The 130,889-nt window shown below is 38.4% G+C and overlaps 4 protein-coding genes across 4 annotated transcripts; all 4 read left to right on the top strand.

The window, feature by feature from the left end:
- Positions 1–10,575: 10,575 nt before the first annotated feature.
- Positions 10,576–14,350, top strand: LOC135468429 (uncharacterized). Its single transcript, XM_064746686.1, has one exon. It carries the CDS (start codon positions 10,711–10,713, stop codon positions 13,312–13,314), a length of 2,604 nt encoding a protein of 867 aa, XP_064602756.1. The 5' UTR covers positions 10,576–10,710; the 3' UTR covers positions 13,315–14,350.
- An 8,781-nt stretch (positions 14,351–23,131) lies between these two features.
- On the top strand, positions 23,132–30,258 carry LOC135468742 (E3 ubiquitin-protein ligase TRIM9-like). The gene is made up of 6 exons (XM_064747147.1): positions 23,132–24,309; positions 24,912–25,007; positions 25,384–25,486; positions 26,812–26,955; positions 28,876–28,901; positions 29,512–30,258. Exons 1-4 carry the CDS (start codon positions 23,788–23,790, stop codon positions 26,847–26,849), a joined length of 759 nt encoding a protein of 252 aa, XP_064603217.1. The 5' UTR covers positions 23,132–23,787; the 3' UTR covers positions 26,850–26,955; positions 28,876–28,901; positions 29,512–30,258.
- Positions 30,259–32,350: 2,092 nt separating this feature from the next.
- Positions 32,351–76,271, top strand: LOC135469067 (cytoskeleton-associated protein 5-like). The gene is given in 49 exon segments (XM_064747592.1): positions 32,351–32,499; positions 33,591–33,664; positions 34,111–34,304; positions 35,199–35,325; positions 36,222–36,267; positions 36,270–36,300; positions 36,770–36,941; positions 37,882–38,023; positions 38,789–38,886; positions 39,081–39,194; positions 39,525–39,629; positions 39,872–39,961; positions 40,693–40,857; positions 42,817–42,945; positions 43,138–43,296; positions 43,764–43,802; positions 44,412–44,480; positions 45,014–45,124; positions 45,828–45,920; positions 46,439–46,624; positions 47,283–47,374; positions 48,159–48,216; positions 48,605–48,730; positions 48,857–48,996; positions 49,359–49,533; positions 50,490–50,603; positions 51,101–51,229; positions 51,638–51,832; positions 56,324–56,554; positions 56,814–56,921; positions 57,170–57,319; positions 57,996–58,199; positions 58,498–58,633; positions 59,083–59,276; positions 60,042–60,190; positions 60,684–60,857; positions 62,744–62,870; positions 64,087–64,266; positions 65,211–65,398; positions 65,920–65,995; positions 67,026–67,214; positions 67,555–67,710; positions 69,567–69,656; positions 70,523–70,670; positions 71,716–71,927; positions 72,616–72,763; positions 73,885–74,006; positions 74,350–74,421; positions 74,652–76,271. Coding segments are annotated over 48 exon segments (6,342 nt in total). The 5' UTR covers positions 32,351–32,499; positions 33,591–33,607; the 3' UTR covers positions 74,784–76,271.
- Positions 76,272–77,428: 1,157 nt separating this feature from the next.
- On the top strand, positions 77,429–118,583 carry LOC135467291 (cytoskeleton-associated protein 5-like). Its single transcript, XM_064745059.1, is given in 47 exon segments — positions 77,429–77,555; positions 80,903–80,990; positions 81,666–81,859; positions 84,987–85,113; positions 85,516–85,595; positions 85,883–86,054; positions 86,471–86,612; positions 86,965–87,062; positions 87,612–87,725; positions 88,314–88,418; positions 88,911–89,000; positions 89,496–89,660; positions 90,143–90,271; positions 90,503–90,661; positions 90,973–91,017; positions 91,405–91,473; positions 91,963–92,073; positions 92,508–92,616; positions 94,318–94,449; positions 94,452–94,501; positions 95,012–95,103; positions 95,357–95,414; positions 95,760–95,885; positions 96,418–96,557; positions 96,847–97,021; positions 97,474–97,587; positions 98,042–98,170; positions 99,475–99,669; positions 99,890–100,120; positions 101,009–101,116; positions 101,394–101,543; positions 102,283–102,486; positions 102,720–102,855; positions 103,864–104,057; positions 104,607–104,755; positions 105,334–105,501; positions 106,146–106,275; positions 106,630–106,809; positions 107,496–107,683; positions 109,412–109,487; positions 110,035–110,223; positions 110,888–111,043; positions 111,269–111,358; positions 111,873–112,020; positions 112,567–112,697; positions 115,957–116,028; positions 117,432–118,583. Coding segments are annotated over 46 exon segments (6,009 nt in total). The 5' UTR covers positions 77,429–77,555; positions 80,903–80,933; the 3' UTR covers positions 117,564–118,583.
- Positions 118,584–130,889: the final 12,306 nt, after the last annotated feature.

The following is a 130,889-nucleotide window of genomic DNA, read 5'->3' as shown; positions in this document are numbered from 1 at the left end:
CAGGGGAGTTTCGATTTCGAACTCTTTAATCGATGACAGTAGACAAAGTGAAAATGTATCACATGACCTGTCAAAAATGTTAGGCAACTATTTTTGATCACATTCACTATAACAAGAGCGTCTGAAAAAAGTGTTGGTATAAGTCATTTAGAATAGAGGAATGATGGAGAAAATTGAGAAGTTTCTAAAGGAAAGAAGTGTCATTTGTGCCTCTCGAAAAGGGTAACACTGGTGATCAGTAAATTAATGTCAACAAAGGTTGCCTCACATATTTCGCAAGTCACATGACACGGTAGGACTGTTTTCACCTTTGCCGACAATAGAGTTCCAACTCGAAACGTGGGAAGGTCTTCCTGCAACCTGCGAATGGTCGTGGGTTTCCCCCGGGCTCTGCCCTTGGTTTCCACCCACCATAATGCTGGCCGCCGTCGTATAAGTGAAATATTCTTGAGTACGGCGTAAAACACCAATCAAATAAATAAATAAAAAATACCAGCTCGAAACCCCTATTGGTCAACAAAACGCCTTTGACGAATATATTTACCGTACAATAGTGCAACCAACTGATCAGATGTGGAAGGACAAACCATCCTTGGAACAAATCAAACCAAAATGTCTTTGCAACCCACCAATCTACCAGCTAACCAACAAACAGCCAAAAAGGGTACAAAATCACAAAATGTCGCCACCAATCAAGAAAGACGAGCACAAATTAATCAAGAGAATAACCAAAGCGCTTGTATCACAGTTTAATCTGGTTACCTAACAATTGAGTAATGTGTAACGAACGTGTAAATAAACCGATTGACTGGTTAGCCATAAGATTAACTGTTCAGCTGACATAAAAAACTGAACCAACCAATTAAACCAGAAACCGGCATAAGCAAAGCCATTCAATATTTTCAAAAGGCTCCAATACAGTCATCTGAACAACTGGATTAAAAATATTTATTTATTTGTTTATTTGATAGGTGTTTTACGCCGTACTCAAGAATATTTCACTTATGCGACCGCGGTAAGCATTATGGTGGGAGGAAACCGGGCAGAGCCCGGGGGAAAGCCACGACCATCTGCAGGTTGCTGGAAAACCTTCCCATATACGACCGGAGTGGAAGCCAGCATGGATTTGAACTCAAAGCGACCGCATTGATGAGAGGCTCCTGGGTCATTACGCTGCGCTAGCGCGCTAACCACCTGAGTGGATTAAAAATAAGCAAATCATGCGAGTTGTATTTCTCTCCCTTAAATTTTGTAATAAACCGGTGTAAAGAGTTCGAAGGCTTCAACAGCGAACTCTTTACAGACATACAAACACTGTTGAGAGTTTAGGAAATAATGGCAAATGATAACCAGAGAAATAGAACCATATCTCAAAGCCTTTATCTTTGCTTCTGTGTATGGCATTTCCTTGTGAACCTGAAAGAAACGGATCTCCATCTCCCATTTCCGCAGAAGATACGAAAACAACAGACGTCTAGCTATATTGACTAAGCAGAAATCTTTTCTGATTGAGTGGAGTAATACTAAATCTTCCCATCCACTTACCTGTGAACTTTAAGCACGTTATCTTTCAGAAGCACCTGTCTCGCCTGAAGCTTCAAACTAACAGTGTGTCACAACTGCTGAACTATATATACATGTTCAGTTAGGTGCGGTCCCAAAGATACTTCTCTCCGTCTATATGTCAAAGAGCCGGCGTATTTCAGCCGTAAGCCACAACACAATTATATTTACACATTCTCTACATAAGATCTCCCGTGACACAACTATATTATCCTCAGCTTCGCGGCGGTTTTTTTTTTCCTTTTTTTCTACGCTTCTCTTTCCGAAGGCGCAACTCACATCCAGATTTTCGACTTGGAGAACCTGTTTGGTTTCCATATAAAACAAAAATTGTTTTTGCATAATGAAACCCCTGAAGCCGTTCCTTATAGATGATCAAATGTTATACAGTGTGAGGTATGTGGGCTCCTGGCTCACATTATGTAGCCATTTCTATATCAGTCTCTCATTATAATGACCTGAACCTGAATAAAAATGCTTGATTGAGCGAAATACATATGCGTGAGATCACTGCTGTTGATGGTGTGCAACACATTTGAGCATGACAGCCTACTGGAGCATGTCAGTCTATTTGAGCATGACAGTCTACTGGAGCATGTCAGTCTATTTGAGCATGTCAGTCTATTTGAGCATGTTAGTGTATTTGAGCATGCTAGTGTATTTGCGCACGCTAGTGTCTTTGAGCAGGCTAGTGTATTTGAGCATGCTAGTGTATTTTAGCATGCTAGTCAGTTCAAAGTCTAATGTTGTATGTACATGTATAAGAATCCAACATACCGTGTTAAGTTTGTATGTGTTGGGTTTTACGTCGTGCTTAACCATTTTTCGGTTATATATCGTCCAGGAGTCATTACATATGGATACATATAATGTATCTTCTTAATAGTAACAGGGCGAGTTAATGCCACTGGAGTATCATGCATGCCGAAGACACCACACATGAAACCCTACTCATTCAAATTATGATGACACCGTTCTAATCAGTCCTTGGTATGGCCCCACCCGGGTGTGATCCCAGGTCTCTCAACTTCGATGTGGACGCTGTAACCAAATAGATCACTGAAGCAGTCAACCGTGTGAAGCAGAGGCCATTTTTATTTCACAAAAGTTTATTTTTGCATTTGATTCGTCTTTTCCGTCGTTCATAAAAATATTTACCTTTTCAATACGGTACCACCAATCGCCACTTCCCAGACAAACGTTGTGGAGTTTGTGAAGCATACACAGACATCAAGACTATCAAAACGTTTAACGTTTGTAACTTTCAAAATCACAATTTATTACTGCAAAAACTAGCCTGTCAAGGTTATTCCATTAAACGCCTTCACTCTTAAGTTCGCACTTAGTTCTCTGGTGGTTTGTGTTAAACGCCATTTTGGGAATTGGTCTTGCGATTATTGACCAGGAATGTCCATAATGGTCGACGGCTGGAATACGAATGTCTGTTTCCACGCACAGATTTAACTCAAACTCACGATATTAGAGGATGAAGCAACATAATCCCTTGGAGTGTCAAATCGCTCTACCGCCCCCCTCAGTACAGACATAACAGCACAAAAAAGAGCTGATACATTATACATAAGGTTAAATTTTGTAACTGTGTTGTTTGTGTAATTACATGTACATGGTAGAAATAGAGGCTACGTAAGTATCAATCTCTACATAATCAATCAGATTATGACTGTTATGGTCGAATCCAGGTACCGCTCGTTCGGCTACAGGGGGAAGGGCTATGGTTTTCTCCCTATTCTATCCAGTATTTACTATATATTATATTTATTTATTTAATCAGTATTACAGCATTAGGCACACTCCCAACAGTTAATGCCACAGAGGTTTTATGCTCATAGGTCACAAGTTTAATGCTTAAGATTCTTTTACTACGTATATTGTTAGCCTTTCTTGTGGGATATTTGATTATCCAAATCCAAGGGCGAGTTTCAGTTTTTCCGGTGAGGTTAGCTAAGATAACTAAAATAAGCTGAATAAATCCTATGTTAACAACAATGTAGATGCTATAAGTACTCACAAGACAAATTACATGGATGTATTAAGAACACAAAGATGACAACATTTAACAGGGAAGCGGATTAAGCATGACACTACCGCCCAGCTTTTCGAATTCTAGACCTGTCACGTCTAATACATTGCAACTAACATCACGGCGATCTTTTTTTTTATTACCTAATTTTTGTTTAAGCCATGATGCTAGAGGGGTGCAAGTTGGTTTTCCTGTCGAACAGCTTCAAGATTTAACCCTTTGCTGACAACCAATGTCTTCTTAGGGACAAGACCGACAGACTGACAGAGCGAACTATAGGGCTGCTTGTCGCAGTTGGAAATGTACAGAACAGTTACATGTAACCAATAGCTCAGATATGCACTATGAACAAATGATAGTTAGCGTACATACAATCTTATAGTTCAGTGCTCTTTGCCAGTAGTACGTCAACAAACTACGAATCAAGGATGACCCACATAGGTTTGATTCTTTTGTTTATGTAATCTGCTTAATGTTTACCCAATGTCACCATGAAATAACTAAGAGTATGGTGGCGCCTATAGAGTTTTTCTCAAACATTGTATAGGCTTCTGTCTAAACAATGTAGATCCAATCCACCTGTATTTTGTTGTGTCTTTGACAGTTTAATGGCGGCATGACAGAAAATATATTTTTTAAATTATATGCACAATATTTCAGTCGTGGGATTCGATTAAACAAATGCCAGATCTTTAATTCTGTAATGTATTATAATCAACCATATTAACAACATATACTATGAAACACATTCACATACACACGCACACAATCATGTAGAAGAAGATATGAGCCATCTCGGCAGAATAAAGCTATTTCACCGAATAGTAAATTGATTTGAATTTATATCACATCGCTATAGTGCAGATTCAAAAACGTCTGACGTTACTTGCCCACTAATTTGTATAATTTCGGGAAATATTTCAAAAAGAATGTCAGATAATTTTGTCTGGCAAGCAAATAATTGTACACTGAGTTGATTCGTGATATGTTTAACAGTCTTCTTTAATATCGCTGAAGTGCTCCAATTTTGCAGATCACACAGCTTTCGTCGTTTTGGTTCTATTTACAGTTGTTTTTATATTAGCCAGGTTGATAAGGTCGTTGGAATTTAAGTCGTTCAGAGGAACTTTTCACTTAATATACTACAGCGGTAAATGTATGGGTTGATGAACCGGCTAAATTCCAAATAAAACAACCAAACCAATTCACATGTCAAAACACTTACAGACTATAAGCGGTCAGATCCAACATGGGCGACAGAATCATATATGATGAAATCACAACTATTGAGGGAATCTTGTATCAATATTTCTGCAATTAGGTCTGATTCAATTCCAAATATCGCCCTCTTACTGTTTCCGATTTCGAGCCACATATAGTTGAAGAAAGCCAATTTTGCACGTGTTTTCATACATATATATTATGTGTAAAATATCAGGACGATGTGTTTGTACCCTTCGTCTAGATGTGGGCCACCACCGATCCAGAAGGCTCTTCTACGTACCTACATTTGGATTATGATCTTGGAAGATTGTCGTTCGGACTCTTGCACTTCAACTGGTACTTGGCAAAAACTCTACAACCAACGCCATTGCGACTGCGCTTGGCGACATGGTTCTTACCTACATTCCTCCAAGCATAAAAAAAAATCTCAGTATTTTTTGTCACATCCTAAAACTGAATCCGCGGGAGGACAGTTTGCACCTTTTTCATTTGAAGACATATTTTGGATACTAGAGAGATCAGACAACGTGCTCGTGTTCTAACCTGTACCGTGATGACAAAATCGACAGGAAGGAGGTCAGGTGTTATGGAGAGCCGATCGGGCCAATAAGTTGTCCTGTTGGTCACTGTTTTTTTTTTTTTGTTTTTGTTTTTTTTTTTTTGTTACGGTACTAACCTTCATGTACATACGCTTGCCATTGGCGATGATACATGTTTATATTTCGGTTCCTCAGGCAAGCGTGATCTCCTCAGAGTATTCATCGCGAGACAGTTCTCTACATTTGGACGATTGTGGCTATGAAGAGATTCCTCTACTGCCACGAGAGGAAGGCTTTCTCGAGTAAACTGCGGTGAAGGTGAAGAAGGCTAGATCCTTCTCGGCTTACACAAGCCTGTGACTTGGATCTCTTTGATTTACAGACCTATTATATGTATTTGTCAAAGATATCCTTTCCTCACGTCAAGGTTGTATAGATCACTTATCTTTGCTATACTGATTCCTATGTCTTTGTATGCTAAGACTGCCGTCTGCTACAAACGGTCGCATTTGGTGTAAACCGTATTAAAGTTAGCATTCCAGTCGGTTTTCTGAGCATTTCATACAGACTTAACACTAGTGCTGGTAACTGGTTTGCCATATTTGGTGGCTATCGTTGTCTTAAGAATCTATCTCACCACTGAACAAATTTGTATATGTGCTCCCAAGAACATTTCAAACTTTGTATTGTCCATGTTCAAAAGATAATACGAGCGCCTTAAAACATATCTGTTCACTCTCCTGAGTCCTAAATTTGGGAAATCATTCCTGCAATTTTCAAGTGATCGCTTTAGCAGTTGGTTCAGCACAGAGGAACTCCCCTTTGTCGATAGGTATGTGTCTCAATGTTGTATTTTCTACTGTGTGTGGTTGAAGCATCACTATTTATTGTGTATTATGGATGCACCACCATGCCGGGGAGTGTTCGAGAGAAAGTGATACCAGTTACCTATCGACTTCATTGTACACCCTGTTTCTGACACTGCCATATTTGAAATTATTTGCAGTAATTTTGTAATAAAACACAATGTAGTGGAATCAATGAGACAGTAGTGAAGGCGGTGTTACCGGATACAGTTTGTCCTAACTGCATGTTGGAGCACCTGTGGTAAAACAAATTATTCTCCACGCCCATTGTCCAGCATGCCACTTGTTTCTGAATAATTATGACGTCGCCCGAGGCGTGTCGAAATAATGCTTACGGAGTGTAACATTATAGATTAGAAAAAGTGCTCAAACTTCATTCCTTAGCAAGAATATGAGCCTCCAACCTATGGGAGCGTAGAGCTTGAGTTGTTACGGGTAAATGAATAATGGCAAAAAGAAGAAAATAAAATATCGTTTACGTATATCGGACGTTTGGTTGGTTATCTGATCGTGTGAGTCTGAAGTACGTTGTGCGGTAGATGGATTCATTTAATTTAATTGGTTCCTAATCAGAATGTTTAACCTGTATGAACTTGTGGAAGAAATCTGCGATTGCACAGGGGAAACCACCTCGCCTCATCAAAAACCTGACAAACCACCTGGCTGAAAGCCGCAGCCGAACCATTGAAAGGTGTTTTCTGGCCTGCGATTTCATTGTTCAGTGGACAACCCAGCCTTCATTCAGCCTGGGGCGTATATGTAGATGGATTTTGATTGTTCTTAATTCACTGAACATTTCACAATATCTAATTCACTTGCCCTCTACCAAAACCGTGTGTTGCTATTATAATGAGCTATATTATTTCATGCAGGCACGTTTTCCTTTCGTTGTAGCCTTTGTTCTTTTCTCCCGCATGTGTCCTGTATCAAGTTATTATATATTATTTGCACGTTATAATAACCGAAATTATAGCCATCCGTCATGGAAATTCCTGAAATGTAACGATTACACTAACATCATTGTATGTTCCAATTTTCATGTGTTAGCCTACTTTATCTCTTCAGTCAGCAAGTTGTCAATCTGTTTAAACAGAGAATAGCTATATACAGTTTACATAATATCCTGTTGTTCTGTGTCACTGTCAGCAAAGGGGCACAATGTCAAACAGTCATCTCAATGTACGCTAGCTGCTCCATTTCCACGAACTACAGATGGACTACGGAAGAATCCGGCTAGATAATCACTCGCTCTGCTGCTTATGTCACGTGACGGAGTCACAGGAAAGGCAAGCTGCCCTATACATATTCCTCACAATGCATGTCTGTTTCCCTCCGCACGCTTTGCAAGATTGCCACCACTACAGAGCAGTCATACCTTGATTCGACTTCACTGGTATGAGTTAGTCTCTCTAAACCAGACCGTCCTAACCTACCGGTTTTCGGTCGGTCGGTCGAAATACCTATCACATTCGTAAACGAGAAAAAAGCCTTCGCGAAAGACTACAAATTTTCATTGGTTGATGTGGGGGTGTGTCTTCATTAATATTCATGGAAGTCACTTTCGTGTGGGTAAATCACTGACCACTGGCAAGTCACTGGGAACAAACTTTACTTGGATGACAATGCCTTAGATGTTTGTTTTCATAAACAGTTCCTACATTATAACTTTGTAACTTGAATCGATTGAACTGATTGGTTGATTACTTTTATCAATTTAAAAAGGATAAAATATATACACAGTGACATAATATATAAACAATTAGCTAGAATATAACAAAAACACTTCAGTAGATCTACAATTTCAATGGCAATACATGTCATCGACCTAGTATGACCTCCTAAAGCAGAGCTTAATGATCGTCTTGTAGAGTTTGGGAAGACTGATATCGAGAAAGGTTGAAATGTCACCTGAAACAACATAAAAAAATAATTAATTGAGATGTTTTCGCACTGGAAATATATGTATGGCAACTGTCTTATTCAAGTTCGTATATAGGCCTATATTGCACATGCAAGAATGGCCAAGTTTGATTTCTCCAACAAACTACCGGATTTTCTCCATGACTGATGTTATGTGCACGACTGCCGCCAGTTTCTAAATATAGCCACTGTTTACATATGCTAAGTTCAGGGAGTGCTGTCTGCCTCTACCTTAGAATGTTCCAGAATACGCTCAGTTCGGTGCCTGTTTGTTTACATCAAGTGTTCAGGAATTTTCTTATTCTAGACAATTCCACCAGGCTATATAAGACCTACGAAAGCAGGGAGAGAACGGAGAGACGAAGAGAACGGAGAATTATTGAGAGTTTTGGATGCTTTCGCTGTGTATTACTTTAGTAAGCCTTTTGTGCTGAATTTTGGTGTCTTTATAGCCTCTGGCTTTGTTATACCTCCACCGAGCACTTGTTCAGTCTGAACTTGTATGTTTAATTTGTGCTCTTGTATACACAGTGCCTATTAGCACACGGACCCTGTCTGTGGAATTTTGTGTATATTTCGTCATACACTCAGTTACACTGTGGATTTTCCCTCTTGTGAATTTGCCTCTGAGCATTTATGCCTGTGTGGTATATATTGTGGAATATATGCGTCTTGACACCGTAAGTACTTTAGTATTTGTATAGATACTGCTATCCTTTCTTGTTAAACTTAAGTACTTTAGTATTTGTATAAGTCTTATTATCTGTTCTTGTTAAGCTAATAAATTGTTGTAAAATAAAATCTGCTGGTTTTGGTTACTTTTTTGTGCGGCTAAACTGTCGTGTATTTCGAACAAGCCATCTCTTTATAATACAGACAGTTTGGGTCGTAACACTGAATATTAAAATATTACTATGTGCTTACCCTTGGCACAAATTCCACTGGCAATGATGATATGGGTACTGGGCCTACCTGAACTAGACCAGAAAGCTGAAGACATATGAAGAAATACATATAGCAAAACTAAAAAAAAAAAATAGCTGTGTCAGCGAACATATGCAAGGTTATACGTGTATAGTTACACGTCTTGATCCATCATGATACTTTATCTACTTACTCCAATGTTAAGGTATGTTTTGTAAGAATATTACTGCCCACGATGAGCAGTTACCAACACGTACTTAGTATTTGCTATGTAGATGTACAAAATGCCTATCTTAATTAATGGGTCTACATATTCATCTTTGCAGCCCCTGATTGTATAAGTTTTCTCTTGCCAAGTGCTCTTCAGATTGTACATACATGATTTTAACAGATCATGTATGCACTGTATCTATTTTATGTTGTGTACATTCCCTACTCCTCACGATTTCTCAGAGAAACTGAAACTGCAATTTACGTACCTAGCTGTCATAAACATTGTTCTTGGGGTTATGGAATTTCGCTTCATAAGGGTTGTAAGTAATTATAGTAATTTTAAGGAAATAAAACTTTCTCTAACTTACAATAACAGGTTGTAGTACTGGAGCAGAACTGGTTGAAATATTTTCCTTCTCCGCCGTGGGGGGCGATAGCTCTAAATCTCTTCTTTATGCGGGGAGATGGACTTCCGACGGCCATTCGAGCCACTCTCTGATTGTTCGTTTCCAATTGCTCTTTAAAATCCTTGCAAATATCCCCCCTCTCTCGTTTGCACGTTTCCTCTCTCCGTATAGCCTTTTCTAATTTATTTAATCTCACGGAACATAGCCTTCTCCTTTTACCACAACAACTTCAGGAAAGACGAAATCTGTTCTTACTTTCCGTCTTCAAATCACACCTTTGGGCTGTCACAACACGATTATTCACTGTGGATACTAGCTGTGCTTAACAAATTCTACAGTAAACCTTGAAATCCACATAATCTCTCCATTTCTTTGGCGTGGCCATCGAATTGCTTGATTTTGGTATATAGAGCTATAGGTGTCTGCTAATGTCAATTGTCATTGACTGTTTACGACTTCCCGCCAGGAGATAGTAGAGTCGTTCCATTGGAAGGCCAGGTATATGTTATAACTATGTTTACGTCACCGTATGCGAGATGTGCAGGCTTTTCAGCACAGGTTGAGTAGACTTATGGCTACGTCCTCTACATAAGGAGAGTAGGTATGAGTGGGCTTGTTTAAATTTTGCCTTAACACTTTTGCGCTCATGCAGATCCATCATTCATTATTACAAATGCTTTAGTTATCCACTGGAATCATGCTTAACATACTTTAGACAAAACAGATAGCATACGTATCCAGTATACACAGAAACAAAGGTTTAGAAAGAGTTTGCTATGTGCATGAGAACACTATTCTCTGTACAAAATTTGCTAATGGCGATAGTGATGTAAGCCGAGTGTAAAGAGCGGTACATGCGCTGTGAAGGATATTGGGCTTTTCCTAAACTACATAATGTGCCTCTCCGGTTACTTCCGCCTTTAGTTCAAAAATAGAGGCACATATACAATAGTCACTATGTTAAACTGGACTCACAATTCTTCTCAGAGTTATACCAGAGATAAGTTATCGTCATGGCTGGACTGAAGAGAATATTTACTTGGCCAGTGGGTATTTGGCAAGGACTTCCCCTAAGAAATCTCTTATTTATGTACATTGTCGGTGTAAGTGTTTGTTCAAGCGTAGAATCAATTCCTTTGCATAAAGCTCAGCAAAGAAACGATGCCGTTTTAACGGACAGAAATGACAGTATGCCTCTATACCTTGGAGATAACGGCATCTCACAGCCTGTGTGTAACTTGACGGCGAACCCTAGCGATGCGAAAGAATTTCTACGCAGACTTTTGTCTAAGCAAGCTAATTTCGCTTATTTTCGCCTTGCATTCCCACAGAATATCTCCTTGAAAGTTCGAGACGATGTTTTCCTTCCCTTTATATGGGTGTGGACAACAACAACAAGATATGGAGCCATGCCTTACCTACAGTTTGATTACGACGCAGGCAAACTCTCATTTGGCCTCTTGGACTTTTACACCCTGCGTGATGTTTACATCCGCTTTGACGCTGAACCCGAAAATTGCTCATTGGAGTTGGGTGGACGACACGCCACGTATGCAGTTGGTACAGCCTTAGGCAACATGACTTTAAAGTATCTTCATGGAATCCACGAAAAAAATTACAGCGTATTTTGTCAAATTGTGAAGTTGGACCCCAACGCAGATAACAAGTGGCTTTTTGATTTCAGTACATATTTTGGGTACTGGAAAGACCCCACAGGCTACTCCTGCTGCAGTTTTTACCGCGATAAAAAATTATCCCAGTTAAAACTCACGTGTGGACGACGCACAATAAAAGTTTCCGATTGGTCGTCATTTTTTTACTTCATAGCAGTGATTTGCTTCATGTATCTCTGTATACCGCTGTCATTGTTATTCGACTATGGCTTCGGAGGAACAATTGTCTCACTCGATAGTCCTGAAGTTCTGGCTTCCAGTGAAACAACTGCCACTGTTGATGATGAGACCCCGCTACTGAGGGGCACAAGAAGTGTCTGGGGTCACCTATCACAGACGGATCCCTCCGACGACGACTGGTTCTACCTTGGCCTGGATAAACCGATAACTTTAATATCCATGATTGGTACCCCATTCAAATGCATCGGTAAGAGATTTCCGCTTCTTATTTCGAGGATGGCTAGGTTCTTCCTCTTTGCAGTGATTATTCCTCTACCCGTCTATGTCAAAGTCATGTACTACAGACTGATATTTCGCTTTTCTATTACTGAAAGGATGAAAGTGGGAATACCTGTCGGTTTCCTGAGCATGCCTTACGGAATCTCCGGCAGTGCTGCAAACTGGCTTACCATATTTGGAGGCCCAATCGTTGTATTTGGAGTATACCTCACCATTGGACAGATTTGTATATGTGCGCCTAAAAATATCTCAACGTGTTTCATTTCCGTGTTTGAACGAGAAAATGGATGCAAGAATACACTGTTGTCAATGGATTTGTCGACAATAGAACTCTTTGGATCGGTTAAAATGGATAACAAGAGTGTTCACAGTACGCTTCGTCATCTTTTGCAAGGAAATGTGTTCACTTTGCTGAATCCGTCGTTTTGGAAATTTGCATTTCGATTCTGCAACGATCGATTTAGGAGATGGTTCTGTTCAGAAATTCACTTTTGCGCCGTCACATATATATCTGTGTTCTTTTATATTATGCTATGTATTGCTGAGATAACTCTGTGTATCGTCTACTACGGCTTTCCCACTGTATTCTGTTGTATCAACTTCACTAGAGCTTATTTAAAACACTTCGCTTCCAGAGGCAAGCGTAGAGTTTTAATGTATCCACTTATTATTTTCTCTTTGCTTTTCACATATTATTCCTTCTTCTTGATCTTTGTTAGGGGAATGCTCTTCATTTTGTTGGTCATTGACTACACATACATAGGCGTTATCATTTACCCAACTCTCGCCTTGGGATTCGTAATTGCGACCGGTACAATGCTTTTATATCTCGGAAGTAGCTCCCAAAAGTTCAGCGACTCATACTTAATAATACTTCACGAAATAGTCAAAATTAACTTGACCCTCAAGAACACATCTGAAGAAAGTGACGTCGCTAGCATTAGAGATGAGGTTTTGATTTTGAAACATTTAAATGCTAGAACAGTCAAAGAGCTCGAGATTGGTGGAATATCAATTCCTCTAACCCAGCAACAGCGTCAAATATTAAAACTGACCCAACCCGCCTACGGCTCTAAAGCGGCTTCCTCTGGAATAACTTCCAAATTAATTCGGTGGCGGGGCCCATACCCCGGAATCCCCAGAGAGCTGTTTTTCTACGTCGTGGAGAAACACCGACCTCTGCGCCGAGCCATCTTCGTCTTTCTAGTAGAGTTAACGGCCTTTACAGTGGTCGTGACGTCAATAGTGAAGTTGATTATCGCCTTCAACCGTTTGAGTAGTTTTACACTGCCGGCCCAGGTGGTCACGGCAATTGTTCTGACCATTTTACCAAAGCTGAATGCATTCTTCACCACACAAATGGAAAGAAACATAGAAAAAGAAATCACGATAAACAAAATCAAGATTACAGTGGACAACTTCTACTCACAAAGAGAGAATGCTTGGCAAGAACAAAGCAGAAGATATTTAATACCAGTTGTCTAAGTTTTAAGATAGACAATGGGGAAGCAAGATTACTTATTCGGCAGTTTTGTGACCCCCTCATTCTGACTAATGACCACTGCAACGCTCGTGTATATTATTGTCCTCCCAGGGCAAGCTAAGTCCTTGTCATGTTCGAATATCTTACCAGTGAGTGTCGTTTACTGTATTCTTGTAATGATAAGCATAGGTAATGTGCCATTTCAGTTATGATGTAACATCACTTATGTTGCTGTTACTCAGGTAATTGTCATAATCGATATAGTGTTGTATTAATGGTAGATTCAATTATCTAAATGATATGTGTAATGTACATAAAGTTGTTGTGTTTGATTCTTGTGTACATGTGAGCTGATCTATACTTTGCACATGACACCGTTAATGGTGAGTTAATTGTCCAGATGTATAGACGATGACATGTACCTCTACAATCCCATTCTGGGTTATTTGTTCATTTTTCAATATTCATTTCCTTGTTAGACACGTACGTATGCTATGCTCGCCATTAAGTATAATAAGTATGTAACACAATACCTTCTATACTTAAATCAGAGTTAATACGATACATACATTTTATTTGACTTCATTCCTGTTAACTGTTCATTTATGCATACGAGGAAATATGTTGGTCCACGCTGTATAATAGCTGTATTGTGCGAACTACTGTAATAGCTGTTCATTTAAAGGGAGATGACTCACATACCGTATAATCTTACAGTATAGAGCATTGCTTGCTGATATATTTTTTGTATGCTTTCCATTGTCAGGGTGTTAATCTGTACCATAGACTGTTACCTTAATAAATGGACTAAACCAACATCAACTGGACTCGTTCTTCTTCCTACAGTCTCATCCACAACATGACAAAGATTTTATATCTATGTACCACCCTCCTGACCCCCTTTTGTCATACTTTTTTTTTAATTTTCTTGCTCCACAGATGTCTCACTTGTACTTTATGTTCAGTCTGTCTTTTATAATGTTTCCTTCAGTGTAATATTGCTTGCATGTACTTGCATTCATTTATCCAGCGCTTATACGCCCCTCTCTGCACAACATATAGTAAGAAAATACACCCATCAACCAAATCATAGTAGCCTGATTTCATGTCTTAGTTTTTTTAGTTAAGTTATTCAGCCTAGCTGGTCTCTAGATTATGAGTGTTGAAAATAGCTACCAGTAGGGATGAAGTACTATGAAGCAGGACATTTCCATGTAAATGAGTAAATAACAATGCCTTAGGTATAAACACATGTATTGTTTTATTGATTTATTGATTGATTGATTGTTGCAGTTCAGACAGCATCGCTCTTCCTGTACATGCAAAAACGTGTAGGAAGCAGTCCCCTGTACACATGTATTGCAAAGTAAAAACGACATATTTAATATTTATTTATTTATTTATTTATTTATTTATTTATTTATTTATTTATTTATTTATTTATTTATTTATTTCATTGGTGTTTTAGCCGTACTCAAGAATATTTCACTTATAGGACGGCGGCTAGCAGTATGGTTGGTGGAAACCGGGCTCTGGAAACCATCGCATGTTGCTGAAAGACCTTACCACGTACGGCCGGTGAGGAAGCCTGGATATATTTAATACATAGATTTGTTACTTTGTAAATAAAAAAACACTGCCCCCTGTAGAGGCTGAACCGAGAAAATACTTTGGCGTTTATGTCAAGGCTAGGAAAATTCGGCCCACGGTGACTTCCGCATATAGCTAAAAATATATGATCATCTCATCGGTAGATGGAGTTACACTAGTTGTAAGACTTTACGTCGACCAAAGAGCGCGACATGAATGCCACAAGTAGCTTCGCCATCGTTCAAGACTTTGAGTTTTGAGTTTAAAACATGTGAACGCTGGAGCAGCATTGGTGGAATATCAAATCTAACTAAGCAACACCGCCGGAGGCTAAAACTGGCAAAATCTGTTCAAATATCTGAAGTACATTCCTCTAAAATAACTTCCAAATTCATTTAGTGGCACGGTCCATACCCAGGTATCCCCAGTGAGCTGTTTTTCTACGTTGTGGTGAAACATCGACCTCTGCGTCGCGCCGTCTTCATTTTTCTCAACAGAGCTATCGGCCTTTACAGTGGTCGTGACGTCAGTAGTGAAGTTGATCATAGGCTTCAACGGCTGGAGTAGCTTAACACTGCCGGTTCAGGTGGTCACTGCAATTGTTCTGACCATTTTACCAAAGCTGAGCGACTTCTTCGTCACACATACTGAAAGAAACGTTCAAAAAGAGATCATGACAAAGAAAATCAAGATTACAGTGGACAACTTCTACTCAGAAAAAGAGCACGCGTTCACAAAACAGACGACCAGTTGTCTAAGTTCTATAGAGAAAAGTGAGTTGATCCGAGTTGGCTTTAGTTACGTTACTGAGTTTCATTTGCCTTTGACGACCTAATTTAAACACATATGGCCACAGTTTATATTGTATCTCCACAACAGAGCCAGTCAATTAAACGTTGGTGTAACAAAGCCTGTGACCCCCAGCTTGAGGAATATATGATGCTTTATATACAGGCGGTTCTTTCCCACAAACTTCATGAATTAAAAAACAAGTGTGAGTTGGGGGTGGGTTGAATTCAATAAAATACTGTTTTAATTTCCAAGTGTATGTGCAAATGTGTACATTCTGTAGGTTTGGTTGAGATACCAGGACAAGATCTTCTCTTTGTTCACTGCTATTTATTTACAGTGTTCCCACCTCCTCGCGGGAAGAGTGTTGAGGGTGGGGCCATGATGGTTGGTGAAGCTATGCGGTTGACATGGATACAAGAGGGGTTGGTACAACAGAGCCTTCGTGCAGGAAATAATTGCGTACCCCCGCCTGGAACTTCCGCAGGGCCTTGGTACTATTTAACAGTTCACAGAGCCCTTAATTATGAGCCTTGTTACGAACCCCGTCGGCAAACATTGTATTATATTTTTTTAATATTATTATTTGTCAGTTTCTGACCTACATTTTTCTGTGTAAGTAATAGCCTGTGCTGTAATTCAGTCGAGCGTTCTCGAGGCTTCGGTGTTCACGAGTTTAGTGTCATTGTACATAGGGTATACATTCTGGAAATATGTATCGGTGTTGTAAACATCTTTACGATCAAACCATTCAGAATTTTCTGTTACGTTAGTCTATGAATATGAGCGCCGGAGTTATGAAGCTCGCAGCAGTCATTCATTCAAGTCCACTTGTGAGCAGTTATTTACTCAAGTCCATTTAAGAGCAGTCATTCTCTGTGAAGGATTTTGCTGGGTTTGGAGATATCGGCTTTCACGCCATTCGACGTTCGTCATTTGTACTCCATTTTCTGTACGCAGCACTTTGTAAGCTTGTGTTTCGCCACTTGCTACTTTTTGGAGACGTTATTTTGGAGCTTGTATCGCTCATTGTCTCTTTGTCCCATTAGGTACACTTCATTCCAGTTTACCCTGAAAGTGACTTTTTTGTGTATATTTCCGAGGAAACAAACATCGACAGCTCGGCATCAGGGACTCTACTGTCATTCCGTTCACCATGAGAAGTTACACATTCACAGGCAGTTGGAGAATAACCACATATCGGACTGTCATCCGTTGATTGAGGAACTCATCTTGAATGTGGAATTTTATTAAATTAAATTTAATGCTTTATTTATTTATAGAGGATTGCCCTCAGCCAGTGGCCACAAGGGGTTTGCTCAACAAAGATTACTTACATGTAATTACAACATTTGAAAAATGGTATTTTGAAAATATTGTCTGCTAACTTACAATGATATAGTAATTAAACAGAATACAGTAAAACAAGCACAAGAATTAAGCCTTACAGATATTCACAACAAAAAATTATGACCGTTTACAAATTAAATGGTTAAACCTTAGTTTGGAATAAATAAATAGTAGTGTCTTCATAAGTAAATGTACCTGTAAAAACAGGCATCCTAGCATATTAAGTAAAATATAATACCAGTTGCGAACATCATTTGTATTAATGGCTTAGTCTGTTGGTAACCAGGAGGTAATTGTGGATGGTTTGAAATAATTTAATGTTATCTAAGAGTACCAAATCTTTAGATCCGAAAAGTAACACTTTATATAGGTATTTGGAAATGAGTGAATCAGCCAAAAGTAAAGATTGGTGAACTCCTGGATACATTATTTTTGCTATGTCTACAAGCATATGCTTCCTAAGAGCGGCAGAGTGTGAGCACTCTATTAGGAAATGATACGCTGTTTCGTTAGGAGATGGACAATAGTTACAGGACCGATCTGGGATAACATAATACTTAAACAGGTCAGCGTGAAGAGCGCTCAGTCCCATCCTTATTCTACAATGCAAAATAGACATGTCGTTATTAACAAAATTGTAAAAAAATATTTAATTTTTCAGATTTGGGGCTTTAGGAAACGTTGTAGGCTGTAAACCGACCAATTTCTAAACTTAGAGGGTAAGTCGTTCCAGTCCTTTGTCGTTTGTGGAAAAATGAGGATGATATTTATCCTACATTTAAAGAGGCGACGGTCATTACGGTTTCTAAGCCTGTACGAATGGTCAGCATCATTATTTCTGACTGGACATAATTGTAGAAGATGTGGGGGACATAAGGGTTAACTATTTTACAAAATATAAGTAGCCTGTGCTTTCGTCGACGAACAGATAAGCAGATTAGCGCTGACCAACCTTGTACTTGTTCAATTTATACTACAGCTATCAAAAAAAAAAAACATCAGCATATTCCATAGTTGATGGGACAGTACTGAAGTATAAATTAATGAGGCATTTTCTACTAAGAGATGCTTTAGTCCTGGTCATTATGCTTAACTTTCTGTTACTTTTGCAGATGATATCTAAAACATGTTTGTCCCATTTTCCACTGGTTTGACCAGTCTGTCAGTCGTTGGAGATCTCTATTGATTTTACGTTCAGAAAGAGTAATACCATTTATAGGTTTAAAAAGAGAAGTATCGTCAGCAAAGACATTTATTTTACATTCTATATCATTGTTTATATCATTTACAAATATAAGAAATAATAGGTGGCCAAGGACAGAACCCTGTGGCACTCCAGAATAGATGTATTCAGGATGAGATTCAGCTCCATTTACACATACGTTAAATGATCTATTATTTAAATAGCTTTCTAGCCATTTTTGCAGGTCACCTTCGATTTCTATTGTCTAAGTATATACAGAAGTCAAGCGTGCCATACCTGACGTCTAAAAATATAAGGCACGCATCTTCACCTCTGTCCAACGCCTGATATATATTAGGGACAATCTGAGTGAGCTGGTAAACAGTAGAGTCGTTTTCTTGAAAACCAGAGTTTTCAGGAATAAGTAAGTTATTATCCTTGCAATATTGGTAGAATCTTTTTCTAACAATCTGGATACAGATGACAGTAAAGAAATAGGTCTATTAGTGACATCATTTCGCTCACCTTTTTTAAACACTGGACTAAGACGATATAATTTCCACGCAGACGGAAATGTTCCTGTTGACACTGAAAAGTTAAATAATTTTGCGAGCGAAAAAGCAATATTTACGGCAGAGTGTTTTAACATAAAATTAGATACCATATCAATACCACAGGCTTTTTTCACCTTTAGGCGTTTTAACAGCAATAAAATTTCAGATTCACCTGTTTGAACTAAACTTAGGCGAGAGTCAGTAACATATGAAAATTGTGGTAAATTAGGCGGGTTTTTAACCAGTGCAGATTTAGAGGCGAAAAATTTACAAAATTCATTTGCTTTGTCCCTGTCGTCAGATACAACTTTGTTGTAAATTCAGAGTGGAGGTATTTGGGGAACTGCTTTAGAGTCGAGGACAGATTTCATTATCTTCCAGTAAGTCTTCGTGTCAACATTGGGGTCAGACAATTTCAACTTTAAAGAGTCGGTGTATTTCCTATTCGCACTGCGTTTTGCTACATTGGCTACTCGTCTAGCCAAAAGGAAATAGAAGTTATCGTCATCCGACTTGGTGCGTTTAAACTTTTTGTACCATCTGTCCCTAATTCGAAATTTACGTCCGACGTCATTAGTCAACCAAGGCTTATCCCTTGGCCTCATTATAACTGTTTTGTTTGGGCACAACACGAAAGAAATAATTCGGTCCACGCATAGACTTTATCGTCGATGGAATCGAAAATGTCTATAATTAGGTCAAAAGGTGTTCGTTTTAGTACATTAATCAGTTCTTCTAGGTTAGCTGTTTTGTAGTCCTAGATATGTCTTTTGTATGCCTTAGGCTTGTTAGTTTTTGACATATTAAGAACACAATATATCGTGTATTGATCTAGATTCATTAAAGGACAGGCAACTCAAGACTCAAATCCAGGGCTATCCGTTATAATTAAATCCAGCAGATTTGCAGTTTTGTCAGAATATCTCGTAGGCTCGTCGATTACCTGGACAAATTTTTCCCCTTAATCATGTTATAAAGATCCATTTGAAGCTCACTACCATGATGAAATTCATTCAAATGTGTACACCTGTCATTAAAATCTCCCATTATGACTATTGCGTCTGAGTTTTCTGAAACAGCTACATCAAGCTAGAATTCAAAGCTTTACAAAAAATCTTTGCGTACATCTGTTCGTTGATGGGGGGGGGGGGGGGAGAAGGGGACGATAACACACAGCAAATAGAATTGCTTTGTTTTCATTACGTATTAAAATCCATAACATTTCATGTTCTGTTTCGAGGTCTTTACGACAAGTAGCAGCTATACCAGATTTGAAATAAATTGCTATGCCACCACCGTGAATGTTTCTATCTTTTCTTTCCACAAGATAACCGTCAATATTGATAAAATCATCTGATATATTAGGACCAAGCCAGTTTCGGTAACAGAAATCAATTCATATTCGAATTGTCTGGCCAAAATGGTCCTGAATTTCACCAGTTTACTATATGATTGTAAATGGTCGTCACATAGCATCCCCATGCGAGAATGCACAGTTGCATTTACAGAATGTATAACTATAATGTATATAACAATTGCAAGTATGCACAAGTATAGTTATTCCTTCGACCTGGGAGTAGGAGCGTACCTTCTCTTGCGCGGACGACTGGAGCCCAAGCTAAACTTGTCTTCTGATCCCAAGTGCATGAGTATTATATTATTATGAGTTGCTCACAATACAGAATCACTACATCATGGGTCATCAACAGACCACACATCCCAGGCCCATTTCTCTTAGGCACAAACTAAATTATATGTATATGCAATTATTTGTGTTGGTTGTATATTAGTGTCAGTTGTTAAAATATACGTATTGAACTTATTCGAGCGTCTTCGTATTCCTTTGTTTGATCTTGTGTAAGGCCTATCGCTGACCTGAGAGTTAAACAAGCCAGTTGTTTCTCATCTCTCTCTGAAAGTGGTACCCTTACAGACGTATATGTCGTTTTACATGAAATTTGTCGGACATATGTGTTTTGTCGCACATATTTGGGTTCGCCTTGGCAGTAAATATATAGATATATATGCCGACACGTGTGAGACATTCGAGGTTTCTTGCCAGAGGCAAGCAGTTTACTCCAGGACACTCTTGTTTCCTCACCCTTTAAATTGGCCATCATCGCATATTAAGTGAATTATTCTTGAACATACGTCAAACACCTCAATTAACATACCGTATCGCTCTTAAAGGGCTAAATTGGATACTTGTGGTTCAGAAGAAAAAAAAAAACATCGATCAACGGAAATCCAAATAAAATAGCCTAAATAAATACTATTCACAAAATATCATTCTCGTTTGTGCACGTTTTACTATCAAAGTCGGTAATAAAGTTCCTACAATTTATGTCGCATTATAACCTTTCAAACTTTAGACTTAACACTATAAAAACCAGAGGCACTTGTGTGATATTTCCTGAAAGGCAATAACTTCAGCCACGCTTGGATGATAAATACAGAACATTTTATTATTATTATTTTTTTTTTAAAAAAATAAAGGAAAAAATAACAAAGCATTGAAAAATGTGCATATCTGAGACATTTTGTCACAGTGGTACTGTGTATAGCCAGTATAGGGGACCTCGTTGCCCCGGTGGTTAGCGCGCCAGCGCGGCGCAATGACCCAGGAGCCTCTCACCAATGCGGTCACTGTCAGTTCAAGTCCATCTTATGCTGGCTTCCTCTCCAGCCGTACGAGGGAGGGTCTGCCAGTAGCCTGCAAATTGTCGTGGGCTTCCCCCGGGCTCTGTACGGTTTCTTTCCACCACAATGCTGGCCGGTGTAGAAAAGTGAAAAGGTCTTGAGTACGGCGTAAAACACCAATCAAATAAATAAATATAGCCAATATCCAGTATGTGCTCGCTTTTATCGTTGGCAGGAAGACATATCCATTCATTCATTCTCGAGTAAAGCGTCACGCTGCACCGTGAGTGACCATTCAGTGTGATCATCGGCGTTTTACACGTACATAGGCTATCCAACGGAAATAATAAAAATATATCCTTACGGTTTATGGTAAAGTATATACAGTGAAGTATATATAGTTGGTATATTCTATATGTAAAGCTTCCTTAAATAACTATACTGTGATTTTGTTATGTGCACAACTGCCGTGCACAATATTTCGTTATACATTCAGTTATACTGTGGATTTTCCCTTTTATTTCTGCATTTATGCCTGTATGGTTTTCCGCATTGTGAAATATATGCGTCCGTTTGGACTTTGACACGTTGTACATGTAAGTACTTTAGTATTTGTATAGATACTGCTATCCTTTCTTGTTAACTTAAGTACTTTAGTATTTGTATAAGTCTTATTACCTGTTCTCGTTAAAGCTAATAAATTGTTGTAAAATAAAATCTGCTGGTTTTGGTTACTTTTTTGTGCGGCTAAACTGTCGTGTATTTTGAACAAGCCATCTCTTTATTATACAGGACAGTTTGGGTCGTTACAGATATGTATAAAATACTGTAACTAGTATAGAACTATGACCAGTGTGTTTTTGTATGTAGGCAACTACAACTTTATATATTGTCAGCAGACATTTTCAATGTCAAAGAAAGTTTTGTTTTCTATTTTCTTTATATCTGAATATATAAATATATTATAAATTTGTCAGTTTTGGTCGAAAAGACGTTTTCATGTAACGCCTTGTATTTTTGTTGTTTTTTTTTTTTTTGTTTTTTACATATTTCTCACAGATATTCACTATAACCTATTCTGCAAAACAGGAGTTCCAACGTAATGAAAGGAAAATGCTTGACAAAATGCTTGGTGCATCCTTGCTTTCGGAATGTACTTTTATGGATTTACTAGTATTTTGTTTTACGCCCTAATTTCACTTCTATGATGACGTCTTGGTTCAGAAGTGTGACCGCAGCAGGTACCTGACAAACCTGGTCGCCATTTTGCGACTTATTCAACTGCTAGTTATCGTGTTGAAAACATAGAGTGAGATATAGCCTTGGCAACCTCCAGTGAGTCCCACGTGCATACATAACCAGCCGGTGTGTGATCCACAGTTGTCTCTCCATGCGATTTCAAGCGTATTCGATAACCTGCTGATATATGCTTACGTCCGCATCGTGATTAACGCTAGGTATAACGTTGTATGTCTGTATTGAAAAGCTGGGCCATGTAGGAGGTGAGTCACCTAACTGATCACAGACCTACATTTAGAGTAACCGAGACAATAGCAATGCATTTGTGACATATCATATATGAACTCGGGATCGCATGCAATGTGTGTGCAGCATTATGGTGGGAGGAAAACGGGCGGAGTCCTGGGGAAGCCATTCGCAGGCCTCTCACGTACGACTGAAGAGGAAGCCAGCATGAGCTGGACTTAAACTCACAGCGATCGTATTGGTGAGAGGTTCCGGGGTAATAGAGCTTCGTTAGCGCTCTAACCACCAGGTCACCTTGTCCCCTGCATTGCATATTACATGTGAACAAGGTAGACCGTATAGAGCACAATGAGCAGTATCAAATACGTTAATACTGAACAGTGTGAGCATGTAGGTCACTTGAGAAAACGAAAATGAAAATATTTTCATTTCTGAGAAGTCGGTTAGGTAGGGAAATACTGATCTTTAAGGCTCACCGCATTGTGTGACACAACCTGAATGGGCATATATATACATATATATATAAAATCAGGTATGTTGTCATGATTTATCGGCGGTACTATAATATGATATAAGCCATGTAGTATATAGCATGGGATGGTACTACATGCAATATTCGCTGTGCTTGAGGCTTATCCCAGCAGTAGAGACTAGGCGAAATTTGTGAACAGGTCTAATTTCATGTAGGCATACCCAATGGCTTATGGTCCGTCTACAGCTATAAATCAGTCTAGGTAGGTGAATTGAACACCGTCATTCAGTGTTAGGTTTGCCTGAGACGGTGATTTCTGACTGAACAGTTTACAGATTTAGGTTAAGTATTAGGCTGTCTGAGAGTGTTCTGAGAGTGGCAAGATAGTCGTGCAAAATAACCACTCCATCACATGGACGAATGTAGTGTTACCATGGATTTGAAAAAGCAATCCATGGAATACCATAATTCAAACACACACGGCGATGCCACACCAGGAGATATGCCTGACGACAAAACATCGATAGGCGATGGCATCGAAGTGGAAGAAGCAGACGACAGTCGCTCTGCGGAAACCGACCACATCAGCAAGTCACGCTCTCCACCCTGCCAGTTCTGCTCCTCCGTCGGCGTGGTGCTGCCTGCAGAAGTGCTGTGTGAGAACTGCGGGTATCAGTACTGTTATGAGTGTCTGAACACACTTCATCCGAGAAGGGGACCTTTCACAACTCATCGGTTGCAGTCGGTGAATAGAAAATGTGAGGTTCCGGTGAAGGTATTCCTCTGTCCGCACCACGACGAGACGAATCCCAAACAGGTGCAAGTCTACTGCGTCACCTGCTCATCTGCCGTTTGCTTCGAATGCACGACAATTAAAGGCCGCCACCAGAACCACTTCCTCAGGTTGTTTAAGGAGCAAGCCGCTTTTAAGATGGTAAGACGGACACATTTGTCTTAAACATTTTATCATTTCTTAACAGAACCGACCTCTGCATGGACACGAAATCTTTTATCTACAGAATATCTTAACTCTTACTTCTTGACTTAAATTTCATATTTGGATTGCTGAACTGCTTCATGTGCTGAAATGCAATAAACCACCGTGGCCCCCAACTAGCTACGGTATATCTCTGAGCAGGCCCTACCACTCCAGACTTCATACTTCATACACGATATGTGGTTCGAAAATGCCCGATGTGGCAAATTTAAAGGCCATGATATTTCGTTCATTCACTTGTTCTGAAGCATATATAAAACTCGCTGAATGAAGCAAATGAAAGATGCTTTTCGGTTCTTATGCATAGACTTTACATTTTGAGATATTTATACTATTTGAAGAAAATCGGGAGCTGAACATTATTCTGTGATCGTTGTATACAAGCCTAGCTCATGGTCTTTACCAAACACATGTTTGTACAGTTTGCGCTTTCAGAAAGCACCTCAGTGTTACTTTGTATTTTGCTTTTCGCTGTCACATGTAAGTTTAGCACTCATTCCTCTATCAATAGTCAGCCAATCATTGATTCTGTTTCATAGGCAGCGGTCGTGAAACTTGTAAAAGAGCTACAAGAGCTTGAGAGTGATGCGAAAACAGATGTGACGGATATGGAAAAGTCCCTGGAACAGCTTCGGGTTTGTGATTCATCAATGTTTAACACTCTTCTAGGAATAGAACGTTTCATAATAGCGGTCCAATGCAAGACAGAGTTAGTGGTTACCAATAAAATACCTATGTACACAGACCTATACATTTTATACTATTTTATATATATATATATATATATATATATATATATATATATATATATATATATATATATTTGCATATTTAGACTAATATCATATAAGCCCATCCTTAGAGACAGGAGTTTTCGATATAGTGAGGAGAGTGGGCACAACTTGAGTTAGCTTTTACATATAGCGCGTTTGCATTATACTTCATTACTACAGGTTACTGTCTTTGTTTGATTTATTTGATATAAATGATAGTAAAAAGTCTGTTCAATAGTTCCAGTATCAGCAGGAATCGCTGAAAGCTCAGCAGATGTGTGCCTCACTTCAGCTGAAGATTCTGTCAGCGGAAACACGGGCGGCTGGAAACCCTAAAGGAAGCAAGTATCTATATGGACTTCCACTCATGTATTTTTATAAGAGCGTATATATAATATACTTCAATCATCTCATTATGATACACTCTACTTACCCCATAACGGTATGTATTCATCTTATCCCAAGAGGATAACTTTCTTGGCTTTACAAGGGCGTATGTAGTACCTTGCTAATGGTGGGTGACCGATGGGTGACTTCAGGCAGTCCGTTTTCCTCTACTCATTCATGTAAACCAGGCAGGCATTATATAAATCAAAACAACTTGAGCACGGCATTTCACACCAATCAAATAAATAAATCAGTACATAAATGAATAAATGCAAAGGTGTACAGAGTACACCTCCCAGCTAGGTATATATGCTCCCCTTATGCCATGTGGGCATATTATATATTCTTCACTCATCTCGTAAGGGTATAGAGACTTTGCTCATACCATGCAAAATATTTCTATTTAATCGTGGAATAAGTCCAAGCATACAAAGCATACAATAGACAAGCAATCAGTGTATAGTTACATTGGATAATGTGGGAAAGATGCTGTCGATATGTCAGTTGTATAGTTTGTACGAAATTTATGAAATTTAAAACATTACATTCCTTATATCAGCATAGGCCTACATGTGCATTAATTTATTATAACGAACTGTTGGCCTCCCTTTTTATCTCCGTTGCATGGTCACACAACAAACTGTAGCGATGCTTTTCAAAGACAATTATTGTCAATAAAGCCATGATACTATAACACTTTAGGTTTATTTCTGAATGTGCAGATTATCATGTTTAATACTATATAGCAGTACAAACAAATTTTTCTACTTTCACTTTGGGGGGTAAAAATGGCTTCAAAGTACAGTTTTCTTAAGGTTCCAGCGATCAATTCGGAAATTAAGTAGATTGCAGCGGTGACGTCAACGATTATCTGTTTAAAAAGAACTCTGTGGGGAACAGACCGAACGGGTCTTAGCTGGGCACAAGAAGCCATGCAGTATCTGTCTTCATGTCACTTAGCCTGCACTGTAGCCACACGGTTCGCCATGCTCGGGGCACTTCAGGGGTGTTCACCGAGTTCCGAGCAAGAACATTGATGAAGTAATTTCTGGAAAATTCCGACCGGTGACGGAAAATGTGCATAATATAGAGGGGTAATTAACAGGTATAAAACACGCCCGAAACGATTTTTTTTAACAAAAAATTCCTTCATTTGGCATAGAAAGATGATTTTTGTTTTGTACATTAGTTCCTTTTCATGTATCCTTTAAGTATGAAGTCGTAAGGTTATTTACTTATATGAACTAGACTATATAAAGAAATGCTTCTTTCTTTAAAGGGATTTCTGCAAGCAAAGGAAGAATTAGAACAGAGTAAGAAGACTCGACAAGAATGGCTATTAAATGTTCAACATGAAATACAAAAGTATGATAAGGTGCTGCAACTGAGCCAAAGTGATACAAGCCCAATCGTCTTGTCGCACGTAAGTTGTTTTTGTGTGTTGGTGTTTGAAAATATAGAATGTTAACAATGAATTATAGCCAAGTTACACAGTGAGGAAACATTCTCAGTGTGGCTGTTATAGTTTGGTGGGCATTATGTAGTGGAGAAACGACGAACAACAGTTGATTCTCCTACTTTAACGTCTTTGTAGTAACGTAGCAACTACCCATTCTTTTTCGAGAATCACACGGTGTCATTTCAAACAAATAATAATATAAAAAAGAAGCATCACAATAAGCGCCAATGAGTGCTCTTTCGTGCCGGCTGAGCCTCATTATTTGCATAGTGGAATATAGGGCCTAATACATAACATGGTTGATCTTTTGTGACAGTGTTACGAAGGTTTAGTGCAACAGCGTTAGAGCTTTTAGCCACTGTGAGTCCAATCAGTTGTACTATATAGATTACTACTGGGTGTATAAGATTATGCACAGTGACTCGGCCTATGATTAGTTATGGGGGGAAGTAAATCTGAATTGATTGAAGCTTACATATAATCTAGGGAAGTCTGATAGTAGATTATACAATCTCTGTCACATTGACACAACCAGGCCTCGAGATATCCATATTCGTTATCAGAATGCCACAAATTAGACCAACCAGTTCACCTTGCTGTTCATATCTGTGCCTTTATTGATGACGCTACTCTGCCTTTTCTCACACTGGCAACATTTGGTGCATTCGAAATGAGCGCGAAGAACGAAACTGCTAGAAAGTGAATTTCACACTGATCAGAAACGAATGAACCCTTTATATATAACATTCTTATGCTCGGTTAGACAAATGATTGACGTCTCAGCAAACGTTTAAATTCGTCTAGAGAAGGCTGCATGGTCTTCCCGGATAGCTCAGCGGGATCTTGGAATGTTTAAAAGCCTTGTGTTCGTATGGTCGTGAATCCATCTTTACCGTAAACCGGTCGAAGGCGCACTCAGGTGGCATAAGTCGTCACCCATCACCACTCAAACAACAAACTCGCAAGCGTGGATTCTTGAAAAATAATCAACTGCGCAGATAATAGCGTGACGTCACTGAAAACGTTTGGAAAAAATGTTAATAGCACAGAACCAGAGGGTCAGAAAGTGTCAACCATTCAGTAAAATACGTCTTTCCGGAAATCATGAACTATACTACGTTGCTGTACAGAAAGCAGCACAGAAATTTCGATATATCACACAGAGTTGGTCTATTAGCCTATAGAATTCAGCTTATAGGGTTGCTATAATCTAACCGTAGTAAACAGCAATGAAGGAATTAACCTCGTGGATCTGTGGGTATACAGGTCGAAGCATAGTTACTCATTATATAAGATGTTCCTCATACTTGTTCAAGGAACGATACCTCCAGATCTATACCTCCCTGCAAATCTGTCGGAAGTATACGTGCCATAATATACATAAACTCCTATTTTAAAGGATACATGAAACGTTTGTTTTTTATGTTGTAACGTGGAGTTTAGGACGTGGATGAACTTATAAAAGTGCCAAAAAGTTTCTCAGCTTTTCTGGGCCGTAAAAATGGCTTTTACCTACAATTTTCCTAAGGCCCGATCGGTCATTTCGGGAGTTAAGTAGCTTCCTGTGATGACGTCAACGGTAATAGCCAAAAAACAATCTTGTTGAATGGGGCGAAGCTCTATTTGGGGGCGTCAATTGATTTCGCTGTTGAAAATATGCATAAATTTTTAAGAAATATTAAATATGCCTCAAAATGAAAAATAAAAATCGGATTTTGGGGCCATATCTTTATGCATTTTCCTGAAAACTCTTCGTTTTATAGTACCTTTTCATCAAAACCGCGTCATCAACTCATTTGTAATGCTGTTTTACAGCTTCACAGCTTTCAGGTACAGTGTTGAATAAGTGCGTTAATTTACATAATTGCTCTTTTCTATTTACAGGAGGCGATGACGGCTATAGAATCAAGGTACTTTGCTATTACGTTCTTTAGCCTTCCAATACCAAATCATGTCAAAGAAATTATGTTATTGCCATGTTTCCGGATGTTGCCTATATACATATATAAAACTGACACAATCGAGTGTATACTTTTCCAAGCTAACTCAATAGTATATACATTATATTACTACAATGTCACACGCTAAGAAAACCATTTCATCAATCGATCGGAGTATTAGGAGACAATGTTTCTTTTTCTTGTTGCTAATTTTTAATTTATTTACTTGATCGGAGTTTTACGCCGTACTGAAGAATATTTCACTTAGACGACGGCGGCCATCATTGTGGAAACCCACGACCATCTGCAGGTTCTTGGCAGACCTCTCCCAGGTACAGCTTAAGAGGAAGTCAGCATGAACTGGACTTGAAATCACAGCGACAACATAGGCAAGAGGCTCCCGGCCTTTTTTCCTTCTCATTTCTTCTTGTAAGAATGTTTAGTTTATCCTTAGATCCAGTAATGGCGAAGTCATGTTAAGCAAATGGTATATACATATACATGTACAGAAACGAAATGAATGAAACAATTAATTGAAAGATCTTGCCTTAGTTTTCTTCCTTTTATTGTTTTTTTCCAGGTCAAAATTCCTTTTCACTCGTAAGCCTGCACTGAAAGGGGAATTTTTCAGCACATCAACTTGGACTGCTCTGGCTACTGCCAAACTCAACATTCTCCTAAATGTTGCCTTAAATTCTGTTCTTAATCCGGAACAACCCAAGCAAGGAGATTCAAATGGAAAATAGGCTACAAATTCACGCTTCATTAAGTGTACGATAACTCAGAATTACTCACATCCATATACCTTTGTTGTTGCGTTGCCTAAACGTCTTTAGTGCTTATATGGTTGGAATGGTTCAGAAACCCGCAGTTGCAATTTAAACAAAAGCCGTGGCACATTTTCTTGGAAGTTTCCATGTAAGTGTTGCATGGTAGAGTTTTCAACAGATACTTCAACTCACAAGAAAAATGGAGGATACACAGGTCATCCTGCCTGCATGTCTTGTATGTTTGCTGGTATTATTGCCACGGCCATGCATAGTATACTTTCAAAATGTAGTCAGGCCTCCAAACATTTAACAGCTATTCAGTTGCTACAGAGTGCACGGTATGCATGCGTATCGTTGTATGAATTAACAGGTCAATAAAATATGTCTCCTATTCGTAGATTTAGCAATTTCTCTCTCAGTCAGCGCATGTGCATGTGTCCGAGCAATCGGGACATCCAGTAATTTGAATATCATGCACTACATACAGTACCGATGATGTAAATACTTTAGTTTCGGGTAGGCCTACAGGGCTGGCAAAACCGTCATTGGCGCATCGACCGGTCGCGATGCCTTGAAGGCAGGCTAATTCATTCATTCAGAATAATAAATGAAGAGTTTATTGATCATTCAGTCAGTGTGATTTCTTTTTTTTCCAAACGCACGTGCTTGACAAGTAACATTGCGGTACATACGACAGAGAATAAGGAAAGACACTGTGAACATATATGGTTTAGGATATCCAGAACGTCACAGGGCAGGAAATGTCTTTACAACTGTTGGCGTGAAATGCCTAATATCATATGGGCTTATATACATTCTTAACTAGCTGTGACTTTTGGATGTACTTGTGTGTAACTATACCGGAATAACTATATTTTGTTGCTTTATATCATCAGTTTGCTCGGTGATAGTATTCTTACAATCTATACATAGTTACAACAAAGTAAGCCTCCCGTATACATGTATATACAAATCCGGTACCTTATATAAAAAAAATCTTTTATAAGATATATAGGAAGCGGGACGTTTATTAATTCTCAGTTTGTAAGGTGTGCAACACCTGTAGTTGTACGAGGCCTTAGGAAGAAAATATACAGATTCTCCTGGATCTCCTTTCAGTGTTCGTGAATAGGGCCTCGTTCATGTTGAGAATAAGCGGTCAGCGACGCGCTGGGAACCGTTTCCACAGCCTTGCGTTCGTTGAAAACCGCATGAATATCTTAATTTCACCAATACGGCGCACGTGCATGTCTGTATCCCACATATCACATATGCTAATCCAGGAGCCTGTCACCAATGCGGTCACAGTGAATCGAGGTCCAGTTCATGCCACAGCTACCTTTCCGGTCGTACATCTAGTACATGCGTGGTAAGATCTACCAGCCACCCACTGATGATCGCGGGTTCCTCCCGGCTCTATCGGGTTTTCTCCCATCCTAATGCTGGCCGCCGTCGTATAAATGAAATATCCTTGAGTACTTCGTAAAACACCAATAAAAAAATAAATGTAACAGAAACCACAGGACATACAACATAAACATCAGCCTATGTGGTCGTGATTTAAACTTGAAGCTTACATCTAGCCTATAGCTTTTAGCAGATGACACGGTTCCTTAGGCCTATGCGCACCAAAGTTAAATTCACCATTATTATTTGGCGTCTGAGATTTCTATCCTTGAACCATCACAAAACTTAAAGGTGGAGAAAATATAAAAATGACATACAAGCTCAGATGAAAGAGCGCGAAAAGTTATTCCTAAATGTGGTCTTCAATATTTTTTCCGATTTTTCCTTAAGGAGAAAAAGACACTTGAAAATAAGTTTTGTATGGTAGGTATTTTGAACCACCTTTTGGTATTTATAGTCTTTGTTTAATTATGTCATAAATGAGGATGTAAGACAGTTTTAATTTGTTCTTTTCAGCTAACAAATGTATTCAACCTCCATTTGGATCATATTTATATTTTTAATATGTTCATAAATATTATCACAATTTAGGTTATAAATATTATTTTGATATAAACAACAAATTTACATTCAAACAAATTTATTAGACAAGCCATACATCCTTATTTAGAATATCATTATGCAACAACGATAAACACCAAAAGTTGGTCCCAAATACCTACCAAACAAAAATATTTTCGAATACCCTTCTCTCTTGAAAAAAGAAAATCCCAAAAAATATTTAAGATCATGTTTGAAAACAAGTTTTGACGCTCTTTCATCTGATTTTGGCATCATTGTTATGTTTTCTTCTCTTTTACAGGCTAAAAATTTAATCAAGTTTTATTTTGGACATTTTCGATCTTTACGAAAACTTAATTGAAACAGTAGGGCTGAACATTAGCTTTTGAGTTCTCGATTTTTATTTTGATAGGTAAAATTCACGCTTATGCAAAGTCTTAGGCTACTTATTACATCTGTTACATCCGCGGACTGATTGCTTTGGCCAGTCCGTCAAGAGGGACTGTAGAGTAAGCCCACATGAACTCGTCCGACCGTGCAAGGAAGGATAACGTAACCCCTGTACGGGTAGACCTACCCTTACCGCAGTGTGAGCTTCGGGAAGGCACTGCGTTCTTCTATGACCTACACTACACACAGTGAATGCCCTTACCTTTTGACCACTAGAGGGCGCCATCACCCGCCTAGCACACAACCGCCAAGTCTGATTTCAAAACTGTCAGTAAGATTGTCATTTTTATGTTAACTAGTGACTCTGGAAACAGTAACTGGCGGAATCGGACAGCAGAAAACAGAGGGCAGACGACTATCTCATAAAACAGGCTAACTTTGTAAGTGCGACCATCTTGTGGAACGTCGTTGCACCTTAGCTGCCCTCTTAAACAACAACAACAGCTTTTATCGTGCATTCGTTTCAACAGTGTTGAAGATAGTTGCAAACATGTAACTCTGATTCAAGTGGCACAGACATATGACTGCTGGAACCACAGTTACATGTTTGCAGCTAGTTTGAACTTTTACATTATTTGTTGATGGAGTATTAATGCCAAGTAGACATGATAAGACCTCGTGCATGTCATTATATTAATCTGGCGTGGTTGACAGCATTGTTGATGGTTTGTCAGATTTACACTAGACGGATGCCAGAGTGGTGAGGGTCAACCAGTTCTGAATGAAAACTCTGGTCAACTGTGTCCAAGTACATATTGGCTTTCTTGACTTCATTAAGTTCATAAAGCAAGGTATCGGTAATTAAGATTCAGCAGTTCAACCTTTAATCTATACTAGTCTTACGGCATTTGACACTGGGAAAATCTAGGCACTTGCCGTTTTACTCCAGTCTGCAAACTTTACTTGGGCAGACACGGCGGTTAAAACATTGGCAACCTCAGCTTAACTAATCCCTTTTCCCCTAATTCATTATGTTAATTAACAATATGATCCTCTCCTCGTTCTTGAATCTGATAACCAGGACAGTTGACAGCAACCTCAGCTTATCTTATACCTTTTCCCATAATTCATTATGTTAGTTATCACTATAAGATGCCTCTCTTTGTTTGAATCTGATAATGAAGACATTGTATTTCCTGGCACTTCAATCAGAGGTAGTGGCAAGCAGACAACAAGGTGAAAGATAACACAAGAAGGTATGCATGTATGTACAATATTCTGAGAGCTACGGCTGATGCGTAAATTACAGCATGTGCAGTACATGTCATCATAGCTGGTTCAAGTCCAAAACTATGATTTGACCCTGGCTTGAGTTACTCTGGCTTCCTCAGGCCAGAAATACTGATAAGCTGATGACTTGTGAAAGTGTATAGGTAAAAATTCCATATTCACCAATCAAATATGAAGATGATGTAGATATAATTCCTCATTAAGTTACTTGATTGAAAAAGTTATTTCTTTCCGCACACAGCTTTTGGAGTGATCATCATGGCTGACGATACTGAATGGTTGAAGTTGCCCACTGATGACAAGTGTGTGCATAAGGTGAGCTTCAGACATGATAGGAGCTGATGAAAGGTCAGGAGTCACTAGCTCAACCGTAGTCATTTTTTTTAATGATATCTTTGTGAGATGTCATTTTTTACAGAAATATTTTAGCTTGATAAGGATTGTCACTGAGGCCTCACCCCATTGGTAACGTGAGGGCATTAACCTGTTGAATCCCAATGAATGTTTATATGACAGCAAAACATATATATCAGATCATTTTCCAGATGTATATGTAATGAACATGTGGCCCATGATTATAGAGACCTTGGGCCTCTTGTGCGAAACGTATTAAGTCATGTTTCTCGTAACTTTTTTCATAGAAAACACCTGGGTAATAATGCCATAAGGTGACATCATTTATGAGAAAAGTTTTGTGAAAGTGGCACTATTAGATTCAATGTTCTGTTCTGTTCATTTGTATTGGTATTTTCTTCTAAAAGGCATGGAAGGCCCGAGTGGCTGGTTATGAAGAAGCCACCAAACTGTTCCAAACCCAGACAGATGAGAAGAGCCCAGAGTTCTCCAAATACCTGGGCTTGGTGAAGAAGTTTGTCATAGATAACAATGCCATTGCACAAGAGAAGGCCTTGGATGCTGTGCTTGCCTTTGTGGAGAATGCAGGCCATGCTGGGAAGTAAGAGATAGGTTTTATTACTCTGTAGTGTCTCTGACTTGCTAAAATCGTATGAGGTACTGTTTTCTAATGATTAGAGAACTTTATGTTGAGAGTGAATGGAACCCGCTAGCCTCTTCCACGGGTGTGCGTTAGGCAGTTATACATGTAACTAGTGAGGCCCAGGGCGAGGTTCTCCCCAGTGTCCTCCAGATATAAACCCAATGGTTGTCAGAGAAATGGAACATTCATAGATGTAGGGAAGATACAAAGTAAAATACCACACAGATCAATAAACAAATTGACCTTAAACAAGTTGAGTATATGTATGATTGATCCAAACATTAAAGTAGATGAACAGAGCTTCTGATAGTTATTAAAGTAATGTGCATTTTTGGGAGAAGATATTGTGTTTTAATTAATAGTTAGTGTCTGTCCTCAGGTTCCAATGTCCTCAACATATCACCTAGTGTTTGGTTCTATTGCATATGCCCTTAGTATAAAATTGAAAACATCTTGAAATTCATTGTGAGAAAGATTAAACAGCTGGCCCCGGCATCATGAAACAATTTAAGTCAAAACTTTGAAAGTCAAAACTTTAGTCGTTAAAATTGGTATGTTCCTTTCCAGTATTTTAGCTGATATTTGATGAACAGTTGCTTACCCAGAATTTACGTTTCCAAGCAAGTTTTGACCTTGTAAAATAAGGAACAACAATTGGCAAGTGATTTGAAATTTTAATGAAAAATTTGAAAGTTTAAGATCGCTTTGTGATCCCGGAGCCAGTGTGTAGTTTGTATTTGTATTAATACTGGACTTTGGGGATTATTGATCTGTTTTGCTTAATCAAAATTTCTAGTAACTGTGTTGAGAAATTGTTACACGCATGTGTCTTTTTGTTTCACATTATTTTAGAACTTGCGGTGAAGTTGTGAGTGGTGTCGTAACAAAATGTTTGAACTCCAGCCGAACCAAGACGAGAGAAAAAGGCCTGGAGATTATCATGTTATACATAGAAATAGACAAACCAGAGCCAGTTCAGGTAGGAGTATTTGCCAATGTAAAACTGCTAATGTGTGGCATATAAAATGGCATTTCTGCATGTACACATTTTGGCTGTTGAGCGCTGCATTTGATCTTTTCAGTGAAACTTCCAGTTTACTGCATTCAGTTAAAGTCACAGTGTGTGGGCCAAAAAGTTGGATTATCCTTTCTTGTTTTATTTAATTATATATTTGATGGTGTTTTATGATGTATTCAAGAAAATTTCATTTATACGACGGTGGTGGGAGGAAACTTGCTGGGGGGAAATCCTTGGTTATTAGAGATATCAGACCCATCAATGATCACACTGTTTCCTCATGACTCTTTGTCACGTAGTTTCATGACATCTGTCTCTCTCATGACATGGATATGCCTAAATTCTAAACATCAGCTTTATTGCATAAAGAGGTAACGTAAGAAAAAACTATTCTTTTCCTTTCCTTCAATGTCTTAGAGTTTTCCTTATCTTAACAGATAACGATGGGGCTGATAAATATATTTTGACTACTAGTATGATATCGCAGATGTTTCCAATCTGACATTTGTATCACATTTCCTCAAAGAAGCATAGAACTCTTCTGTTGAATGACTGATTTTACACTCTTTTGTCAAAAGTTTGAAACATAGAAACTCTCCATTCTGTACTCCCTTGCCACAGGTGATCAGACCTTGAGGATTTAGATATTGTGAAGCTGCCCGAATCCAGCTACTACTGTTTCTCATCAGGTTGTCAGATACCTGGCATACAGAAATGTTTCTCTGGCCACATTAATTCTTTCACCCGTTAACATGAACAACATCGTGTAAGCGAAGTAAACCTAATTATAGTGTTCAAAACTAAAAAGTACCCTGTACATGTATCTGATATGTTTTCTGTGTAATTCTCCTAACCAGGAAGAGCTACTGAAGGGCTTGGAGAATAAACAACCAAAGATAGTCACTGGTGCATCCAGGCTCTGCGAGAGGCTTTAGCGTAAGTACAAGACAAGTTTTGAATCATCTTGCACTCAGGCCCGTTTTTTTATGAAGGACCTATGTTAAAAGATAAAACTGACCAAGGTCACTTTGCCAGATAAAAATCTATTTGACATCACTTGATTACAACCATGTATTTTTGTGTCTTAGGTGTACCACAATCAGTGGAGTTGATAATCTTATATATGAAGGAATCTTTACATGTATGTGTTTTGTGCCCTTTCATTTTCTTCACAACAGTTCATCCGATTGGCTAAATATTTGCTGGCTTGATGAAGTGACAAATCTTTTGCCTTTTTCCAAAGGGCACCGCACCAGTATGATGTTAACACTAAATTGTGTGGATAATACATGCTCTTGGACTGACTGAGTGGTTTCGTCACTGCATAGCTGAAATATTGGTAACTTGTATGATTTTTAATGAAGTGGCTCAATGCTCTTCTTGAAAATGAATGGTCTTGTTTCAGAGGATTTGGCACAAAAGTGATCAAAGTGAAACCAATCGTTAAGGTTCTGCCCAAGCTGCTTGAGGACAGGGACAAAAATGTGAGAGAGGAGACAAAGTTATTGATCATTGAGATCTACCGGTGGATCGGTGCTGCCATCAAGCCACAGATGACTCATTATAAACCAGTACAGGTCAGTCAGTAAAGTCAGCTTGCAGGATTTGTTGATGCCCATACCGTAACCACAGAACGCTGTTGTAAGTAATAGTGACAACTGTGAAATAGCATCACAGTTGCTTTCACTTAAGAAATTCGTGGAAAGGGGTAGTGGAACATCAGGAGTGTGGGATTCATCTGTCCAACAACGACACGGTCCCAACTCAATCAAATTGGTAGAAAGTTATTAGGACACAACCCATTTCATGATCATTGTATGCTTTTCTTCATCCATAATCAGAAGACTGTAGTGATATAGAAAATACTCAAACTTTTTCTATCCATTTCCCTGGTAAACCTGGCTCGGTCATTCAATAAAACTACTGCATCTTTAATCATTTTTCCACATGACTGACCTCTCATCTTGCTACACATTAATTGTCTGACATAGTCCGTTAATTTTGTCTGATATATTTAGTTCTGAAATTTCTTTAACATTTGTTATGATTTTGGCACAGATATAATTTGTTTATAATTTGATCTGTGGTGTAGTTGTCAAGGACCAACTTGGACAGACTAGTATGCAACATACAAAAACTGGAAAGTCAAAACATTTGTCAAATGAGACCTTGAAATTTTGAGGATCTGGAGCCCAATTTACCAGGGACTTTGTCTGCCTTCCTCTCAGTAATAGCAGACGTTAGTAATTTCAAAGTACGCTCATTGATAGGCATTTTCTATTTTTTTTTTTAATGTTGTTTGGTGATGTTGATTTCTGATTTAAGTTTTTAAGATTGGCAATAATTTTTACATATTTAGTTTCAACATCGTTTGTTCTTGCAATGAATTTCAGTGTTTCAAGTTAAATGTAGTGAGACCTGTGTAAAAATTGCTCTGTTTGGGACAGTTTAGTTGAATATTTGACGATGAGGCTGTGTGTCATGAATCTCTCTCACTCAGCCTGCATATTGTCACAGGTTCAGGAGCTGGAGGTGGAGTTTGAGAAGCTGGGTAATGAGCGTGCTGTACAGACGAGGTTCATGAGGTCTCAGCAGGACCTGAGGGCCCAGATGGAGGAGAAGGCGGCCGCTGCCACTGTGGACGGGGCAGGGGATGCAGGTAAGCAACCTAGTTGATTATGTTATTTCTTTGTTTTATTTACACGTATTTGATTGTTGTCCGCAAAAAACATATTCATTGGTGATTACTTTTGTGGGTGAAGGGATTAGGAGTTCCTGGGATAAACCATTGACCTTTGCCAAGTTACTAATGATTTTTCCATGTGTGATGTAGCCATATTGGTGAAAGACAAGTGGTCTTCAGTGAAGATCAGATTGTGGAAATGGACAATTAGAAAGCCCTCCTCCGCTATTTGTAATCAAGGCCCCGCAGACAGATAGCGGGTAATCAACAAATTCCCTGTCTAAATAGATCATTTTAATAACTTGTTCTCTGTCTGATTGTTCTTACTCCACACAACAGCCTGTCCATTCGGCAGTCTCTCTTGTTTATTTGCCTTACACCATGGTTAGCCTAGCAGGCTGTCAGTGTTGAATTGTTAAAAATTTTGTAATTACTGTACCGTCTCCATAATTTGAGAAACATTTCACATTTTTGGTCACTATATACGATGATGCCTTGCAATGTTTTCTTAAGTTGTAAACTCTCTGTGGGGAATAGGGGATTAACATTTTCTGATTCGGTGATAGTAGTTCACACCTCTGTCACCCTGACGAGCTGGGCAAGAAAAGCTGGGTTTTGGATAGTTTGACTTTTTGTGGCATTGAACGACTGCTTTCCAGTAACGTTATATGGACTCATAGGCCTATATAAACAAATCTTTTGTGCCATGGTGTTAACTTATGGTTTTGTGCTGTTGTATAGATGGAGGATCAGCACCTGTAGAAGATGTGGACCCCTATGAACTGATGGACCCTGTGGATATTCTGTCCTTACTGCCCAAGGATTTCTATGAGAAAATTGTGAGTTTTGGCAATAGATTAATTACTAAATTTGCTTTGAATTGCTCTGAAGTTAGTGTTTGATGTTACATTTCACGAGATAGTTATGCAGATCGGCATAGAATGGAAATATTTATGTAACTTGGGTTTAGTTTGTTTATCAAGTGACTGTATTTGTATTTTATTTTTTCTTTGCTTTTTTATCTACAATCCAGGAGGCGAAAAAGTGGCAAGAAAGACGAGAGGCATTGGAATCCCTTCAGAAGTTAGCAGAAACCCCAAAGTTACAGAGTGGGGAGTACGGGGCGTTGGTCAGAGTTGTGCTGAAGGTAAGAGCACGGTGATAACTTCAAATTTGCTTGCCAATGAAGTGGATTGGATGCCAAGTGCATCCAGATTTGCTGTTCTGTCAACTCCATAACAAGTCAGAAATTAAATTATTCTGGATTTGAGTTTGAGGTTATCGTTCTTTAAAGAAATTCATGTAGCTTGCCCGAGTGCATCTGATCAAAAATCTTCTTGTTTTAAAAATTAAATGAAAAATGAGCAAAGCTGATTTTTGTTTATATTATTTTCTGCTGTTGTTTGCAGTTTATATGTACTAGATGTTGTTTGAAGGATATCCTGAATTTATGATGGGCCTCTTTTCATCTTTTCAGGTTATTGCCAAGGACTCCAATGTAATGCTTGTCACATTGGCAGCTAAATGCCTGGCTGGTATTGCTTTGGGCCTACGAAAAAGGTTCTCTCAGTTTGCCACCAATGTAAGTACAGATTGTTCCACTTAATAGACGTGGATTGTTCCCTTCTTACACTTGAGATTGTAATAAGGTTAAAAAACCCAAAAGGCATCCATTAATAGCTCTGTGTCAGTAAACTTTTAAGAAAGATTCACATGTTATTTAAGTATTCTTCAGATGAATGACTTTATACATATATGCAGTTTATGGAATATGTACCGAATTTACATTCTATGAATAAATTAAGTTTATGTTGTTACTTTCAGAGTATACAAACAATCTTAGAGAAGTTCAAGGAGAAGAAGGCCACTGTTGTTGCAGTACTGCGAGAAGCAATAGATGCTTGTTATGTGGCGGTATGTGAACAATATTATGTCTCTGTTGTTTAAGTTAGACCTTTTTTTTCACCAGCATGGCCCGTGCAGAGTCTTGAAAACGTTGATAAGCATGGAAATTGAAATTAAATCTTCCATTCCTTGAAATGCGTGGACAAAGAGCATCATATATATATATATATATTTTGTAGCTTGGCTTGGTAAGGCTTTGAAATTAATAACCAGATTGGCCAGCTTGTGGACTGATCAATAAAATAGGAGACCAAACTGAGCTAGTATATATAGTACATGTATATTGACATTCTCATGGAGAAGTTTGTTTCCAATACCTTTTAAATATATTTATGCACGTCTATGTATACATGTGTGTAAAACTTAAACTGATTAAGTCTTTTTTTTTCATTGCTTTAAGCTTGTATAACTGTAGAATATGTATGGCAAGTACTGTAGCCTGGAAAATGTGTATTTGTGGAAAAGCCTGAAAATTCCGAACCTTTCATAACCTGACCAGTATCTAGATATGCTGGCCCTGTGATTTATCTCTGACTGGTTTGAGAAGGAAGATTCTAATATAGTTTTCAACATTTTATACAAGATGTACATGTATGTATGTTACTCACAATTTCCACGTACCATTTAGTAGTATAACAAAGTAAATAAAACATGCTTTTATACTTGTTGGCATTCATAAACTGTGTGAGTTTCTGCTATGGGGTATTTATATCACTAAGCTTGTATGTTAATACTTGCAGACCACACTGGAACCTATCTGTGAAGACATCCTGGAAGCTCTGGGAAATAAGAACCCAGCCATCAAAGCAGAGACATCACTGTTTTTGTCTCGCTGCTTTGCCAAGGCAACCACAGCTACACTTCCAAAAAAACTACTGAAAGCTTTTTGCGCTGAGCTTTGTAAGGTACAGTAACAGACATGTCTATTTAATGCTCAATATGAGTACAGGTATATGCTATGCGGAATTGTTCTTTATTTTTGAAATGTGTTAATTTCTTTATCTTATTTTTTATATGTTTGATATTACATTGTGAACGCATAAATGTACATGATTTGAAAAATCATAAATGTGTGACTATCTGGATAAGTTTCTGCTCTTAATAAACTGTGTTCTTTCCATGCTGGTCAGCTTGAAAAATGAAGAATTTTGATATTGTTCAAGGGGAGAATGCAAACCTTGATCAAGGCACAAAGTGTAAATTAAATTATGTAACAGGGTGCGCACAGTCCTTGAAACTCCTTGAAAGTGCTTGAAAAATACAATTTCATTTTCAAGTGCTTGAAGGTCCTTAAAAAAGACAAATACTTCTGGAAACTCCTTGAAAATCTTAGTTTGAACTTAAATATTGTCAGCTCACTGCCTAGTCTGTATATCGGGAGCTCGCAGATAATTTTCCCATAATCAGGGCTTCTGCTGGCACTTGCCATTTTCGGAAATTTAGAACAATTTTTTAAAATGGCGATAAAATTTGAAAAAATGCGAATGCTTTTGGTGACAAATTTATTTACTTAAGAAAAAATACAAACATTATACAAAATCTACCATGAGAGTTTTCTGGTTTCCTTAGCATATTTTGGCAATTGTTTTCATTAAAGTAATCCACTTACTTTCATTTCAAACGGCCTCATCTCGGCGAAACAACAACAACATAGTTGTATGGCAATTACTTGACAGGAATCTGCAAAGCAGGTTCAGCATTGTTGCAAGTTGACTTACATTAAATAACGCTTGAAATCATTTTTGTTAAATAACGAATGAGAATCATGGCATTTTCGGAGATGCCTTTCATCGCCAATTGTAAAAAAGAAAAAAAAATTATCAAGGGAGATAAATCAAGGTAGAGTTACACCTGTAAATGAAGTTACCTTCCATGAAAAATTTGAACTTTTCCACTTAATAAACTATTGTGTTTTTGGATCCCAAGTAAATTAGATGTTCAGAACATGTGCCGTTACATAAATGTGTACACCGTCCGGTTTTCTCCTGTCGGACTGAGTCACTCCAATGTACTGATCATAATGTTGCATTTAAATAAACTGAATTTAGAAATTAATTTCATAAAAAATTTTTCCAATAGAGGAAATTACATTTTACTAGGATCTTACAGAAAGGTTGAAAAAAAGGATTGTGTTTTTTTTTTTTTTTCAAAAAACCAAAACATGCTGCCAAGCATTGGTCCATTATTCTGAGGACAATTGTTCTAAATGTAATGTTTGATAAACTCCAGATATAGCTGGAAGAGACCAAACTGATTCTAGCAGCTTCACCAAGGCAGATGAAAATGAATTACAGACAGAGACCTACAATAGTTATGGCCGCTAAGGAAGTATAGCTAAAGAAAAATAGTATTTACCACAAAATGTGATGACTGGCTAAAAAAAATACTGACCCAGAGGAAGCCCTGCATAATGATATATGGTATTCATTTTTTTCTTACTGAGCCAAGGCCGGGTCAAAGAATGTGTTGCATTATAGAGGTGAAGGGCAGAAGCATACTATTCAATATACATGCATGCAAATTAAAGCATCTATAATTCAGACTTAAGATATAGTCTATAATTTGCACCATTGTGTGTTTAAACTATGATTGAAAATGACAAAAATACTCCTGGAAAACTCCTTGAATTTCATCTTCATATACCTGTACGAACCGTGTAAAAATCAGGCCCTCAGTACTATCACAGGTAAGGCATTGGCTTTGGCTCCAAGCTTTTTTTTTTTTGTTCCAAGATTGTTATCGACACATTGTAATCATGTATTTTCACGAAAATTCACTATTGGTAGTAAGGTTATGTAAAATGTGAAATTTTTACAATCGAATTCTGCTTTAATGCAAATACATGTAAACTGTTTTGTTTGTAGAAAATTAACGACACTGCACCAGAAGTAAGAGAAGCGGCCTACGCAGCATTAGGTACAGCCATGAAGGTAGTGGGAGAGAAACCCCTGACCCCATTCCTGGCAGATGTGGACGGTATTAAACTTGGAAAGGTGAGGATTACCCTTACAAAACAGGAATACAGTATGTCCTTATACACACGTATAAATTTGTAAAAATATTTTGCGCTTCATCACGAAAATGATGCAGAGACTGAAGACCATGTTAATTTTCATTGAGAAGAACCCAGTCTTGAAACAGTTCCCTTCATGTATCCACATTCATGATTTTATTCTGCCTCTCAGATCAAAGAACAGTGTGAGAATGCAGTACTTCTGAATGCTCGAGGAGAACCGCGAGGTGGTGCAGCTGCTGCTCCGGCTGCTAAACCTGCTGTACCTGCAAAGGAACCACCCCAAGCCAAAGTTGCTCAAAAACCACCATCCAAAGCCTCATCTGTGAAGGTAAAATTTTCCTCTGTTGATTTCAACATATGAACAATATACGAAACAAACAACATCGTACCTAAACGCCACTCATTGAGTAAATAGAAGTTTTGATCCATATGTATCTTATGTTATCCAACCCAGCTTCTAAATGCCTTTGAAGTAATTATACATGTATATGCATGATTTGGTCTTTGGACCATGTGTTTATTTCAGATAAGAATAAGAATGGATAAGAAGGTAATGTGCACAGGAATTGTAGATTAAAAATTACCAAGACATTAAGAACCTAAATGAGTAAGTCTTTTGTAAGTACTTGGAGATAAGACACATTGACCTCAACAGTTTCCCAGCATTCAGACAGCAGAGTGTTTGCATACCTCTGATTTGAATGCAGATTGGATTGATTTGTTTGGAGCGTCTCTACACACATTTAGATATTGCAGTTAATATTTTGAACTGAATTGGCTTTTATTTCTTTTCAGTCTACAAAGTCTTCAAACAGTAAGGGAGGCGTTGCCGGGGTAAGTTCAGTGGTATGTTAAGAGATTTCAGTGCACTTTGACCATTCAGTTGTACGAGACTTGGCAAGCAAGTCACGAGAGTGTGCTGAAGATATTCATGATTCCTGCTAAGTAAATGTAACTGTCCGTTCACTACAATTAATCACAGGATTCAAAAGTAAAGGATACTGTCCTTTATTCTTTATTTATTGGACATCTATCAGAAAAAAAAGAGTATAGGTCAGTAGGGAATTCTTCTTTTTTTATTCTGGTTTACAATGAACAAGAGAGAGAAGGAAAGACTGAAAAAACATTAAAATCGATAGAAAACTTTAACATGTGTTTTTTGAATTGTTGATCACTAATTTTAATGATTGCTTGACCATTTTGTTTTCAGTGATAAAAAATAGTTTGAATTATGTTTTCATGTGACACTATGTAGTGGCCTGTTCTCAAACTATACGTCAGGGACTCTCAAGTTAAACACGGCTTTGAGTAAAAATTATCTACAGGTAGCCCAGCTTCACAATGTTTGTAGCCTGTCCAGATTGTTTTAGCATAGGAATGGTGTACATCTGAATGATTTGTGCAGAAAAACAGATGGAATGCTGATGTAATTTTACCTTTCAGGCTGCAAAGAAAAAAGGTAAAAAAGACAAAAAGGATGCTGGAGAAGAGGTGCAGGAAAACATACTTGCTGTAAGTACACAAAAAAGACGTCACATTTTCTCATCAGGTATCATTCATCGCAAAAGTGAAAATATTTTTAAGTCAAAGAAAAACATTCATCCATGACAAACAAAATCAGAAAAAACATATCAAGAATTAATTCATACATCTAGGTAATTGATGGTTACTTTCAGATATCCATCTGTCTCCATATGTATGAATAAAAGTGTGGGAATGCTATCACTGTAGCCAGTCAGCTGTGATTTGGTAGTCAACATATGACATTCATGGTACTGTTTGTTATTGTTTAGTGAAAAGTTTGCCAGAAACTTGCCAAAGGTCAGTGGTTCACTGTTGACATTCCTGTTCCCTCCATGTTACCCATAAAAGTGGTCCCCCATCATGTAAGTGAAAAACTCTTGAGTTTGGCCTTAAACAACAATCAGGGAAGTAAATGAATATGATTATACTAGTTTTGGTATGCTCTAGTTGGGACAGAATCTGAAAGGCTGTTTGTACTGGATGCAAGAGTGTTATAAGTCTGTGTGCTATGTGCTGTGCAGGATGATGTGGTAGAGGACAAAGCAGCTGCTCTGTTACCTGCTGAGACCATCACACAACTCGTCAGCAACAACTGGAAGGAGAGACTGGCTGCCATGGAGAAATTCACACAGGTTTGTTCGCAAGTATCAATATTACTGGCTGTGATGGTGGAGTGGATAGGTTGTCTGCCTCGTAAATGTTAGATCCAGGGTTCATGACCTGTTCTTCAACATGTCTAATCTTTCATTGAAAAAAAAAGCATTACACTAAACAATGTGAAAGCTAAAAACTGTAACAAAATGATAGCTGAAAGTGTAATAATGTGATCTTGAAACTCTGGACAACAGGAAAATCTTACATATATCAACCAGTTATGTAAAGCAGTCCTGACCCTGACAGGCCAGTAATCACTTGCCCTCACCTTGTTCTCAACCTTGCTTTTAAGACACAGATGTTTTGACACCAAAGTAGCTCTTTAAGACTGGACAATAAAAAAAAACGATATGAAAGTGACAATAGTTATACATAGTGTGTAATGCAGCAGGAGACCAGGTTCAAGCCCCTAATGGTTGGCTGGGAAAAAGCTGAAGATCATGTTGAATGAAAAGTCATACATGTGACATCTAAATAGCTCACATTTGTTGCGTTTCCTGTAGCATAAACATAAATGCAAAACTTGCACTTAATATGGAAAACTTTTGTGCATTTGCGTGAATGTTTTTTGACTCATTCCATGCATTCATTAATCCTGTCTTGAAAAGACAACCTTCTACAGTGTTGGCTGATAACACCTGTGAAGAACTGGTTTCTGAATTTATCTTGTTGTGATTTCAGGTTGTGAAGGGAATGAGTCGGGATGAGATTCCTGCACAGGTGTGTGTCCGTACAGTCTGTAAAAAACCTGGACTCAAGGACACCAATTTCCAGGTGAAACTTTTCTACATGACCTGTTAAAGTGTACGCCTAATGATTTGTTATTCCATTTTCTATTTGTCCTTTTGAGCATTGTACATGTATGAACTAAGTATTATAAGTGTAAGCTATTACAGGTAGGAACAAAATTCATACATTGTATTACATATTGCCATTAATATATGATAAATGTGAAATTGTGGAAAAATGATGCAGTGTTGTGGGTTTGTCTTGAAAAGCTAGCGACGTGTTTCCGCTTCAGCAGACCTATCTTCCTCCTCCAAATACTTACATGTAGATAACCATCACAAACCTTCTGACATTTAACTTTACCCTTGTAACTAGTATAAGGTGAAATATGTGAAGTATTTCTTATGTGAATATATTGCTTGAAATGCAGCTGTTTGCAAAAGTAAGATTACTTGTTTTGGAGTGGAGTATGGATGTGAATTAGATATTCTTTCCATGGTTCCATGTAAAAATCATGTACTTGTTCATTTGACAGCTTCTCACTGATTGTGTTATCGCTACAGGTGTTAAAAATAAAGTTAGAGTTGCTTGCCTTCCTGGCTAAGAACTCTGCCTTCTCCAGACGCTGTGCCTCTTTCTGCCTGGCAGAGTTAGTGGATAAGGCGGGGGATGTGAAGAATGGAAAGGTAGCTCAGGAAGCCCTCAGTTGTATAGCAGAGGCTACATCACTGGAATTTGTGGCTGCTGAGGTAAGCCACATTCTGAATTTACAGGGAAATACTGCATTTAATGTTATAATAACCCTGTTTGTTGTGGAATGTGTCAGACATGCAGACGTCAGTACCTCATTTTAGTGAAAATATCAAAATATTTCAACTCACTTATTCTATGTTTCAAAGTCAATACTATTGTTCTTAGTGATCACCGTCTTAAATAATGTCAGTGAACATAGTCCTTGTTGGTTCACTTCTTGCCTTTACAACACAAGCACCGATTACAAAAGTGGCATAAGAGTTGGGAAAGTTAATTTGGCCAGTGTATTGTTAGTATTTTTCCAATCCTGAGGCTAAATCTTCTGACTGGAGACTTCATAATGACCGGGTCTTTGTGTATGGTATGAACTACATGTGGTAGCCCACTTGCTGTTCATTTACGACAGTCAAACTCACCTGGTTTTGACTGAATCGTGAAAACGATCTTATTACTTCACTACCTGCACTGATGACACTGATTAACTTCCGTCATATTATTGACTGTGAGAGCATTGAATTTATCAAAAGGCATTCTGTTTAAATATTGAGAGCTGAATACCAGATGTTAATAATATATGTTAGTTACAAAGAAGTGAATGTTAGCTGTAGTTGGCATTAACTTATGTAATTTACTTTGAATTTCTCCTTTCCACAGGTGATCCATCTAGCGTTTGAGCAGAAGAACCCTAAGAATCAGGCTGAATGCCTTAACTGGCTTGCAACTGCCCTCAAGGAGTTCGGATTCAAGTAAGAATGGAAAATTATTAAAAGGACAAGTATTACAAATGTTCTTTTGCCTTTATATTCAAGTTCTGAAGTAGTTCATAATTTTGTCAAGATTACTGTGCTCATAGTTGTATACAAACCATCAGCCAGAGTATAGAAAGTATTAGTGTATATCATCTACTCAAATGATCATCAGGGTCTCCGTGGCCGAGGGGGTTAACACGCCAGTCTGGTACAATGACCCAGGTGCCTCTAGTCAATGCAGTCGCTGTGCCTGCTTCTTCTCTGGCTGTAAGTGGGAAGGTCTACCAGCAACCTGGTTTCCTCACACCATAATGCTGGTTGCCAGCGTATAAGTGAGTACACCAGAAAACATCAATCTAATAAATAAATAAATCAAATGAGCATCATACTTGGCAAGCATAGCCATGGAAAGGAAAAATAGATGGTGAACCTTCAATTTTCTGCTCTCTGACTTGCCAAGTTGGGTGAGCAGTAGGCCAGTAAATCAAATGTTTTCATATATTTACACACAAATAACCTACATGTATTTTATGATGAGTAAAAAATAAAACTCATAAATTGGACTAGGTGAGAACAAGGTGAGGGCAAGTGATTACTGGCCTGTCAGGTTTCACGTTGTTTGGTGTAATGCTTTTTTTTTTTTTTTCAATGAAACCCATTATGTCACTGCATAAGATTTTTCTATGGTCCAGATTTGTTAGTTTGTACGGGTTGTGCATGAACATTGCTTTCATATAACAGTTTTTTTTTCATTTGAATTAATGTTTTTGTGTTCTTGCAGAATTTCAGTGAAACCCATGATAGAGAACATTAAGAAAGCCTTTGGAGCAACAAATCCTGTGAGTGTCCATTTCTGTTACACATATCTGCATTCACACTGCGCTCTCATAATTTTCTGTTTATCACTTGATGTGGAAATAATTTTAGATTATTGGCGTTATGTATATATTGGACTAAAATTAGTTGAAAAGAATATTTAGTTGTAGAAATCTTCGTCTTTTGCTTGCATTATGTTCGAACGAATAGAACTCACAGTTCTTGTACAGTTTTAGGTTAGTTCTTGAAATTCTTCAGTAAAATTTTTACACCATATTAAATAAATAGTAAAGTATAGAAATTTAAATCATCCATTGTTAGTTGGTAGGATGGCAGGGTTAAGTTTGTAATGAATTATTATTTGCTTATGAGGAGCATCTTATGCTAACTTTGAGGACTTTGTGTCCGCAGGCGGTAAGAGCAGCTGCCTTGAACCTGCTCTCCACCCTCTACCTGTATATGGGTGCCACCCTCAGGGTTTTCTTTGACGGGGAGAAGGCGGCTCTTCTACAGCAGATTGACGCAGAATTTGAGAAGGTGAGTGTCATAATGTTAATTTACTGTCTTGGTGAATCAAGTAGTAGAATTGTTGTGTACTCTGATTTGTCATGTTTTGTCACATAAGAAATTGGTCATAAAGTAGCTGTTGATCTCTTTCGCCAGCTGAAGGGAGAGAAACCCCCCGAGCCTGTGCGGGGCTTGACCCCTAAAGGAGGAGGGGGCGGGGCTGAGGAAGAAGACGATGAGGAAGAGGAGCAGGAAGCCCCCAGCATGGCAGATCTCATCCCTAGGACAGATATCAGGTACATTCACACCTGGCCAGATTCCTGTTCGTGCCATTCAGGTGTTACATGAGGCTTCTAGGAAGTCTTTGTATAGATGTTTAGCTCTCCGGCTCTGAAGGCATAATTTGGCACTTGGGTATGTGCACCGACCAAATTTATCTCTGCTGTGTACAAAAGTCCATTTTAAGTCAGATTATGTGAAAAAAAAAAAAAAATAAAATAAACTTCCATGGTGACAGTATATTATTCTGTTAGGACAGTGTATGACATGCTGGTTCTGTTAGTCACTGTAGTCATGAAGGGTGTATTGCTTCCTTATCAGGAACGATAAAGAACAATTACCATTTAATTTTACCCATGTGTGTTACTTGTTTGCTCAGTGATAAGATCACAGAGGAGCTGCTGACAGAGATGAGTGACAAGGCCTGGAAAATCCGAGCTGAGGGGCTACAGAAGGTGGTCTCCATCCTCAATGAAGCCAAGTTTGTGTCAGCGAACATTGGGCAGTTACCTGAGGCGCTGAAAACAAGGCTGGGTGACTCCAACAAAATACTGGTGAGAAACGCTGAGGCCTGCTTTACAAAGCTTTCATAGCTCTAATTCTTAACCAAAACAATGATTTCAGTGAAAAATTCTTAAATAAAAAGAATCCTCATGAAAGAAATAAATTAATAAATTGATGTAGAGTTTTAAAGGCAAGACCACTCTAAAATGAAGAAAACTGTCCAGGATGATAGTTGGATTTATTTTTTGGGGAATTTTTCTAACATTCTAAAATTGTGTTAAAAGTTCAGACTATGTCACATCTATACTTTTTGCCTGAAATAATTTGTTTCAAGGTCAAAGCGGTGAATGCATTCATAGATCTGTATGTACATGCATTTTGAATGATGAAATGTAGCAGCCTTATGCGACGTCAGTGATAGCATTGTGGTCAGAAAAGGCCACCGTAGAATAAAATATTTAAATCTCCAGCAGCCTGCAGATTGTCATGGGTTTCTCGCAGGCTCTGCCCAGTTTCCTCCCACCATAATAAGTGAAATATTCTTGAGTACGGCGTAAAAGTGTTTTCTTTGCCTTTAAATCATTATTAATTTGCCATGTTAGGGAATACCTTGATGTACTTTCCCTTGAACATTTTGCACCACAAAGTGCGTAACAACTGGGAAACAGTTTTTTATGTATTAGTTCTAGAAAAGTGTTTTTTACTCTTTGTTCAGACGTATTTTGGATCCATGTGTACCATTACTAATCCATGGCACAGAAATTTGACATAGCTTTGTAGACACATAAGTATAAAATTCCTGTCTTTTATCATGAGCCATTCACTTAATGAGTGGCACAAGTGCAAAGTGACTTCTTCCTGCGACTTTTAGGGACATACCCTGCATAAATTTTGAATCCCTGTTGTTGAAAATGGTGATTTTTTTTTATTTTAATTTAAATATATAAAAAATAAATAAAAAATTAAAAAAAAGAAGATAGTATTGCTTTTCGTTTGCTTATGTCAGGTGAACACAACCCTGGGCATCTGTCAGAGCCTTGGCACAGCTCTAGGACCCCACTGTAAGGGCCACATCAGGGTGGTGGGACCAGGGATGGTCACCTGTATGGGAGACAGCAAGGTAATGGACAGCAGGTTTACAGCCAGAATTTGCAGAAATTTGAATATATACATATAAGACATTTTGAAGTCAAGTCTCATAAAGTTTCAATGTTTCTTGTACATGTTTTTCTTTGGAAAATATTTCAATACTTTGAGAAAAAGAAGTATGCTTTGATTGACTAGTGGGATTCTGACGGCCTGCACAGAGAGTTGCAAATACATGTACATGTAGCAGTAGAAACACATACCACTGTGCTGTGGTGCTTCTAAGTGAGGACACTTATAGATTCATCCCACTGATTTTTATAAATTCATCAACCCATTGACAGTGATGAATTCATCATCTCACTGATGGTGATGCATTCAGTCTGACCATTAAATGGTGGTGAATTCGTCCTACTGATTGTGGTGGATTCAGTAGATAAAGGCTGATGGATTTATCCCACTGACTCCTGGTTTCTCACTGTTTTTGAATTACAAAGTAACTTCATCATGCATGGCTTGTTTCCATTGTAGCCTCAAGTTCGTGCCAGTGCACTGAACGCAATGAACATCTGGGCAGAAAACTCCACACTGTTGCCATTTGTTGAAGCGGAAGTTTTCAGTGATGCCTTGAAGTTGGAAAATCCAACATTACGAACAGAGGTTTGAACTTCACTTGAAGACCACTCCATAATGTCCTAGTGATAAACTTTTATTGTCATGAAATGAATTACGAATGTTTCAGATTTTTTTTTTCTAGTTACTCATACATAAGTTTCAATATTGCTCCAGTCATTAGAATAGCTGGTGGATTTTTAAGGTTGTAATTAAACCTGATATCTGTACCCTGCATATTGCATAAATATGAATAACTTTGTCCTGAGAACATACCTTTGCTTCTGGATGTAAGAATATTTGCTGTGAGGAAGCTTGACCTTTTGCAGGCCATTCTCACTTTTGGAACTTCTGAACTTCTGCTTAAATCATTATCCTTTTTTTTTACGTGCTTTGAATGAAAACCTGTAAAGTTGATGTTCAGAAGAGCTGTGATGTGTGGTGGATGTGTTTCAGTTACTTGGCTGGCTGGCTGAGAAGTTGCCGCCCCACAAACAGTTACCTGTGGAGCTGAGGGCGTGTGTGCCCCATGTGCTGGCATGCCTGGAGGACAGGAATGGAGAGGTGAGGAAGAAGGCTCAGGAGAGTCTGGTGCCATTCATGATCCACACTGGCTATGACAGCTTCCAGAAGGCCACCAGCAAGCTCAAGGTCAGTCAGCATGGTTTCTATTGGTCAAACTTAATAGGTATACCCCTTCTTACCACCATTGTCACAATCTGATTAGTTTTAGAAGAACATTGCATATTTTTTTGATTTTAACCAGATTTTACTATTTTTGTAATTTTTCTTGGGTTTGAATGTGACTGAGCAGATTTGAACTGTCTAAACATGTGGCTATGTTTCTCAATGTCCCCCTAACATGAAGGGTGGGGATGTTTTGTGCATGTCATGTAACAGGATTTTCAACCAGTATCAGATATTAATTAATTAGTAATTTTTTTTTAAATGAATATGTTCCAAATTTGTTTCCCATATTATACACTTGTTTGGATTTGCACTGCCTTAGGGTGCTTAGCCAAATAAAGTTCAAGAACCAATGATTCGAGATCTAAAGGTTTCGCGTCTGGTGAATTTGGAAACGGATCAGGAGACCCGCCTATTCTCGCTGTCTTTTTGCGACTGGTCAAAACGGAATCCCAATTGAGGCTTGAAGATCTCAAGACAAGTGCGAGATGACTGTCGTCACATTCAAACAAAGACAAAAGTAGTTCCCCATGCACCTCTCCCCCCATAGAGATGGTGAAAGCCAAACCCGGGGTACCGGCAAGCTCAGTAGGTTAATGCATGATGTTTTGGTCCCTAAAACAAATTAAAGTTATTGTGTTTGAGCATTATTAAATACTTTTCTTCTTATGTATTACAAGTGGAAGAGAAAATTTGCACCCAAAGATCAACATAGATTTACCAGTGTAGGCCTATTAGAGGACTTCTGCCAGTGATCATTTAAATCATTTTTTCACTTGAATTGCATGGGTATCTTCTTGACGGCTGTGTAACATAAGACGCCTTTACATGTATTTGAGGACATTGTCTAAAACGTTTTGACTTTTTGTTTTTTTTCACAGTTTCGTTCGGATAAAGCATTTCTTGCTGCCAAATATGGGAAAGTAATCAGCAAAGGGTTGATTATCTGCATGGCTTAAAGAATCTCATTCTCTTTCTTCACGCATTTAGTTTTATTCTTCTGTCACTGAAATAACTTTTTAAAAATCTTTTTGGAATTTATATTTTCAGATGAAATCTTGTATATTATATTTGTAGGTTGTATCCATGATCGTGGTTACCTGCGCAGATAAGTTAAAACAATATACACATAGGACTGGGCAGATAGAATTGACATGCCTCCCTAATAATAAAATGTAGTTTTCTAACAAGAACTACAAACATATTTAAGTACTCTGTAATTTATTACCACACTCCACTCTTTAGATTTAACAATATGCAGGAAATGATAATGTACAGTTGTTGATGTGGACTACCTGTACAGAATGAACAATACACTTTATTCGGTAGTTTTACTTTAGAACATAATCTTTGAAGATAAGCTAATCAGACACATGAACAGTGAATCTTTTTGTAGTTCTCGAAATAGTTTTCCTTTATGATGTGCTTAAAAGTTAATATAATAACTCTTTTGCATAATACTCAATTTTTTATCTCTGTCATGCTGCTCTTTTAATATACCTTAAGTGGAATATGTGTTGTGAATTCCATTCAGCTATTGACACTTGCTCATGTTGATAATCAGTTTATACACGTTTAAGAACTTAATCTCCAGGTACCGTCAGATGATAATCCCCTCCATGAGCATGAGTCACTAATATCGTATATAACGCTTGTCCATGCCAGTAATTCGCATCGTGAATATTATGAACGAAGAACAGTCAAGTCACCACACCTCTGATACCGATTCTGACACTGACTACTGGGTGTTTTCCACTGATGATGAAGAAGAAATTTCACACTCTGGCTGCACTTCAGTAAAGCTTGGAAAAAAAATCAGTGGATGACAAATTTTCCCAGTTAATGCCAGAAGTGCACCAGTTCATTCATGACAATTCCGCCGAAGCCCATAAGAGACTCAGAGATGCAACCAGTTACTCCAGTGGTTTATCCTAAGATGTTGTCGGACGACACATTATCTCTACTTTACCTGAGATTTCTTCTGTATCAAGAAGCAAAATCCACCGTTTGATGAGACCTCAAAGGGCCAGAGTTAATAATGCTAAACGTTACAAAGTATTGTTGAAGCTAGAGTTCCCCCCAAAGAAGAATGACTCCACCAAAGACTGTCCTGATTTTAGATATTTGCAAGCTGCTGTGACATATGCCCTGGAGTTAACAACTGTTTGTGAACAGAATGTGTCACATTCTCCTGTGACAGCAAAAACAAAGTAAATGCAGGACCCTTGCCGTTAGTTGATTTTTTTAAAGTAATCGATTTTTCACAGGTAACGACCAACCAAATTGTCCTGATCATGCTTTTCCGCATCCAGGCTGTAAACTGACCCCATCCACCTATGTGCAGATGAAAGCCAGGAAGAGAACACACAGCTTGACCAGCGTGTCCTCGTCAAATGATGGTCCGCTGGATGTTTATCTCCAGACCAGTAAATTTCAGAACAGTACAAGCCATAGCCATGCTTGCCATTTGCATGACCTCCATTTGTCATTTGTGAGGGACAAAGTAAATCCCAGTAGCATTGTTGCCATCATAGCAGTCGGTAGTCCTGATTGGTCTACTAAATCTTTGGTAAATTTGATCATCTACGGACGTCTATGGAGAGATCTGAATTTAGATGGATTAATCCCTACGGCGTATGCCCTCAGGCACAATCGACAAAATCTGATTGAGAGATGTTGGGTTCCCCCTTCAAAGTGGCTGAAGGGAGTCACCGATCCTGGGCTTCTTCCCAGTGAAGATCTGACACATAGCCAACAGAGAGGCCTTAGTGAAGAAGAAGTGAGGAGAAAGGAAACTGACGTCGTCAACCGAGACATTGACATTTGTGAGAGATACTGGCATGGTAAAAAGATAAATGGATTTCCTGTTACAGTCCACAAGGTGCCCTGCATACCCACAGAATGTCCAAGCAACGACCTCGACACTGTCAAATGATGAACGCACCATCAATGGCATGTGTCAGAGATGATCCAGTTTTGTCAAGCACCCTTATAGGAATGATGTTCATTGTGGCTATGTATGTTATAGGATACGTTCAGAAGGATCATGGAATTCCTAGCAGAGCCAGGAAGGATGTAAATATGTGTTGGCTTCTGTTGCCGATCGACAACATCACGAAAAACTAGTTCACTGAATACATTTTAGTATTCTAGTTCACTGTCTTCAGTGGGATTTGTAGTGCTGAACAATGTTAGTGTCCATTCTCTATTGTCCATGTACAGTTTAGATAAAAGAAGATTGTGCAAATTTTTTCTTTCTTGCTTTGTTTCAAATTGAGATCATGTTCCTACAGTATGTAGTAGTTTTGTTGAAACTGCACATGCTGAACCCCAAAAGATTAATCTGTTAATTTTACCAGAAAGTCTGTAGTGATGCTAGAATGCATTATGTTATCATTACAAAATATTCTGTGAAACTCAACACAGTATCCTGTTAGTCTAACAGAATCTTTACGTTGAATTAATAGAATATGTGTGTCGTATTTAATAGAATACATTCTAGCATCAGTCAGACTTTCTGTTTTAAAATTAAGATTGATTTTTTTTTAGTGTATATGCTGACCATGTGACCGTGGTAATTTGCCTTATACTCACGATGAATTTAAAAATGAAAATCTCATATGCACTGTAGACAGTAGACGGGTATCAGCAGCAGCAAAAAGATAATCTCTACATAGCCAATTTTCTCAATTTTTTCCATTCTCTGAAGGTTGCCTTTGGTGAACAGGTTTATAAGTCAGAACACCTCTCACAGTGTGATTCCTAGCTGAGCTGACATTGAGCAAGTCAGGACGTTATTAGACTTTGAATGGTTTTCCCTGCTTTCATCTTGCATTTAATGTAAAGTATCCTTTTTTGCAGACTTGATCATATATTTAAACTTGAAAACATTTCAGTAATTTTATTAGAATTGGTACATTCACAATGCACTGTTCCGGGAGCACATTGTTATTTGTTGCTGATCATGTAACGTCAAAACCGATATGTTTTTTAATGTCTCTGACATCTTCCAGTTGCACAAGGCTTACAGCATTATTTCATCTCCAGAAAGGTTAAGTGTTTTGATTTTCATTATATTTGACAAATTTTATACTGATCATAAGATTACTGTGACGCTCTGGTAGTTCGGGATTAGTTATATTCATGTGTGTACCGATAACGGAGTTGTGCGGTTTTCAGACAGGTGAATGAATGTATCAGTATTTGACACTGCTGAGCTGAAGTCTCCATTGAAAGGTGATTTCATTAAATTGAGAGCAATCGCGAGCTGGGCGTTGAAATTGCAGACGTGAAATATAATTGGAAATGGTGTGAAATTTCCTGCTGCAATCGAGAATCAGTCGTTGGCGAACTTGAAACTTTACAATTGAAACCCTCACGCATTTTGGCTACACTCCCTTACTAATGTGCAGAAAGTTTTCAGATATTACCAATAAGATTTTGATACCATTGTAGCCTGCTTCTAAAGACCAAATCATGGGTATAATAGAGAAAGCCCGTGCTAATGTCCCTGCCAAGCCAGCCAAGAAAGCTGCTAAAAAGCCAGCTCCAGTTGCAGCAGCCCTGCCCCCCAAACAGGAAGTGAGGGACGAGGATGATGAGGAAGTGGAGAGTATCATCTCTGCTGCCTGTAAATCCACCCCGGCCGCAAAGGGCAAATCTAAGGGGGGAGTCTCAAAGGCAAAGGTAAGGCTAGTTCTCTTTTTCATGTCAGATGATGTTCGGGATGATTTTTATAGACTTTTCTTTTGTTCACCCATGTTGTCATCTTTTGGTAAGATTAGTAAGCATTACTGTCCATGTTCAAATGTAACCCAAAATTGGAGTTGTGTTTAAGTAATGTTTGTGTTTCCCGGTTGCAAACTTTAAGTAAGAATAAGGTAGTGTTATAACTATTGTCCGTCATTTAGGCTCTTAAAACGTCAACCATTTGTTTTCCTGCCAGGCCCCACCCCCCAGCAGTAAAAAGAAGAAGGAGGAAGAAGATTCAACACCAGCCATTATTACAAATGTGTCGAAAGAACAGAGGCTTAAAGAAGAAAAGGCCCTTAAGGTGAATTATGGATTTAAGAGATATGTTCTGACCAGCATGTGGCTCTAATATTTGCTTCGTGGCAAGAAGCTGTCATAAATTATGCATAATTCCTAACCACCATGCTATAATTGAAAACTGTACAACATAAAACAGCAATCGGAAATTATTGTTAATTTCCATTTCAAACTCGGTTCCCACTATGATATGGTTGCACTGTTGCTGAAGGCGCATGACGCCATGACCATTAATTCATTCATTCATTTCAGACTCTTAAGTGGAATTTCAGTGAACCTCGTGCTGAGTTCTTGGAACAGCTCAAGTTACAGATGGAACGTAACTTCAACAAAGCTGTAATGGCTCAACTGTTCCATGCTGACTTCAAACAGCATATCAAGGCCATAGAATCCCTGATGAAGGTGGGTGACCTGTACATAGGTGTATAGATAAGTCTTTATGAGCTGTGAACGTTCAGGCACAAGTTTTCTGGATAGCCTTACTCTCAGAAGTTGATATTTTTACGGTTTTACATACGTGTTTTCCAGCTCAGTTACCTAACGAAGCAGTGATGTCCATACTTGGCTTCCTTTCCCCATAAATTTGACATCTGTTAGACAAGTACGGCAACGTCAAACCGTTATGAAATAAATGCTATACATAACCATTCAAGCCAAGTTAGAGTATTGATCAAATCTGTCATATCAGTGTTCAGAGGATGACACAAATATTTCAGCATGTATAAAAATCTTTCAGCCTGGTTTCCTCCCACAGTAATGCTGGCTGCAGTCGTGTGAGTGAAATATTCTTTAGTATGGTGTAAAACACCAATCAAATAAATACATAAAGATCTTTCACATATTTGTTTCACAAAAACCAGATTTACTGTGATAAAATGGAAAAAAAAATCGTCACACAGTAGATAACATGCCAAAATTGCATGATTTTCTTTTATTTTAGAGGAACAGTAGAGAATATTTGTTATAGAGAGCTTGATGTTGTGAATAAAATTATTACTTTATTTTTTAAATTTTTATCTTCCCATTTGAAAGTTAATTGCAAATGTCAGTAACATTTTTTTACTTTTTTTTTATGCAGCTTCTAGAGAATAACCTGGAAGGGACAGCAGCCAATCTGGACCTCCTGCTGCGCTGGATGACCTTGAGATTTTTCGATACAAACCCGAGCATGTTGAACAAAGCTCTGGAGTATCTGATCAACTTGTTCACAGCCCTGGCTGAGATGGACTACCGCATGACCGACTCGGAGGCTGGATCATTTATACCCTACCTAGTCAACAAAGTAAGAGCAGAAAAAATATAATCAATATTTATATTTATTTAGCAGTTATTTTCTTCATGTTTTACATAGTACTTCATTTGCAGAAAATTTTGCTTATTTAAGCACAATCTGGTGTATGAACAGAGTCTGTAAGAACCCATCAGCTGGAGCTTGGTTTAAACATTGAGGCTGTTTTAAATGATTTAAGTGCTATAAATTTAGCACAACTTGAACCTGGAGAATATGATTATACATATAATTCATATTATATTGTTTATTGTTTTAGTCTTATCATCCAGTGTTTTCTGTTTCTTCACAGGTAGGAGATCCTAAAGACAATGTCAGACGAGAAGTGAGGACAATCTTCAAACTGATCTGTAAAGTTTACCCAGCCAGCAAAATGTTCAGCTTTATCATAGATGGTCTTAAAGCCAAGAATGCCAAGTTACGAACAGGTACTTCTCCATTTGTTTTGTAAACGTTTAATCCTGTTTGACTGTTTTCAGTTATATGTGTTTAGTGAAAGCCTGTAAATATATACCAGACTAGACCATCCATCCTGATGGTTCACAGCGATAATTGCACATGTTTAACACGTTTTTATCATCCCTGCTACCCTTCACCTTCAGAAGGTGAAGAGTCACTTGTACGGCAGTGTTCTGTGAATATAGTTGCCTGCTCACTCTGATCAGTTGTGGTCTATAAATGGTCAACTTCATGCTTCTAGGGCACTTTTCTTCAGCTTGCAAAAATGCAGGTTAATAGCAGGTGGTTGAGCAGTTGAAAGCACAAAGCTGGTATTTCCAGACCACTGTTTTATTTTGCTTGATAGAGCCAGTTTTAATGCTAATGTTTAATGAATATTAGCTTCATGTATGCCCTTTTGTTCTTTATTCCCTCTCAGAATGCTTGGAAGAGCTGGGATGTCTGATTGAGTATTACGGAGTGAATGTGTGTCAGCCGTCCCCAGCCCAGGCCCTGAAGCTTATCGCTCAGCAGATTGGGGACCGGGATAACTGTGTGAGGTCGGCCGCGCTTAACTCCCTTGTGTCGGCACATCATATCCTGGGTGAACAGACGTACAAGTATATCGGGCGTGTATGTGATTTATTATTAATATTTACAAATTATGTTTCGCACATGAACAAAATTGTGATAATTTTATCTGCATCTTGTAATTGTGAGGGTTTCTCTGGTTGTTCAATATTAACCAAAACAAGGCTTAGTTTCATGATGTGTACTTAGTGTTAGGAAACCCTTAGCTAAGTGCACTTCATGTCTCTACCACATACATGTAATTGTAATGAAGGGCTTACTTAGCTATAAAATGCATTTCATGAAACCAGTGCCTGTTTTTACTGTACCAATATTGATCAGCATGAAATGAACATAAAGTAAATTCCTAGGTTTACATTTCATATTTTTTCCTGAAATTTACTTCCCCAGTATCACAAAATCCAACAATGAAAGAAAACAATCGATTAATATTTGTTATGTTTAACTTTAGATTTTTTGTGTGTACATGACCTGCACAACTGCTTTACTATTTCATATAGCAAAACAGTGTGATAGAAACCATAGTTCAATCGTTTCCGGGCCATTTGACAAATAGACAGTGGAAAAAAACCCATAAAACAAGAACAAACCACATGTGACAAATATATTTTGTGTGAATGCCTGTTGACCTCTTTTGAACATTTTGGAATTTTAAAGACAATGAGACAAAATGAACCTTTCCCATTGTCAATCATCAATTCCTTCCCAAGGTTTTACATTTTATAGCGCAATAAAATAAAACAGTATTGTTCAGTATTAATGAAATTATTCCAGCAGTGCATTTTTTGTGTGTGTGTGTGTGTTTAGTTGAAGGATAAAGACCAGAGTTTGTTGGAGGAGAGAATAAAGAGATCAGCCAAGAACAAGCCTCCCCAAACCCCACAGCCTACTCATCCCTCAAAGAGTAACCGAGACAGGCCGAAGAATGGCGCACCTCCCACAGACAAGGGGGACAGGTGAGGGCAGTCTGTCAAACTGGCTTAAAAATGCACAAATTGCTTGGTTTTTACTTCCTAATATGGAGTATATGATGTGGCCTAGTGTATAAAAGTACAAGGAAACATCACCTTTTTTCATGGGGCATAAAAATGGTTTTTATCAACAGATTTCTTAAGGCCCCATTGGTCAGTCTGCAAACTAAATAGCCTGCTATGATGACGTCATCGGAGCTGACTGTCAAAACTACTTTGTTGGGGAGTGCCTAAATTGAGGGTATCTAAGCCAGCCCCGCGTTCCCAATATGTTCATTGGTGACATCTGTATATTTCTGACACATGCACACCATCCCACATTGTTTTGTAATGGTTATGTCCTTGATCTGTGTGCACATGAGGTTAAAGTTTTTTGCATTTTATGGGAATCTGTGCGACACCTGAAACTTTACATTAACCTGAACATAGTTTCGTTGAGCACTTCCTGCTTTTGTAATCCCTATCCATGGTGTTTCAGTGCCACTGTTCGAAACCCCAAGTCAGCGCCGACGCCCAGTCGGCCCATCAAGAAGATCGAGTTCTCTCTTGAGGTGGAGGAGGTGGACTTGAAGGAGGTGGATCTCAATCTTGCAGACCTTGACTACATTAGTAATATTCTGGCGGAAAAGGTGGAACTGCCAAAAACAAACACGTTGGTATCTTGTTTCTCATTCTACTCACCTAAACCACCCACCGTCAGTCAAGCAACACCAATTTTATTTGGTGTTTTTATGTTGCTGTTATGATTTTCCTGTTATTCAAGGCTTTCCGATCTTGTAAATGTGTCAACGTGAAAAATTGCTGAGGTACTGTAATTTTTCAACCTTTTCGCATGTGTGCAAAGTGTTTATTCAAACATATTCTGAAGGCATTTTTCTGTGTAGACTGATAAAATTATAGTTTTTGTGAAGTCAGGAAATTGGCCAACTTAACCTGAGTCTCCAAAATAAAATAAAAAATTGGACTTTTAATAAATTGAACCAAAAGTTGCTGTTTTTATGCAAAAAGGGTGAGGAATTACAGTAGTCCACATTTTCCACAAATTAGATGATTTTCAAGTTGGACCCTATGGGATGAAGTTACCGGATATGCCAGATATGGATTGAAAGGGGCATTTTAATACACACACATGCTTTGTCATGGTGAACTTGTAAGTGTCTGAGCTTAGATTGTGGCCAAAACAACTGACTTTTGATCCATTTTGCTCAGGTCAGAACTCAGATGTGGCTTGAAAATATTTTATCTTTAAAACTACTGGGCCAAGTTGACCAGCCCTGATGGCTCAGTTTTTAAACAGTCCACTTCGGGGGCGGTAGATGCAAGGCCAATCCAAGGTCCGAACACACTGAAGATTTTAAAAGGGGAAGTTGTAGCTTCCTCGCTTGACGTTCAACATTAAGAGTATAGTGCACCGACGGGTTGACCCGTATCAGTATAATGGCTCAGGTGTGGCAACTTACTTGCCTTCAGTGAGTCTCAGTGAAGCAGCACTAGATAAAAGAGAGGTGGAAATTTGTCCTGCAACAAGGAAGCACAGTACACATACATGCACTGTAAGGACTCCTTCATCGTCATATGACTGAAAAATTGTTAAGTATGACATTAAACCGTAATCACTAACTCGCTTAATCACTGAGCCAGGTTCATTAAGATTTCATGCATGGATTCCTCTTCTAGATACCAAGAACAGCTTAGATTGTGGTCATTTGAAACCCTTTTGCTTGCAAGCAATTTCTTAGTTTAGATGTTGTCTCATAGCTGTTCTGAACCATAAAAAATGATCAGATCTCTTTGATAAAAAAAACTCTTTATTGAAAAGTATTAAAACTATTTCTTTCACAAGAAATCGTTGCACTAGCCCTAGAAATCTACAAAATTCAGTTACATGTTATTTGTCATCACTTGCTCTTTGCCGAGACGCGAGAAGCTGGAAACTTTGAATCTCCAAAATTACTGAGACATAACTTCCTACAACATAAATTCACTGACAGGTATATTAGAGATCAGGTTGTGGTTACCTTGACTAACAGTTGACCTATTTTCTGGTTAGATTTCATATTCAGCTTGATATTAACATTATATCTTCAAAACTAATGTGCAAAACACAGCAAAAGCTATATATATTCTCTGGATGGTCCCCAGTATCTGGTTAAATTGTTAGGTTCTTCATCAGATAGTTGCATTACATTTAAGCTTAAAGCATGCAAAGGAACTTATTAATGATAAAGGACGCTGTAAATCAGTGGTGTTTAAGCATGCAGTTATTATCAAAATGATTCAGTTGTGTCACTGGAAATGTAAGCTTCATAAAGCTGTGAAAATTAGTTTCCTACACCCCATGGCTCAATGTGTTTCAAAATATTGGTTGCAGAGGTGGTTGATAGGTTGAAGAACTAAGGTATATACAAGTCATGATGTAGAATTGCTCTGGTATAGACTATTCTAGCTCTGGTGAACACATTGTATGCAATTATCATGTATCAAAGCTTTTTGTCCTGAATTGTGACCGGCATGTTTTGCTGTTTGATCATGTTTTAGGCCCCGACCTTGTTCACCATCCACATTTGTTGATCTCTTGACAAATGATGCTTCCTCGGCTATTGGTCTTGTGATTTCTGACATAGCCAGCACAGATACTTTGTCATCAATTCAAGCCCTGGCGCAGGTAGGCTGTTTCAGGTGTACTTATTACCAATATTCATTCAAACAAATAAACAATTGTAAAAGGCCTTTTGCCAGATGTTTTTCCTTATCAAGGCAGAAGACAAGTGAAGGGATGTGAAATGTGAGGGAGGCTATTTATTTAATACAAGGTATCTTATTGGTTTCTACAAAAAATGTAAAACACAATGAATTACCTGCCAAATGGGTGGCGAGGCGAAGAGGCTGTCACATTGTGTAAATCATTCCAACTGTTGACCATTATTGGTTATAATTGTCACATGGCATTCTCTCCTATGTGATATATATATCTTGGCTTTGATGGTCATGGCTTTCTGCCCAGTTTCCTCCTACTATAATGTTGGCTGCTGTTGTATAAGTGAAATGTTCTTCAGTGTGGTGTAAAACTACAATCAAGTAAATAAATAAATCATGAAGCACACAAGATGTGATTTCAGTCCTGGTTTCAGGGAAGAAATTTATAAATTTACCTGCTTTCATCATTCTTGATAACAAGTAGCTGGCATCATTTGCGGGGCAGTTTGCACAATCTTGCGTTTGGTGAAAACCACTTGTCTGCCATCATTGTGGTATGGAGAAGTTCATCAGGAACTTGTGGAAGGTTGCTGGTTTACCTTGTGCACTTGAATTTCCTCCAAAAGTTATACTGGCCACCATTGTATAAGTGAAAAATTCATGATTATTGAGTTAAATAGCAAATAATTGAATGCACATGGTTTGTTTTAGCTGATAAATTATCAAGTTGTATGTGGATATAATAAGTAATTCTAACTGCAAACAAACAAATGATGGCTGTTTTGAGAATAAACTAATTCTGCCACCTTTTCAACCACTACTGTGACCAATATTTTGAAACATCCTGAAAGAAGTATAGGGTGTAGATGAATAATTTGCACAGTTTTACAAAGCTTGCATCTCTAGTGCCACAAACAAATCATTTTTGCCATTATTTGCATTATAATTGTATGTATAAAATTCTCTGAAAAAAGTGCTTTAGGGGTCGAAAAGGTTGAAGATTTACATTAGTTTTTTGATACTGATCAGTCATGTTTGTGCATGTATAGTTAGAGTGATGACATCAATGGGCCACGCTGTTGTATAACTGAAATATTCTTGAGTGCTGCATAACACACCAATCAAATAAATCAAGCAATCTGTCAGTCAGTTCAGTGACGACTTCTGCAATGACAACTTTTCAGATAAATGAAGTGTTGAAGGACAAGGAGAAACGAGAGCTGATGGTGAACCACATAGACAAACTGTTGCTGACGTTATCCATGCAGCTCAAGATGGTCTACTCCAAACACATGGCTGACGAGATGACACTCCAGGAGGATGTGATGAAACTCTACCGTTGCCTGCTGGGAACTGTTCTAGATGTAAGTCGTTTCAGTATAACCTGTTGAACAAACCCTCCCAGCCACCATGGACACCACTCACAATTTTTGTCTGTTCTCGTGTTTGACCTGTTGGCCAATTGCCACTCCCTTGTACCTGTAATTAGTCTCCTGTCGTTCCCCAGGTTTATATCTCATCTGCCAATCCGTCACAAATCAGGTTTCCAAACTTTCTTTTCAAAATAACACTTATTACTGAAATGATAGTTGGTATGTGACAGCCCAAGTTTGAGTTTGGGCCATGTCAGACAGCTACAACAAAATTCTGACTTTTTTCCTGTCGTGAATTTTAATAGCTTTCTGGATTTTTTTTTTTTTTTTGTCAAAAAGATTTACAATAAATAACACTGTTTAACCCCTTTAACTGAACAAAACCTATTTCACTTTCTGTAAAATTTGCCTGATGGAACTTCTCAAGACAATGCTGAATAAGTCACATGTCATTGAGTAAGGCTGGAATGACATCAAGGGAGTTTGAACGTACAGCGTCATTTGTGGCTCTACCTCAGTGATGGGTGGTCATGTGTTCTTGCATGAGGTCACATCAGCCAAAAGTGGAAACCACAGAAAACTTTTGTTTTTGTATTATCCTCCGAAACTAAAACAACAGCAGTTTTAATACGTTGCATTATTTGTACAGTTTAGGAAAGCAATTCAGGCAATCATGAGCTATATCACTTAACCCTACTTATAATGAAGACATTCCCTGTTTCCCTCTCGCCATGATCCTGGTCTCCATCATATACGTGAAAGTTTTTTCAGTATGGCATAAAACAGCAGTGAAATAAATAATAGACACTAACATTGGGAGTACTTGGAAAATGGTTAACCTGCTATTTACTATCACATCATACATGTATTTTTTTTTGTTAGCAAGAAACAGTGGTGTTCAGTATAATTCGTTTTATTGCCATTCTGTCCATTAGGTCTTTCAACACAAGAACCTAGGGAGACAAGCTTCCAGGGATATCCTCAAAGATCTGCTGAGTAATTTGGTGACCAACCTTCTGGTCAAGAGATTAGAAACACTTAAAGATGGTCCCCAAGTCATCAAGACTGTCCATGTGGCGATCGTCAAGATGGTGAGAAATAGTGATCCGACCATAATTATAGGGTGAGTGTAGAGAGGAACATTGTTTGAATGATGGTTGTAACCATGGTACCTCCTAGAAAATATCCTTAAAGATATTGTGTTCCAGTGCAGCTCATGCGTGGGAGGGTCTGCCAGCAACCTGTGGATGGTTGTGGGTTCCCCCCGGGCCGTACATGGGAAGGTCTGCCAGCAACCGGCAGATGGTCGTGAGTTTCCCTAGGGCTGTGCCTGGTTTTCTCCCAACTTAATGCTGGCCACCATCTTATAAGTGAGATATTCTTGAGTACGGCATAAAGCACCAACTAAATAAAAAAAAAAAAAGATATTTATAAGAACTTACTAAGGATGGTTTTTGGTAAATGGAATATATTAAATGTGTATGCCTTGGGAAATTGTAAACCACTTGGAACCAAATATTAAGGTTCTTTAGTTCTCTCATTTATATCCTATCTTATACTGTATATATGTTGAAACTGACTAAATGTGTTCCCTGATGGAAGTATGTGTGTGTAACAGATACTGTATGATTCTTGTACTTTCAGAACTGTGATAAAACTTTTACATGAGTGTTTGGGGAGTGAGACCTGTTCTACTAGGTTCATAGATATCGTAACCAAGGTGAGAAGAGGACGTGTACTCATTATTAGCTATATCGAATACATGTGAGCTTGATTGTAATTCAGAAAATTCATCAAGCAGCCTACATGTGTTAGCAATACATGTACAAATCATTTAGTGCTAGAAATACACTTCTAGTGGTTGGAAACTCTGCTCGTATCAGTTTTGTAGTGACAGTATTGATCAGTACCAGAGATGAACTCAGTCTAAGTGCTGAAGCTGTGGTTGTTCGTCTTTTACAAGACTGAAATGTTGTTAGATGATACTTTTCAGGGGGCAGTAAGATGTCTTACCTTAATGATGATGTAGGGTATATGTATTTGTGACAGACAAACTGTTTTTGCTTCGTTGGTTTCTTAAATTATGCTTTACATCTCTCCACCTGATGTGACTTTTACAACCTAGTTTTGACAGGAATTGGAACTGAAATTGTGCACTAAATTATGTAGATACGATAATGAAAGTCGATTACCTGCACAAATACTTACCTGGTCCATTTTCTATAGAGGATTACTGTAAAACATATAAAGTTTTGTCTTACGTCCATCGCAGTGTCAAATTGCAGTCATATGTCTGCATTTTTCATTGCTACAACAAGACATAAGCCTACTCGGTGGGGGATGGGGGGAGGGGGGGTAACCTGGCAAGGGTCTAAATTTGTTGGCAGAAACAGTGACATAATTTAGATTTATGAAGGGCAAAGGTCTAAAACCGTCAAAAATACCCTCTGAGAAATAGTCCCAGTGTAATGACCCAGAAATCTCTCACCAATGCGGTAGCTTTGAGTCCAGCTCTTGCTGGCTTCATCACTGGCCTGTGGTGGGAAAGTCTACCAACAACCTGCGGATGGTTGTGGGTTTCCCCCGGGCTGTGCCCTGTTTCTTCCCACCTGGTTTCTTGATTCACAGACCTGACTACAGTGGAATATTTGAGTATTGACCTGACCACAGTGAAATATTTGGGTATTGCACAAAATTTTAAGTAAATTAAAAAAAAAAATATGTGTAAAGTTTTGCTTATGTTTCCTCAGTGTTTATGGAAAGTAATCAGACTGATGCCAGAGTTTATTGCGGAGATTAACCTGGATCGTTTGTTGCTGGATGCTCATACCTTCCTCAAAGCCTACCCGTCTAGTTACTGGAAGGAAAGGTCGTCTGATATACAGTACAGGACAGTGAAAACCATCATCCATACGACCTACACTCTTGTAGGCAGTAAGGTAGGAATATATGAATTATAGTTCATTCTGATTCTTGGGCACTATTTTGGATAGTCCGCAACAGCATATGTCTGGAAAACTAGTTTATTATATTTCCCTCAACCTTTTCGCATATACATGTAGAAGACCCAATTTTTATGCCTTTTTAATTTGACTGTGGAGACAAAACTACATTGGTTCGATTTCAGGGCTTCACAAAAAGTATAACTTTATCAGACTACACAGAATATTGCCCTCAAATGATGCTTAAATAAACATCTTGCATATACATATATGCAAAAGGTTGAAGAATTATAACATTAATAATGCATAATGTATGTTTTCTTCATTTTTGTTGCAGCTGTTGGACCACACTAGTCTCATAGGACAGGGCGATTCTGAGGTGATCACTTACATCAAGAGCTTGGCTAACAGGAATGATGTCCGTGTAGTCTCCAATACCTCCCAGAATGACTCGATGAATGCGTCTGTGGAGAACATGTCAACCTCTAAACAGGTGAGGCACTTTGCTTGTTGCTGTCTGCATTTGACTTCTATTTCTGGGTTTGGAAGGTGAGGCAGAACTCAGTGGTAAAATGGGTAACTTACAACCAATAACACACAAGATGCAGGCTTAGATAGAAAATGTCTTGACTCGCCAGCTCATCTTGTTCGACAGGCCTGTGTGAAAATAACCATTTGAGCAGTCATGCATTTGTTACGGGCCACTTGTCCACCATCAATACAGCATACAAGTTTGTGTGTCCCATATGATGAAAGGATTAGTGTTCAGAGACATTATTTATTCATAAATAGACACCCTCTGTATACAGTTCAATTGAGTGTAAAAAGTATTGAAAAAGGGCACATCTTTGGCCAAAGACACCGAAAACAGTTGTATCTGCTCTTGCCATTTTATAGCTGAAAGCTGCGACAGGAATACAGCTGAATTTCCACGACACTTACACACAATGCTTATAAAATATTATTAACTGAACTGAAAACTGATAGATAGTAAATCTCTTTACACTGTAATTCTGATGCCCACGGCCTGCATGAATTTATATTTTGTACAGGACTTTATTCAGAATTCCGACTATAATATGTACCATTAGTTGTCACCGCATATAGATTTGAGTTTAGAACCTATAAAGCAGACAGAGGGAAAAAATAGTAAATAAATACTAAATCTTAAAATATACACATGGAATGTACAGTACGACACAGAGTAGAGCTATAGTTTAGCAGTCCATATATTGCCAGTGCGGTTGGAAATGCCTGGACAAAGATCAAATTCAACGTCTCAAAACTTAGAATCTATAGCCTGGCCAGAGATGTCTGTGTTTCATTAATTGGAACTTCAACGTTGTCCACTATGGGTTCAAATTGATAAGGCACTATGTTTCCTTCAGAGTAGCCAGAATCCGTCACGAAAATGACATCATTTTGATACAAATCCCCAGGTTATTTGGGGTGGCCATCTATGACGTCAGCCACTGAGCCATTTAGGGCGGCTGGCTGGAGATCGGCTAGGGCATTAAATCTATTGTCTTTGGTGGGTTTAAAGTCATTATTACGTTTCTCAGAAGCCCTCTCGGAAACATACTGTATAAAATCTGAACACTAATCCTTTCTGAGTTCGTCAAAACTTAAAACTGATCGCCATGATGTAGTTGAAAAATTCTTAAATAAGTGAAAAACAACAATAAAATGAATAAAATTTCTTGGAGAAAAATTTTGAGAGACAACGATCGTTAAATGCGTCATTACATGAATAATGCGACATTTGCACAAATTCTCAAGTCCTTATTTATGTACATGTATAAAGCTATCATTGGTTGGTCGGCCATTTTCAGGGCTTCACAAAAAGTATAATTTTCTGAATCTAAACAAGCCCTCAGAATATGCTTGAATATTCTCGCAAAAATGCAGAATGGTTGATGAAGTGCAATACCAGTAACAACAACAGTTCCATTCAAACTGTTAACACATTCAGCTCATCAGAAATGGTAAAATGAAGACAATTATAATGCTTCATTTTAGTGTACATTTTTATGACTGAGAGTATTATGACATTAATTTTAACGACAAAGCTACTGTAGACTGTAGTGTTTCTCTTCTGTTATGGCATAGCGATAAATAGTTTTAGAAATAATAATTAGTTTAAGTAGGGCTCTCTGATTTTCGTTGCCCGTAAAACTGACTGCCATCATATACCTTGAATGAAAAATTGTTGAATATGGTGTTTGGCAAGAATGAAATAAGTAAATAATTTTCAGAGAAATCATGTAGCGATAGAGTAGCCTGTTTGTTCTGTTCAGTGTTTTTGCACTGCAGATTAATAATTGTAACTATGGAGTGATGATATTTCAGGGGCAGAGTTCCAGAAAAGTTTTGGAGAGTAACAATGAAATTTTGCTTGAAAGCTTAAGCAAGATTAGCTCAGAGGAGAAAAGTGAAGAGGTAGGTTATCATGGATGTCAAAAAGACTGCAATGTTTCTATGTGTTTCGCATGTATGTGAGGACCATTCCTGCACTTAATCAAGGTGCATGTATGTGAGGACCATTTCTGCACTGAATCAAGGTGCATGTGTGTGAGGACCATTTCTGCACTGAATCAAGGTGCATGTGTGTGAGGACCATTCCTGCGCTGAATCAAGGTACATGTGTGTGAGGACCATTCCTGCACTGAATCAAGGTGCATGTATGTGAGGACCATTTCTGCACTGAATCAAGGTGCATGTATGTGAGGGCCATTCCTGCACTGAATCAAAGTGCATGTATGTGAGGGCCATTCCTGCACTGAATCAAGGTGCATGTATGTGAGGACCATTTCTGCACTGAATCAAGGTGCATGTGTGTGAGGGCCATTCCTGCACTGAATCAAGGTGCATGTATGTGAGGACCATTTCTGCACTGAATCAAGGTGGATGTATGTGAGGGCCATTCCTGCACTGAATCAAGGTGCATGTATGTGAGGGCCATTCCTGCACTGAATCAAGGTGGATGTATGTGAGGACCATTCCTGCACTGGATCAAGGTGCATGTTTGTGAGGACCATTCCTGCACTGAATCAAGGTGCATGTATATCAGTAACAAACCTGACAGCTGACTTAAGATTAAAGTCATATTCCTAATAAGTATGTCATTTCTTGATCTGATAGATAAATGAGCAAACAAATTGATTCTTTGTCTGGAACATGTTGTCTTGTTTTTCCAAAGTTTTGTTTGCATGAATTTAATATAGGGCAGTTTATTTTAAGACTTATCATAAATGCATTAAGTACCTTTCATTTCATAGCAAATATGTATCCTCTTGTTTTTGCAGGGACTCAACGACCTCTATGATTTCATGAAGAAACACCCAGAGGTTGACCTGGACTCATTTCTTCAGAAATACTCGCAGTCTTTCCAGCTTCATGTACAGAAAGGCCTGAAGGTTTTAGAGCAGGATAAAGAAGTTAAACACAATACAGGTATGTGGAAGGTGATTCAAATTTATAGGTAAACAGGAATGGTTTTTTTTGTTCTTGCTTGAACATGCATCTTTAAGAAAATTTGATGTCAAGAATGTAATTTTTCTGTTAGTCTGGACTGCAACACTCTTGTTGAAGGGTTACTTCAACCCCAAGAAAAACAAGGTGGAAGTATTAAAGTGATATAAATTATACCCTATAAAACAAAGCTTACATCATACTTCACAAGTATTTACCGTGAATAAGTTTTTCTCCCCTACAACACAAAATCCTCAGTAGTTTCCATAAAAAATGTTCCTGATGTGACATGATATTATTTCTTATGTGACAATGAATCGGGCAGATGTGACGTCTAGAAAGGCAGTTATGTTGAAATGACGTCATTCGCATTTAATTTATTTTATTTATTTATTTGATTGGTGCTTTACGCCGTACTCAAGAATATTTCACTTATACGACGGCGGACAGCATTATGGTGGGTGGAAACCGGGCAGAGCCCGGGGGAAACCCACGACCATCCGCAGGTTGCTGGCAGACCTTCCCACTTACAGTCGGAGAGGAAGCCAGCATGAGCTGGTCTTGAACTCACAGCGACCGCATGGGTGAGAGGCTCGTGGGTCATTACGCTCCGCTAGCGCGCTAACCGACTGAGCCACGGAGGCCCCTTCATTCGCATTTAAAAGTATGTAATTTTTGGCAATGATTCTTACACAAGGCAAAATTGGAACCGACAAAATAATGTTCTCTCCTTACAATCCTCTGAAACAAGCAACAGTGATTTTAATACAGTGCAGTTTTTTTTTTAGAATTTAGGAAAGCAATTCTGACTATTTTGATCCTTATCATTTTACCCTTCAGGGCCTGACACTGGAGTAGCTCTAACCATGTATTTTATTTTTGCTTTGTTAATATATTTTACTGATCTATGGAAAGCATAGTGAGTAAATACTTATTGGCTTATTTATCATTATGGAAGTATAAACCACAGAGATATAAAATATGCCTCTTCTGATATAGCATCTTTTACTTTGATGTCTCTTTCCAGGAAGTAAAGTGTTAAGAGATTCGAGCCCAAATCCTGTGTGTGACTCAAGGGTGATTAGCGGTGAGAATGTGCTGATGAATTCGTCTGTAGAGAATGTGGTAGGAGATTCCAATTGGCTGCCTATCAGTGACTCTGCAATAAAAACAGCAATTTCTTACCGTGAGAAATTATGTCAGCTGCGAACCCAGCGTGGCCAGGGTCAGGCCTGTGAGGTGAGTTTATGCAGAGTGGGATGTTGTTGGTGCAGAGCTTGTAGAACTTAAGCATTTACTGCTGAGGGAACTCCAGTCGAGACCTGATGCTAAACACAGCTATATCACAGATTCACCCGTGTTGCTTCCCTTGTGCCATTTTTGAAGTCTATGGCACACATGATACGTTGTACATGTATATATATATATATATATATATATATATATATATATATATGTATCACACTGAATCTGTTTCAAACCACCATGACCATCACTAAAAATAGGTGTTACTGAAGTCAGTTTGTTTTGTTTTCAGATTGATTTTGAGCCCAATCAAAATCCTGGGCAAAGAATAACTGCTGTTGTTTTTTTTTTTTTTATTTTATCAGAAGAAATGTATAATCTTGACTTGATTGGCGTTTTAGACTGTATAACAAAATATGTCACTAATACGCTGGCAGCCAGCATTATGGTGGGAGGAAGTCCAGGTGAAACCCATGACCATCGGCAGGTTGCTGGCAGACCTTCCCATGTACAGATGGAGAGGAAGCGAGTATGAGCTGGACTTGAATTCACAGCAACTGATCTTGTACAACATTTTTATTTATGTGCACATACATGTATGTATGTTTTGTATATATGAATTTTAGTATTTTATGATTTTTATCAGTATATATATTAAATGTGGTTGCTTGTCGTTTTTCAGGGACTAGATGCCCTTATAGAATTCAAAAATAAAAGAGGTCAGGCTGACTTGGTCAGTTTTCTGAAAAAATCTGCAGAGTCTTTTAGCCATTACGTGGAGAGAGACCTGAAGGCGGTGCAGCAAGAAGGGGAGAGCAAACATCGTCCTGGTATGTGAGGTTGTTTCATATCCGCCTTGCAGTATATTTAATAGATAAATGACTTTTTAGGACAGATTGAGCAGGAGAGGGACTCTTCTTTGGTGTGTTCATGCAGTTCTCAAATGGACATACCACCAAAAGTATATTCTGAGTTGGTTCAGCTAAATACAAAGGTGTGTTTTATTTGTCTCCTAACTAAACCTTCAGGGCCTATATTTTCCGAAAAATGTCAATTAAGAGAATTATAAGGGAAGTCCGTCACTGGTCTAAACTGTCCACCCAACGAGATAGTATGCAAATGAGGCAGCGCAAAGATTTCCACAATGCAATGTTTGATTGTGGATTGCACATGTAATCAATATGAAAAGTCTAGTAAACCAAATACGGTCTTCCTCTCTATTGATAATGTTTTATAAAGTATTCATAATTTCCAGAGATCTCTGAAGTTACATAGTAGCCGGCATAATTACAACACAGTACTGTGTGTGACATTTCAAATTTGCTGAACATCTCCAGTCATCTAGAAAAACAAGGGGAGGTAACGGACTCCAAAAAAAAATCAGCCTTTCTAAATAGAGCAACTTAAGTGAGATAATCGTCGAAGGGAAACCCTGGATAAAAATGAACATTGTTCACTCAAAGTTGAATACATGTCAGTAAACATCTAAAATGACAGTACAATTTTTCCGCCTTTGGCAGTATGTGCCTTTGAAATCTCTCCATGACAGACCATTCTGTCAGCCCGATGTTTTGATATGAGTGGAAAGCGACGTAATCCGTGTTAGCAGTGCACAAGAACAGTACTTTGGCAAGCGAGCACAAGTTGTAATTGGTAGAAGTGGAGGTGTGTCTTCATTAATATGCACATAACTTACATAGAGACAGGTTTTCAACTACCATTCCGAGCCTCACATTTACAATGAAATAAAGACTACTTCAGCAATAACTGGCGTCATTGATTGCCCACAACTGGACCATAGCTGGTCTAGATATCAGTACTTAAAACTCTGTGTCAACGAATTTGGTAGAATGTGCTTATTCACAGCAACTTTACAACAACAACATGGGCCTATGTCTCCAGATACCGGTATAAACAACGCTTGTATGAGATCTGTTTTTTCTCTTTTCAGGGAATTTGTTGAAGGATTCCAATTCGCTGTCACTGATTGACTCAGAGAAGAACACTGCAGTATTTTTCCAAGAGAAATTGCGGAACTTGCGAAACAAATGTGGGCTGGACCAGATGCACGAGGTAATTTTATGGCAGAAAGAAACTGCATTCTTTTCAAGAACATGCGCAGCATTCCAGTCACTGTCTTCATAACATACTTGAATCCATTAATTTACCATTTCTTACAGCAGTGATGGGCAAAGTAACATCTCAAGGAAGGGAATACTAAGAAGAAATCTTGACTGCTAAATATTGGCTGATTACCTTTGGTAGAGCCCTCTTAACAATAACCTGCACATATAAAAAGTTAGGAACATAAAGAAATTATATGATTGTATATTTGGATGCACGAAAAGCCTTTTATTCTGGTTCTTTTTGCTTTTGTACACTTTGAATCATTGTCCCTTTGTTTGCATGTAAACAGCAGCAAGAAAACCAAGAACCTCAAGAGCCATCTCCCAGCCTACCCAAAAAGACAAGCCCTGTGAAAATTGTGGTAAGCATTGTTTAAGCACAGTAAATAATGATGTAAAAATGCTCAGGTTTAGATCTACAAATTTCTAACCGTGTCCTTTCGTGGGGAAAAAAAAAATCAAGCAAGCTGTTTGGTTTTGCCTTTTATTTTTGTTTGCAGCTTTTTGCTGATCTTCAAAATAGTATGTGATGGTTTTTACCTTATATAAAATTAGAAGAAAACGGTAAATGTTTGTATGTTTGTGCTTTTAGCCTGTTGTAAAACCACCAGAGCCGAAACCTGAAGAAAGTGTGGGGATTGTGGAGAGTGTGGGAATGACTTCTGTCAACATGCTTGCGCTGAAGAAGAGATTAGACCGTATCAAGAAAATGGCTAAACATTGATCAAAATACAAAGGATCAGTATCGTGTAAATATAAAGGAAATGAACCAAGTTTGTGTCACTGGAAACATTAGTGACTTGGGGATTTTCATTTTTAGGGTTATGGTTGCAGGAAATATACTCTAAGTCCAAGATTCTTCTAAAGCACAGGATGTGATTACACAAACTTTGGCAATTGTCAACAGGACGTTAATGCTTATATATGATTGGTGTGAATAAGTGTTCTCCAGTGTGAATACTTGTTGAAGCAGTATTGAGGGATGTGTGAATGTCTTGCAATTATTGATACTATAGTAATACCTATTGTATATCGTGCTAGTTGGAAAATAACAAAACACTTATTGATTTGGATGTGTTTTCCTTACAAAATACAGTAGATCTTGTCTGGAAACTATTTCTGATTTGAATGATAAAGGAACGACATGGTACTAATGTGAAAATGTGTGAATTTGTACACTCAAAGATAGGGTTAAATGGTACCCTCCAAAAAAATATATAATCCATCTTCAATGTATATTTGCATTTTAATTTCTACTTTGTTGTCAAGCGCCAAAGTGAAAACCATAAATATATCTGTGTTTCCCATTGCTTTGGAACCCTTTTACTTTGTGATGTATGTATCTATGTTTCGAATAGGGATTCAGAGAGAGTATCCACACATACAAAGCCAAGTTCAAAATTAAGTTAGGGGAGACAACCCTTTGTAGAGAAGTAAAAGCTATACGCAAAAGTGGTGCCTCTGCAGTTGTTGGTCAGAACAGACAGCTTGTTGAACAATGAATTATGTTTGTGTTAGCCCTGTGAACAGCAGAATTTTTGACCAGTAAGAGAGGCCTTTCATGTCATAATATATGGTAAATCATTTTCATTTGAATCAACTATTTAACATCCACCATATGCCCTTGGAGAATGTATGTGCACTAATTTTAACACCACACTGAATTTGTAGTGATGATTAAGGTACTTGTTCAAAAGGGCAAAATTTTTAATGCACTTCAATATGTCTAGTCTAATTGAACTTGATCCACATGATGAATCCACTGACCTCACCAGTACATATGATGTGCTGCTACAATGTACATTTATTCCCCATTTAACACAACTACTGTGATCCCTCATATACAAAATATTAAAATCATTTTTACAAAAAGTCTAGTTTTTATGGTGATATGAACTGTATAATTGATCAAATCTGCTGGATTAATTTATGTTGAGTGTAAATTTGTGTCATCATTGGTGGGGGAAAAAAAAGGTATTCAAAAGTGTGTAAACATACTTCGATAGTTCTGTAAATTACATTTCTGTCAATATGTGCTGATCGAAATAACAATTTCAATAGAAACCAATTAGTGCTATGAGCCGAGGAAGCTAGACTTCACTCTTATCTTACATGTACATATATTTCAGCTATAACAAGCTGTCTATCGTTCTCCTTTATGGGAAATGACAGCTTTGTTGGTTGTTTCTGGAAACATGTAAATGCTGGAGTGCTGATAATAAATGCATGTATTTTACTTGGCATAAACTTGGGTGTTGATGATCTTACTTTGCATCTCTTCCCACAAGGCATGGTATATATGAGCTCATTCGTTTCGAAAATCTCAAAAAGTTATTTTATACTGTAATTGTGCTTGGAATGAACCTCATTAGCTAAGAGGATAAGATAATCTGCCAAGGAGGTCCTGTGTTCAAATCCACCTCTTGCTGGTTTGACAGTGGCTATGTCAGGTAACTGGTGAAGGGTACTGGTTTACCTCTACCCCCTGACTAAAACGCCAATTGAAATAAGTTGTTTGGCTGACAAAAAATACAAAATAGGTAGGTCATCATGTACATTATCTCAGAAATAATCAGATATAGATGTAAATCTGGCTAATCAGACTTTGCATTCATCAGTCTGATATATGCAAGTATCTAAAATTTTGGGAATCAAAGAAATTTTGAATCAAAATGAAATTAATCTGGTTATGACCAGATGTTCTGATGTAACTAGATGATGAAAGATATCTCTACAAATGCTTTTTGAAACAAGCTGTCACTTCTGAATTAAATATCACTGTTAAAATAGAAATTTTCCTGTTGTGAAAAAAACATTGACCTATTTTGACAAAAAAATAGACTAGTTGTGAAAACTTTGTATTATTCTTATTTTACAGTAGTAAACTGATTATTTCAAAGTGGGTCATTTTTTAATTTCCTGAAACTCCACTTAAAAGTGAGACTTTAAAACTGGTCACGTTTACATCGAGTGTGGATTTTGTTCAGTTTAATGCCACATATTTCAAAAATGGCTCTCACAACATCAGCCAAAAATCATACTAGTCATACCAGTACGGGTATTATCATTAGGACATTAGCACAATTACGTAAGGAAGTGGGGGGAGGGGGGGGGGCAGACGGAAAGCCACAGTTACCCAGCTGTTTAATATAGCACCCAACATCTCATGAAAGGCTATTTAAAGACCAAGTCAGCCTCCCTGGCATTCCACGGCAACCTGGCCCTAAGCGAGGAGCAACATTCCAAGACTATTTCAGAATTAGGTCGGCTAATATCAACCAATAATACACCTGCAGACCGCCAGGGGGCGCTGCGTGATGTCATCACCGGCCAATCCTACAACCCGAGACATATCGTTTCAAATTTTTAACACTGTTGATATGGTGTAGACCTGTCATAAACCGGTATTGCGGAGACTGTGGGAAAAATCATTTGACGGAAGCAGCCTGAACGAAAACTCAGGGCACGCGGCTGTCTCGTAAGGCAAATAACCTGAGTAAGTACGGCCAATGTGTTCTGGAATGAGATATTTTCACACCTTAGCTGCTGCAGTGCAACATCTCTGATACAACAACAACAGTGACTGTGTTCGGATTAAATTTTATTTCCAAATCATCAATTGAAGACGATTGAAGGACTTAATGCCGATCATAATAAAGGGCTCTAAGTAAACATACATTTTGCTTTGTGAGACACGTTTGCACTACTGTTGTTGTCATTGGGTGATGCGTAACATGCTGAAGATCTCCAAGACTCCATTGCAGCGAAGGGTTTAGTAATAGTAGGCCTACAGTTAGTTGCGGAATGTAACTCAGAAATCGAGCAATGCAGTTGCAAGAGTTAAGGAGAGAAACAGCTTCAAATGTGCCAGACTGACATTAAAAAACAATTATCACATGTTTACCAGAACATTAAAACTTCCATCGCCTGAATCGATGTCAACCGACTGGTCCCCATAATCAGCTAACCTGTTATGAGTCTCGCCAAACCAAACATGTGGGGGAAGTGTCTGAAAATGTATTTGTGAATTTGTGCAGTTGTCACAGATGGTTTTTGGCTTGGCGAGGCTTAGAACAGGCTAGTAGATTCACTTGGTTTATGCTAGGATCGAAGTTTTAATGCGCAGGTGAAGATGCGGTAAAAGTAGCCCGACACTTCAGTCTAAGGGTGGCTTATATATATTGAAACACAGGGACCGCAAGCCACCCTTAGCCCAAGAGATATGTAGACCTGATTCCAGTAAAATGTTTACAGAAAGCTACCCTCTCGCTGAAATCCGATGCATGCGCATAAGATTCGTTCTGAATACACATATAGCAGGGCAATTCTGAAAGCTAAAATAGTTACACACATTTTGCCACAATCGCTACTCGCCCTTACATCATCATTCTCCTGTAAATCTTGAGCAAAGTCAAAAATAGGCTCGTATTGTGATCCATAGCCTTCAGACAAATGCAAAATGTCAGAACTGACAGCCAGCTGATCAAAACATGGAGAAGTGGTGAAAGGTTAACCACTCGTGCGCGGATATTACGTCACGATGTCGACACGGCATGTGAGCTTAAGTCACAACTGTGAATTATCATAGATTTACCAACCTTAAAGGCTATGTTTTGTGGCAAAAAGTCGCAGAGGAACAGAGAATGTCTTAGTGAACATAATTTATTGGAGTTTTGCCCAGTAAATGCATGTATTGGTTAATTTTGCAAGGTTATTTGTGGTGCAGAGTTTCTATGCGCTAAGCTGTTTTTAAATACCACTATTTTAACCTGGTAGACTCCTCAGCTGTGATCTACGCCTAATCCCATATTAATAGATCACAGCAAAGATCCTTGGCTGAGGTAAATGTTTCTTACCGTTGATCTGACATATTTGGAGCTGTTTCTCTTCGTAACTCTGGCAACAGCATTGCCTGATTTCAGAGTTACAATCCGCTACTTTGAATTAATACAGTAGGTTTTGATGTTTAGATAACTCAACACTACCTGTGCCAAAATAATATTACAACAGCGAGGATGAATGCCATGTTCACACCATCTAGTTGTGTTATTTTGAAATTGTGAGATTCAACACTAAGTCTGCATGTATCTGTCAGAAAGAAGGGTGCGGATTTCGAAACCTTCATCTCCTGGCCTTATGACCAGAATGATAGACTGGCCGGATGTAAAGACTATATTTGAGATTGATCGACTACACAGGTGACAGTACCACAGAAACTAATGTGGGCACAGGCTAGACGGAAAAATTGCTAAGTATATGCAACTCATTTAAAAAGAGCACATTTCAAGCCGTCCAGAAATGTGTCTTTTTTTTTCCAGGCCAGTGAATATGGTCTCTCCTTCTTCTTTCATCTGATCCAAGAAAAGGGTCCTCAGTTAAACTAAATCATGTCATATGGTATATGTCTTTGCATAAAGAAATCCATGGATCCTTAGCTCAACATGACAGAAAGGAAGTAGGGGCTTACTGTTAAATAAGGACACCCGTTGACAGTAGAGCTATGTCTTGCGAATGTGGACCGGCCCCAATAGCACAGTTGGTAGAGTGTCTGCTTCGGGAGTGGTAGATCCAGGATCAATCCTAAGTCACACCTAAGACCTTAAAAGAGAAAGTTGTAACTTCCTCGATTGGCACTCAGTGAAGATTATGCAACAACTGCTTGACCCGTATCAGTATAATGGTTTGGGCGGGGCAGCTTGCCATGGTATGTTGTCTGTGTGAAGCAGCACTTAAAAGAGCTGTGGAAATCCATCCTGCAACAAGGAGGCACATTACATGCACATCATATGACTGAAAAATTGTTAAGTACGATGTTAAACCCCAAGCACTCACTCTCTCATGCGAATGTGCCACCTTTCACCACAGCTTCACATCAGGTAACCTCTATCCTACTGAAACCTGTCATATAGCCATGTTTTGGATTGGACTGGATCGATGCAGTGTCAGCAGCTTTCACTCTGTAGAGTGACACTGAGTTGGCGTTTGGAAACTTGCTGTGATGTGATGTGATGGGAGATAAGAAGGGATTCAGTGGAGTGATAAATGTCAGAACTTTTAAATAGCAGAGTCCATTTACATGAAGATGGACTACGCTATGGTATTTGTTTATAAAAACACAGGAGTTGAAGCATCTCTCTGATGGAGTATATAGAAGAAGGCGAGTACTTCTTAATGAAGTCTGTGACTCCAAACAGTTACAGTGTGTACATTACACAGGTGAAAATACTGTCAAAATGACATAGATCATAATTTATACAAGAACTATTCCTCGACTATTACTGTGAGGGTCTCTGTGGCCAAGGGGGTTAGCATGCCAACGTGGCGCTAAGGTCCAGGAGATTCTCAGCAACGTGGCCACTGTGAAGGTCTGCCTACAACCCCTGGATAGTTGTGAGTTTCCCTCGTGCTCTGCCTGGTCTCCTCCCTCTATAATGCTGGCCGCTGTTGCATAAGTGAAATATTCTTGAAGACAGCATAAAACATCAGCCAATTAAGAAATAAATCAAGTAAGTCTAGTCCCTGCTACAAGCAAAGAAGTAAAGTACATGGAAGTGTGCAGTGTCTAATATGAAAGATGTAGTGATAATTGATTTATTTATTTTATTGGTGTAGTACGCTGTGTTCAAGAATATTTCACTTATGCGACAGCAGCCAGCATGAAGGTGGCATGAAACCGAGCAGAGTCCTGGAGAAACTCACTACTAATAATAATTAATCATGTTGAAAGTAACATTTAATCTTCAAGAAACACTACACATGTGCCACATATTGAATGAAGAAGCAGACTTACATACATTAGTTCCTTGGGAAGTGTGATGATTGTGAAATTTTATTTCTTCCCAGAGACATCCTTTGTAATCCTGGAGTGATCATCATGGCTGACGATACTGAATGGTTGAAGTTGCCCACTGATGACAAGTGTGTGCATAAGGTGAGCAATAGGAAATAGAAATCCAGGGTCCTCTTGTACGAAGCCTTCTTAACGTTACGAGACGACAACCAACATTGTAGGAATTCTGTGGCCATGGCCGTTAAATGGGCTTTGTACAAGTGGACCTAGTGCTTGTACATGTAAATTGTATAAATAGGAGAAGTCATGTGTTTGTAACGTTAAATTGTCAAAGACATGTTTACATGTGAATTGTGATCAGGTTGTGTGATTTACATGTAGAAAAATGGTTGAAAAATATTTCTTGGAAATTCAATGTTTTGGTACTTTTGACTGAAGGGTATTGTCTTAGTTATGTATTGCAATCCATTATCAAAATAACATGAGAATTCAATCATATTGTATTCAAAATTTTCATAAACTTGTCTTTCTTAGTTCCTGTAGGTAACTAATGCTGAATGTGCATTATGATTGAGAAAACTCCTCTGATCAGTTAGTACCTGTTTTTTGGTTATTAGGCCTATAGAAGTAAACATTTATGAAAATCAGTCATTTGAGTTTGTACAATGTTTTGAATTAAGTACTACAGGCAGAAAGAGAATATTTAGTGATTGCCCTTGATAAAAAATGTCATGTGTCTTGCAAGTAAAATTTGACAACTTTTATACATTGATGTCGGGACAATTACATGTAGTCTGTATTTTGTTCCATCCACAGGTGTGGAAGGCCCGAGTGGCTGGTTATGAAGAAGCCACCAAACTGTTCCAAACCCAGACAGATGAGAAGAGCCCAGAGTTCTCCAAATACCTGGGCTTGGTGAAGAAGTTTGTCATAGACAACAATGCCATTGCCCAAGAGAAGGCCTTGGATGCTGTGCTTGCCTTTGTGGAGAATGCAGGCCAAGCTGGGAAGTAAGACATTTTGTAATTACTTGTTTGTATCCTTGGCTGCCAGTTATCTGACTGCTAACCATTAAGGATGTCTGTTTCATTAATCTTTTTCACCATTAAATGTATATCAGTTTTGAAGGTACTTTGGTACAACAGACAAACAAACATTTGTAAGGTTAGTTGTTCTGTCCAGATCATCTTCTTGAAATGTGAGACATTTCTAAGAGAAGCGTAATGCTAGGAAATGATTATCCCCGGTTTGTAATGTGATACAAAATAGGGACCAATATTACCATGCTGCTACATGTATTAATGTGAACATTTTGAATGTTTATATTTTGATTTTAGAAGTTGTAAATTCAAAGTGTGCCATATTTTTTACATGAATAACTTGGCTACAACTGGACTTTCATGGTTTATAAACTAAGTATTCAAATGAGATTCCTCCCAGATCCGTGACTTGTGTAATTGAGACTGAATATAGAAAAGTTGAAGGTTCTCATCCCAAGCCAGAAATAAAACATTGTGATCCCGTGCATGTGGAAAAGTTTATAAAATATAACTGAAAATGATGAAAATTCTGAGAGCTTTTATATCTGTGAATGAAAGAAATCTGCCTGAAAAAGTAGCTTTTTATTGGTAAACCATCCTGTATTTGTTGAATTTACTTGTTAGTTTTAACACAACTGGATTAGTTTGGATGCCCAATAGTATTTGGAACCCAAGTGTTTCTAGATATGGTCCTGGTAATACATGTATAAGGGGAAAAGTTCCGATAAATCATATGAATAAGTAAGTGAACAGAATTATGTCTATCTTAATTAAGGTGAATAATTAGCCATGGCAGCTTTTAGCCAATGGGCCTTTGCCCCAAATGTTTAAACATGCACAAACTACAGTGGAATTTAGATGTACATGTATAAAATGTCTTTTGCACCAAACACTTCGGATCTAGCTTTGCCGAAAGGCATCAATATGTAAAACTGATGTACTGATCATGTACATGTATATCTGACCCAAGACCAAATGTGGATATATGTTTTTCATCATTATACTCCTAATACACTTTAAACAATTTCTCCCAGAAAAATCTCCTGTTGTGATGTTACAGTCTATGAAGTATATTTAAGTATTCATGCTTTCCACTGAACTCAAGACCTGACCAGTCTGTAGAACGTAAACAGACTGAACGTTATAAACTTACATGTACGATATAAACTTACATGTACGATATACAGTGTCAGCTTGTGCAGTATAAAAGGCCTCTGGCTGGTATATTAGCAAGACTTGTTGGCTTCTTGCCATTGTTAATTACACCATTAAGCTGAACGTGACATTGACATATGATACATGTACCCTGCTTATGATCCAATGTTTGGTTACTGAATAGTTTATTCTGAGCTATTATTTCTGCTGTATAGTGGTGGCAGTTATTATTTCTTTATTTTAAAATAATTGTCCATGTTGATTTAAGCCTGTCCTCTGTGTACAGTTTGATTTAAGTTTCTATAATATTATGTTCTGTTACATAAATTGTTATTTAGGAAATGCCAACCCTGTCCACTGGTCAGAGTGTTGTCTCAGTGGTCACTAAGTCTGCATAATTATACGTGTATATGTATGTATTCAGTCAGTTGGTTATGCTCAGTGTTGAATTCCTGAATTCAGTGTGTAATGTGTACATACATTGCACAATGCCCCTTAGCTGTTCAGTGCAGCCTCAGCGTCGCGCTGTTACCTTACAGTGTCTATATACACTACCAGGTTGACATTTAGAGAATTGCTGTGGTTGATATTTAGCTCTGCCTGACTAAAGCTGGGTAAGGCTATGCATAAATTAGTAGTCTCCACTTGACACAGGTGATAAGACCCAGTTGTGTACATACTCTTTTATACAGGACTTGCATGATACATGTAATACATGTTACATTGAGATCGTTCATGGGAAGGTCTGTCAGCAACCTGCGGATGGTCGTGGATTGCCCTTAGGCTCTGCCTGGTTTCCACCCACCAAAATGCTGGCTGCCGTCGTATAAGTGCAGTATTCTTGAGAACGGCATAAAACACTAATTAAATAAATAAATGATTGTTAGATTGATTCACAGTTTGCCTACTTTCTATGATGTAGTGGATAATGATGATAAATACAGGTAAATGATGTATTGTGGTGACAGGATTTACAAAAGCTATAAATACACCATGTACTAATTTATACGGAGAAGTACACTGTAAAAACAAAAAATGTGAACAGAATGAGGAGAGAAAAGTAAGGACACTTTACATGTATGTGTATAAGGAAAAGGGCTTTAGTTTTTCCATCATTTCCTGCTTATCCTCAGGACAATTTTTGTTGTACCTGTTTCGGGTCATAAACATGACCGTAGTCCTGAAATCCATCCAGATGATGAGATCAGGGCAAGAACTCATCTGAGAGTCAAGATCAGGATTTTGTTGTAATCTTTCTCCAGACATTAACAGGTTAATTGAAGTCTTGAAAAAACGCATGCTCTGCGTATTATTAGTGAAATGTTTAACACTGCTGAAGTGGTGTTTGCTGTGTAACCCGATACTCACCTATCTTTCTACATTGCATCATTTTTGTGTCTAGACAGCATTTATGTACCTTATGACATATGAGATGAAGTGATGTGTTGTAAAGCTAACAGTGTACATTAACAAGGACTCAAGACACCTGACCTTTTACCTATAATTTTATTACAGGGACATATAATGTTAATAACTGTAGGAGAGACCCAGTTCGCAACAGTGCAAAGTTTTGGGACTTGTAGATTTGACATATGTAGTAAATAAACAGACAAGCAATGATTCTAAATATACAATTGATATACTCTGTCTTATCTCATTTGTGGGGAAATACTATATTTTTTTATGGGCATGAAGGGAAGGCATCTAACAATATTCTTGTTCTCAATATTAAGGTTACTGGGCTGGAATTCTGTTCATGCTGGCTAAAAGGTATGTCATTTACATGTACTTGCTGAAGGTTGATGACCTTCTCTGGACACGCCCAGTTCCTTCACTAATCAACTTACTTGTCTACAATCTTCCAAGAAATATATGATTGTTAAATACCAATTGAATTAAAAAAAAAAAAAATGTTAACGAGATTTGTTTTACCTTATTTCAGAACTTGCAGTGAAGTTGTGAGTGGTGTCATAACAAAATGTTTGAACTCCAGTCGAACCAAGACGAGAGAAAAAGGCCTGGAGATTATCATGTTGTACATAGAAATAGACAAACCAGAGCCAGTTCAGGTGAGAATGTGTATCCAACTACTGTCAGTAAGTAAGAGATGTTTCCTTCAAGGTGTTCTTACTACAGAATACTGGCACTGACTTGATAGCCTTTCATATGCTTCTGCTCTGCAAATATACATACATCTATATGAAATGAACTTTGACTGTCCCCTCTCAATATCTCAGAAATTGGGGTAGAAAAGTCCCCAGACACGAACATATTTAGTTGGTTTCCTACCTTAGCCATAGTTTGTACATATCTGTCATTTGAGTGTCCAGTGCCCAGGTATTCTTTTGCCAGTGCAATGACACTCAACATTACATTATAGATAAGACATCTATATTTTTAAGGGACATCTATATTTTTTAAGGTACCTGTACATATATCTGATGTGTTTTCTGTGTAATTCTCCTATCCAGGAAGAGCTACTTAAGGGCCTGGAGAATAAACAGCCAAAGATAGTTACTGGGTGTGTCCAGGCTCTACGAGAGGCTTTAGCGTAAGTACATAGCCAGTGTTAAAACTTACCATTGAGAGCTATGGGAGGTTTTGTGGGAGAGGTAGTTAATATTTAGTGAGAGATTTGTAATGCCAGCCCATCATCTCCTTTCATATTGTATTGTTTTCATTATAGCTACAAGTGGTATCATAGCTAATCACATAGGTCTTACAGCAAGTAGTTAAGTATGGTTAAACTGTGCATTTTAGGAATTGAACTCAGCCAGCACCATGTAGATGAAACATTTTTTAGTACCACTAAAAAACATCATCTACATCTTGTTTCAGAGGATTTGGCACAAAAGTGATCAAAGTGAAACCAATCGTTAAGGTTCTGCCCAAGCTGCTCGAGGACAGGGACAAAAATGTGAGAGAGGAGACAAAGTTATTGATCATTGAAATCTACCGGTGGATCGGTGCTGCCATCAAGCCACAGATGACTCATTATAAACCAGTACAGGTCAGTCAGTAAAGTCAACTTGCAGCATTTGTTGATGGTTTCTCCTAAGTGACCCCATACTGTAAATTTACGCTATTCTCTGTAATTTTTCCACATGATAGGCACATCATTTAGCTGTATGATTTAATACCCTCTGTTATTGTTGATATATTTTTGTGTGAACAGTTATGAGAAAATACAGAATCAAACAGACATTCCAATTTAAGTACAGATATGTGTTAAGCTTGCTGTACTTGGAATTGAAAATTTATCTGCGAGGCCATCCATTTCAAACCCAGGGGCCACTTTCACAAAGCTTTGTAAATCCTATTTGTTTTGTAAAAGACTTTATCTAGGTTATAGCACAATACAGTTGCAGCATGATTTATTAGAAAGATTATGATGATTTGTGAAAGTGAGTCCATACATTGTCACAGGTTCAGGAGCTGGAGGCGGAGTTTGAGAAGCTGGGTAATGAGCGTGCTGTACAGACGAGGTTCATGAGGTCTCAGCAGGACCTGAGGGCCCAGATGGAGGAGAAGGCGGCCGCGGCCACCGCAGACGGAGCAGGGGATGCAGGTAAGCAACTAAAAAATAGCTGATTTTAATAAAACGGTTATTTCATGATCATCTGTTTTTAACATACTCCTACACTTTACCATTAACTGTAAAATCTCAAAAAAATGTCAGTTTTTGGTGTGGTACATGTAGTACTTCATTGCTTCTTCATTGGCTCTAACATTTCTTTTGGGGGGGTGGGGGGCTAAATCTACTTGAAATTAAAACTCATATTAGTGTTGTAATGTTTTCCAAATAGGTTTGATTCTTAATACATGAAGAGAGCACCATTGTTTTTGTAGAAGAAGGGTGTTTTTTTCCTTTGCGAAAACTAGAGAAAAGGCCTTTATTATGGTCTTGTGCTGTTGTATAGATGGAGGATCAGCACCTGTAGAAGATGTGGACCCCTATGAACTGATGGACCCTGTGGATATTCTGTCCTTACTGCCCAAGGATTTCTATGAAAAAATTGTGAGTTTTGGGAATAAACCAAAATAAACCAAGCGTGCATCAGTAAACATACATGTGGAATGGGTTTTACAACAAAAATTTATTTATTTATTTATTTATTTGATTGGTATTTTACACCGTACTTCAGAATATCTCACTACATGACAGCGGACAGCATTATGGTGGGGAGAAACTAGACAGAGCCCGAGGAAACCTCCGACCATCCGCTGACTGCTTGCAGACCTTCCCACATACAGACCATAAAAATACATTGCAATCTGTACTCATTGCTGTAACATTGGAGATCTATTAACAGCCCAGTATTCAGTACAGTTTTGTGTATTTTTGTATGTCTTTGGGTGGAAACTTTGCAACCACTACTTGACTTATGAATCCAGAGATAAATATGTAGACAAAATATTGATTTACTAAATAAATTTTATGCATGGTTTTAATGTCTGGTTGGGTTTAATATGCTATTGCATGTAGCTTCTAGCCAGTGGGATGAATCCAGTGTGTATGTCAAAGTTACATTTGTCAAATGATTGTTTTTTTCTGTACATACTTCAGGAGGCCAAAAAATGGCAGGAAAGGCGAGAAGCATTGGAAGCTCTGCAGAAGTTAGCAGAGACCCCGAAGCTACAAAATGGAGACTACAGTACATTAGTCAGAGCTGTGCTAAAGGTAAAGGGAACAAAACCTTGAATTGGCTGACTCCCAAAAAAAGATTATAATCAATCATGTTGCCAGAATGTTAAATCATTGAGTTTACGAGTTCGTTTTGAGATTCTACTTGTCCGCCAAAATTTGAATAATTCTCGCAAGAGTCTTAATCCAGACTAGAGTGTACACAAAGAGATAGGATCACAGATAACATCTTATAGTGGATATATTGAATATCTTCTTTGTCTAGAAAAACACCTACATGTGGTATTTGTAAAGAACAGCTGAAATCTGATTCTGTAGCTTATTGGTTTCTACCGATGTAAGAAAAATCCCTAATGTTTCTTGTATAACTGCATGTATAGCTTGAAAGATATCCTACAGACGTGATATGGTACATGTGAAGAATTCTTAAGTATGGAATTAAACAAGAATCGATTAAGTACTGTATTTTTCCCAAAACATTTTCCCTGTAAAGTTGCATTTTATTTGGCAAATAAAGTTTATAAAATATTACTTTTGGTGCGGAAGCTCCTGCTGCCTTGTAATCAAACTTCAAACTTTTTAGGTCAAATACAGTAAAAATGTGTAATTATTTTTCTGTCTCAGGTTATTGCCAAGGACACCAATGTAATGCTTGTCACAATAGCAGCCAAATGCCTGGCTGGTCTTGCTTCTGGCTTACGAAAACGATTCTCTCAGTTTGCCACCAGTGTAAGTACAGGTAGCCCTTCACTTGTTAAATGTTTGTTTTACATATTAATCCACATTTCTAACTTAATACCTAAGAAAATCTGTGGATCCAAATCTCACAAAAATTGAATGCTTTTCATTGTAATAGTGTAAGTATTAATTAATGTTGAATTTAAAGTATGGTAAATCTTCAACATTTCAATGACGAAGAATTTTTTTAGTGGAAATTATGGATACAATTATTATGAAAATGATGCTAATAATGAATTTTTTGTGTCATTAAAGATGCAAGCTTTATAAAACTCTGCAATTACGTGTATTTCTGTACTCCCTATAGTTCTATAAGAATGTTTCAAAATATTGGTTTTAGAGGTGGTTGAAGAGTTAGGGTATATAATTTGTTTAAATAACTTACAACATATATATTTATTTTCTTGGTTAAACTGTACTGAATCTAGGTAATTTTTATTATATTTGGTCACCAGTGAAGAGAGGATATGTTGTTATTTACAGAGTATACAAACAATCTTAGAAAAATTCAAGGAGAAGAAGGCCACAGTTGTAGCCGCACTACGAGAAGCAATAGATGCTTGTTATGGGTCGGTAAGTGGAGAAAATTACTTTTTGCATTTCTTGTCATGTAAAAGAAACTATACAGGAGAATTTTTAGTGACGTGTGTATATGGTTATATAATGAAGCAGCTTTCCATGCTGCGGACTTGTATAGTGAAATATTTGAAGATGAATTAGGCTAGAAACTAGCACCTCTGTGTGATATGAGCGATGATAGCATAATGCCATGAGAACTTGTACATATTCAACCTCAGGGTGGACCTTTTTCCCAACTGTCATTCAAGAACATGCACATGACCAATCATAATCAGTATTGTTGCAAGTAGGTCAGCTGGAAGTCTTACACATTGGTAACATATGCTAAATCGTTGAGTGACATCATGACTTCACAATTGCTTTTGACAAAACTGGAATAAAAAGTAAAATCCATTTTGCACGAACTTTACAGAGGAGCCATAACACCATAAGAATATGAAAAGCTGTATCGCCATGAAATTTTATATAGTGTGTTTCTTCTATTTGTAGACAACACTGGAGCCTATCTGTGAAGACATCCTGGAAGCTTTGGAAAATAAGAACCCAGCCATCAAAGCAGAGACCTCACTGTTTTTGTCTCGCTGCTTTGCCAAGGCAACCACAGCTACACTTCCAAAAAAACTACTGAAAGCTTTTTGTGGAGAGCTTTGTAAGGTACAGAGATTTATGTATACTGCGCAATAACGTGATTATGTTAATAGTTGTGATGATGTTTCCTCTGAGAGTGGTTCTTTGGAATTATTTATAAATTTTTGAGACCTACAAATCACCAGCACCTAGGTTTTCTATGAGCACGACTTAAAACGTTTGTGCTGGAAATGTATGACTTCCATGAAGCGGCAGGCTTTCTTTGGTGACAAGGGTAAAAATCAGCAGGCGAATACATGCGCTTGTGTCTTCACATACATGTATTACAGCAGGTTGTGCTTGCTTTATCAGGTCTTACATGGGAAGGTCTGCCAGCCACCTGCGGATGGTCGTGGCTTTTCTCTGGGGTCTGCTTTGTTTCCTCCCACCATCATGCTGGCAGCTATGGTATAAGTGAAAAATTCTTGAACAGGACAAAACACCAGTCAAGTAAACAAATTAATAAATGTTGCAACATGTAAGATCTAATCAAACTGTTTTATTTGTAGAAAATTAACGACACTGCACCAGAAGTAAGAGAGGCGGCCTACGCAGCATTAGGTACAGCCATGAAGGTAGTGGGAGAGAAACCCCTGACCCCATTCCTGGCAGATGTGGACGGTATTAAACTTGGAAAGGTGAGGATTACCATATGCCCATATGTGCATTCACAAAACCAGTTCAGCAGGGCTCTCACTGGCCCAAACAGCTAAAGTACTGACTCTGTGCAACATTCCTATGAACTTTGAGGTAGCATTGAGAAAAGTTTTTTAGTAGGACATTGGACACCGATGAAATAAATAAATGAAATAAGAGTTCAGTACATGCGTCCAAACCTCCCATACTCGTGATTTTATTATGCGTTTCAGATAAAGGAACAGTGTGAGAGTGCAGTACTTCTGAATGCTCGGGGAGAACCGCGAGGTGGTGCAGCTGCTGCTCCGGCTGCTAAACCTGCTGCACCTGCAAAGGAACCACCCCAAGCCAAAGCTGTTCAAAGGCCAGCATCGAGATCCACTTCTGCAAAGGTAAAACCTTTGTGTTAAAAATCTGGGCCTCGGATGATTAACTAAAATGAAAAGCTCTATCATTATGACATCAAGTTCATTAAATTGCTTAAGTCGGAATGTTTTTTTTTTTTGTTTTTTTTGTTTAACATGGAGTTTTTAAAAAAAAATAGTCACACTCTACATAAGTATAGAATATTGTTGCTTAAGGGGAAAAAAAACTTAAGAACTTTCGAGAAACCGGGCCCAGCTCTGCTTGACATTCAGAATTTTCGTATACATGTAAACTGCTGATCATGTTTCACACTGACTTGGTCACCTTTCTCTTTCAGCCTGGGGGCCAGAAACCTGCAAACAGTAAACCTGGTGCAGCAGGCGTAAGTTTTTGACAATGTTGATTATGGTGAAGTGTTTCTGCATACCTTGTGGATTGATTTACAATGGACTATATGACTCGAGTCTTCTGAAGCTTTGTGGGTTGTTCTGTGATGTGCCTACCTTTACATCCACACCCACCATTTTGTTCATGGGCCATGATTGAGTTGCAGGTTTGCAAAATGTCAATGGCTGTTGAATTCGGCACTGTTGCATTTGACATGTTTACCCATCACAACAAGTGCCATTCATTGGCAGATTTTTTCTGATTGAATGACTTGAAATCAAATCATGATGGTTACTTGGGAGGTGATGGCTTACATGCACACTGGATTAACATAATGATATAACAAAATAAATACATGTTCTGCCATAATCTTATGTTTCAGGCTGCAAAGAAAAAGGGCAAAAAAGATAAAAAGAACACTGGAGAAGAAGTACAGGAAAACATTTTAGCTGTAAGTATGGAGAAAAAATAGGCTTGGAAATAATTTAAGATTTATAAAACAATATCTCTCCTGTTGGGAATGAAGTTTGGATTGGGATTTTTTTTCTATATAATACATTCAAGCAATACTTGTACATCTGTATTTTGCATGGCTGCAGAAATGTTCATATATCTCAGTTTTACACATATAGATCAAACAAAAATTCCCCACAATGTGATGGAAATATTGTTATATTAAATATAATAAATATGTACATATAGATATATTATTGAGGCATAATCAAGAATAAATAATTACTTTTAATTAACTCACGTCTGTTTCATTTGAGTGTGTAGATGGGTCAGCTTTACAATGAGGTGTCAAAGATTTGACATCCATTGTAGGTAATGTGAGATGAAAGTCGTTTTAAAGTGTGCTTGTTTCTTACTGCACTTTGTTGTTCCACTATTTGAACTAAATGTAAGAGTGTTATAAGTCTGTGTGCTATGTGCTGTGCAGGATGAGGTGGTAGAGGACAAAGCAGCTGCTCTGTTACCTGCTGAGACCATCACACAACTCGTCAGCAATAACTGGAAGGAGAGACTGGCTGCCGTGGAGAAATTCACACAGGTTTGTACTTCCCCATCGAACCATAATGTTTCAGAAGTATCTTTCTGCCACAGTACTCGTGTGGTAGTCAGCTAACAATTTGAAATTAAGCAGTCATTATTATCGATATTCTAGGGCTTTGTTCTTTCATTGTCAGGATAAAAAATCATGAGTATAAGATAACAAAATGCATATGCAGTGAGTGTTTGTGTTTAGCAATGTTCAAGGAAGCAATAAATGACCTTGATAGCCGAGAAAAGTTTAATAGGAAATTCAAACCACATGAATGTATCATGCAGTTAGCTTGCATTCTGGTTATATACATGAGGCTGTTGAAACACATGGGGTTGAACTCACTTTGTACGTTACCTGTGTAGTTTGTATAAGTGTGTGGCTGCTTTCGTAATTTTTGGTTTCAGAAAGTTGGGTATAGATTTATGTTGTTGTGATTTCAGGTTGTGAAGGGAATGAGTCGGGATGAGATTCCTGCACAGGTGTTTGTCCGTACAGTCTGTAAAAAACCTGGACTCAAGGACACCAATTTCCAGGTGAACACTTCATATTGTGATTTTCCCCCTCATTTGTTTTCATAGTCGACACACTGTGCTGCGCATTGTAAGCTGTAGTTTTCTGATTCGAAGCTTTCAGCAGGAATATAGACCATATGACTTTGTGTTTAGGCTCGGGTTGAGTGATGCTGTAGCATTGTTAGTGTATATTGTACAGGTGGAGCTTATGCCATACCTGAGCGTCGACGTCGACGTCCAGTAATAAAGAAAATAATGTTAAACAAAATGTTAAGGGTGTTATCTCAAAAAGGACTACAGGTATTGAGCTCAGGGTTTGCACACATGTAGAGCTTAAAAGCTTGAGGGGGATTTCATTGTTGATTGGATGTGTGCATATTAAGTACCATAAATTACTGAATTCATGAGTGTGTTATGTATAAGAATCAATGTTAAACAGAGAGTTAGGGGTGGTTTCTCATAAAGTACTACATGCATGAGCTCAGGGTTTGCACACATATAGACCAGAATAGACCATGAATACCACAAGGGTGCTATTCCATTGTTGATTTCATTGTGTACATATTAAGTGCCTTAAATTACTGAATTTCTGACTTGGTGAATTATGTATTAGAATCAGCGTTAAAGAAAGTGTTAGGGTGGTATATCAAAAAGTTCTGCATGTATTGAGCTCAGGGTTTGTGCACAGTATTTTCTTGGGGGATATTCATCATTGATTGAGTTTGTGCATATTAAATACTGTCCAATTACTCTGACTCTTCGTACAAAAATTGTATTATATATTTACCTAGCTCTACGTATGTGTATTATACGCTTCTGTTACTCTGTATGTATCCCTATTATCAGACCTGTAAGTGAGCTCTGGCCTGTGGCTGTGAATATTAATAAACCGATAAACCAGTTAATAATGTATCTTAAAACGTATTGTATGTATTGACAGGAAGTGTTACATGCATTTAAATCAAATGACACAACGGGTATTACCGGCCCTGATAGCACAGTTGGTAGAGCATCCATTCGGGAGCAGTAGATCCAGGGTCAATCCTGGCGGTGGAGTCATACCTAAGATTTTAACGCTTGGTGTCAGCATGAAGGCGATAGTGCAACAACTGGTTTGACCCGTATCAGTATAATGGCTCGGGCGGTGTGGCTTACTTGCCTTCGTCTCAGTGAAGCAGCACTAGATAAAAGAGCGGTGGAAATCTGTCCTGAAACAAGGAGGCACATCACATGCATTCTAAGGATTCCTTCGTCGTCATATGAAAAATTGTTAAGTACAATGTAAACCCCAAGCACTCACTCACTCACAAGGGGTATTTCCATCGCTGATGCTCTGCAAGGGTAAACTACCAAATTCACAATTTAAGTTCTTAATGCATTGAGTCATGTGTCTCATACAGGCGTGCTCTTTGGTAGCCTTGCCACCAGTTTCTAAATTCAAAATATTTTAATGTTGTAGGTTTCCATGGTTAAGTGAGTCTATCCTAGGAATTTGCTGGATTCCATTCAAATCAAAATCTTCCCATTTAGCACACATAAATCAGTGGATAGTGTCTGTTAGACTTTATGTATGATTTACAAGTATATATTTTTTAAAATTTGATTGTTGTATTGGATTCATGAATTTTTGCAACATGTGCATGGTATGGTAAGACGTACCTGTTTGTTGCATAAGCATAATCATTTACCTGTTCAGTTGCCATTAACTTTAATATTGTGACTCTGTGTGATGCTGCAGGTGTTAAAGTGAGGCTAGAGTTGGTTGCCTTCCTGGCTAAGAACTCGGCCTTCTCCAAACGCTGTGCCTCTTTCTGCCTGGCAGAGTTAGTGGATAAGGCAGGGGATGTGAAGAATGGAAAGGTAGCTCAGGAGCCCTCAGTTGTATAGCAGAGGTTACATCACTGGAATTTGTGGCTGCTGAGGTAAGCCACATTCAGAATTAGAGTGAAATTGTCGCAGATGCTGTTTACAGAAATAAATTTGCATCATGACACTTTAAATAATGAATGTTTGTACATTTTTAATTTTTTGGGCAAAACTGTTTCAAGTTAGCAAGGGGTCTTTAAAATACAAGACGTGCTTGGCAGACAAAAGTTAAAATTTTATTCTTTGTGGATCTTCACAAGGAACAGTGAATGCCAACAAATGATTTATTTATACGTTTTCATTGGTGTTTTACGCCATACTCCAGAACTTATACAAAGGCAGCCAGCATTATGGTGGGAGGAAATCGGACAGAACCTGGGGGAAACCCACAGCCATCAGAGGTTGCTGTCAGACTTTCCCACGTACAACCTGAGAGCAACCAAGAAGTAATCAGTGTCATTCCTAGAGAACTTGTCATGATATAAACTCATAGTTGACATTATGTTGAATTAACCACTTACCTTCATTTAGTTTTTACCTCCAGTATAATTTCCTCCTTTCCACAGGTGATCCATCTAGCGTTTGAGCAGAAGAACCCCAAGAATCAGGCTGAATGCCTCAACTGGCTTGCCACAGCAGTCAAGGAGTTCGGATTCAAGTAAGAATGGAAAATGTATTAAAAAGAAAGTACATAAAATAGTAATACATTGTTGTTCAGATTATAATGTTGATGTAATTGATTCATGACCATGGTAGATCTGTGTTTATAATATCTGAGCTTCTCTACAGCTAACGATGAATAAACACAGATTTAAACAAAACAGTTTTTACTGATCGTTACATGCAAATTTTCCCATAGTCCAGATTTTGTTAGTTTGTACATGTTTTGATATGTTTTTCTGTTCTTACAGAATTTCAGTGAAACCCATGATAGAAAACATAAAGAAAGCCTTTGGAGCAACAAATCCTGTGAGTTTTACCTGTATATTACGCACATGTCTCAGGGTACAATAGGTAATAATTGATAATAATTCCTTGTTGTGGAGATATTTCATATTCAGTTATACATGTATATGTGTGTCATGAAGTCTCTACAAACCATACACGTGTATTTCCTGCTTAATCAGCCTTCTGTATGTAGTCTTCTTCATGTCATTGATATGGAATGTTTAATAAAATCTCATACCCATCAATCATTAGAATGCAGTGCTAAGTTTGATCTTAAATGTCAGGTATACGTTGATTTTTGCGTAGTGAGCACACTTATAAGGCTGTATGCATGTTACACTGACTATGAGGACTTTGTGTCCACAGGCGGTAAGAGCAGCGGCCTTGAACCTGCTATCCACCCTCTACCTGTACATGGGAGCCACCCTCAGGGTCTTCTTTGACGGGGAGAAGGCAGCTCTTCTACAACAGATTGATGCAGAATTTGAGAAGGTGAGTGTTACAGTGGGAATCATTGTGTTAGCCTCTTCACAATAGGGTTGCCTTTTTGCTTCTCGCTGTACATGGCTCCAGCTTTCATGTCATTAATTCTCTGTATGCTAATGTTCTGCATGGTTTTATTTTCACCAGCCTGGTCTACTGGTGTCAATTTAATTTTTTATGCATGTGAGACGTTAACCTACATTTAATCATTTTTCTTTTTCTTTTTTTTTTTTCTTTTTTTGCATGTGCCACAGCCTTGAGAATGAATTGTAAATCCGAAAGTGTCTTTGATGTCAATTTTGCTAGTGTAGTTCTTGGTTTGGTTTACCACGACAGAATCTACAGAAGTATGAATGCCATGATTTGTCATCTATTGTCACATTAGAGAACAGTGGTAAAATAGCCTTTGATCTGCTTCTCTAGCTGTTATGGTGAATCAGCTTGTCCTCCTCTTCATAAGCAATCTGCATATTACTACGATCTGTAATATTTTGTGACAGTAGACGTTGATCATAAAGGAACTGTTTATATCCTTCTGCAGCTGAAGGGAGAGAGACCACCGGAGCCTATTCGGGGCCTGACCCCTAAAGGAGGAGATGGGGGTGCTGAGGAGGAAGAGGAGGAGGAAGAGGAGCAGGAGGCCCCCAGTATGGCAGATCTCATCCCCAGGACAGACATTAGGTACATGTACATCCAACCTGGCCAGATGCAATGTCAATGTGTTTGTTAGCGATGATAGGGCGTCATAGGTGTTCCACTACTGGCAGATACATTGTCTAAGTGAGGTGAGGCCATGGTTGATGTCCCTCTCATTAATTTGTTGAGCTACATGTGTGCTGCACCTTTGACACTTGCCACTAATATGGGCAAGCACCACGGTATACAATGTTACTGGTGGAGAACCAACCTTAAAATAACAATCAAATAAATACACCCCTGTACATGTATGTTACTTGTTGTGTTGGCTTAGTGATAAGATCACAGAGGAGCTGCTGACAGAGATGAGTGACAAGGCCTGGAAGATCCGAGCCGAGGGGCTACAGAAGGTGGTCTCCATCCTCAATGAGGCCAAGTTTGTGTCAGCTAACATTGGGCAGTTACCTGAGGCGCTGAAAACCAGGCTGGGTGACTCCAACAAAATACTGGTGAGGAACACAGACAAAACACTAACGCCTACTGAACAAGTGTGCTTATCTAAGGATCATTCTAAATACCATTTTTCTAGTATGAAAAAAACATTGCTTAAAATTGAAATGAAAGAGTAAATGTGAGGAAGTGCACAAGCTATTGGTGGTTTCTTCAAATGTTATCATACTGTAAGTAACATTAAACTTCATACATGGCTACGTTTGCTCATTTTGGCTTGTTCTGAGAGTTCTGTTGAGCTTGGAAAGGTATTGTGAAGTTTGTTTGGAAGGTAGGAAGATATTCTAATGACAGAATGTAAGTTTCTGCACCAAAATGACACCAGTATTGACATTTATTCTCTTCAAAAAATGTACTTTATATTATAGGCTATTTACAGTATATCTTAATTTTGATTGTTCTTTTTAGTTGAAATTAAAAAACGTGGTTCTTTTGTCTTTGACACTGTCAGGTGAACACGACCCTGGGCATCTGTCAGAGCCTTGGCACAGCTCTAGGACCCCACTGTAAGGGCCACATCAGGGTGGTGGGGCCAGGGATGGTCACCTGTATGGGAGACAGCAAGGTAATGGACAGCAGGATTGGAGCAAGCTTGATTTAGACATAGACAGTGTAGAATTGTTTTGTGTCTGACATAAAATTCTAGTTTTGTTTAGAGAATGATATGGATTTTTATTTATATTATACTCATAAATAAATGTATACTTCAAAGCATTCATGAAAAGTAACCCTAAAAGAAAGGTTATGGTTAAGTTGGGAAAAGCCACAAAATTATGCCAAAATGTTTTGTTTGTTTTTAATCTTCAGTTTTAGGGCATATCTTATGTCTCAAAATTACCCCTCTACTTTTTGCATATATACTGTCTGTGGTCAGGGTTTCTCAGAAATAATGTGAATGGTCCCAGCCTAGTATCACTAGCTGTAGCTGTTGTGACTGTGTATGGGTTGATGTAATTGATGGTGATTTCTCACGGATTTCATTTGAAATGATTGCAATGCATGGCTTGTTTCCATTTTAGCCTCAGGTGCGTGCTGGTGCAGTCAATGCTATGAACATCTGGGCAGAAAACTCCACACTCCTGCCCTTCGTGGAAGCGGAGATTTTCAGCGATGCATTGAAGGTTGAAAATCCAGCGTTACGAGCAGAGGTTTGTGTCTTAAGATTAGAATGAAATGAAACCCCCTTCCATGATCTTAACCCACATTTATACAATGAAAAGCCTGGTGGAGCATCTGCTTCGAGAGCAGTAGATCCAGGATCGATCCTGTGTAGAGTCACATCTAAGACTTTAAAAGAGGAAGATGTAACTTCCTCACATGGTGTTCAGCATGAAGGGGATAGTGCAACGACTGGTTTACCCGCATCAGTATAATGGCTCGGGCTTGCCTTGGTAAGTCGTCTCACTGAAGCAGCACTAGATAAAAGAGTGGTGGAAATCCGTCCTGCGACAAGGAGGTACATTACATACACCTAAGGATTCCTTTGTCGTCATATGACTGAAAAATTGTTGAGTACGACATTAAACCCCAAGCACTCACTCACTTACAATGAAAAGCCTGGTCACATACATTATCAATGAATGTGGCCTGTTCTACCCTTGTTTAGTTTTGGCTTTATCAGAAAGTAACTCTGCTTCAAGTATCCTGAACGACTGGAAAAAAAACTAGATTTAAAAATAATGGAGAAAAAGAGCTGAGGGAATAGATGTGCTGATGGAATTTCTCAGATGTGCTGATGGAATTACTCAGATGTGCTGACGGAATTCCTCAGATGTGCTGACGGAATTCCTCAGATGTGCTGACGGAATTCCTCAGATGTGCTGACGGAGCAACATTTCATCGTTGACTCACTGTATGCATATGCAAGTACAACAAATTCCAAAATTCATTACTTAGTTACAATCATTGTTTAGCAAAAAGTTAGAGTGGTTACTGAGTGTATTGAGGTTTGTACTCAGGTTTGGCACACATGTTGTTCTCAACAACACAAGACGGATGTTCCATCGTTGATTTACTGTGTGCATATGAATTGCCATAAATTACAAAATTTAAAACTGAGTGTATTAAATCAATGTTAAACAAAATATTAGGGGTGGTATCTCAAAAGATACTGCCTGTATTTGACCTGAAGCTTTACGTTCATATAAAGCTCAGTGACACAAGGGGGATATTCCATTGTTGATGCACTTTGTGTATATTAATTACTGAATTAAATTCAGTGATTTATATGTTGAATTGAAGTTTTGCATCCTGGCATATGTCTCCTTCAGGTGAGCTCTTTGGTAGCCTTGCTTCTAAATCCAGTTAGAATCTAATCTCAAACTGAGTAGTATTACATTGTATTTTGAATGTTCTAGTATTACTATTGTCAAAATTATCCTGGGGTTGCTCTTAAGTCATTCACTGTTGAAACATGTCCTTCAGGAGAGCTGTGATGTGTGGTACGTTTCAGTTACTTGGCTGGCTGTCTGAGAAGTTGCCGCCCCACAAACAGTTACCTGTGGAGCTGAGGGCATGTGTGCCCCATGTGCTGGCATGCCTGGAGGACAGGAATGGAGAGGTGAGGAAGAAGGCTCAGGAGAGTCTGGTGCCATTCATGATTCACACTGGCTATGACAGCTTCCAGAAGGCCACCAGCAAGCTCAAGGTCAGTCAGCATGGTTTCTATTGGTCAAACTTAATAGGTATACCCCTTCTTACCACCATTGTTACAATCTGATTAGTTTTGGAAGAACATTACATATGTTTTTCTTTTCAATGAGATTTTACAGATTTTTTGTAATTTTTCTTGGATTTGAATGTGACTGAGCAGGTTTGAACTGAGTGAAATGTGGGAATTACCACTGCAACTTTTGATTTCATTGTAGCCTGCATCTAAAGACCAAATCATGGGTATAATAGAGAAAGCCCGTGCTAATGTCCCTGCCAAGCCATCAAAGAAAGCAGCTAGCAAACCTGCTCCCGTGGCAGCAGCCCCTCCCCCCAAACAGGAAGTGAGGGACGAGGATGATGAGGAAGTGGAGAGTATCAACAACCCTGTCAGTAAACCCTCGGGTGCATCCAAAGGCAAACCGAGGGGCAGTGTCTCAAAAACTAAGGTAAGACTAGCCCTATTAAGGTCCTAGATTAGATGCTGTCTCCTAAATGTTCTTCAGGGCTTATCAAAATGCGGCGTGATATATAGCACTCCACTCGCCAACATGGGAAATTTTTATTTGGCTTACTGGCTACATTGGCGACCTAAAAATGTAGGTCCACAGCCTTGGTATGTATGTATGGAGAAAGAGTTTGATGGCATGGGCACTTGCCTTGTGAACTAAAGGAGGTGAATGGTGCAAGTTTTTGGGCTAGCCCTATGTGCATACCACTCGCGAAGATTGTCCGAGAGGAAAAGAAGATTGTTCAAACTAACTCTTCTTATGGCTTTGGACATGTATAAGCTCAGAGCCACCTGGTGGACAGTACCTCGCGTGCATGTACATTTTGATTTGTGTGAAAAGTAAACATCTTTTCAAGGAAAGACAGTCTGGCTAGGTATTATACGCTCAGTGATAGCCTGGTTATACAAGACTGATAGCAAAAGCCAAATTCACACTCTGTCAAGTGGATTTTAATTTTTAATATTTATTTGGTATTTAGTTTCCGAAACCAGCATTTTATCTACTTGACAAGTTGGAGAGGGATTTTTTTTATAATTACCCACCAAGTGGTTTCAGTAAAGTAGTCAACAAAATTTTGCTCAAGAACAGGAGCTTTTTATGGATGACTGTCTTTTAATTATTTGTTTAAATGGCTGGCATATGAATTTCATTGTTCACATGAATTTTACATGTAAATGATGATCATTGTGTGTAAAATTGTCATCATTGTGTTTGGACCAGTGGGACCTTGACATTGGGGTCTTGGTAAGATAGACATGTAGTAGTCATGGTCAGTTTTACGGCTTTATTTGAGATTGAGAGAGGAATCTTTTGTTTTCCTGCCAGGCCCCACCCCCCAGCAGTAAAAAGAAGAAGGAGGAAGAAGATTCAACACCAGCCATTATCATCAATGTGTCAAAAGAGCAGAGGTATAAAGAGGAAAAGGCCCTAAAGGTGAATCAGCAATTGTATACTCCAGTCAAGCCATCAATTCAAAATTCTTTCAGTATTTATTTAATCTGGAAATGATTTGTTTGTTTTTTTTTTGCCATTTTTTTGTTTTATTCTCTTGTCTTCAAATTTGAAAAAACAAAATTATTGTCAGGTTACATCCAAGACATTGCTTATCATACTTTCTAGGCATTGTACAAAATTGCCTGTTTAATTCCAGTGCTTAAGAGAATCAGTGAGTTCAGTTTGTTTACACTTGTTCGATCGGTTTTGATTTTAGACTCTAAAGTGGAATTTCACAGAACCACGACTAGAGTTTGTCGAACAGCTCAAGTTGCAGATGGAGCGTAACTTTAACAGACCTCTGATGGCTCAACTATTCCACGCTGACTTCAAACAGCATATCAAGGCTATAGAGTCCCTGATGAAGGTGTGTTCTGTGTAGATAGCTACATGTGCATATAATTTTTGAAGAGCACTCTGAATATTTTTGTTCATTTCTCACACAGCTGACTTTTTTGTTGAGGAGTGGGGGAATGAATTTTTTTTTTTTTTTTTTTTTGATTGGTGTTTTACGCCGTACTCAAGAATATTTCTCTTATACGAAGGCAGCCAGCATTATGGTGGGTGGAAACCGGGCAGAGCCCGGGGGAAACCCACGACCATCCGCAGGTTGATGCAAGACCTTCCCACGTATGGCCGGAGAGGAAGCCAGCATGAGCTGGCCTTGAACTCACAGCGACTGCATTGGTGAGAGACTGCTGGGTCATTACGCTGCGCTAGCGCGCTAACCGACTGAGCCACGGAGGCCCCGTGAATTATTTTAGAAGAGTGGTATACGTGTATTGGTGTCTGGTTCAGTTGTCTTGAGCTGCTCAGATTTGAACTTAACATGGCCTCTAGTTTAGAATTTCAATTGAAATCATTTTATTCTGGATTCTGAAGTGATTGGGCTGTTTAAACTTATTTTACTGAATTTATGTTACCATGTACACTTTTTGTACCCTGAAAATGGTGAGCTGTTGGAATTCCCACAAGTTTTGTTTAAAGAAGATTGTTTGTTATATAGTGTTAGGCTCGTAAATTTTGATAATAAATATGACTTGGTTCTTATCGCAGTTGGGGTTTTATTGCAAATATGAGTAAATGTATTAACTTTGTTTGTACAGCTTCTTGAGACTGACATGGAAGCAACTGCAGCCAATCTGGACCTGCTGCTGCGCTGGATGACCTTAAGATTTTTTGACACAAACCCCAGCATGTTGAACAAAGGTCTAGAGTACCTGATCATCTTGTTCACAGCCCTGGCTGAGATGGACTACCGCATGACCGACTCAGAGGCTGGATCTTTTATACCCTACCTAGTCAATAAAGTAAGAGCATATTTCTGCACTGTTTACCGTCGAAATAGTGAAGTAGGATTTGATTTTGTCATTCCACATTTGAATTCTGTTCCCTGGTCTAACTCCTAGTATTGCCTCTTGAAAAGCAGATAAATAGTGCCACATGTTTTAGTGATGTTTCAGAGGTTTAGTTTGCTGGTCATTTTTTTTTAAGGCATTGAATATTGTGACCTTATCCTCCAGTGTTTTCTGTTTCTTCACAGGTAGGAGATCCTAAAGACAATGTCAGACGAGAAGTGAGGACGATTTTCAAACTGATCTGTAAAGTTTACCCAGCCAGCAAAATGTTCAGCTTTATCATAGATGGTCTTAAAGCCAAGAATGCCAAGTTACGAACAGGTACATGTAACATTGATCTCCTTGTTTTCTCTTCAGTTAAATGGGATCATCAGGAGTGTGTGAAGATCCTAATTCTTCAACTTTTCAACCAGCTTTGCGACCAGTATTTTGAAACATTTTGAGAGAGCTATGGGGTGTAGAGAACCAATTAGCAGAGTTTTGTGAAGCTTTTATCTGTGGTGATTCAAGCAAATCATTTTAGCATCATTTTGATAGTAATTGCATGCTTAAATTGCACTGAAAAATAGTGCTTTAATGGTTGAGAAGGTTTAAGATTTACAGTAGGCAGGTTTCTTTTAATTAAGAAGCTTCCCTGACTGTAGCCGTAAGAGTGGAGGTTTTACAGGTGCCTGTCTAAGGGCGATGTTTTATTCCAGCCATTCCAGTCTCCTCTACCTTATAAACCTGACCACTGATAAAAGTGAAAAATTCAGATAAATAAATCAGACATCATTTGTACAATGAAGATGTAACCAGTTTAACCAACAGCTTGAAAATAATAGACAAAATAATGTTTGTGGAATCACGCTTTGTTTCGAAAAGTTGTATATTTTGTAATAGTACAGTTTATAAGCAGTTTGGGACAGACTGTGGCTGACATTTTGTAGTTTCACATCACGTTTATCGGGCATGCCCAAGATTTCCTTCATCTCTGTTCTCAAGGCTTTGGTGGCAGTAAATGGTCAACAGCACTTATAGGGCCATTCAGGTCAACTTACATGAAGTTTGTTTCATATCATTTGCTTTTCACCAGTTTGACATGAATATTGATTTAGGTGAAGATGTATTGGAAAGTTTGTCATTTACATGCCAAAGGCCAGTGTTTTACACAACCATTTTACTTGTATAAAATGAAGTAAAATATTGTTGAATACTGCTTTAAACCCCAATGATAAATGAGCTGTCACCACGTACATGTTTTGATCAGCTTGAAAAAAGTTAGTATTCTACATGTAAGCTGAGTATACCACACTAAAACTATAGCTAGGCTTTGTTACTCCCTCTCAGAATGCCTAGAAGAGCTGGGATGTCTGATTGAGTATTACGGAGTGAATGTGTGTCAGCCGTCCCCAGCCCAGGCCCTGAAGCTCATCGCTCAGCAGATTGGGGACCGGGATAACTGTGTGAGGTCGGCTGCGCTTAACTCCCTTGTGTCAGCATACCATATCCTGGGGGAACAGATCTACAAATACATCGGACATGTAAGTAATTAGTTATTCTTGTTACACATTTCTAAAAAAGTGATTTCATGTCAATTAAGTATGTGCTCTTCATCTCAAAGCTTAAGAGCATGTGAAAGCTTTACTCAGAATATATTAATTTGTAGGATCTGACAGTCGGAACTTAATTTCCTTATGTACAATGCGAGTACAAGAGAGTGATTAATCACTGTCATGTCAAGTTTGATCATTTGTTCATCATGTGCAATGCAGCCCCTGTTAAGTTTTAAAGACATACATGTATAACTTACTGTACCTGGCCAACTGTTTTAATGTATATTGTAAAATGATGTCAGACAGGAATTGCTACGACAAATTATAACCTTGTGATTTTTATAAGAGTGTCACATTAACAGTGCACTGCAAAAATCTCAATTCTGTATGTTAATTGTGATTTGAATGTTTGTGATCCTTTTTTTTTTCAGGGCCCAACAATCAATTCCTGGTTCCTGAGGTTTTGATGTTTAAGACTTAGCCAATAATGAAAACATTTTAGTGTTGTGTTTACTCCTCTTTTCTTATTTTTTTCAGTTGAAAGATAAAGATCAGAGCTTACTGGAGGAGAGAATAAAGCGATCAGCCAAGAACAAACCTGCTCCAACCCCACAGCCCGCCTTGTCTTCAAAGAGTAACCGCGAGCGACCAAAGAGTGGGCCCCCTCCTGCTGACAAGGTGGACAGGTGAGAACAAGCTGGTCTCCAAACTCTCACCTTAATAATAGAAAATCTTGTTGTTTGCTAACAACAATTGCTTTGTACATTATATCTGTTGTCATATATAAATGATAGTGCGGTGTTTCTTGAAGAAGTAGTTCAAATGAGAAAACAATTCATGTGCATGCAGGACCACTTTCTTCTCTGGTATGCTTTCACGTAGTGCGACCGACCTTGATTAAAGTTAGGGAAATGAAGAAATGTGCTATGTAGTTTGGATAAGTAAAGACGTTTGTACTGTACCTTAGCTTAATTTTGTGCACAGATTATTTAAATGAAAAGGTATGCTTTTTAAAATTTAGATTCTGTTTTGGATACTTTGTCAATGCTTATAATACATTTGGCCTAGTGTTGTCTTTTCTTTTAAGGATAGATACTGAAATTGTGATCCTGGTTCAGTGAAGCAGCACTATGTGTCAGCATTGAAACTGAACCACTAGAAGGAGAAGCAGTTATGTAATGGGAATAATGTCAAAAGTAATGTCAAATCCCAAGGGAACAAGGCAGTTATGTTGATAACATAGATGTGGATTTTGCTGTTTCAGTGTGATGGCCCGAATCCCAAAGTCAGCCTCCAGTCAGAATGTCAGGAAGGGGCAGTTTTGTCTGGAGGTGGAGGAGGGGGACTTTCAGGCAGTGGAGGTGAATCTAGTGGACCTCGACGATGTTACCGATATTTTACAAGAAGATGTTGAACTGCCAAAAACAAACAGGTTTGTCTCGACTTGGCCTCACTCTGTGAAACTATAGTATGTATTAATCAGGCAATGTACCATTATACTCAACTGAAAGACAGTATTTATCTGAATGAAAGAACACTTTGTTTTGTCTGATGTTCAGTTTTTTTCAAATGACCCTTTTCTTTCTGCATTCTGATTGGTTCATCGACTTTCTAGGTCGTCTGAACAGTTTTTTTTGGTGAAGTTTGATTAATTTCAGAAAAATTCAAGTGTTGGCATCAAATGTATCACTTTAAGGCCCATTTTGTTTCTGAAAGTGCATTATTACAGGCCAAACTTGAGGCGAAATACAGTACATTATTGTAAGTGCTTTACATTGTACTGTCCACAGTGTGATAGGAGAGTGCACCATTTGTTGTTTGTTGGTGTGGATGAAAAATGTTATTGGTTAATTAAGGAAAATGGTTGATGAAACTCCTCACTTTTCATGATAGTCAAGGGATGTCATGGTTTGTTCTTCACATGTCACTGTGCTAACTTGACCATAAAATGTCATGATCTGCTTTTATGTGTAACATGATTTTGTATTGGCCATGATTTTGTATTGGCCATGATTTGTATTCAGTGTTCATGAACCTTGCATGTTTATCTCTATGATCTGATTTTGTTTGGTTCAGACCCCGACCTTGTTCACCATCTACAAATGCAGCTCTGGGAGTTTCAAATGATGCTGCCTCAGCCATTGGTCTAGTGATTTCACAGATTGCTAGTACAGACAATATGTCATCAATACAAGCCCTGGCACAGGTAATCTGTTGAGTGTGGTTTTTATGACTGATGTTCACACAAAATAACTTTAAAAGTGATGAGAACCAATTTGGCTTTTATAAAGTTAAACTGCTTTGTACATAAATGATGGTTTTATAACAGACTTGTGATGGTTTTATAATGGATTTGTGATGGTGATGGCTTTATACCAGGTTAATGATGGTTTTGGAAATGAAAAGGGATTTTGTAGGATTAGCAAGATTGATGGTGTTGTAAAAGGTTAGTGATGGTTTTGTTACAGACAAGTTGTGGTTCTAGATAGATGACTTTGCTCCATAATGAGTGACCACCAGATTATCAACTCACTAGAATTCAATATTTTTCACTTTTCAGATAGATGAAGTGTTAAAGGACAAGGAGAAACGAGAGCTGATGGTGAACCACATAGACAAACTGTTGCTGACGTTATCCATGCAGCTCAAGATGGTTTACTCCAAACACATGGCTGACGAGATGACACTCAAGGAGGATGTGATGAAACTCTACCGCTGCCTGCTGGGAACTGTTCTAGACGTAAGTTACTGCAGTCTAACCCATTCAACAAACCACCACAACCCTCGTACACAATAATAATAAAGTAATACTGCATTTCCTGAGGAAGGACAGTTTTCCTTGAGTCCATCATGCATACACACATGTTTACAAAAAGTTAGATGCACAAATTTTGAAAAATTTGATTGATTTAACACTCATAATTTTTGTCTGTTATATTAACCCAGTCTGGCTTTGCTGTCTCGCAGCAACTTCCAGGATTTTGACTCATGAATGTGACCCATGGTCCATTCCGGTTTCACTGTTTTTGCTGTGACATATACATATAGCCTTGACATATAGCAGTGGCTTACTCTAGACATCTTTCTTCTACCTGTAAGACTGATGGCACCAAAGAAGTAAAAAAAAATTTGGGAGTACATTGTTAAACACCAAATACATAAATAATTGTCCACAGTGGTAGATGAGCATGACCTATTATGTTCATAAACAAAATAACAAGTAAATAAATAGGTGAGGAGGCAAATGTAACATGACAGTGTTTAGAGTCCCATTTAAGATATTGGAGGCAAATGAGCAAGCCACATACATATGCTGCTGCCAAGTAATTGAGTTGAAGTGATACAACTCACCTGCACTCAAAAATTATTACTGCAAAAAATCATTTATTTATTTGAGTAAGTTTCCATTATTATTTTGTTCATAAGGTCTTTCAACACAAGAATCTAGCAAGACAAGCTTCGAAGGACATCCTCAAAGACCTGTTAAGTAACTTAGTGCTCAACCTACTCGACTCCAGATTAGAGGATCTGACTGATGGTACACAGGTGATCAGGACTGTCAATGTGACAATCATCAAGATGGTGGGCAAAGCTGATCCTACCACAATCATAGGGTAAGTTATGTGTATGTCAAGTGATCAGGGCTGTCAGTGTGACAGTCATCAAGACAGTGGGCAAAGCTGCTCCTACCACAATCATAGGGTAAGTTATGTGTATGTCAAGTGATCAGGGCTGTCAGTGTGACAGTCATCAAGACAGTGGGCAAAGCTGCTCCTACCACAATCATTGGGTAAGTCATGTGTATGTCAAGTGATCAGGACTGTCAATGTGACAATCATCAAGATGGTGGGCAAAGCTGATCCTACCACAATCATTAGGGTAAGTTATGTGTATGTCAAGTGATCAGGGCTGTCAATGTGACAGTCATCAAGATGGTGGGCAAAGTTGATCCTACCACAATCATTGGGTAAGTCATGTGTATGTCAAGTGATCAGGACTGTCAGTGTGACAGTCATCAAGACGGTGGGCAAAGCTGCTCCTACCACAATCATTGGGTAAGTCATGTGTATGTCAGGTGATCAGGACTGTCAGTGTGACAATCATCAAGATGGTGGGCAAAGCTGATCCTACCACAATCATAGGGTAAGTCATGTGTATGTCAAGTGATCAGGACTGTCAATGTGACAGTCATCAAGACGGTGGGCAAAGTTGATCCTACCACAATCATAGGGTAAGTCATGTGTATGTCAAGTGATCAGGGCTGTCAGTGTGACAGTCATCAAGACGGTGGGCAAAGTTGATCCTACCACAATCATAGGGTAAGTCATGTGTATGTCAAGTGATCAGGACTGACAATGTGACAATCATCAAGATGGTGGGCAAAGTTGATCCTACCACAATCATTGGGTAAGTCATGTGTATGTCAAGTGATCAGGAATGTCAGTGTGACAATCATCAAGATGGTGGGCAAAGTTGATCCTACCACAATCATAGGGTAAGTCATGTGTATGTCAGGTGATCAGGACTGTCAATGTGACAATCATCAAGATGGTGGGCAAAGTTGATCCTACCACAATCATAGGGTAAGTCATGTGTATGTCAAGTGATCAGGAATATCAATGTGACAATCATCAAGATGGTGGGCAAAGTTGATCCTACCACAATCATAGGGTACGTCATGTGTATGTCAAGTGATCAGGAATGTCAATGTGACAATCATTAAGATTGTAGGCAATTCAAGCAGTCAACAAAGCTCTTGTGACCATTTGTGCAGTCTAACATTCTTTCACCAATGTAGCGTGCATATTTTGTAAGTCGCATGTAGGAATATTTGTCAGTAACTTGCCAATCAATGGTTACCCAGGGCACCCAAGTTCATCAACCCATAAAACTGACTGCTATCCATTTAGGAAAAAAAACTTAAGTGTGACTTTAAGCAATCAAATAAACAAATCTGTGAATAATGATGCCTAAAAATTAAAAACCGCTCTATACAAGCTAATGTTCTACACTATTCACTTGTGTGGTGTCAGGTTGGGACCGTACTGTGACATATGATTGCGTACCCTCTCCCCACCTCCCTCCCCATTTTTTTTTACGAAGGGACAGATAGCATGCAGCTTTTTTTTTTATCTGTGATTTTGCAATGATTTATGATTTAATGATAGATATTAAGGGTACGCAGGATGCAGTGTGACTTACCGATTACGTGGAACCTGATTTTTTTAACATTCTTCATTTCTCTTCTCATATATATTGTACGTTCATTCTTATGGTGTAAACCAGCTAAAACTGACTTGGCTTTATTCTAATAGAACTTAATATGATTCTTGTGCTTTCAGAGCTGTGATAAAACTTCTACACGAGTGTCTGGCGAGCGAGACCTGTTCCGTTAAGTTCATAGATATTATAACTAGGGTGAGTTGTTAGCGTGCGAGCACAGCACAATGACTCAATAGCCTATCTCCATTGCCGTTGTTTGAATTCAAGTCCAAGTCATGCTGGCTTCCTCTCCAGTCTTACATGAGAAAGTGTTCCAGCAACCTTCTGGTGGTTGTGGGTTTCCACTAAGTTCTGTCTGTTCCCCTCGGACCATAATGCTGGCTGATGCTGTATAAGTGATATATGATAAGTGTCTGTGTTAGCTATTGTTTACATACCTGCTGAGGTCATCCAAAGATTAAGTCAGTGGTAAACCAGTAACATAGTCTTTTATTGGAAATATTGCCCTTGTCATTCTCAGTGTTGTTAGCTTGACCTAACTGCAACTCAAATAATTGTGATGTTGGAGAAATTTATCCCCAGTTCTTAACTCACTTTCAGTTTAATTTATATCTTTCTTTAGAACAAGTTATCTGTCTTAACAAGTCAAGGTCATTAACAGCATAGATGAAAAAAGATGTTTTATCCTCTTGTATGTTGTATTTCTGTGTTTGATATTGATAAGATTCTTCATTTTTTCCAGTGTTTATGGAAAGCGATAAAAATGATGCCAGAGTTTATTGCGGAGATTAACCTGGATCGTTTGTTACTGGATGCTCATACCTTCCTCAAAGCCTACCCGTCTAGCTACTGGCGAGAAAGATCATCTGATATACCATACAGGACAGTCAAAACTATCATCTATACGGCCTACAAACTCGTGGGCAGTAAGGTAAGAGCACTTCAGTCTTTAGGCTTGACAAAGAAATCTTAAAAAAACATTCATGACACAGACTGCATCTGTGTTTTGTTTTTCTTAAATAAAGTTAATACCAGCCATTAACACAGTCAAGTCTCAGTTTATAAATGAAAGTTTTTTATGTTTTCAATTTGACGATGTAACTTGAGACGTCAAAAGTTGTCTAGGGATAGGCCGACCAGGATGTTAGTCATTGACTCAGGGAGTGGCAAAAGTTACATTACCACATGCCGCCCTGAGGTATAAAACAAAAAATATGCATCCTACTTGTCTTAAGTTTCATCACCTAATGTTATTTTGGTATTGTAAATACTGTCAGTGCAGTTTAATTTGTAAAATCCTGAGTATAACTGTGTCATAACTGAGTTTAATGTATTATCCACATTAAACGATTTTTAGATTACCTAATATTTCACCCAATCAGTGTAATGGGCACATAAGTATCATAAAATATTTCTTTAGGAGCTGAACTTACATTTTTTCCCAGTAAGATATCATCTTATTTTCCTGAGTAAAACCTCAGAACAAAAGTTCTCAGAATGAGCAGTTTCGTCATGGGCAAAATTTTGGGTCATTTTACAGTAATTTATTATGACTTTTGATAATGCATGTATGATTTGTTTTCTGTTGTTGTCAGCTGTTGAGCCACACTAGTCTGATAGAGCAGAGCGACTCTGAGGTGATCGCTTACATCAACAGCCTGGCTAACAAAGATGATGCCCGTCCATCCTCCTACAACTCCAAGAAGGAGCTTGTGAATGGTTCTGTGGAGAACAAGTCATCGTCCAAAGAGGTGAGGCACACCAATGATTGCTCTTTCACTGATCAAGTGCTCTCCTTGTCCAGTGCTAGGCTGGGGTAGGAGAAAAGGTTAAGGATATTTCATAGTGGAGTATTTGCATATTATTGAGTACGGCCTAAAAAGCAATTCAGATAAATGAATATATACTTGGAACTCATGAAAGCATGAATAATTTGTATGTAGGTAGATTTACTGGTAGTTAATGTTTGATTTCAGGGAAAGAGTTCAAGAAGACTTTCAAAGAGTACACATGAAATTCTGGTGGAAATCTTTAGAAAAATTGGGTCAAAGGAGAAATGCAAAGAGGTAAGATATCATAGAGCGGAAATGGTGACGCAGGCTGTGTTTACTTAACAACTCAGTTTTGTGTTGCCGTGAATGAGAACAATTCTTATAAATGGAATATCCGATCCTAAGTGGGATGGTTGGGGGTTTCCTGCAGGCTCTGTTGAGTTTGCTGTCATCATAATGCTGTCTGTCATTGTATAAGTGAAATGTTCTTGAAAGCGACGTAAAATACCAATAAAGTAAATAAATGCAAATGGTATAAAGGCTCATTTATTCCAGTAATAACATAATATACATATATCTGTCGTATTAAATCGGACTCTCAATATTATATGTTCAGTCTGTGTAGGGGGTTGGTTGTGGTGGAATACCCTGAATATGATACAATCTACCAAACTTGGGTCATATGTGTTGCCATATTTTCCATTGGTTTAAGAATATTACAGATCGTGGAATAATCATAAAGAAATATAAATTTAAGATTAAGTTGACGGAAAAAAAATAACTACATGTATTGTCTGATCCATGTCAGGGACTCAATGCACTTTATGACTTCAAGAAGAAACACCCAGAGGCTGACCTTGACCCTTTTCTTAAGAAGTCTTCACAGTATTTCCAGCATTATGTGGAGAGAGGCCTGAAGGCTATAGAGCAGGAGAGAGAGGGCAAACATCACCCAGGTAGTTGGTGGATGCTTCAAAACTATTTTTAGCTCACCTGTTCAAATCACAGGCATAGCTTTATGTCAGACTATGAGCGTCAATATCCAACCAGAGTTAAGGTGATATCAATGGTCTTATTGTTAAAAGTAATGCATGTACTGAGCTTGGGATTTGCATAGATGTGTTAATTATCGTACATTAAAAAAATTTCTGACCTTTACATCTGTTTTTGTGTATGGTAATGTTTTTTAGGTGAATGTTTATGTACTCTGAAGCTGTGTATACATGTTGTATTCAGCTGAGGAATGTTTCTACCATATCTATAGTTTTTCACCTTCAAGAGAATTTTATTATAATGATCCTGTTTATTAAAATTTGCCATGGCTTAGCTGAACTGGAGTTGATTGCTTCTTTCAAAATAGTTCATTTATGTAAGCATGCATCACTGTAATGTAACTTTTATTGGTGTGCCTCTGTCGATATAATTACAACGCGAAATTGTGCCCTATGCACACGAAATGTATGCCTGGTGTCTGGTTTGTTTAAGTGCATTTCTGCCTCCAGGGAACGTCTTGGGAGATTCCAACTCTGTGATTGGCTCAACAGTGACTGCTGAGGATGATGACACAGGGATGTATTACCGTGAGAAATTGCGCGCTCTGCGAGCCAGATCTGGGCTGGACAAGGCTTCGGAGGTGAGTTTGTATGAGCAGAGACGGTGTTGGGAGCATGATGATTCCTGTATGCTTCCATAATTACACCAGAAGTCTGATAGCAGTAGATGCAAACCTGTGCCTGGTGAAATGTGTTACCTTGTCAAGCATGGCTCAGTATTTTTTTTGTGTACGTGCCACTTTACTGAGGACATGGCTTGTAACACATTTAATTAGGGAGTAGTTTTTGAAACAAAAACTGTACTGTTCTGAAGCTGGAGGGCTGCTAGAAGTGTGTTAGTAGTGAGCTAATGGCCTGCGACTGAAAACCCTCAGTCTGGTCAGTAGCTCAGCTCAGATCGGTTTGGCCATGTTTGTGACTTCCACCTGTCTAAATTGTTACAATCACTGTTAACATGGAACTCAGTCCTATTTGCCTGCGTAGTCCTCATAGTTATCAAAGCTGTGCACATCAAAAACAGGTATTGTGATCTTCAAGTAATTGTATATTCGTATCGCCCCATTGTCTGCGGGTAATAAAGAACATACTGTCCCAGTTATCACAAATGCAACTAACGCATCCACTCAGACAGCATTCGAACCTCACAAGCCAACATTTTTCAGTGGTGCCTGGACAAAATTAAGTATCCCAGAGTAGTTACTTTATAATAGAATAATTAAAGATTTCCAAGCACCAATTCCGTAACCAGTCTTGGTTTTATTTCAAACGTTAACATTTTTTTTTTTTGGTCTGGATGATGTCCACTGCAGTCAACTAAATTCGAAAAATGACAATCAGGGAATTTAAGCTAGCTGTCAATTTGCCTGTCATGTTCATGCCAAAATGGTTTTTATTTTTCACGAATAATATGACATCATAATTACTTCAGGATTAAACGAATCATGTCTTTGAAGCCTACCACTTTGGCATGTGGAGGACAGCACATTTGAGAAAATTGAGTTCAAGGTTAGCAAAGAGAACAGAATCACACCTGCATTCCTGATAGCTGCAATGAGAAGAATGAAACAAATCTCAAATCTGATTAAACCTCAGATTTTAATTTTAGGCAATTTAAGCCAGCCTGATTATATGAATTTATACCTCCCCCTCCCCCATACCTCCTGTATAACTATATCAAAGATGTATAGTGTATCAGAGAATGCAGACTTGTTTACATATTGTATTGTGTTGAAGAGCTCATAATGGCTCATTTATTCTCATAGAAGTGAGAAGCTTTTCTTGACTTGGGGGAGAGAGGACAGTTATGTCTGTTGTGGCTGACAAACCAAGGCCATACATAGGCAATATTAAATTAAAATATTTCCTTTTAATTATCTTCAGTATAGTTCTGTTAAAATTCAAATGCACACTAATCTAATTATTCAGCCTTTTTACTAATGTATTAATGGTGGTATGTCGCCTTCAAGTTTATCAATCTACGCCCTGGTACACTACAGACCACACAATCACAAGTGTTTGAAGAAGCTTCCTCTTGTCTGGTATATTTTGCCACTCCAGTTCAATTATAAACAAGCTCTGAATTTAATTTAACAGCCTCTGTTAGTCCTTTCTTTTGTAATTAAAATCGTCTTTTGGAAATTAAATTTTTGTGGAGTCGGTGAATTTAGGTTTAGAACAGAAGATCAGGAGACTTTACATGTACATTCCAGTGGCCTGGAAGGGCGCATTTTTAGGGCTAGATTTGTAAGCTGAGAATTTCAAGTGCCGAGGCAAACAAGTCTCGCTGAATGGGTGTAAATTACGTGACTTGACATCATGAAAGTGTTCCCGTGCAGATGAGTCTGTCACCGGTTTGATATTTGCTCAAGCCAGCTTGTTGTCCTTGTAAGGTAGCAAACTATTTATAATCTGTTGTAATGGAATGACAAAATGCGCCCTGATCTAATCTGTTATTAGTTGGACAATAGTCATACAGATTTTTGATACGTGTATGCAAGCTTATTATTTATGTTGGAACACTGTATGGAGGCAAAACTGTGATTGTAGTCAGTAGGGAAATTTGGCAATCTCAGATCACTAATGTCTTTGTAAGTCTCTTCTGTTTCATACTTTCATGTTTTATTTACTGATAGAATAAGTACCAAATTCAAAAAAAAATCAGGCAAAATCTGGATCTGACATGAAGCCTTTTATGCTCTAATGGCTGACCACATAGTATGAACATAGTTGAGGCTTGTCATTTGCTGTTATTACAGAATGCTGTTTTTGTGTGACTGGGGTCATACCTAAAATGTATCTTGGCATCGCCCAACTAAATCAGCAGAAATATTTATTTGATTGGTGTCTTATGGCATACTGAAAGATATTTCACTCATACGATGGCAGCCAGTGTTATAGTGGGAGAAATGTTCACAACCATCCACAGTTGGCTGTCAGACTTTGTTATGTACATGCAGATAGGAAGCAAGCATGAGGTGGACTTTAACTCATAGTGACTGGAATCAGAAGTAAGGTCAGTTGGTAGGGAATTCTTTTTGGAGACATTGTTGGGTACAGTACACCAAATAAACATTTCTTTTAATAATGACCTGGTAAAAGGCCATCACTGGCCCATTTATATGTACATCAGATACAGTTTGTACTAATATTAACAGATTTGTTTGATAGAGGCTTTATATATTTATTTATTTGATTGGTGTTTTACACCGTACTCAAGAATATTTCATTTAAACGACGACAGCCAACATTATGGTAGGTGGAAACCGGGCAGAGCCCAGGGGGAAACCCACAACCATCTGCAGGTTTTTGCCAGACCTTTCCATGTATGGCCGTAGGCAAAATCAACATGAGCTGGACTTGAACTCACAACGACCGCATTGGTGAGAGGCTACTGGGTCATTACACTGCGCTAGCACGCTAACCAACTGAGCCATGGAGTTTCCCAATAGAGTTTTTGAAACCTTGACAAAAACAATAAGCTGACAGGATGCATGTGTGTGTTGTAACAGCTTGATTAGGAGATGTGGTAAGAGAGCTGTGTGGCTACCCTCCTCAACTGGCATGCTGTCTGATATGTGTGATCTCTGCTTGGAACAAAACCTCCCCTGTGGTTTATACGTCTGGCTTTTTCTGACTACTTGGTAATCACTGGATTATGTCTCTGACTGTATGTACTTAATAAGTGTACCCATCAGAACTACAGCCTCAATGAATGCTTAAGAGTTTGCCTGTTTGTATCTCTATTCCTTTGATTGTTTTCATTGTGTTTTGTTTTAAGTATGTGTCTGCTATTTTTTTCTCTCTTTTTTTTTTTTGTTTCCTTACTTTACATTAACATAGCAGCAAGAAAACAATGAACCTTCTGACTCCTCACCCAGCATACCTACGAAGATTAGCCCTATACAGAGCTTGGTAAGTATTGGTTACGGGACAGGCTTACCTTAAATCACGCAGTGAAAGTTTTGGGTGGATTGTTTTACATACAAGTTCAGACCTATATGAATTGTGTGTTTTACAATGTGCTGAAGAATTTTTCAATTATTCTGTGGTGGTCTTTGGGTGACGAGACATGAATACCCTGTTTAAATCACTAGCCTTGTACCTGGTGAAGCTGGTGACTTTTCAGTTACAATCAAACCCGTGATAGCTGGATTGTAGCCTGCTGTCATGGTCCTGTTGGCTGAGGTGAGAATTACCCTTTACCAGAATGAGCCCACAACGGCATCACTTGTCAAAATTGATTGGCTTCTATTTAAAATGGTTTGGATGTTTATTCAAGTCAGGTAGTACATCATGCCTGTTGTTGATAATTACTGTTTGATTCGTTGTCAGGCTTCTTTAAACCCACTGTATTCATTCTTAAGTTTTGCATGTTTATTGTGGGATATAAATATGCTGTTCGCTTGTTTTTTTTTTTTTTAATTATTTGTGTGACAATATAGAACACTGCACTTGATTTGTATCATATCATAACCTGGCATAGCCAAAGAAATTCAAATGTCACATGTGACAATTTTTACCTCACCACATTTGGTTTCTCACAATGCAGTGGAGATTTACAACCAATGGGGGTACATATGGTGATGTCATCATAGAAAGTTACTGATGGCTGAACACGCCTACACATCTTGTTAAAATGTAATGGTTAAATACACCTAAACATCTAGGTAAAAGGTGATGAGTAAACAGCTAATCATCTGCTCACGAAATGATTGTAAATAATACTTACATACAAAGCCTAACTATCTGTGTAAATGACAAATATATGTTTTTTTAACTTAAGTGGCATGTATCTCATTGAACAGGTTAGGTTACCTTCTAGATGTTTCATTTTGTTGTTATTTATTTAAAAGATACATGTAAATTCCTTTAGATGTTTATATGTAAATATTCCTTTTTTCACATCCAACATTTTTTTTTTATTGACAAAGTAAATGAGCAAAGGAAGAAGAGATAATAAAAATTGTGGAGTTATGTTTCCAGATAAAAAAGAACTTCTGACAGCTTGACGATGTTTGATATTTTAGCAACAAGGCTTATTGCTGAATTTTTGTTCACATATTTTTTTAATAACAAGAATAACTGTTCAAGGTACATGAAGTTCACTAACTACAATTAGAAAAAAAGTTAGCTGCATGACAGTCACATGAGTTTTTACAGACCGTTGTTATAAATCTTCATGCCGTAATGTTTATGTTCAGGAGAAAGAATTTTGCATTGGCAACTTTAGCTGAGAAATATTTACCTTTGCATATAAGATAAATAACTTGTATTATGTACATAAATAATCAAACAATATGTTTGTTGGTTTTTAGACTTCCATAGAAGTGTCTGAGCCCAAAACTGAAGAGAGTGAGGGGACTGGGGAGAGTGTGGGAATGACTTCTGCCAACATGCTGGAGTTGAAGAAGAGATTAGACCGTATCAAGAAAATGGCCAAACATTGACCAAAATACACCGGATTCAAAGCCTGGAAAGTTCATGTGCAAAAAAGGAAGTGAACAAATTTGATGGACTTTTTATGGGGGTTAGGAGATTGATTGATTGATTGGTTACAGCTGTCGGTAATGGATCGCTCATCTCAAGCATTCTTCCACAAGTCACTTTGTTTGTAATTAATGTACTTATGCTTTTAAGGTCATTTGTGCATACTGTATTATGATGTACATGTATGAATAGTTTGAATTGGAATCACTTGTGGCTGTTCTCTGTTGTGAAAATGTGGGCAGTCAGATGTCAATGTGTGTCTTCTGATAGTAAAAGAAAAGTCCTCTATATACAAGTAAATACGCGTCTTCTGATGTGAATACCTTCTTGTGTCTTTTGTTGTGAATACCTTCAGGTGTCTTCTAATGTGAATACCTGCGTCTTTTGATGTGAATATGTGTCTTTTGATGTGAATATGTGTCTTCTGATATGTGTACCTGTGTCTTCTAATCTAAATACTTGGGTAAAAGTGCTGTGAATATCTTGAACACATTGATGTAAATACCTCCATGTACCTGTGCCACTTTAATACGCTCTAATGAAAATACTGACATTTTCAGGTCTTGAGGGAAAGCATGTATTCCATGGAAAATAATGCATTCTCTGGAGACAGTTTCACATTTAAGCGCTAAGTTTTGTGATGTGCAGTTACTCCTGTGCTCTCATGCACATGTTAGCTCTCATGTGAAATTCTGTTTTATAACCCAGATAAAAGAAAAAGATACCAATTGACTGACATGTTGATTGATAGACGTGAAGTACTGTTTGACTCTGTACTCGCATAAATACTGCTATTCACTGATATGGTTACAGGTGGGAATTTGTCTGACTTACATGTGTTTGTGAATATTTGATAATGTTAATTTTCCACAGTGCTAGGCCAGGACCCTCTCTTCAGCAGGCCAGAATTCATCGTCCACAGATGTATGGCATGTTCTGAAGTATTGTGTATTACATGGTTTTGAATGGAAGTGATGAGTAAATTTTACTTATATACAAAACTAGCCTTATTGGAAAGCTGATTTTGCTGACTACTGTATGATTAATCAGGCTCTGTTTATCGGTTATCTTTTCTCTGAAGTAGTAGTATAATAATGGCATTTGCTTTTGTGATAGCCTGTCAGTATTGCACTTGCAATCTCCCTTTTTGTTTGAGCTATTACTAGAGCCATTTCCAAGAAATGGTAGAGCTTCCGAGAAACTATGTTTCCTAACAAAGGGAAGGTAATAACCCATTCCAGGAGGCCTATCATCTCTCCTGGGTGAAAAGTTCAAAGTGGTGCTGTTGCTGTGCATTTTGTTCTGACATACACATAGATAGTTTAACAATGACTAGTATTTGTCTTCATCCTGTGCACAAGTGAGCTGTGGGGCCCATAAGACTGACTTTTGATCTCATACATATCAGATTAATTGCACATATACCACTGGTTTTCTTTTTACTATTGTAACAGTTACATTTATATTACATAAGTCAGTTATCGAGTATGTGTTCAGTGGGTGTTTTCTCATTTCCCATAAGTGAATGTCTTTTTTTTTTTTCCAGCTGGTTTCAGTTTAACTGTCATTTTTAACCCTATATGGAATATTTTGAGTATATGTTGTACATGTATGTTTGTCTTATCTGACAAACCTTGTGACATGATAAATGTCAACATAGCTCCTCTGACAACCTGACAATTTCTTTCGTAGTAAACTGAATAAGTAAGCTTATTCAGTCAGTAAGTAAGCTGAATAACCTTTGACCTGTACAACTGGCCAGTGTTATTACCCTGTACAAGGGTCTTCCATCATTTACCACAACTACTGTGATTGCGTGATTCACAAAAATATGAAATTATTTCAATTTGTTGTTTTTTTCTTGTTTATATGTTGATATGTATAATTCATGTTTTGAACAAATGTGCTTGATTAATTTATTTTCACTGTGATATATAAATCACTTTTGGTACATGTGCTGTCTTCATTCTACAAAAACCAAACTAGTAAATATGCTATTAGTGCGTATTCTTTTTTGTTTCATATAAAAAGAAGGCTTGTTTTCTCTCAAAATATACCTCTGTATATAAATATATATATATATATATATATATATATATATATATATATATATATATATATATATATTATATATATGTAGAGGTGTGAGTGTGTATTATTATTATGCTGTGTTTAGAATATTAGTTTTTATGAAAAAACAATTAGTGCTGTTAAATGAAGAAGTTAGGGATTCCACTCATCTTCAGTTACATGACGCTGGTTTTGTCTCTCATTCCATTTTGAGGGAAGGTTTAGTGAGCTATTTTGTACAGTATTCCTGTAAATGTTAGTAATTATCTGCTGATAAATAAGTGCTGCATTTTATACCCTTTATGGATTTGCCCATTACCACATAGTGCTTTGCATATTTCTTGCCTATTCATACTGGATATCCCAGTGTGCAATGCAGTTGGGATGAAGTATGAATCATGGTGTATGTGTAGCTTTCGTTTTAAAACAATATACTACGTGGAAGTAAATGAGTGTAATCACATCCTGTCTGTGTAGGTTGTGAGATACTTCAGCTTCCGCAAAAGCTTCACAGGCATGTTACATCACTATTGCATGTACATTTAGGAGCAGTGGTTAACCACTTTTGTTTTCATATGTTAAGAGCATGGGGACTACTAAGAAAGCCCCATGCTTGTAGGCTTTTCAACAATGTGTGGTCTGTGTGTGGGAAATTTATGAACACCCATGATAGACTGCGATAGAAGCATTTTTGTTTGTCAATTTAGAACCATATATACACCACTAGTTTATATTTGACATACAATGTCTACAGAAGAAGTATAGTGATGTAAATTTTCATGTTTTTGCAATTTAAACTTTGTGTATTATGTATCGTTTTTAATGGGAGAAACCCGGTGGCCTGAAATGTCAGTGTAAGAACATGCTGTTTGATGACTTTGCATGGCAGACATAGTATGTTTTTTTTTTTCAGGCTTGATTGTTTCGCTTATCTGGTTAGAATGATTTGATACACGGTTTAAATTTGACTCCATTGAATACATGAAGGGTGTTTATTTTTGTCTGTGTGAATGAGATGTGTGTTTGAGCAGGAACACGAGAGAGGTGGCTGGAATATTCAGTGTATTGCTATACTCTATGTACATGTGACTTTGTAAATAGTTTGATCTGATAACTATGCTTGAGTCTGTATTGTCGGAGTCTTGTTCTAGAAGAATGGGATTCAGCATGAACTATATCCGGGCATATTTGTCCCAACTAGCTGTGTACTATACTTTGAGATTTGAGCATTACAGGTGACGATATACATTGATTTTAAGTGAAAGTTTCTTTTGTTATTAATTTTGTTGTTTTGTAAGCAGGGTAGGGGTCGTGTTTAATATTCGTGCATGTTTTTTTGATTGCTGGGAAATCGGTAATGTGGGTTCAACGCTGGCATTGGACAGTAAATTCTTAGATTCCCCTGATTGCACAGTTGTGTGGCCTCGGTGACAATATAAAGCGATGGACGAGGCTGGTGTGATCGTCTGCGCAACCACGAACCTTACGTCAGCTGAAGTGTCTTTCTCCAACATGGTGCAGCCTACTTATCATAGGTGGGATAGTTCACTAAAGACAAAGAAACCACTGTACTTGTGTATATATATCATAATTTTTAGAATTTTTCTAACGAAGTGAAATGCTTCAAAACATAGGATTCTGCAGCCATCCGTTGGTATCCAGAGGGTATCAGTGACGTCACAACCACATATTTGACTTAAAACAGTTGCTTTCAAAGTCCATTCAGTGAATGCATACACAGATCTATATGTATATGCATTTTGAATGATGAAACCTATGTGTGTTTTTAGTTGCAAAAACCGGATGTGGCGTCACTGGTCCCTATCTGTAGAGATTACGTCGCCATGGTATGGGTTGACGTTATGTTGACGTAGCTTTGTGGGCTTTGTGAAACGTTGGCATGGTCAGAAAAGGCCACAGTAAAATCTAAAATTTCAGTGCATTTCGTTAGGTCGAGAGAAACTGACACCTATAAATATCTTTCCGTTTTCTTCAAGCCATAAAAATTTTGACCGGCGTCGTATTATGCCCATGCAAGAAGGTGTAAATCACTACGCAAATAAATGACAATATATATGCGTTTTCTTTCTGCGGCATTTTGTGGAAGTTGAGGCGAATAATCTAATGAGGTTAGATACATGGATATCGTGCAAATTGTAGTTGTTGTTCTCCATATACACAATTGCGGTGGGGGTTCAAGTCCGGCCTTGGACAAGGGGTTCGTATATTCGCCCGCTCTCACTATTTGTGAGGCGTTGATGACAACAAGCGGCCGACGAATCTCGTGTGGGCACATAATCTATAAAGTTGCTTGAAAGCCAGTCGTCTTCCACTTTTACATTGTGCAGATCTGTACGTCACCTTTGAAAAATTCGTCATTAACTTTGGTAACCAAAGATCAGTGGTTTGCGCCGGGCATGTTGCTTTTCTCCACATAATAATTGATTGCCATTATGTAAGTGAAAAGTCCATGAGCATAACCTTAAGCACTAATCAAATAAATAAATATCCCACATATGAAACTTGATATGTTAATGTGCAAATATACCGGGAGGTACTTCGAACACTATTTAAATGGTATAGGCTTTAGGTCGAAAAAAACGAAGATTTAGATTTTTAGGCAGTAGATCTTTTGTGGATTTGTCAACTGCATGTAGGCCAGTTTGACGGGTGCTGTGGTTTCATGGGTCAGACTGTCCCGTGGATGGAAGTCATTTTCCCAAGGACTATATAGCACTAATAGGTCAACATGAGGAAGGGATATTTATTTCGCCCCAGTGCCCGTCCGTTTGTCTGTGAACGACCTGATCGCAATAGAAGTCAAACCGCTTCAGAGAAAGATTTCATATTTGGTACTAACATCTGCATGTAGGATCGTACAGAGGTGAACTGGGTCCAAATACATATATTCATAAAATGCCTCGTGTCCATATTATGGCGACGGACTGAATCACAGGCCATATCGTGTTTAACACATGTTTTCTAAACTTGGCGTGCAGGTTCATTTTGGGGTTAACTACTTTCTTATTGACCACTTTGGTGGCCTCATGGTTAAAGCGTCTGCCTCGAAGTCGGGAGACCTGGTTTCGGGTCATGTACAGGTGCCAAAGACTTTAAAAATGGTACGTGTTGCTGCCTATCTTGGCATTGAGATGTTAGGGCAAGAAAACAGGACTGGTTGGTGTCAGTATAATGTGACTGCATGCATGGGTGGGGTGTCAGATCTGGTGTCTTCGCCATGGATTCCGGGATTCCAAATGTATAGTTTATATGCTGGTGCATATATGGTGATGAGGTACTTCCAATTTAAACTTGGGCGGAGTCGAGCAAATGTGTCAAAAAAAAAAGGAAAACACAAGAGCATGTAACAAAAACTTCTCGCTAAAAGCTAATCTGGACTCTCGTGATCTTGTTGCTGAGTGCGTGCGGTAAATTTGTCAAAAACCGGGACAGAATAAGCTGACCTTTTCTTGTTTTGTTAAGCGAAGAAAAGTGAGTCGATCAGGGTCAATCCTGGGTCGAGTCACACCTGATCTTAAAAGAGGAAGTTGTTACTTCCTCGCTTGGCGTTCAGCATGAAGGGGATAGTGCAACAACTGGTTGACCCATATCAGTATAATGGCTCGGGCAGTGTGGCTTACTTGCCTTCGATAAGGCGTCTCAGTGAAGCAGCACTAGATAAAAGAGTGGTGGAAATCCGTCCTTCAACAAGGAGGCATATTGCATGCACTCTAAGGATTCCTTCGTCGTCATACGACTGAAAAATTAACGAGACGTTAAAACCCAAGCACTTACTCACTGTGTGTATATTGGGATATTCGGAGAAAAAATCCTCCACCTCGATAACATGATTATGTATATGGTAATGAGAAAACACCGCAGAATGTATTTTCTAAATTCACCTGGACTTTAGATAAGCTACATCTCATTTTTTGTCTTTATATAGGAATCTAGCATAGAAATGTGACTTACTTTTGTACCTTGAATGATTATGTTTTAACGCGGCTTTAGCAACATTGCATACATATCATGGGAGAGTACTTTATGTAAATTCATAATTGTGTGTAGTAATTTGGTCTGTGAATTTTTTGGATTTTTTGTTCTTTTTTTTTTTTTTTGGTTTCTCACTTTCTAGGCAGATTTTCAATACATTGTGTCAGAATTTTTATATGGAACCGCGATTTTTACCGCCACTAAAGTTGAAGGAATAATTTCCACTAACATTCAGATATAATATTTACTAATAATTATTATGAAAGGTGAACTCCTGACTCATTTTTCAGTGTACTTTACACAGATACGGGTTACTGTAGGACAGTGTTTGTTTTCAACACCCCAATTGTTCTCCTTGTTATCAAGATCATTGTTTGGCCCGAAATATTGCTAGGACTTGAGGTTTGTCTTCTGACAAACTACGATTTACATCGTCGCCTCGCCCACCCTTAATACATATACCTTAGACCGCGAAAACTGACCAGGAGCGGACTGTGCATAGCCTCCCCCTCTTGACGTCACAAAACACCTGGACTAAATATATAGGGAAAAGGAAGGTGAATATACACACAAAGACGTGTCATGGAGTTGTCAATCAGTTTCTTGTGTTATGTATAGGATTTTCACGATCTATAGGCCTATACTCTCCCTCAAATATGCACCTGCAACACTTTCACTGAAATGAGAACTCGTGAGCTCATAGGGTTTAATTCAAAAGAATTAATTTATATTTTACATTTATTATAAATTCACAGTCCTGACATATCGGATGCATTCTACACAAACTTTCCCGCTTTTCTATTTTAGTAGGTATATATAGTTCTAGCCTATTTAATTCTTTGACTGATTGTTAACGTCTTGCTCATGGACTTTAGCCTATATACATCGCGTTTCTCGAGGGTTGGAAGCAAGTCATAACTGTTGTGCGCAGCCGTGCAAACTTCCTGGTTGTATCTCTACAGCAATATATAGATCTACTTCTGGCGGGGCCATTCACAAACGCTATATTGTGGAATTACCTGTGCACCGTAATTACCTTTCCTGTCTTACAGTTTGTTGACATACTTGGCACTGCTTATTTTCCAAGGAAAAGCGTGCGTGATTTTCCATGGATAATTTTATTTGCACTCACTTAAAGGTGTATTGTTAAGGTCACTCTGGAGATTTATTAAGTCAGTGATTTGTCTCTTGGTATTTCCAGGCAAACGTTTGACAACACTCTCCCATATGTATGTACATTTGTACATCGTCGCCTCCTCTCCCATATATATATATATATATATATATATATATATATATATATATATATATACGTATATCACGTATCTACAATCTGCATACGCAATGTCTTCATTTTCTTGAACATCATAAAACAATATTTTCTAGGGGCCTCCGTGGCTCAGTCGGTTAGCGCGTTAGCGCAGCGTAATGACCCAGGAGCCTCTCACCAATGCGGTCGCTGTGAGTTCAAGTCCAGCTTATGCTGGCTTCCTCTCCGGCCGTAAGTGGGAAGGTCTGCCAGCAACCTGCGGATGGTCGTGGGTTTCCCCCGGGCTGTGCCCGGTTTCCACCCACCATAATGCTGGCCGCCGCCGTATAAGTGAAATATTCTTGAGTACGGCGTAAAACACCAATCAAATAAATAAATAACACTATTTTCTCGGTCTGTAGCACAGGAAGTGAATTTTTGTTTATTAAGGCGAACAATGTAGGACGGGCGGAGAATTCTTCACACAGATTGCAATTTATACTGAACCATGACACATGAGTTGTAGTCCACTGTGTTTCCATGCAGGAGACAAAATTCATTGTCCCACCTAATACCAAAACTATGGAGGCTTCTGAGAGCGCAACCTCCGCTAGTCATAGCCAGCCAGCCAACCAGCCAGACAGATAGATAGATAGATAGATAGTAGGTAGATAGATATATTCAGTTATTTGACGACAAGAAGTTATTAGGTGTGTGTACATATACTGTGTCTTCTTGTAGCAGAGCGAGTCCGTGCCGCCAACGTGCTGTCGCCACTGAAGTATCATGCCGAAGACACCAGTCACATCATGCTGACACCGGGCCAACCAGTCATCATGTTTCCTTGTTCTAACCTCTTAATGCTGAGCGCCAAGCGAGGCAAGAAGAAGTGCATTTTTCATGCCTTCGCGGAATTACAACTGAACGCCTAGGCAGTCGTCATCATACTAAGCTGAATTGCCTTTACACTCACGTACACTACGAGGAAATTAACATGCAAAACTATCATTAAGGGCGAGACTAGCCTTCACGCTCGTATATTCCTCTACATCCGTGTTCCCTGGGCCTTTGGCCATAAAGGGTTAGGAGCGACAGTCTGCAAATTTTGTATATATTTGTATGTATGTTTCTAACATCACCATCCCCGGGACTCATGGCGTATGTATGGAGAACCACAATGGCCGTGTAAAATGTTGAGATCGCGTACTAAATTATGGCAGTCAACCCTGTTTTAGGGTGGTAATCTGTTGGAGATCACGAATGCTGAACTCGCCTTGATGTGCATGAAAACCTATATGTCGCATGAGGGAACGTTCTTCCGGTACCTTTACTACGGGGATTTGTTTTTCCACCTCTCATAAAGCTGACCATATTTAATGAAATATTCTCTATAATTTTTTTTTTAAAAAGTGAAAAGGTGTCGACTGCAGATTACTGCCTTTCGCCAATATGACATATATACATAGATAGATCTGCGTAGTAGATATGTATAGATATGTATGCGTAGATACATACAGACCTGGGCACTATGTCTGATATGTCCAATATGCACGTGCATACACACGTACTTAATGTGGGGAAAATCCTCTCTTCAAAGATATATCTACAGAAACCTGAAAGTGGAGTAACCTATAACTAGAGACTTGCGGGAAAAGGAATTTTTTAGAATATAGAAATATTGAAATAGACAAAATATTTATTTATTTATTTATTTATTTATTTGATTGGTGTATTGTGTCGTATTCAACAATATTTCACTAAGACCTATACTATAGCGGCTAGCATTGTGGTGGGAGGAAACCGGACAGAGCCCGGGGGAAATCCTCGACCATCCGCAGGTTAGTAAATAAAGTATGTGACATAGGCCTATACACAACATGAAGTTAGGCTAAGGAAGAATTCGCACTATCCTTATCATCTAAATTGCTGCTAATCTCTGCTGAACACAAAAAGGATTATAGAATGTTAATGTTGCTGCTGATAGGCCTAATTAGAATCACATGTTACAATAATCTGTGAATGTCACTCTAATAACTTTGTCCTTTGTTATGCTTGATGTAGGCATGTGCAGTTTTACATTTCACCTCACTTTGTTGGTGATGATGAATTCGCGCTGTGGCTAACATACTCTCTTTGGGTTGCTCTTCTGAAGGGGATTCCCCTGGACTTTTCCCCGACCTCATTTCACTCTGACAGAAGTTTTCTTCGTCATGTTGACCCCACGCGTAAATGTACTGCCCTGACAGCTAATTTGTTGCTGTCTCTCACTCCAGGCTGCAAAAAAGCAACAAATAAACAGACTTCTTCACTCTTCATCTTCATCGTTAAAAACTATCGATCAATCAAGCAATCGCCGATAAGCTATGGTCGCACTGCCTTACAATTTGAAATAAATTAGGTATAAGTAAGATATTTTGCTGAATGTTTAATCCCCGTCTCAGGTACATTTCAGTTCTATAGGGCCTATGATCGTAGTGGTTTACATGTGTGCAGTAAACGACAGGCCTTTGCCCGGTAACTGACAGACTTTGTGACATGTGACAAGTACTATTCAGTCTACATTCATTATCTATGTCAACTTATCAACACAACCACTTGTAGCGCATACCTACAGATCACCATGGATGACTACTGTGCATACCGGCAGATCACCATGGATGACTACTGTGCATACCGGCAGATCACCATGGATGACTACTGTGCATACCGGCAGATCACCATGGATGACTACTGTGCATACCTACAGATCACCATGAATGACTACTATGCATACCGGCAGATCACCATGGATGACTACTGTGCATACCTACAGATCACCATGGATGACTACTATGCATACCGGCAGATCACCATAAATGACTACTGTGCATACCTACAGATCACCATGGATGACTACTGTGCATACCGGCAGATCACCATGGATGACTACTGTGCATACCGGCAGATCACCATAAATGATTACTGTGCATACCTACAGATCACCATGGATGATTACTGTGCATACCGGCAGATCACCATGGATGACTACTGTGCATACCGGCAGATCACCATAAATGACTACTGTGCGTACCTACAGATCACCATGGATGACTACTGTGCATACCGGCAGATCACCATGAATGACTACTGTGCATACCAATACATGATCATGATCATATTTTTAGGACAGCAACAAGCAACCATGAACGACACAGGTCCTTGTCCAAAATAAAGTTCAGGAACATTGTTCATATCAGCAAATCATCATGAATGGCTAACGTGTATAAATACAAATCAACATGAATGTCTAATGTGTATACCAAGAAATCCTCATGAATGTCTAATGTGCTGTAGACAAAGGTTACGTAAAGTAAAACCTTGCATATATCGGAGAAAACCACCGCCCATCAAAGGTAACTCACAACCTGGAAATTCGACACACATCAGCGAGAGCTGGTGTTGATCCTGTAACCTCACCGGTCAAGAGTCAGCATAGGCTGCATACTGAGCGTCGAATTAGAGGGACATCTATCACAAACATCACGGGATGGAATCACGCTGTGTTACGTATTCTTTTTTACAGATTTGAATCGGGCTGTATTATATAGATGTTTTTATCACGATTTAATATATCTACTCTTTTCACGCGATGGAAGTGCTCTGTATTATACGTTCTCTTTTCGTGGTATTTAATCGCACTGTATTGATAGGTTCTCTTTTCATGACATTGAATCGCGCTGTATTATATGTTTTTCCTCACACTGAATCGCGCTGTTTTGAAGGTGCTTTTTGCACTACACATGTGCATGTGCCAAGGACCAAAAAACAACAACCCTTTTAAATTCGCAATTTTTCAAAATGTTTTAAACGTATGACTTTGATATCTCACACACATCATTAAATAGGAATAAGACACTCATAAACACTTCAACATCATAGATAAAATAGTAGTTTCATTAACTGATGTGTGTGAAATGTAATGGTCTTTAGTTTGACACACTATGAATAAATGAATATTTTATGTACAATGCTATACCGAGTGGCATCCAGTGTTTGACATACGATACTATAAGCTGATGAATTTCCTTGTGTTATTTTGGGACAAGCAGAGGGTATGTTGGATACAGTTTATGTGTATTAACATGTGTAGCATCCTGTCCACACGATAAATATTTAGGTCATGTTTCTAATCAAATAGTCATCCTTTACTGCTTGTTGTGGATACGCCGTGATTTGAAGTGTCTAAGGTGGGGGGGGGGGGGGGGGTAGTACTGCACAGCCCTGGGGTTGGATGGGGTATTAACCCACCGGATTTAAAACTCGCTATAAGCGTTTGTAATAAACAGGAAGTGTATTAGCTCGTGACTGAACTTTGTAACACGAGGAAACAGATGGCCCAAATTCAGCCCAATTTATTTATAGAGGCATATAGAGGCCCGTAAGTGATTTTTTTTTTTTTTTTTTGATTGGTGTTTTACGCCGTACTCAAGAATATTTCACTTATACGACGGCGGCCAGCATTATGGTGGGTGGAAACCGGGCAGAGGCCGGGGGAAACCCACGACCATCCGCAGGTTGCTGGCAGACCTTCCCACGTACAGCCGGAGAGGAAGCCAGCATAAGCTGGTCTTGAACTCACAGCGACCGCATTGGTGAGAGGCTTCTGGGTCACTACGCTGCGCTAGCGCGCTAACCGACTGAGGGCCCGTAAGTGGGAAGGTCTTTCAGCAACCAGCGGATGGTCGTGGGTTTCCCCGGGCTGTGCCCGGTTTCCACCCACCATAATGCTGGCCGCCGCCGTATAAGTGAAATATTCTTGAGTACGGCGTAAAACACCAATCAAATAAATAAATAAATTTATACAGAGCAGTAAAACGTACATGCCAAAAAGTCTTTGCACCCATTCAAAAAGAAATAATGTTACGATTTATCTCGTACCGGTAGATAGTTATGTGCTACTACATAAAATCTCGAGTTCATTTTGTTTCTTTGCCAGTCAGAAAGAAATAAACCCGAGAATTATCTGGTACCTCGAATCAATGATCTCATAGTGTAAAATAAACTTGGCCAGTGACAAAAGGACCTGCTTTTTATCAGGAACTGCAAATTGAGTTTACTCTTGGTGGACCTATCTCGGAACAAATATATAGTTATTGGCGAGCATGGCTGAGAAGCGGCAAGCCGATTTTTCTGCGGGTTGTTTCGTCGGGATGCTACACAAATGTCCAGTTCGTTATTTTCTAATCTGCAAAACTTTACTGTCTTAAGACGTGAGATCAATCTCGAAAGACTATATTAAACGATGTCCTGGAAAAACGGTAGATTATTATTATTATTATTGTTATTATGGAAAAACGGTTAGATTATTATTATTGTTGTTTTTGTTTTTTATTTTATTTTTTTTCTGGGTTTTTCTTTTATTTTTTTTTTTATAAACTTTCCTACCGAGTAAAATGCTTGCAAAACTGCGTATTCCTTTGTGGTCTGTTGGGTGTCAAAGACGTCACATTCGTATTTTTGCTGTAATAGCTCGTTTTACAGTCCATTCTGGGACTATATTCCTAGCGGTATAAGTGTATTTTGTGTGCAGAAGTCTAGGGGTCTCTGTGTGCCATGTGGCTTGATCGATGTGATGTCATTTTTCACTATATGTTCAGAATTGGCCACCGTAGAATCCAGTATGTTAAAGAAAAATCTATCAGAATTCGACTCGTTTTATGGATTTTCATGTGACATATAATTTATGTTATGTGGCTTTTGCAATGCACTTATTTCACCTATTTCGCAGAAAGATCATTCTCTGTTACATTCACCTAATAAGTCTGCTGCCTTTCGTCACGCGTGACTACTTGGGACTGCTGCAGACATATGCCTGTACACCTGTATATAATTACACACCTCTCACAAACTTCCTAAACGAGGCTTTGCTTTGTAAGCCCCATCACAAGGAGCTAACATTTATTTATTTCAGTGTTTTACGCCGTACTCAAGAACA

Source organism: Liolophura sinensis, chromosome 6, assembly GCF_032854445.1.
Source record: "Liolophura sinensis isolate JHLJ2023 chromosome 6, CUHK_Ljap_v2, whole genome shotgun sequence".
NCBI lineage: Eukaryota > Metazoa > Mollusca > Polyplacophora > Chitonida > Chitonidae > Liolophura > Liolophura sinensis.
Note: the sequence above shows the minus strand (reverse complement) of the source record. Positions and strands in the feature narration are given on the sequence as shown.

Excerpts from the sequence above, each read along its gene's own strand:
- LOC135468742 (XM_064747147.1), top strand. The coding sequence starts at position 23,788 with ATGGACGAATGTAGTGTTACCATGGATTTGAAAAAGCAATCCATGGAA. Across the intron at positions 24,310-24,911 it reads AGCAAGCCGCTTTTAAGATG|GCAGCGGTCGTGAAACTTGT; the intron begins GTAAGACGGACA and ends TCTGTTTCATAG. Across the intron at positions 25,008-25,383 it reads AGTCCCTGGAACAGCTTCGG|TTCCAGTATCAGCAGGAATC; the intron begins GTTTGTGATTCA and ends TCTGTTCAATAG.
- LOC135468429 (XM_064746686.1), top strand. The coding sequence starts at position 10,711 with ATGGCTGGACTGAAGAGAATATTTACTTGGCCAGTGGGTATTTGGCAA.